Consider the following 143,395-nt stretch of genomic DNA (forward strand, 5'->3'; position numbering starts at 1 on the left):
CCACTAAATTCAGGTTAGCTATTACAAGCAATAGAAAACCAGAATAGCCATGGTGATTGGTTTGGCTGATTAAAGGAGATTAGCCATTCCAGATTTTAAGAGAGGAATGGCTGGAGCACAGGCCTGGAGACAGACCAGCATGGCCCATGTCTAGGGAACTGTTGGTCACTCCAGCTGAAGGAGTGGCTCATGTGGCAGAGTATAGCACCACTGCAGGCCAGGGGAACACATTCAGGGGCTACAGGGGTCTCTTTCTTATCCCTCCACACCCAGCACATGAACAGCCCCTTGATCCTGCTTTGTGCTGGCCCAGCCACACCAAGAGCAAAGATTCTGCTGTTACTGGTATTTATAAAAAGGAGACATGGTAGGGGAGCAGAGTGACAGGGGTAGGATCGTCATTTTAAGATACCTCCCTTAAATTCTTTTCAATGAAATGTAAATTTGAATTATGGAAAAGCCATCCATCAGAGTTCTTTTTTCAAACTTGGCTTTCTGGCCTTGTTGAACATTTACCTATTAATTATCTTGATATACCAGGCTGCAAATAACGGGAACACTGTCTCGAACTGCCTTAAACGATAAACACATTTTTGTTTATTTCTGGAAGTCCGGGAGTAAAGCAGGCCCTGGGATTGGTTGATACTGCCCTTCACTTTTGTCATCAAAGACCCAGGTCCTTTCCGTTTCCCTGCTCTGTCATCCTCAGTGCTGACCTCATCCTTAGGCCAGGAACAAGATGGTGGCAGCGGTGTTCTTATGGACTGAATTGTGTCCCTGCAGAATTCATATGTTGAAGCCTGAACCCCCAATGTGATGGTATTTGGAGATGGGCCCTTAGTGGGTAATGAAGGTTAGATGAGGTGATGAGGGTCAGGCCCTCGTGATGGGATTAGTGCCCTGATGAGAAGAGACCTGAGAGAGCTCTCCTCCACTCTCTGCCCTGTGAGGACACAACAAGAAGGCAGCCGTCTACAAGCTGGGAAGTGGGCCCTCACCAGGAACCAAGCCAGCCAGCGCCTTGCTCTCAGACTTGATCAGTTCCTTATGGCTCATCTTCCCTTTTATTCTCTTAAACTTATATTTCTCACCTTTTGAAGAGCAGTTGTTGAGCTATTGGTGATAGGCTTCTAGAAAAACGAAACTTATTTTAAGGTGGGATTTGATAAGGAACATTTGAGCTTGATAACTGAGTGGGAAAGCTTCCATTCAGTGAGGGCTTTTGTGAGGGAATCTGTGCAGATAGGCCAAGCAGATAAGAAAAACTCAAAAAGCAATAAGTGAGACCTTGATATGTTTTCTTGTACTTTTGTACTGAATCTCACTATTTTGAGTCCCAGTTAGGAGACTTACAGTATTACTTTAACCTACAAGAGAGATGTGAGGAGCACTTCTGAACACCTTGTGTTTAATGGCCTTCAACTAGTTGTCTAACTTTTTTCTGTTTTCCTTTGTCAGTGTAAATTCATTTTAATTTTCTTGTCATTTTTGTGGACTGGAAGTGTGTTTGAATCTGCTGCTTAAAACAATGCTAGATTCGTTTTCTTTAGTGCAGTGATTCTCAGATATATTCCAGTAGAATCTCCTGCGATTGAGTCAAGTGGTCTTTTCCAATTTTTAGGAAAATAAATCTTTGTAATTTTGAGAACTTCCTCAAAATTATTTTAATAAAACTTTGGTTACCTGCTATAGCTTGCCTACTGGAAGAGAAAATGAATGAGAGTACCAAATGAATAATAATGAAAAATGTGAAATCAGCTGATCCTGTTAGGTTTGATAGATTGGTTTTTCATCATGGGTATTTGTGTTAGTGGTTTGATTTTTATATTGTATACATATATTCATTGTCCGCTAGTAAAAATGTTCCTAATTTGTGTGATGAAATGACGTATATCAGTACTTCATGATATTTTACAGAAAGTTCTAAGAATTCCAGGTGTTCTGCCACCTTAAACATTGAAAAGCACTACTTTCTGGGATAATTGAATCCCTAAAAGAATTTCCAGTGTTGGGTCTGGGATTGATGGTCCTTGCTGATCAGATGTTATATATTACATGGATGTATGCTGGACATGGTTGTTTTGGAGCATTATTACATCTGTAATCATGGGCACAGCTGAAACTGGTTTCTGCTGTTTTGAAAGGTGTACTTACCTGGAATTGGGGATGTGCTTGTCTTACATCCCCTGAACTTCCACACTGACAAGAGAAGCCTTTTCCCCTGGCTCCCAGGGTCTGCCCAGGAGGGCATTATTTCCTAGCTTGCATCCCGCCTGCCTTTCCTCCCGGTTAATCCCCTTCATTCATTCATAATGATGGTTTGTTATCATTCACTTTCTTGTTTCTTTTGGCTTCCTTTTAGCAGCTTCTTAGGTGAATGAGCATTTGAATAATAAATTGATTCAGCTTCTTCATTTTAATACAGTATTGGCCCTCTGAAGGACCCAGCAGAAAACCAGCACAATTTTGTCAGTAATTCTGTCTTTGATTTCTACCATACTCACATAGCAGGAGGCAAACGTTAATAGCCAAGTGTTCAGTCTCTTTCCTGCTGGTGCCCTCCCAGGGTGCTGCCACTCCCATCTCATTGTCATCATGGAGGTGGGCCCCGAACACTGAGTCAGAACCCAGGGAGGGACCTGCCCTACAGGTCTGAGCTCTCCCTCAGTGGAGGGTGACTGCCCTAGACCCCATTCCCATTCATCAGAGTTAATTGGCTTCTAAGGAGACTCACTTATCCCAGAGAAGTGACATACTAACTTATTTCAGAGTCTGAACGTTGCCTGAGCCCTCAGTAAGCCCATCCACCATCCCATCATGCCTTCTGATTTGCCTTCTCCCTGGATCCCCTCACGTAGCATAATCTTTGCCAGCCCAGTCTGGTCCTCCTTGTCTCTTCTCTTACAGACGCACGTACACCCGCACATGCACATACACACATGTGGAGACAGACGGAGAGACGTGTGACAGCAAAAGTCTGGTGTTTTGTTTTATGATCCTCTGTTAGTCCTTAAGCTCCAGCAAAGATGATTCTACCCTGAAAATATCAGATGCCCTTTTACAAAAAGCGCCCTCTAGAGTTTAATTATAGAACCAATTATGATAATGTCTAGTAAAAAAATTTATTATGTTCATAGTATTCTTTAAATTTAGTCAAAATACAAGGCCTGATTGTATTACATTTCTGAAAGGTGTCGGGGGAAGAGGGGGAATCTCCCTCTGCCCTTTTCCTTAAGGTTCTTATGGCTGGCCACATAATTAACAAGACAGGTTAGCAGGAGAAAATAATACCAAGTTTAATAACATGTATACATGGGAGAAAGCAGGGACACTGCGTTTCTCAACACAATAGCAGAGATTCTCGTCTTAAATACCATGTCCAACCAAAGACAAGGAGGATGTTGGGGGCGGGGGTGTTAGTTACAGGAGATTATCACTAAAGCACTGTAAACAAGAGTAAGGTTTATTATGCAGTTTTAAGGCCTCACCTTCTACATTGATAAGTCTCTAGAAATGAGGTCATCCCCTCTCTTCCCAATACAGAGAGGGAGATACCTTTACAAATGGAGACTTCCCTTGTAAATGATTGTCTGGTAACTCCTCGCAGGGCCATCTAGAGCATGTGGCCAGAGAGACAGAACTTCCGATAAGATGGGCTTGTTGGTGCCTTTTCTATTGTAACCTCTATCCTACATTATCTTTATAGCAGTCATGATAATAACTCCTTCCTGAAACAGATCTTTTGTTTTAAATTCTTTAGGCAGTTTGGGAGGGGAAACTCAAATATTCTTCCTGAGTTCTCTGAGTCCTTATTGTCTTCAGCTCGAAATAATCCGCATACCAGAGTGGTGCTTCCTGGGGTAGCTTGCCCTGAGCACCATCAAAGGCATAAAGTTGTATGATAAGACATTTACCCTCCATGTTCTTTCTTGCAGCAGATATTTAAAGCCAGGTCACTTTAGGTGACTGGCTCCATAAATCTGTTGTGTGCACCTCAGATTGGAGGGTGCAGCCAGCACCCTAGTGACAACACCCCTCTGGTGACACATCTGTGCTGCTTTAAAGGAAATCCAGGGAGCAAGAGTAAATGTTTCCAGTGTTCACCTTCCCAGCAAAGAGGATTTTTATCAACTCAGGTGTTAAGTTTGGGATCCACAGACCTATCAAAGAGCAAATTAAGAACACATCCATTTCAGGGCCAGCCCCGTGGCTTGGCGGTTAAGTGCGCACGCTCCGCTGCTGGTGGCCTGGGTTCGGATCCCGGGCGCGCACTGACGCACCGCTTCTCTGGCCATGCTGAGGCCGCGTCCCACGTACAGCAACTAGAGGGATGTGCATCTAAAAAATAAATAATAAAAAAAAAAAGAACACATCCATTTCATAAAGGAACCATCCTTTATGCAGCCATCGCTAATGACTCGGCTGCTAAAATCTCATTATGGGTTCAGGCTGGTTATCTCTGTTTAAGGGTAGAGGGAAACACCCTATTATAAATTCTCTCAGGCCTCCCAGCACCTCATTAAGCAACTTAAAAAAAAAAAAAAGGAAAGGTGATATGGGAGAAGGAGTAGTTCTGAAAATTAAAATGGAACAGAATGATGTTTTGAAGCCAAAGAGGGGGAAAAGGCAAGGGTTTTGCTTGTGAGGCCTCTGCTACAATAAAGAGGACCTTAACGCAGACGGACCGTACCCTACAAAATGTAGCCCATAATTCAAGCTGTCAGCTTAATCACGCTGTTTCCAGGTACAGAGAAGGAGCCCTTGTTTCCTGGGTAAAGAGAGAGAGCCTTGTTTGCTGACCCCTAGTCTGCAGCCTGCCGCTGCAGACCGCCCCGCTCTGTTAACCTTTGTGTTGCTGTCCCCTCCTTCCCTCATTTTTGGCATTGTGTTCCCTTCAAGTGGCCCCCTGGAAGGGACCACCCAGGGGGCTGCACAATGGGGACCAAGGGAGCCACCAAAACATAGGTTTTGTAAGACAGCCCGTTAAAAGAAAAATACTCTTTAACTATGTATGTGTTTGTCCTTTCTACAACTGTTTTGTGTGGCAAACAAAACCCCATGTACAGACTTCACTGTGGCCGCACATACAGCTGTTCCAGCCATCGGGTGTCAGGCTTGAGATAGTTCCTCCCAGTTTATTTTCCCAGGGCACTAATTCTTGATGTGGTTTATATTTACATGTTTGGATTTATGGTCAGGAAACTTGATATCAGAGTAAACAAATTGCACTGGCTTTATGAAACTATTTTATCAATAGTCTTCAGAATTGGTGGCGTTGCCCTTGGGTAAAACTTGGCTGTAATGCTACTTAACAAAAGCTAGCAGCAGGAATTCAGTTCTCAATAGCCATTTACACCTCTGTAAAAGGATTAGCTCTCGCCAATTGTTACACTGTTTAAATCTTAATTTGCATCTTTATGGAGGTAGGGCTTCTACAGACCTCTCTGGTTCTCTGTTGTATTTGTGTACCTGTGGGTGGGAGGTCACTGGAGGTTTTCTCTTATTGGTGAAGGTGCTAAATTGCTTCAGGATGACCAGTAAGCTACACAAATTGAATTAGCATATCAGGGTTTGACTGACAACAGCCCGCTTTGGTTCGTTAGTTATATTTTGTAGCAGTTGTGGTCTTTAAGTGTTGGGTGCATGAATGCATTCTGTTACTTTTGTTTAAACTTAACAATTCTCATGGGTCTTAGGAGGATTTTAAATGTTGTTGATTGTAATCAACAAATTTCCTTGGGAATTAAATGTGAAAAACAGAACCAGAACATGATCAAGTGATGGTTTTATTTATTTATTTTTTTAATAGATAGAGATAAAATATGCAACTAAGACTTTATTTATTTATTTATTTATTTATTTATTTATTTTTTGGTGAGGAAGATTGTTCCTGAGCTAACATCTGTGCCAGTCTTCCTCTATGTTGTATGTGGGATGCCACCACAGCATGGCTTGATGAGCGGTGTGTAGGTCCGTACCCGGGATCAGAACCTGAGAACCCTGGGCTGCCAAAGCAGAGCGCTCGAACTTAACTGCTATGCCACCGGGCCAGCCCCAAAGTGATGGTTTTAAAAGTAATCTTTTCTATCCAGGCCATGTGTTCTTAGTTTAAAGATCAAAACCTTCTTATGTTTTGGAAGGAGGGTAGGGTCAAACCCATGAGAAGGAAGAAGTGGAGTGTGCAGGCCAGTGTTCTGCAGGCACTGGAATGGGAAGCAAAGGCCGGTCGTGTTGCCCTTTGCCCACCGTTCTGTATACGGGATGTTCCTAAACCCCACACTCAGAACTACAGACCACCTCTGCAGATGATGCCTTTTTGTCGTTGCTCATTTAGCAATACAATTTCCTTCCCCAAAACGTTGTTCTGGATGTGACCAACTATGGTGCTTTATTATTCTTCAGTCTCATTAAAAATACAGTAAATGTATTTTATAAAACTTTTTAAAAGTAACATTATATTATGTAAATTATGAAGTAAACTCATTACTAGTTATGGGCAGTGATTACCACACCATTTTGAGACTGTTGTTCCCTAGAGAAAATAAAACCTGAAAGTCATGCCTTTAGTGCTGCAACTGAAACATGTCCACTCTGATAGAACACCCACGGGAATGTGTGGAAGTTACCTGGTGGGGTTAAGGAAAAGTTTATTTTCTACAGCCCTCATACAGGGTCATTTTTGCCAAAAAGTAATTCTCAGTTTGCAGTACTGAAAGGAAAAGCATGGCACTTTTTCTCTCTTCCTTGCTTCTAAAAAAAATTGTACCTTCCTTTGAGTGTTCCCATTAGCCTGGAGTGGAGTTGTTTTCTTTTAAATTATCTCTTCAATTCTGTGTGACTGAAAGATGAAAATGAAGCTAGAAAGCAATTACTTTAAATTTGGCCAAAAAAATTTATTTATTATCTGCCTGCACTGTTGGGTAAAATAAAATATACCTCTTTAAAGTGCCTTTTGTGCTTCTAGAGATTACTTGTCATCCATCATGTTTGTCCACTTGCTGGAGTTCACAGAGACAAACTGATGGTAAGGCCCAGTGTGTTAGTGCCAGGCCCGTCTACATATTCCCCAGGAAGGACTGGGCATGGGCTGGTCAGACTGATGCCCCTCCAGCTGGAATTATTTTGATGGGAATGCAAATAGAAGACATGAAAGAAATTGAGGTCTTGAATTCTAGGATAGTGTTTTTTATAACACATAGTCTTTAATCTTTAGCTCCATAGTGTTTGAATTCTTTAATAGAGATTTTTTCAGCAAAGGACTGATGAATATTTTGTAAGCTAAAGTCAGGTATCACGTGGAGAAATAACTACTAGAAATCCTCAGCACAGACCAACTTGTCTTTTAGCCAGAGAAGGTTCTGAGTTAATCTAGAGTAGACCATAAGCTCTGTGCAGACAGTACTTGTGGCCGTCTTATTGATGGCTCGTTGCCAAGCCATGGACGCCATGGAAGCCCTGGACTGGTCTAACAGCAACCGTATAAAAACATACTGTAAAAATAGGTGTCATGGATTTCTCTAATCTAGGTTTAAATCTTGGCCTGTCATTCAACTTGTGGTGTTAAGTATGGCTTCAGTATTGTGCTGAGTGCGACATGAAACTTCAAGTAAGATAAAAATTCAGAAGTCCAATTGTTGTTCTCAACAAGCTTTTGGTCTTGTTGAGAAGACTAGACAGACATGACATAACTAGAGAACAGTACAATGTAGGATGTGGTCTGTATTGTGCTAAAGGAATTCAGGTATAAGAAAGATCCCTATGAATGAGGTAGTCAGAGAAGCTCCTAGACAAGTATGAGAAGAGCTAGTCTAAGTAAGCCTGATATTTGGATTGATCAGATTGGAAAAGAACAAAGGTTATCTGGCATCTGTCCTGACTGGACAATCAGGTATTATTTAGCACTGGCATACCATGGTGGGGTGGGGGGTGGGGATACAGGCAACAAAGGGTGCATTGTCTGTAGAGCATTTATAAACAGTAATAAAACCACTAAAACTGTTTTCTCTTATCACCATTCCTAAGAATGGCGGAGATAAAATACTCCTCCCTGGAGGGAGGCTGCTCCCACCCGAACACCCTGCCTATACCCCACTGTGGTACCCCAGCATTGGTGAGCGTCTGCTAACTTCCGCCATTGTACCAGCATTTCAGAGGAGGTGCAGAAACATCAAGCCCTGGTCCTTGCTCAGGGTCTACCACCTGGGGTGGGAAGTAAGACTAGAGGCAGTCTAAGCTGGAGACCCCAAGCCTGCAGACCAGCTCTGTTTGTCCAGCATAGTATTTAACCTTCTTTTGAATTAGCTGCCAGGTTTTTAAATTTGGGAGATGTCACGTAAAAATAAAACTAGCAACTGTGAATTTCCAGCTTCTCTTGAAAACTAGGAAGATCAATGTCACTGAGACACATTCCACTGCGGGAGCTGAGAGTGACTGGCCCTTTGAGTGAGGCACACACCCCAGTTTTTCGCGAGCCCACCCCACCAGCTGTAGGGGCTTGACTTCCCCCCAGCCGAGCCGTGAATGACTGTTCTCCCTCTCTGCCACCCCCACCACTGCTCTCACACTTACACACTCTTCCCCTGCCATCTAGAGCACAAGTTCAGTCTCCTGGCTGTGGTCTGGGTCTCGTGTCTGTCCCCTCACCAACTGTATCTGTGCACGGCTGCCAGGCTAACCCTCTCAAAAACACTGCTTTCAAGAAACCAGCCATAGCTCAGAAATCCGCAAGATTTATTACTATTTTCTCACCAGAGTTTCATATTGAATTTTATTTCCCATTACTATCTTATCACCACAAACAGCAACCCCCACCTGGCCAGACTTGTGTCCTTGCTGGTCCCGACACCCCTCCTACCCTGGCATTTCCTCACACCTTTGCCTGTGCCACCCCTTAGCTTAAAGGGTCATCTCCCCTTCTGTCTAAATCTTGCCCAGCTGAAGTTCCTCCTCCATAGTCAAGCCCTTGTGATGCCAAGGAGCTCTCTGTCTCTCTACTGCCTCACAACTCCTGATTGCCTTCCCAGTGATGATGTGCTCTCCTTACTGCTCTGAAATTGGCTTACCTCTGATGGGCCTGCCTTCCTTTTCTTAAGGGCAGGTGTTATTTTGTGAATTGAGTGGTGACGAGATAAAGCCTTCCAGGAAGAAGGCTTTTGCCTTCTTCCAGATTTTGCCAAAGGAAAAAGAAGTATTATAGGTACTATAAGTCATATAGGCCAGGAGTCTGGAAGGTTTTTTGTTTGTTTGTTTTTTAATTTATTTTTTAAATTATTTTATTGAGGTCATATTGGCATATAACATTGTATAAATTTCAGGTATACAATGTCATATATCAGTTTCTGTATAGATTGCTTTGTGTTCACCACCAATAGTCTAGTTTTTATCTGTGACCATACATATGTGCCCCTTTACTCCTTTCACTCTCCGCCTACTCCCTTCCCCTCTGGTAACCAGTAATCTGTTCTCCGTATCCACATGTTTATCTTCCACATATGAGTGAAATCATACGGTGTTTATCTTTCTCTGTCTGGCTTATTTTGCCTGGTATAATACCCTCAAGGTCCATCTATTTTGTCACAAATGGCATGATTTTGTCTTTTTTTTATGGCTGAGTAGTATTCCACTGTGTCTATATACCATGTCTTCTTTATCCATTCATCCGTTGATGGGCACTTGGGTTGCTTCCATGTCTTGGCTGTTGTGAATATTGCTGTGATGAACATAGGGATGCATAAATCTCTTTGAATTGTTGCTTTCATGTTTTTGGATGAACACTCAGTAGTGGGATATCTGGATCATATGGTATTTCTATTTTTAATTTTATAAGAAATCTCCATACTGTTTTCCATAGTGGCTGCACCAGTTTGCATTTGCACCAGTTTTGTATGAGGGTTCCCTTTTCTCCACATCCTCTCCAATATTTGTTATTTCTTGTCTTGTTAATTATAGCCATTCTGATGGATGTAAGGTGAAATCGCATTGTAGTTTTGATTTGCATTTCCCTGATAATTAGTGATGTTGAACATCTTGTCATATGCCTGTTGGCCATTCATGAACAAAATGAAAAAACAACCCACCAACTAGGAGAAAATATTTGCAAATCATATATCCAACAGGGGGTTAATTTCCAAAATATATAAAGAACTCATACAACTCAACAACAAAAAACAAAACAACCCGATCAAAAAATGGAAGGTTTTTGGCAGCAGAGCTCAGAGGTGAAGGATCCAACACAGGATGTGGCCCAGAGGGACTAAGAATCTTAGGCTTAGAGTTTAGACAAGAGCTTGAGACACGGCAAGGAACTGGAGCGCCCATAGGGTGGCCTAGGGTCCAGAATAGGCCTTGAATGGGGGGTGGGGGAGTGGGGGTGGGGGACGGACACGACACGACATTTATATTTCCTGCCCAGGATAAAAGCCTGCTTCAGAGTCAGGGTGCCTGAGCCTACACTTGTCACTCACCCTCTAATAGACAAACAGAGCACATCTCTTTCATCCTTTTGATATTAGGCACATGGCCATCAAATGGATCCAGTAACTTAACCCACTGTTGTACTAACTACAAGTTAGTAAGACGTTGCTAATTAACACATTGCTTTACAAGTTGCTTCATTTTCTTTTTGGAGTACGTGTTGAATATTCCCAACTACGTATGTCATCAGCTTCTTTAAAGTAGAAATACTGTTTTGTCTTTGATATCTTCTCCTATAGCTTTTTAGAATCATGCTTTCCCCCAAATAGACATTTTTTTAAAGGAAGTTTCTAACCAGTCTCTTTGGAAGCTACTATGATACCGTGACAGACCTAACCTAAAACAGTGGCCAAATTGTTAGACTAGACCAGTCCCCCAGTAGACTGGAAATAGATAATGAAGGCTAAATCCCTCTTTCCCTCCCTTCCTCTTCTTACTAAAAATAAAGAAAATTGTATTGCAGTGGGATCTGAATGGAGAAATAATAGTCATTTTTCTGCGTTCAGAAATAGAGGACATAACCAATATCCAGCCAGCAGTTTTCGATTTCTTAGCAGTGACGATTTAAGTAAATTTCACATGAGTTGTGGAGATCTAACTTTGTTATGATTGACAATAGAAAATTAGCCTTTTCTGCTGTTAAGATTATCTAGCATTCCTATCAGTCAGGTGGAATGTGGAATGAGATTGCATAGCTGTCGATTTGAAGGTCATTAAAGTCTTCAAAGGGTTAAAAGTTACTTCCACTGATGGATTTAAAACTGCCACATACACACAAACAAGGTTTTCAAAATGCCCCATTTTACATCTTTGTCGAGAGATAGTCTAGTTGCTGCATTTTTGTGTCTAGATTATATTACAGATATATTTCAATAAACCGCGAAGAACCTCCATAGATTCTAGAAGCTGGGCCGTCTGTGCTTAAATAAACATCTCATGCAGCACCTGTTTTATTTTATAGGCTCTGTAATCACAGTGACATTCTGAAAGAAGACCTTGAAGCCTGTGGAACAGCTGTCCTTCACCAGCCTCCGAGACTCTTACCTGGAGGTGGCAGCCATGAAAAGCAAGTCAGGTATTATTGGGATGAAATTGCTGCTGTGGGAGGATGGCCATTCTTGTTCACAGATGCTTCCAAATGAAAACAAAACACTAGTCCACACGGTCACCACTGGGATAGACACTTGTAGTTGTCAGTTTAACTGTTTTATGGACTTGACCATTTACTTCTTTGTAAATGTATTTGTTTCTAATTGTTAATTGGATATATCCACTCAATCCCTACTCATAACAATGTTTTAAGGGCTTACTTGGGGGGAGGGAGCACAGGTAGCCTTCATCTGGTATATTAGCATACCTTCGTGAACAACCCAGGATATAATCTAGTCTAGCCACCACCCTAGAGGAATGTCATTGGCAAGTCCAAACCCCAGATGGATTCCTCAATTTCCAAGGTCATGCTGGTGATACAGGCCCCCAATCTAGAAGATACAGGCCCCCAATCTGCAAGTATGGTCTCTGGACCAGCAGCATCAACAAGACCTGGGAACACGTTTTCCCTGCCCAGGCCTCACTGAATCAGGAATCTGGGGGTAAGACCCAGCCACCTGGGTTTTAATGAGCCCTTAAGGGAACTACCCTCCCTCAGGTTTGAGAGCCACCACTTCAAGGATATCCCTTAAAGGCCATAAAGCTAGGATGAGAGAGAGAGAGGGTTAATTATTTGCAGGGTAGTTGGCACATGTGAACCATGATTCTTGTACATCCTTCCTGAGTCAATCAGAAATCTGTTCTATACCCTCTACCCACCTTTTAGGTAGTGTGGGTTTCTTTTCATGGCCTCAGAAGCTTTGTGGCATCTGAGCTACTTATTGAGTTCATAGAATTACATATGTGTAATTTGTGTAATGGTTTGTCCAGTGTTGGCACCTGGTCGGTGCCTAATTCATGTTGCATAATTGTTGCCAGTGACCTAACTCTGATTTTTATTTTGGGGGCTGACTATATTTCCTTTTATTAAAATATATCCCCACTATTTACTAGCAGAGAACAAATTATTTCTCGAGCATGGTCAGCAGATGAGTGTCTGTGAAAGCCCACCTGAAAGGACCTTGTTTCGCTGAGAGTGAGAGGGGCTTTGGGTCTGGTTATCTTATATCTAACATCGTTTTCTCTACCTTCAGTGTGCCACATAGGCTGTTTTATGTTAATGATTTTCTTCAGAGTAGAATTCAGCATAAATCCCATGAAGGCATGAGAAGTCAAGATGATGGTTTCTAAAAGGACCTTGTCACAAGAAGACTTGGCCAATCATATGTTCCATTTAACAGAGCACAAGATGAGATTCACAAGTCCTGAATGTGTATACATTACCTTCTGCATCTGTACTAGTGATCTCCAAACTGTGGAAAATGCTGGAAATGACCTTCCTGGTCAGTAACTTTTCAACCTGAAGCAGTAAAGGGCAATGCAAGAAAATCCTCTTTCCTGTTTTTTGTTTTTTTTTGTGTGTGTGAGGAAGATGAGCCCTGAGCTAACATTCATGCCAATCCTCCTCTTTTTGCTGAGGAAGACCAGCTCTGAGCTAACATCTATTGCCAATCCTCCTCCTTTTTTTCCCCAAAGCCCCAGTAGATAGTTGTATGTCATAGTTGCACATCCTTCTAGTTGCTGTATGTGGGACGCGGCCTCAGCATGGCCGTTCAAGCGGTACGTCAGTGGGCGCCGGGATCCGAACCTGGGCCGCCAGTAGCGGAGCGCGCGCACTTAACCGCTAACCCAGGGGGCCGGCTCCCCCTCTTTCCTGTTGTTTTATCATGCAAGATAAAAAACAGCAGTCTTAAATACTCCTTTACAAGGCGGTGGAAGCAGCTGTCTGGGGCGAGTCTTTCTGCACTCTGTAGGTCATTTGGTGATTCTGTGTTGTGAGGCTCTGTAACCAGGCCCCCGTTTCTTTCTCACTGCTTTTTGTGTCTGTTGATACACTATTTTGCATAAACCACAGTTGTGGTGTGTGGCGTAGAAAGCACATATGCATTTATAATTCTCTGTGCAAACTGACTTGTTAGACTAAGTGATTCATCGTGTGACTCTCTCAACCTACGCTGCCAAACTGTGATTGTGGGTGATGAGATAAAATATCCACATCCGCTAGACTAGACATTTGTATAGTTTCTCAACATGCACAGTAGAGCATTGATTTCCATTATGAAAGGTTGCATTTTGCATGACTGTTGGTCTACAGTTATGTATAAATCAGCTTTCCCTAAGAAATGATCCTTCTTTACGACCAACACAAATTTTAAAATTAATGTCTGGAGGCTGCAAGACTGCTTCTTTACCACAATCATTTTTTTAAGCCAGATAAAGAAGTCAGGAATGGTTACTAATGTCAGTGTTATGTTCTGTTACAATTAGGATTGCCCTTTTATGCCCCATCGTGTGTTGTGACTGGGGGTGCTGTTTAATGCACACTGATTGTCACTGGTTCACTGTCTAGCCTTGGAAAAAGTGCCAAGTGTTTATATGACCTTTGAGAGATAAGCAGTCAGGTCTTTAAATACAGATTCTTTCTAACGAGTTTTATTTATTTATTTATTTTTGCTGAAGAAGATTAGCCCTGAGCTAACATCTGTTGCCAGTCTTCCTCTTTTTTTGCTTGAGGAAGTTTAGCCCTGAGCTAACATCTGTGCTAATCCTCCTCTATCTTGTATGTGGGTCACTGCCACAGCATGGCTGATGAGTGAGTGGTGTGGATTCACACCTGGGATCCGAACCCGTGAAGCAGGGCTGCCAAAGTGGAGCACGCCAAACTCAACCACTAGGTCACCAGGCCAGCCCCTCTAACAAGTTTTAATCATGGCATCGGGCTCCTTGCTGCTCTTCTTGCTCTAGCCACCCCCTGTGCCCCTCAGCACCCAGGAATTATTGTTGGGCACTCCCCTAAGTGATATATTCCCATCTGCTTTGAGATCTCCCCTGGACCAAAGCAGTCAACTGGTCAACTTGATAAACTATTTCAGAAACACAGATTTGGAGAGAATGATCTACTTTTGTTCCTTAATTGTTAATGACACTGATATCATTAGAATTCTAAGCCAGGCAGAGTAGGAAGGCTCTAATGGGTTATGAACTCCTTAAAGCCAGTTGAAGAGAACTGTGTTTGGTGTGGCGGCAGCCCTGCTTGTGCCCCTGACCAAACCATGGCTGTCGAGGTCTATCTCTTTACTATAATCTCATCTGCAAAATGGGATACCTGCCCCACAGCGTACTCTAAAAGATAGTGAGAAGACTTCGGAATTCCTGCTCACAAAGTGAAGCATCTTAAAAGGAAAAAGAACAAAACCGTTCCTATCATCATGATTGATTTTTGTTATATCAGGGATTAAGTGTTCAAAGACCTTCATATGAAAAGTTTACTGTTATTAGGTGGAAGACCAAGTTGTTATTTTAGACAATCGTGAATTATTAAAATATAATTCATGTCATTTGGGGTAATTGATAAAAAATTTGTTCATTATTGCCTTCTGGAAAACATATTTTAACATAAAAATGATTACTTAAGTAATTTTATCGTATATGAAATCCATATTGAGAGTACTCATTATTTTATTTTTTTTCCAGGTGCAACTAATTAATTGTCTCTTGTTAGTGGCTACTTTCAGATACAGTTGCCCAATTGTGCTCTCAAACTCATGCTGAAAAATTGAGTCAGCTTTATATTATTTGGATTACAGTATGTAAAAACCTCTTTATTTTATTCTGCCTATTATGTTCAGAATAAAATTCAGGGTACTTACTACTTTGTCTGCATTTAAAACTTTGGTCAAGTTACCAATCTGTTGTAAATCAGTCGTAATTAGGAAATGTTGGTACATTTACTTAAATTGCAGTTTTCTGATTGGAAGCCATTCCAAGTATATGAAGTTAATTATAGACTGTTTAAAGTCTATTCTTTTATTATATTTTTAATTAAAGGAGTATATAATTTAGCTGACATTGAACTTTGTTTTTTCTCTGTGGCATTGATGTTATAAATTTTCCAATGTAAAGTAGACGAAAGAGAAAAAGAAAACTCCTGTAAATCCTTTGTACCTTGGGCCGGCCCAGTGGCACAAGCGGTTAAGTGCCCACGCTCCTCTGTGGCAGCCCGGGGTTCGCTGGCCCGGATCCCGGGCGCACACCAGCGCACCGCTTGTCAGGCCATGCTGTGGCGGCGTCCCATAGAAAGTAGAGGAAGATAGGCACGGATGTTAGCCCAGGGCCAGTCTTCCTCAGCAAAAAAGAGGAGGATTGGCATTGGATGTTAGCTCAGGGCTGGTCTTCCTCACACACACACAAAAAATCCTTTGTACCACTTTGCAAATTTTCTGATTTGGTGTGTTTATGTAGAAACATGGGCAAGACTCCATGCAAGGAGAGCCATGGCTGTTGTACTCCTTACCCAATTTGTCCTGAAATCAATCTGCACGAAAGCCTGGTTTTGTGCTGTAAGTGTTGGCTGAACTGTTCAGAAGTCACAGACTCTAGATGCTGTACCTCCTTCCATAGCTCATTTGCTATTTGACCCCATGCAAGTCAATTAATGGGTTTTATCCTTTTGTGAGGTATGTATAATAATTATAGGAAACCTTAGCTAGTTCTTTCATACCAGAGCCCAAAGGATGGTTACAGTTGGTGGGGACATTAGTAGCCTCTTGCTTTGGCTTTGCCTCTGCAGAAGTCACGTGTATCAGTCACCAGCGAGACGGTCTCTGATAATTCAGTCCATCCCAACTACTTTAACTAACTTAATTCACCCTACTTCAACTTGTTTCCAAGTTTAACTCAACCTAAGTAAACATCTTTTCAGACCAGAAGCACAATTGATTTACTCATTATGAGAAATGTAACGGCTGAATGGACTAGAATTTGCTGGTAGCCTGTGATTGCATTTTCCCGGTAGGGAAATCTCTTGTGAAACCAAATGTAGAAAAAGGTTGCTTCATTTACATAGAAACAGAACAAAGGAATTGGGTGGCATTATGACATTGGTGAGGTCTAGACAGAACCAAGAAAGGCAAGTTGCTGAAGGGGCTTTCTACCAAACCAGCCAGAAACCTTAGAATCATTCTGGGAAGTTTTTAAATAAGTTCAAGGATTCCGATGACCCATCCCACTTTATTCAACTCTTGGGAAAAACTAGGTCAGGCAAAGATTATAACAATTAAGATTTATTAAAGAAGGTTCTGAGTTGTACCTAGACTTACTTTTTTTCCAAATATTTTCTTATGAAAATTCCAAACATACAGAAAAGTAAAAGGAACTGTGTAATGAGCATCCATATACCCACCACCCAGAATCTACCATTGACATTTGATTGCACTCCCATATGTCTGTCTCTTCATATTTCCATCCATCCATCAGTCACAATCTCTTATTTTTATGCATTTCCAAGTAAGTTGCAGACATCAGTACACTGTTTTTTAACTTTTTACTTTGAAATTTTTAAAACATTCACAAAAGCCACTATAATAACATAGTGAAGTCCCATGTACCCCTCACCCAGATCCACCAGTTGTCAACATTTTGCTAGTCTTGTTTTATCTTTCCCTCATCCACACTTTTTTCTTTGAGTAGTTTAAAAGAGACAACATATTTTACTTATAAATACTCACAAATACTTATATCTCTAACATATAAGGATGTAATACATTACCATTTAACAAGATTCTTTACTTTATCTGATACCTATTTCTTGTGAGTTTGTCTTGATTATCTCAAAAAAGTCATTTTACATTTGCTTTGTTTGTATCAGGATCGAAATGCTATCACCTGTAACTGCTGGTTCAATCCAGATACATGATTATACTCCAGCCCAGTTATTTTGGCAAGACAACGTCATAGGTGGTGCTTGCACTTCTTCTTCTTTTTTTTTTTGTGAGGAAGATCAGCCCTGAGCTAACATCTGATGCCAATCCTCCTCTTTTTTTTTTTTTTTTTTTTTGCTGAGGAAGATTGGCCTTGAGCTAACATCCATGCCCATCTTCCTCTACTTTATATGGGATGCCGCCACAGCATGGCTTGACAAGCGGTGGGTTGGTGCACGCCCGGGATCCGAACCTGCGAACCCCAGGCCACCAAAGCGGAGTGCGCACACTTAACTGCTGCGCCACTGGGCTGCCCCAGTGCTTGTACTCTTATTACACCCCCTCAGGCCGCATGTGATGTCTGGTTGTCATGTTGTTAGGAAGACTGGTCTGTGGGTTTGAACATTGATAGACTGATGCTTCAGTATAAAGTTTACTGTTATGCAGTTTCCACAAAATTATGATCATTTCCTAGATGCATTCATTAATTTGGACTTACAAAATGGTGACTTTTCTGATTTGTTAATTTCTTCTGCATTTATTAGTTGGAAGAACTTTTCCCATCAACTACTTGTTAATTGTGAAATGCATTTTTTGACCACAAAGGCAGGATAAATGCTTGATTCTGTCCCTTTACTTACCAATTTTCAGAATATCAAGTTGTTGCCCTAGCAGCCTCCAAAGGTTTGTTTATTTGTTTATTTGTTTATATTTTTAATTTTGGTGAAACACACATAACATAAAATTTACCATCTTAACCATTTTTGAGTGTACAGCTCAGTAGTGTTAAGTACATTCACATTGTTCTGCAACGGATCTCTAGAACTTTTTCATCTTACAAACCTGAAACTCTGTATCCATTGAATAGCTCCCCATTTCTCCCTCTCCCAGCACCTAGCATCACCGTTCTGCTTTCTGTTCCTGTGAACGTGACTGCTCGAGGTGTCGCATGTAAGTGGAATCATGCAGTCTTTGTCTTTTTGTGACTGGCTTGTTTTACTCAGCATAGTGTCCTTAAGATTCATCCATGTTGTAGAATGTGACAGGATTTCCTTCCTTTTTGAGGCTGAATCCAAAGATTTTTTATTGTTTTTAAAACTTTTTATTATTTATTTTTTAAATGAACTTGTAGATTTTTATATATTTGCTGTGTTTAAGTCCATTGCACTCATTGTTCTTTTTGGTGCTCAAGTTGTCCCATCTTTGGCCAGCAGGAACCCCTTCAAGATGGCCTCTGAGGCCTTTTGACATGACTCAGTAGTCTTTGATAGCTTCCATACTTTCTGGTATGACAAGGTTTTCCAGGCTCATCTTGTACATTTCCTGCCCCAGAACTAGAACAGGGCATTTCCCTAAGGGCACCTGGTTCCTTTTAGTATCTAAATACCGTAGTCTAGGCAGCACTATAGGCTTCCTTTTAACTCTTTTCTAATAATATCTTAATTTTTAAAAAATTTCATAGTAAGTATATAACAGGAATCAACTGTTGTTGAGATGGAAATGTGATCTGTTTCTCTTAACTACACTTAAGAGGAGGCTGACTATCTGTGCAGTGATTTGAAACCATGGCCGCGCATTAGAATCGCTCTGTGAGCCTTAAAAAATCCCAATGGCTGGACCACACCTCAGGCCAATTTTACTAGACTCTGTAGGGGTGGCATTAGGCACCTGGATTTTGCAAACCTCCCCAGGTAGTTCCAGTATGCAGCCAAAGTTGAGAATGCTCATCTAGCAATGAAATCATAACCAAAATAAAATTAAAAAAGAAATACCAAGACTCTGGAAATTCCCTTAGTCCAGAATATATTAGGTTCTAGACTTTTCTGGATGAACTATCTTTTACCAACTTGATTAAGGGGCCTTTGAAAATATGGGAATCTCATAAGTAACCCAATACTACAAATTTCTAATGTGTCTCCTATTTCTGTGTTATAGATCTGAACAAGCGTCAGCCTCAGGCTTATTGAGGGCACAGTTGGGTCAGCACATGGCCACCTTGAAAGAACGTGATAATTCTATCACAGAAGAGGTAGCTAAGAAGTCTGAAGCTTTCCTAGTCAAAAACGTGGACCAGAGGACAGGGGTTAGTAATTTTTATTTTTTTTAATAAGTTTCAAGATGTACAAATTACTCATTTAAGGAAATAGTCATGTTCTTAACAATGGTTAACATATTTGAAAAAGATTCAATAATAGTGAGGTTTTATGGTTTGTTTTAACTTTCTGCTCTCAGGCCTTTTGCATAGTGTTTTATGTAGGAATCTCAACCCCTTACATAAAGTTGATTCAGGTTTTGGAGCTAACCTAATTAAGCATATCTACCACAACATTTTCCAAGGAACTTAGAAGCATTTGTAGCATCCTGGTTTTCTTTCTCCACTCCATCGAGACCCGGGAAACAGAGCCGTCTTCTGTGGCTGATGTGTGGGCTGGTGGGCGAGAAGGTCCAAGGGAGTCGAGCCTTGTTGTGCCGGGTCCAGCCTAGGCTAAGGAGTTTGTGTTTAATCGAGTAGATTTTGAAAAGCCAGTAGAGCTTTTTGAGTGGGGCTGTAATAAGATTTCTGCTGCGCCTTGGGGAGTTTTGTCTGCTTGGATTAGGACTGAGACGGAGAGGAGGGAGCCCTGCTGTGGGTCAGACAAGACAGCGAGGGGCCTGACTCAGGAGCTGGCGCTGAGGGGAGTGTGAACTGCTGAAGAGACAATGCAACCGATGGAGCAGATTCCCAAGGAAAGCAGGATGGGCTCCAACCCAGGAGCCCAGATTTAGAGCGTTCCCATCGTAGTCTTTGTCATTCCCTGGAAAAGCCATATATTCAGAGAGATGGCCTTTCTTTTCCTAAATTTAATGTCTTGTGAACGTGTCTAGTTTCATGTATGTTTTCTCATCCTTATATGTAATATAGGGTTTTCTGGCTTTGATGCTTTTTATTTTTATCATGCACAAAGTTCGAGGATTCTGCATGTGCCCCTCCCGGAGGCGCGGCTTGCCATCTCTGCACTGAAGTCACACACCTGTGTCTCTGTGCAGTCCAGAGGCTCGGCCATCACCCCTCAAGCCTCTCAGAGCACCTTCAGTCCTTCTCAAGCCCCCCTTTCTTTGCCCCTTTGATTAAAAGAGAGTAGAAGTACTTTTTTAAGCATTTCAAACATACAAACAGAGAGTGATAAAATGAACCCAGGAATCCCATGCCTCCCAGCCCAGACTCACATGTGTCGTTACCATTGCACCCTATTTATCTCAGACCTGCTCCTCCTCTGCCTTCTCCTCATCTTCCCACCCCTCCTCCTTTTCCCCCTCCCTCTTGGCTTCTCTCTCTCCCCCTTTCACGCACCTTCCCTCCCTTCTTCTGCTCTTTCTCTCCTCTTCTTCTCCCCTCCTTTTCTCCTTCTCCTCCTCTCCCTCCTCTAACCTCCTTCCTCCCCAATTTCTTTCTCCTGAAATAAATTATTATGGAGATACAGCCCCTGTGCGCTTCTCCTCAAGCCCGTGCCCCTTTTCAGAGGTAATCTTGTGCTATCCTTCCCACACATATTTTCATTTCACTGCACTTCCTGTGACTCAATAAATAACCCATAGTTTTGTTTTGTTTGAGGTATGATACCAGTCGTGTGAATGTTCTTTGAGAAAGAACCATGTTCTTGAGGAAAAACAGAACCTGTGTTTTTTAGATCCGTTCCACACCTATTGATAAATGTAGATCTTTTTTTTTTTTAGGTCAGGAAGATTAGCCCTGAGCTAACATCTGTTGCCAATCCTCCTCTTTTTACTGAGGAAGATTGGCCCTGGGCTAACATCCATGCCCATCTTCCTCTACTTTATATGTGGGATGCCTGCCACAGTATGGCTTGATGCACCTGCCATGCACATGTCCACGCCTGGGATCCCAACTTGTGAACCCTGGGCCGCTGAAGCGGAGCAGGGGAACTTAACCACTATGCCACTGGGCTGGCCCAATAAATGTAGATCTTAAGAAGGATTTGTTTTCCGGTTTTGTTGTCCATTTTATCTAGTACCATTTTGTAACAACATTGTATTCCATTCTTGTTCGTTCAAGTAGGTCACATCTCAGCCGTGTCAAGGCTGAAATAAGCAGTGGTCTACTGCCCTTTCCTATCTAGTCATCTTTTTTTAAAAAGGTGTTGTTTATATTAGAAAACGTATTCCCAGTTCCAGACAACCAATCCACTCATAATTTTTCAAATAATAATTCCATTATTTTTTTTTTAAAGGATCTCTCAGTGTTGCTTGGTTTTTTGTTTTTTTTTTTAATTTTATTTATTTATTTTCCCCCAAAGCCCCAGTAGATAGTTGTGTCATAGTTGCACATCCTTCCAGTTGCTGTATGTGGGACGCAGCCTCAGCGTGGCCGGAGAAGCAGTGCGTCAGTGCGCGCCCGGGATCTGAACCCGGGCCGCCAGCAGCGGAGCGCACGCACCCAACTGCCAAGCCACGGGGCCGGCCCAATAACTCCATTATTAATGAGAAGGGGCTGCGCAATTAATAACTTATGAATCAAGTGATATTCTGCCTCCCCTCGTAGGTTTTTTGTTCCCTTTTAAATCATCCTGATCTCATCTTAGTGACAATCATAAAAATTACCAATAAATTAATCACAAAATCTGTCCTTAAAAATCGAAGTAAGCAGGCAGTTTCTGAAACTGTTAGGTTGTGACTGAAGAAATGCACAGCCGTAAAGAACAATGTTACCAAAATGACGTGGGCAGGGCAAGCCTTGCGAACTTTAGAACAAAATGCTTTTGTGAGTTCTAGGACTGTTTTGATTTACATGTCATGCTTTTACTATTAGCAAAATCAAGTATCTTTGGTTGTTTCCCTGTATTGAAACAATATACACCTTTAGTAAATAGCATGAGTTACATATTTCTCTGTAGATAAAAATCTTAAAAATAAGAGATTTTCAAAATTTAAGAAAGTTCTACTAAAAATTACTTGGCTAAGAGTCTAATGAAGCTCAGAAATATTTACTTTGATCTCTTGGGTAAATGGCTAATTAAACAGTCACGTGTAAATGATGTTTACCTGTGGGTCCCCTTGCTGTCAGCTAGAGTCAATCCTGTCTCTTGAGTAAATACATCATTAAAGCCGCTGAAACTCGGATTATGTCCCCTTGAGACCAGATAAGATCCACAGCACCCGCACCCTATTAGGCAATTACATAATTGAGCTGCAGGCTTTTAAATCAGAAAAATTTATAATTACTTTATGTGGAAAAAAAATGAGTTGGGTGCTTCATTAAAACACAAGGTGCCTTAATACTCCTTCTCTCCTAAGTGATGTCTGTTTCCACCCAGGAGAACTTCTCCAGGGAAAGCAGAGTGGCTTACTGGTGGCACTCATAGAGTGCCCCCACCACACATACCAGAAAGACACATAACTGGTCACAGAAATCCCTTCATCTCTCCCTAAGGACCGACTGTTCTCTTGATCTTCTCTCTTGAATACTCATTTGCTGGCTCATATGAATACTTTCCGCTTTCTTTTAATTGCTGCACAGATAAAATCCCCTTCCTATAACTTAGACATACCTTAGGTGATGATGCTTGCATTTCTCTTTAAACATTGAAAAATTACTTCTGGTGTGCAAGAGGAAGGTTCTTGAGGAAAAAGTCAGTTAAATCTGTGTTTTAGGGGAAATTGTCATCTACTGTCTACATCCGTGGTTTTTAATTCTCTTGCTTTTCTGTATCTGCATTAATAGCACTGATTTACATACAGAAGGAAATGTAATTTTATTAAATGCTTTCACATTCGCTTTCTGTTTGTATTTGTACCATCCATCGCAGAAATCAGATTCCTTTGGAGCTAGCATGTGTTTTTCTTAAAAAACTAGCAGGAAAAAAAAGAAAACCAAACTTGAAATATTAAGGTAAACAAAAAGGAGAAAATAAAATTGCCCGTTGACGTTGTGGTGTATGGTTTTTAATATTTAATATATTGGCAAACATGGGTTGTACTGTTTGTGTCCATAGCTTCTTTTTTTCCCACTTGTCACGAGTGAACTTCCTTTCATACCATCACATGTTCTTCTACATCATTCCCAACAGCTGTGCAGAGACCCCTGTTTGGATATTCCACTGTCCCTTTAACCAGCCTCTTGTTCAACATTTAAGTTGTTTTTAATTTTTCCTGTAGTAAAAAAATTTCAAAGAACATCTGAGCAATTCAGTTTGTACAAATATCCATGCTATTTCCTTAGAATGAATTCCTAGATGTAGAGTTGTTAGGTCGAAGGGAATGTGTGTCTTTCAGCCTTTTGCTCTGCACTGCCAGATCTCACTCTGGAGGGGTCATCAAAGTCACAAGGAATGGAGGAAAATATATATATATATAATCTGAGCTCTTTATGAAACTGGGTGCTATCAACTTTTTTTTTTTTGAGCACCAAATTGAGAAGTGCAAATGACATCCAATTTTTTTTCTTCATTTGACCTTTATATTACCATTGAGGTCAAACTTTTCCCCTACCTATTTGTGAGCCATTTGTCTTTCTTCTTTTATAATTTGCCAGTTCGTGTCCTTTGCTCATTTTTCTATTAGGTTAGTAATGTTTTTTCCTGTTGACTTGTAAGAATTGTTTTTATATAAATTCGTACAATTTGTTACAATATTTTGAGCAGTTTGATTTTTGCCTTTCATTTTTCTTAATGATATTTTGGACACAAAGTCTTTTCCGTTATTATCTTCATCTGTCTATTTAGGCATTTGAATATCACAGTTAAGTTTCTGGATATAAATTAAGAGGCAGCCTAGATGACTGTTGGGGTTCTAGACCTAGCAGGAACCATAACTGACCTTTGAGAAAAATTCTGGTAGAATTGAGCCAGTAATTCTAAGTGTCCTGCTAAGTGTAAATCATAGGACGATTTGTCTTTCTAAGATATGAAATATGACCATCAGTCATTCTACAAATAGTGTGTGCCTTGGCATTGAATTTCTAAGCCGTTTCTCCTGGCTCCTGGGAAGGCAGAAAAGTGAGGAACTAGTTTGTTCTATTGACTTAGGCTTCAGACTGCTGAGAACAGTGAGACAGTCCCCAGTCTCCCTCCTGGGCTCCAAATGTATGAAATCAAAGAGAGCCTTTATTAGCTAACAGATAAGTTGGAACCCAAGCATAGTCTATTCATAAGCACCATCAGGAGGCCCATGGTAAAACTGTTGTCTGGTGGCATTTTTCAGATAGAGAGCTCCAGTTTGCAGAGCCCATTCAGTCCCAGCATGAGCTGTGTAAAGCAGCTTGTTCCCTCTTCTCTGGGCTTTTGTTTCTTTGTAGGTATGGGTTAGTGTTGTCAGTTTCAGACTGCACGCTCCTTCAAATTGGGGGCTTCCTTAGAAATATGCCTGGCTAAAACATCTGCAAACAGTACATCCTGAGAATGTATTACAGATGTTTTTCCTGACTCTGCGGAAGTTGTTTTTGACTAGAAACCTCTAACCATTCCTTGTCTGAGATTGACTTTTGTTTCTGTCCCTGCTTATCATTATTACCTGCTTATTAGGGATTTATATTGTGGGTTCCCTTATGAATGACCCATTGGGCAGATCTGCTGCTCTCTTTGTTGGCTCTGTGGTCCAGTAAAGTGAAGCCAACCATTCTCATGTAATTTGACCATCCATCAAAATCCTTATAAAATAAAAGACTCATCTTTGAGAAATTATCTCTAGGATTATCTTAAAAGATGAGTCCTTTTATAAACATCTCTATCAAAAAAGTAAGAGAAATCCTAGAGATAAGAGTATTGAGTAGTGAAGATAAATGGGATAAAATATAAGAAATAAATGAAAACCTGCAGTATGCCCACTACTTTATTTACCTCACCATGGTAAAAAAAAAAGAGGGCAGAGTGTAGAACTAGTAGCAGTGGTGGTATTCTTATCAAGCATACAAGGACTTATTAGAAAGACATTTGCAGGATTATCATAGCATTTTATTCTGTGTTCTTTTGAAACCCACTTGGAACCCAGCTAAAGCAAAAGAGGGTCTTAATATGAAAGGGGTGCACAAAACAGTGAGATAAATTGTGTGTCATCATTGAGGGCCCAGTTACAAGTAATCTGAGTCATTGACAATCCAAAACAGTTTCCATTATCTGCAAATTCTACAGTAAAAAGTGTAGAAAGTCCTTTAACAATTTTATTCTTAAAATATGTGTTAAAACAGTGGCTATTACGAAGTCATGCCAAGAAATTATTAGTTACAGCTATTGCATAAGGTAACACGATGAAGAAATACATATTTGAGGCTCTCTCAGAATGTTTGAATTATTTTAGGAAAAGAAAATTATAACTTTCACTTCAGAATTTGGGTCAGTTCTTTTTGTTCATATTCTAAAATGCTTTTCATAGATCCAGGATGATGGGCACACAGAATAGGAGCTTATCTCCCTGTGGAAGCAGACAGACTAGAGCAGGAGAGGTGGAGATCTGGAAATGAGACAGGCCACAGTGGTCTAGCTTGCGTACTGACAATTGAGAGATGGCAGGTCAAGGAGGTGACACTATTCTTCACACCTGTCTTCCTGGTCAGATTCTGGAAGCAGGTGCAGTACAGTGGTCCGTGTAGGCAGCTGGAATTGAGGCATTATGGCAGCCAGTGATGGGAACCAGCCCTGGCCTGAGCTTCAAGGGCAGGACTCTACACCTGAACCCCAGTGTGCAGAAACAGGGATACAATGCAGGTCATCCCAACAGAGAATTATCACAACTCGAGTAAAATTCAGGGACTACTTTATGTAAATAGAGGAAGAGCTCCTGGTTACTAGAACTGGACCACAGACAGGTGCTGGCTACAAGGCTAACTTGACACCAAGTCCTTCGGGCGAGGAGACTAGAATTCCTTAAATCCCCTAAAATCAGCTGCTCCGGCCCCTAGGATAGGCCGTGGATCCAGGTGGCCAGCTGGTCCAGGGGAGAGCAGAGGGCAGGAGCCTTGCAGGGATATCAAGGCCGATGGCAGTGGCCTTGTATGTTCAAAGCCAAACTTACAAGGCAAGATCTTCCATATTCTGCCTCTGTGATTCTTCCTGTCAGGGCATCTTCATGAGGAGAGATGATTATCTTCCCCCTTGTTCACTAGAGAATTATGTTGTTACCACTTCGCTCTCAAACTAAAGATGACCTATGAGGCTTTGTCCAGTTTTGCTCTTCGTATTAACTTGTAGAGTCTCGTGTCCATTCTACAGGTTGAGTTGGACATTTCCTTGTATTTACTACTGTTGCCAGAGACCAGGGAAAGGTCAGCACCACCACCGAGATTTCCTCTCCCAGCCGCCTGGGCGAATCACCACTTCCAAGTAGGAAATGAGAGAGAAACACACTCTGGCAGTGGGACAATGTCATCATTGGTTGTTTAACTCTTGTCACCAGTATAGTTGTATTTCTTGGGGGAAGAGTGTTGACCTAGAAATTAAGAGACATGGGTATTTACCTGTCCTGTTAATTTTTACTTTTTCTCTGCCTCTCAAGTTGGCTGTGATAAAATCTGTGCCCACCTCCCTGCCCAGGACACATGAGGCGATATGGGTAAGACAATTTGGTGCCCTGTGAAAACAGATAGGCAGTGTGGCTAGTAAGTTTCCTGAGCTCCCCAGCAGACTTAGCAGCAAAGTGCAGAGTGTGTTTATCCTTGATTGACAATTATGCTTTAAAATAAGGGCAGTTCTCTTTTTGCTTAGTGTCTCCTTCTCAGCCACCAAGTTTTTCTACAGTCTTCTCATCTGGGGGAAGTTCAGGGGTCATTTCTGGAAGGATGGGGATACTGCAAGGTCACATTTTTCCAGATCTCTTTCTCAATCCAAACCAACAGCATTCATGCAATGAAAGAGTCGATCTTGGATAAACCAGCCCAGGTTCACAAGAGTGGTCACATTTCATATACATACTTCACAAGTAGAACACTTCAGCATGACATAAGATTCAGGCCACAAAAAAATGTATTATTACAAGTGTAAGTTGTTGTAAAGAATTAAATTATGCTGCAAAATAATCAGATGTTATTTTATCTTGAAGACATTTTAATTTCAGTTAAATGTCAGGAAGCAAATTAAATCCAAAGTAAAGCTTAACCTAAAATTATGTCTGAAGGCTGGGTCTTTGAGACCAACGGGAATGTGGCTAGAGTTTATTTTTATTTCTTTTAAACACTGTAGGCAGCAGCGTTATTGAAAAAAGCCCCTACAGAAGAGTGTGACAATAGTTCGGCCGTTCACAGTAATGAATCATCTTGCAGCTTGCCATCTATTCTGAATGACAGTAGTGGAATAAAGGAAGCGAAACCCACTCTATGGCTCAACAGTGTTCTTACAAGGGAACAAGGTAACTGTTGTTAAAGGGTCTGTCCACAGCAAAAACGCATTCAGAGTCAACGCAAACACCCTTTCTCAAGGTGTACCTATAAAATAAAGCAGACTCAAGAACACTTCTAATTTTAATATGTATAATATGTTATTTGTTTTATACCACCTTCCAATAAATATATGTTTTCATTTAGTCTAACAGGAATAGGAAACATAATTGTAGATCTGCTGTCCTGCTGAATTTCCAATAAAATAAGTTTTTATAAATTGAAATCTTAACAGAACTAACAGCACTTGGCAGTAGATAATTATTATCATCCCACAAAGATGAAGATGATTCTATGAAAATGAGTCCATCAAGTACTTCACATAGAGTACTGTGAAGTTTTTGATATCACTTAATAGAATTTACTCATAATTGGTAAACATTCTTTTTAATTATAATAGAACCTTTTATAAGTTTAAACAGATGATCAAGAATCAGAGTTTATGCCCCCCAAAACTTAATAACCAATTTTTAGTATCCAGAAATTGTGATTATTATTTTTTTTAAAGATTTTATTTATTTATTTTCTTCCCCCCAAAGCCCCAGTAGATAGTTGTATGTCATAGCTGTACATCCTTCTAGTTGCTGTATGTGGGACGCGGCCTCAGCATGGCCGGAGAAGCGATGCGTCGGTGGCGCCCAGAATCCGAACCCGGGCCGCCAGCAGCGGAGCGCGCGCACTTAACCGCTAAGCCACGGGGCCGGCCCGAAAATTGTGATTATTTTAACGTTATTGGTAAGACATGCCAATAAACCGCTATAATGTATTCCCAAGAGAGCTGTGAGTTGCTCAGGATATATTCAGAAGTTGATATACATGCACAGGATTTGAGGCTCGCTTGTTTTAAGCCCCAGTCAAATTTGATAGATGTCAGGCTAAATCATTTTGCATGAAAGCAACATAGAGATACCTTAGTTTTAGAATAACTTTCTTTTTAGGAACAGTACTATTTCAGACAAGAAATAAACTAAGCAAAGAAAGGAGGTGGGGAAGCAGTGAAAATAAAAGGAAAAAAAAGCAAAGGCCTATTCCGTCAATATAACCTTGAAATACACTTTTATTATCGTGTGTTTGATTTTTAGAAGTTTCAAGTGGCTGCGGAGACGAGAGCAAGGAAGAGAGCATGGCAGCAAGGAAGAGAGCATGGCAGCAAAGATTCCAATCACAGGTAAAGTTATGGTTGCCTAAGAGTTTCAAACACAGGATTCAACCTTGTTTTATAATCAGAACATTCTAGGTTAGTGGTGTGTGGACTCTGCTAAGAGCAAGTATATTCAACTACTACGTGCTGGAGGGGGCGATTAATTGTAAGAGCATGACATGTGCGCTTACATTAACATAAACTGAGGTGGAAAATAACCATGCCTATTGAATTCTTCATGATCATGTTACACAGTTACATGTGTGAGCACCCCATCACATAGCCTTTCAGCACCTGCGTCTGTGTGACAAGGTCAGTCTCCATGGGGAACACCAGTCATTGTGTGGCCAACTACAGCTGTTTCTGATTTTACTCTTTTCTTTCCTGTGATAATTGAATGTGTCTCATTAAAATAAGAGCAGGAAAAAAAAATGCCAGACAAGAAGCTTGCTTGTGCCTCGGTTACAAAGCCCATGTGATAATTTAAAAATTTTAGCAGTAACGTTTCATCAAGACCTATTAAGATTTCTGCACATGTATTACGCTTGTTTAGCTGGAATCTGAATATCATTACGTTTTTAGTTTTAGAATATCAACAGCAGCAATGAGTATTCTGAACAGAGTTCTATTTGTCATACATCTAAATTTACTAGGATCTTATTTTGTAAAGTGGTACACCAGTTCATTATAAATTCAAAGGTCTGACTGTAAATATTTATACAAGTAACCGCACCACTGCACTGCGGTACTGAGGCACGCATCTGCACATGTGCTCGTTTTGTTGTTTATAAGCGGAAAAGAATGGCTTTCTTTTATGACAATACAATTCATAGCCTGATGATTAATTTTTTAAACTCATGTTTCTGTGATGAACTCTGGTTTTGAAAAAAGAGTTTATAGTAGAGCAATTATTGTATATATTCTGCATCAGATAATATTTCATTCCGAAATACAGAGGTTTTCTTTTCTTTTAAACATTTTCCCAGTGATATGTTTATTGCATTTTTATTCTTTATTTTGAGAAAACTCTGGTAGCGTTCCCTCTTTATTTTTTTGTTAGTAGAAGTGTAGATGATCCCAAATTGCAGATAATCAAGAAGTCATTTGGAGACTTTTCTCTTGCATTTACCTTTGAATGCAGAAGTATCTAATGACCTCTGAATTTATTTCAGTTAAAATTATAAAGACTTATTGGAGAGAAACCAGGAAGTGATCTCGTTGCCCATTCTTGCTTCTCTTTTCAGTATTCTTTCCAGTCATTCCTTGCTGTGAGCAGATGACTGTCCTCAAAATTAGTGCAAACGTTATTTTCTCATAGACTTTCTTTATAAGAGAAGAGATAGTTAAGTACTGGAGTTTCAAATCTTTCTTTTTTTCTTGCAGAAAGAGGTGTGATGTGCCTAGAAATAATAAGGGCTATTTACCATTAAGATTTTTAAAGAAATTTTAATTCCAACAACCTGCCATCAGTCAATTAATAGTTGGCAGTTTTAAAAAAATGCTTTGTGGGGCCAGCCCGGTGGCGTAGTGGTTAAGTGTGCACGCTCTGCTTTGGCGGCCCGGGGTTCATGGGTTCAGATCCTGGGCGCAGACCTACACCCTGCTCATCAAGCCATGCTATGGAGGCATCCTACATACAAAATAGAGGAAGATTGAGAAAGATGTTAGCTCAGAGACAATCTTCCTCAAACAAAAAGAGGAAGATTGGCAACAGATGTTAGCTCAGGGCCAATCTTCCTCACCAAAAAAAAAAAGAAAGAAAGAAAGAAAAAAATGCTTTGTGCCTGTTGCATGCCAAAGTTTTAGACATATAAAATAACTTGGGAGATATAAAAATAAACTTTCAAAGCCATTTACTTTGAGCATTTCCATTCTGTCCTCGCCACCATACTCTCTTTCTTCTTTGCTCCCCACCCACTGGACTTCCCATGAAATTAATGTTTGAGGGCCTCATGTGCCTTGACTCTTTAATGCTGTTGTCATGTCTGTCATTGAAACTACTTTGATCTCTAAGTTCTTTTTTCCCCAGTTTTTTAAATTGAGATATAATTGACATATAACATTGTATTAGTTTAATCTCTAAGTTCTTGACCATTATCTCTTTATTAAATCTTTGTGTCTTTGGCATAATTATTTGGAGATTTGGCCTTGGTAGAGTAAAGCAGGTATATAGTTTGATTTAAGATAGAGTCTGGGGCCAGCCCGGTGGCGCAAGTGGTTAAGTACGCGCGCTCCGCTGTGGCAGCCCAGGGTTCTCAGATTCAGATCCCGGGAGTGTACCGACGCACTGCTTGTCAAGCCATGCTGTGGCAGCATCCCATATATAGTAGAGGAAGATGGGCACGGATGTTAGCTCAGGGCCAATCTTCCTCAGCAAAAAAAAGAGGAGGATAGGCATGGGATGTTAGCTCAGGGCTGAGCTTCCTCACAAAGAAAAAAAAACGATAGACTCTGCCTCCCCCTTTATAATAGTTTTATTGAGACTTTCCTGTTTGATGGGCTGCATTCCTTCTAGAATATTCCAAAGAAAAGGAATATTCCAGAGGCTGTTCTCAGGGTTGAGGGGATGTTGCAATTGAGCCTGGGCTTTGGCATCAGCCGTCAGTGTCAGCATTTTACTCCCTGCTCTATTTCTCCACCTCTCTGAGCCTCTGTACTGGGAAAGCAGACATACCACCTGGCAAGATGGTCTTAAAGTTTACATGAGATCGTGTGTGTGCAAGTGCCAGGCGTGTACTAGACACTCAATACATGTAAGCTGCGATTCATAATAATAATATTCATGTGAATGTTAGTAGTAGTATTGATCTTCTGCACTGGCCCCACAGTCCCCAGTTTTTCAAGCCAATGCCATCTAGTTAAAAGGAATCTCACAAAGCAAACTCAAAGAGGGAAAGAAGCAGGGGGCTGGGGGTGCAGTGCCGCAGAAAGCATAATCCTGAGACGAGTCTTGGAAAGGCATCTGAACACCACCTCCTGAATTGCGGTAGCCACTTGGGACCAAGACTCGCCCAAGCCCTGTGCTGCCATAATTCCTCCTAGACAGTGCTTCCCAGTGGTACCGCTAAATTAGTTTCTGCAAGAAATTTCCACTTAAGAACTCAATTGATGATTTGAATCCAGAAGGATATTTACCCTATCAAAAAGGAATCTTGAGGAGAGTTGCATGATATTTTTGGAACTTCTAATTAGTCCCATGGAGAAACCCTTAGAGAAGAATCACAACAACCTGGTGAAGTGGCTCCTGGGGATCTCACTGGTCAAGGCCCAGCATCTCTGCCTGTGAGTGCCTGTGTGCCATAACTCTTACAGGCTCACAGGTGAGGGCGTTGCAGGGCACACGGTTCCCAGGCGACAGTCCTCCCCTGCTGTGCCGCCTCACGGTGTGGACGGGCGGATGCAGCGTTTCCCCAAGCGTGTTCTGTGCAGGCTCCACCCCGAAAATGCTTCAGGGAATACACATTCTCTGACCAAATCCCGCATAATCGCTCTCTCCCTCTGCAACATGCACAGTGCACGGGAGCACGTTGAAAACTTTTAGACTTTCAGTAAATGAACCATTTAAAGGTGTGAACTTAAAGTTTCAAATAATTATCTTCTATTTGAAAATGGAATCCTTCCTATGAACAGCCAACAGAATTAATATTCTGTGGAACATGTTTTGGGAAATATACACAGATATACACAGAATGCTTTTTAAAACCTTGAGTCTAATGAGGGCACCAGTATTCTTAATACACTAAAATTATCGTCAACATTTTCCCATGAGTCCTTTTTGTGGGAATCTCCCTTGTGGATGAGATTGCTTTATAATGAAGCTTTGGCTACTTTAGTGTAACTAAACCCAGTTGATGTTATGATTGAAAGTTACTTGTTAAAGCTGCTTCCTGAATTGACAAATTGACGACCAGCATGTTCCAGTAGTGAGTTTGGACAGTCCAGAAGTGCTCTTCTTTAGTGTGGGTCCTTCTGCATGACTATTTGCTTTGCAGCCGTCTCAGAGGAGATGTAGTAGAGAAAGACACCGAAGTGAACCCAGGCAGGCACCAGGAGTTTGGGCAGAATGGAGGGGAAGCTCTGAAGTTAGACCACTTTCAGAATGATGAGGGCCCTGGGGAAGTTTAACCTGAGAAGGGTACAGAAGCTATCTTTAAATATTTGCAAGGCCTCCACGTACAAGACAGAACATTGATCAAGCATAATTTTAGAGTCTAACTCAGGGGGCTCTGTGTGTGAGTGGTGCAGGGAAGGAATTCACAGCTCAGTAATGGAAGAACTTTCTAGCTCTTCTTTGAGGCAAAACCAAGCTGAGTGTCTTCCAGGTATAAGATTCTGTGCTGGGTGCTTGAACCATGGCAGGAACCTACTCTCTAGAGGGACACTGTGGAAGGAATTCTTGTTTCTGGAACTGACAATCCTTCTAATGCTAAGAGACTGTGATTATGAAAGAAATCAAATGTGCCAATATTCTCATTTCTTTATTTCCCTTTCTTATTTGCTTATCACTTCCAAACATAGGTCTCCTTGGCAGAGGGGCTCATCCTTAAAGAGTTTGCTGTCACTCTGAAGGCATCTGCTTTGTTAATCATTTGCAGAGTGTTGGTTTCATAACTTGAGCTCCTGCAATCTGTGCTAAGATTTACATAGAAACCCTCCCGTACACAGACCCACACACACAACCAGAATAAGTATTCCCACAGCCTGTATGATCTGTTGTTGTTAACACAATCTACCCCTTTTATTAGTCTGGTTGTTCACACTGAAGAATTAAGGTAGAAATCAAAGAATAATTTTGATATCTATGAATGTGTGGTTTTCTCCCTATAATAGATAGTATATCACTTGCATGTATATTACACCTTTACTTTGGCTAAGTCCTGGGAATAAGACTGGGTCCTTGCCCTCCCTAAGTCTTCATCATCTCTGATCCTCACAACAGCCCTGTGGGGTAAACATTAGGGACTCATTCTACAGTCAGTCCAACAGAAACTTAGGAAGGTTGAGTCCTGCTCAAGGCCATATAGCTAGTGTGTTGGATCTTGAATCGAACTCAAACTTCAGGATTTAATCCCTGAACTCCTTCTGTTCCACCAGCCTGCTGCTTTCGTTTTACAAGAGAGGCGACTGCATCAAGGTGTCTGGATTAATTAAACATCAGTGTATATCATCACAAAAGATGAGCTCCACAAGGATGCTTTGAGAGTGATGATGAGCGAAGCTATACCTTTCCTTTCTCTTGTGTTAGGCCTAGAGAGGTGGGCACTTGCAAGGATTTCCAAGTATGGATTTTACCAAGAGGTGTGTATGCCCTTTATAAAGCGGGGCGAGCCTGAGTACACGTGCAGTACTAGAATATTCAGGTCAGTGTTTCCCTGGAACACTTAGACCAGGATTAAAGCGATGCTTATCTAGATTATGAGAGAAAATCTCATCTGAACTACTTATACCCCCAAGTGAAATTTCCCACGTTGGCAATTTTATTTGTATTCATACTGAATTTACGTCTGAGAGTGAAGTGAGTTTTAGTTTTAGCAAGTGACACAGGTTATGCTAAATGTCATAAAAACCCATCACCTGACACAGTATCTGGCACACAACACAGTGGGCACTCAGTTTGTCAAACGAATGAATAAAAACGAGTTGGAATCCAAAGATTAAGGAGTTTCCTTAAATGCTTGTTGATTCAGGCCAGAACACTGTCTCTTTCACTCAGTCACTCTACCAATACTTTCCCCACCCCACGTGCCCATCCTGGCAAAACTCATCTCCTTAAGCTCCATGTGAAAAGGGCTCTCAGCTTTTATCTCAAGAGGATTAAGCCTCTAAGAATGTCCATTCAGCCTCTCATTCTTTTGACTCCAATTCTCTCGGTCAAGCTGTGTTGAAAGTGGTTGCCTGACAGTGCCATTTCTCACTGATATTCTTTGGCAAGCTGAAATATTCAATGTCATACTAAGGTATGTCCATTTAGAAGCTGTGAGGGAGGTCAGCCACTTGGGGTTCTGGGCAGTGCTTCTCAAAACGTTATTGCTTGAGTTTTACATCAAATTGGAAAAGGCTGGGAACATACAATAGCCAGGTTGTCATTGGTGACTGGATTTACCCTGGGAGAGAAGACTGTGGTGACAACGTTGGACTGCCAGAGTACAGTGGCGTAACACTCCACTAAGGAGACTTTACTAAGAATGTGTCTCACCTGTCGTGTCCCAGAAATGCATGAGAATCAGGAAAGACGTGTTACCTGCCAAGCCTGGGAGCCCCAACTCGTGCAAAACCAGGGGAACCATCTCATACTGCTGGATTGTCCATTGCAGTCCCTGTGGCCCTGTCTCTATGGTAGATGTCAGGCTGCTGGGGCTTCCCCTTTGCTGCTACAGCAAAGCGTCTTCACTCATGACATTGCAGGGCGGTGGTGTTTATTTAACATGGTCAGTAAAGAATGAAAGGCACCTTTCTGAAGAGTGTTTTCCATTGGTTGCTCCTGCATTCAAGGAAATTAATTCATAAATGCCTAGAGAAATTCTCCTTGGTCATTGACAGTAGAATCCTGGGTGGATACCTATGCCCCAGCCACACCCTTGACCAGTTACATCAGAACCTCTAGGGGTGGGGCTCAGGCATCAGTCTTTTATAACACCCCCAGGTGACTCCCCAGGTTTGAGAACCATGGAGCAGGGGGTCTCAAAGCTGAAAGAGCCTTTGTAGGTCATGTTGTGAAACACCTTCATTTTATACAAGAGACTCAAGTGGGGAGAGAAGAGGTTGGGCTTCAGATATTTTAATAAAATCGAGGATCAGGAAGTGTATTATTTTCCTAGGGCTGTTGTAACAAAGTACCACAAACTTAAAACAACAGAAATGTATTCTCTCCCAGTTCTGGATGCTAGAAGTCTAAACCAAAGGCCAGCAGTGCCGTGCTCCTGAAGGCTCTAGGGGAGAAGCCTTCCTTGCCTGTTCCAGCTTCTGGTGGCTCTCAGTTTGTGGCAGCTTGACGTCAGCCTCTGCCTCCATCTTCACATCACCTTCTTTTCTGTCTCTGTGTCCACTCTTCCTGTCAGGATGCCTGTCATTGGATTTAGGGCCCACCACAAATCTAGGATGATTTCATCTTGAGATCCTTAACTAATTACATCTGCAAAGAACCTATTTCCAAATAAGGTCACATTCTGAGGTTCTGGGTGGACATGAATTTTAGGGGAGACATCATTCAACCCACTGTAGGGGGTGAAGAGAGATTTCTTCATATTTTACATTTCTAACATCTAGTTCATCTTATACATTGATTATTCCTGACCCTACTATAATGCTAATGATAATATTATTGTCTTTATTTCTGATTCTTCTCATTATATAAATCATTGAATGCAAATTGCTAAAAATATTGTTTTTAAAAATATTTAATTATGCCAATAAAATATAGCTTCCTGATCAAGATTACTCAATCTTTGAAAAGTTCAAGATTGCATGACTTGGAGAGTTAAAAATTCCCCTCCCATGGCTGAACAATGTTAAGTGGCAGGCACTATGGTTATAAATTTACATATGAAGTAATACCAGCAGGACTGTTCAGTTCAGTTTTGGAACATTCGTTAAAGTTCAGTTACAAGCCTGACATTTATTTTCAAGTGTAATTGTTGAATTACTCCGTAGAAATTAAGAATGTGATGTAAAATTTTTTTTTTAACTGAGGAAGATTCACCCTGAGCTAACATCTGTTGCCAATCTTCCTCTTGTTTTTGCTTGAGGAAGGCTAGCCCTAGGCTAACATCTGTGCCAGTCTTCCTCTATTTTGTATGTGGGTCGCCGCCACAGCATGGCTGACAAGTTGTATAGGTTGGTACCCAGGATCCGAGCCTGCGAACCCAGGCTGCCGAAGCGGAGCATGCCGAACTTAACCACTATGCCATAGGGCTGGCCCCTGAATATTTATTTTCTGAAGCAGCTCCAGGCAACTCATGTGAAGTAGGAGTTTCTCTTCTCTGTACATCAGCAGTCTCTGTGAGAGCACAGAGAAACCTTGGCAATAGATTTACAGGCCCACGACACTGGGGGAGTGGAGTTTATTGCAGAAAGTCTGGACATGAAAAGTGATTCTGGTCATGGATCCAACCTATGTATCTCAGGTTCACATTGACTTATGGCCTTTGAAAAAAATCCTAAATATAGATGAGTTTTCTGTATTTTCAGAATTGTGAAGGCACCCATATCCTAATATTTTCTTGTTTTCATTTGAGCAGATTACTAGACAAATGACTTCTGGATTTTCAGTGATAATATTTATCTTTAGAATTAATTTTAGAAATATATGTCACAATTTTTATTTTATTTTACAAAAATGACTATGTTTGCTGCATCAGCAACACATCTAGTAACAGTGTGGAAAAAAATTTGCATGGGTGTAGAAATACGTGAAAAGTAACAGCACTGGGAAACTCAGTGGACAGAAAATACTTTTCAAATTTAATTTTTAAATTTCTACATACTTCCTATAGGAATAGTAATTCCCCTTCCTTACTCAAAGATGCCCAGTTCTTTGTTGGTTCAAGGTTGTTTTTCTATTTGTAGTGATGGTATTGTTTGCATCTCCCTTTGTTACTCCTTTTCCGGGCCCAACTTTTCTTTCTTTCATTAGGGATTTTTGCGCAAGCCAGGGGCAGATTCTCTGCCTGGAGACACCCCTAGGGGCTGGTGAACCCTGCCTCTCTCTGGTTCTTGTAATGAGTTGTTAAAAGCACTTGTTCATCAGATATTTTCTTTTTCTTTTTCTTTCTAGATTTAGAAGTATTTTAGCAGGTGTACATTTGCATATAAAAGAGAATAAAAGATAAGAAGTTGAGGCTTTTTCTTTCTTCCCTCCTCAACATCATCTCTCTCCCATCTCCCTTTATTCAGCATGTTTTCGCTTTCCTTCTCTGGCTGTTTCCGTTTTCTAGACACGGAATGCATATCAAAAAAAAAAAAAAACAATCTCAGTGATTCTTCACCACTTTGTGGGAAGATAGATGATTGGGTTTGGCTGGCTTATGTAACAAAGTAGGGAAAAACATATTTATCTCTTTGTGTCATCAGTCTGGAATTAATAGCCAAGGATGGATTTTAACCCCCTGGACTCCTTTATTTTATGTTTTAAATTGCAATATTTTCTACTTTTTAAATTAAATCTTGACACAGATTTGAGTGTATGATAGATGCTTGACTGAGAGATCCAGCACTGAAAGCCTGAGCATGCGTATATATCTGTTTCTGTGTGTACCAGAACATTCTAATTGACAGTAATTGTATTCTTTAGAAATATTTGTTTTATCTAATTATACGCACTTCTCAATAATTTTCTGAGAGTTTGACATGACTAATGAGCGGAAATGTTTCTCTGGAGTTCTAAGTCACAGGCTGGAAAGTAAAGCCTTGAGGGGCTACCTAGTCCTCGAATTTGCAGACTTAGGGTTTACTTGCAGTTGAGAAAACTCAAGTCTTTTCTCCTTGGAACTGGAGGAACTTGGCCCCCACTTGTCTATAGCAGGCTGATTTGAATCTCTAGACTTGTTACTTTTGCTCTTTTGTTCGTTCATTCATTTCGTAACTATAAATTTGCAGGGCAATACAGTGCAGCTTTTAACTGCTTGATTCTTCACTATCCTTCTTCCTTCTAGGAAAGCCTGGGCCTGAGTTACCAGAAACTTCACGCTCGTAGCTTTGCCTAATTGACTTATGAAGTTGGCGTCCTGGCCAAGACTTCTAGGCTTTTCCAGGAGGATGTCTGAATTGTTTGAGTACCCCTAGCAAAACGTAGACTCTTGCCTCCAAAGAGTCTGAAACCTGGTCTATTTGATACAAACAGCTACTTAAAAACCTCCACACAGCTGTTGCAGCCTGCCTTGATAATGTGTTCCCGGGTCTCTCAGCTCTGTCAACTACGAAAGCTTTTGCTAATATCTAGCTTATATCCCTTGGCTGAAGTTTTTCTCTGAGTGTTCTTGTGCCACTTTTAGGGAACACAGAAAAAATTGCTCACCACCATCTAGTTTTGAGGTTTCCAGTGTGGTCTGTTTGGCCTGTGCAGTGTTGTATTTTTTTTTTTTTAAGAGAGGCAGAAGTCTGGCAAGACTAGGCCCACTTTCCCACCTGGCGGCAGTTGGCTGTAGCCGGAGAACAGCTGTCCCCCTGGCCAGGCATGTGCTCTCCAGCTGGCCAGACTCACTTCTCTGTGCTACCTGCTTGGCCCCAGAGCATCTGCATTTATAATCCTGCCCTGTCCAATCTATGCAATTTCTGTGCTTAAACCCTCTTCCCTTGTTTCTACGCAGGCTATGTAGCCTTTATCCTCTCATTATTATTTTTTAACCAAACCTTAATTTTGTTTTTCCTTTTTGGGTTGTTTCCCAGTCCTTCAAATGTTTTGTGCAGCTCTTCTGACTAAAACAGGGGTGACTGAGGGTGTGATACACGCCATGGGAGAATGACCACAGCTCTGAGCATCTGCTGCCCGACACAGACCTCCTGTTAGACAGCAGCACCTGCCGCCTGCTCCAACCCCTCTGGCTGGTTTGGTGTCTTGGTCCTGCCTCAGTTAGTGTTTCTTCCTCCAAGTGAATACACTTAATCCTTTCACCTTTTAAACTTCACTTTGCCCTTAAACCACACGAGGAAGCATGCATCGGGGATGGGAGCAGGCCATGTGCCCAGCAGTCCTCAGCTTGATTTTGCCAACCCTCTATTACTTAGGTCAGGGCGGCTATGTCCCAGATAAAAATTGTCCAGGTGAGCTTCACTGACTTTCCGCTTAGAGAAGGGCTACAGAAGGTTTAAAGATCAAATACCAGTAAGGAGCTATGGCTGGGAAGCGGGGTGGGCTCTGGGAGAACGAGACTGGAGAGACAAGCTACATCCCTCCAAAACTGTGTACGGTTGAAAGCAGACTCAGGGCAGCCTTGAAGGGAAAGGCCAGTTACAGAGTCCAAGTCCTTCAAGAAGCAAGGGAAGGGTAGATCCTACAATTCCTCACCCACAAGAAAAGAAACTTTGTAACTATGTATGGTGACTGATGTTAACTAACTGTGGTGATCATTTCACAATATGTACAAATATTGAATCATTATGTTGCACACCTGAAACTAATATAATGCTGTATGTCGATTATACTTCAATTAAAAAAAAAGAATAAGAGGAAGGAAGAGAAGGAAACCAGAATGGAAAGTGTGTGGAACATGGAAATGGCCTTTCTTTTCCAGAGTGGTAAAATGGTCCCTTGCTGCTAATGTGAATTCACTTCACATTCCTCCCTTGCTAGACTCAGACCAGTGATAATATCCGTACTGTCCTATATTTGGACAGAATACTTAATCCTCCCAAATGTGAAATTAACTCACAACTACTAGCTTTATATTTTTCACGAAAATCTTCTCCTAAAAATAAAAGGCACATGTTTTCTGAGGAGCAGGAGAGCCAGCTCACTGGAGTCAGATGATTTACCTCACAACAATAGATGAGAGGAAAGCCTAACTCCAGCTTCCAGCTGCCAGGAGCCTTTGTTTACCAAGAAGCTACTCTTTTTTTCTTTTCCTCTTCTTTTTTTTTTTTTTTTTAATTTTTATCTTTGCTCTCTTTTCCTTGACCAAGTAAGTATAATTGAGTGCAGAAATAGCATATGGTCATTATGATCTGGACTTATATCCTAAAAGCTGAAAAACTTTTTGGTTGATCTTTATAGAATAAAAACAAAACAGAACATTTTTACCTCTTTTACAGTGATTCCTTACCTTTTTAGAATTCTTTGATTTTATTGATACTTCTCCTCTCCCAAAAGTACCTTACCACAAATCTGAAGTAATATAGGTAGTAAGACTGACAGGAGAGTGTTATGATGCTGTCCTAGGACAGTGGGACTAATCTACAGCAAGAAACACTTTCTGTCCCAGGCCAGTACCCAACACATATACAGAAGTTATGCAAAACAGCACTTTCCCCTTCTGCATGCATGACATCTGGTGTTTTCTTTATTAAATTTGTCAAAATACTAGTTCAGGTTTGCCCAACTAATATCACAATCCAGCAATGTTAAAAAGTGTTGCCTTAGGATTTATTATTTTCAGAGTTGAGTCCCTGATCTGTACATATTTTAACTATATAGCATTTAATATTTCAAAATATGATGCTCATTTTAAGTACTTATTTTTATCTTGATTGATTCTCAGTAGGGCAAGATAAGTTACATTTTTATTCGTCAGTGTGACGGTAGTTTTAATCCAGTAATAAGGGGCTCATGGTTAAGTTCTTAAATTGAACCAGCAAAAGCAGGAAAGCAGTGATTGCCAGCCTCAGGTGCTGACAGCAGGAGTCCTTTTGTTTGTGGCCACGTTGGAGGTGTGGACGTGGATGCTGTTTTGTTATGTCTGTGCTAAAACTCTATTTCTCCAGCCTCTGTTGCATCCAGGCATCCTTGAGACTTGAGGTAATGGGAAAGTTGTGTCTCTCAGGTTCTTTACGTGATCATTATTTATTGTTTTTCTCAACAGTCTTCCCCACTTTAACTTACAGCAGACACTGTTAACAGTCCTGCAGGGTAAGGGTGTCCTGTGGGTGCCCAGGCTGCTGCTGACCCCTCTGGGGCACCTGGCTTTGCTCCCTGCAGATGCTCTTCTCTGTCCCTACGATGAGCCTGGTTAGATTTTCTCAGTGGTGGGTCTCCAAGCTCATCCTGCTGCCGCCTCCCCTTCCTGACCTTCCCGCCCCTCACTCAGCCCAGAGACCCCACACTCAAATGTGCAAGCCTGAGAGCCAGGGCAGCAAGTGCTCCAGAGGACCAGCTGACCAACCAAGGAAGTCAGTTATGTGTCTTCTGATTCATTCCTGTAGCCGCTTCTGCAAGGCCTGGAATGGAGAGAAACCATTTTACTGTGAGTTGAACCTATCCACAGACCCACTCAAAATAATGACTGGAATTTGGCCACCTCAAATAAATTCATACAACTTGACTTCGAGTCTTGAAACCTGGGTTCAACTAAATTGTTTTTTGTTTGTTTGTTTTCAGAGTTTCTAAAAAGGGACAGTTCAAAAAACTAATTTGCATGCATTTGAAAAGTGTTAACATCGTAGGAGGAATTCAAGAAACTTGTTTCTAGGTAGTAGAAAATTCAGTATTTCTGTGTATTTTTTTCACACCTAAAGCAGTTAATAACAATTTAGCAATATCATATATCCAATCAGTGTTCAGTCAGGAGCCAAGCAAATATCTTTTCAGTTGATTTTTTTTGATGAGTAGCCAAACTGTGCCATTGCATTGCATTTGGTTCATATGTCTCTTAAGTAGCGTGACCATATAATTTATTGTCTAAATTAGGAAACTTTTGATTAACAAAAGACAACTCTATTAATTATTATGCTGGGACAACAGGCAGAAACCTGAATTGTCATGGACAAATTCTACTTTTTATTTTAATTGTGGTAAAAAATACATAACTTTACATTTACCATCTTAACTGTTTTTAAGTGTGCAGCTCAGTAGTGTTAAGTATATTCACATTGTTGTGCAACAGATCTCTAGAACTTTTTCATCTTGCAATACTGAAACACTATACCCACTAAACACTAATACTCCCTCCCCCTTCTTCCCAGCCCTTAATAACCACCTTTCCACTTTCTGTTTCTATGATTTTGACCACTTTTGTTACTTCATATGAGTGGAATCATACAGTACTTGGCCTCTTGTGACTGGCTTATTTCGCTTAGTATAAGGTCCTCAGGGTTCATCCACACTGTAGTATGTGACAGGATTTCCTTCTTTTCAAAGGCTGCATAATATTCCATTGTATGTATATGCCACATTTTCTTTATCCATTCAACTATTGATGGACATTTGGGTTGCTTCCACCTCTTGGCCATTGTGGAAAATGCTGTGATGAACAAGGGTGTGCCAATAACTCTTTGAGATCCTGTTTTTAGTTCTTTTGGATATATACCCAGAGTGGATTGCTGGATCGTATAGTAATTCTATTTTTAATTTGTCGAGGAAGCTCCATACTGTTTTCCCTAATAGCTACACCCACCTGCAGTGCACAAGAGTTCCGACTTGTCCACATCCTCCACAACGCTGATTTTCTGTTCTTTTGATAGTGGCCATCCTGATGGGTGTGAGGTGATATCTCATTGTGGTTTTGATTTACGTTTCCCTGGTGATTAGTGATTTTGAGCATCTTTTCATGTGCTTATTGACCATTTGTATATGGAGAAATGTCTATTCAAGCACTTTGCCCATTTTTAATCGGGTTATTTGATTTTTGTTATTGTTGTCAAGTGGTAGAAGTTCCTTATATATTCTGGATATTAACCCCTTTTCAAATATATGATTTCAGTTATTTTCTCCCATTGTGTAGGTTGCCTTTCACTCTGTTGATTGTTTCCTTTGACATGCAAAAGTTAAGTTTGAGATAGTCCTGTGTGTCTATTTTTAATTTTGTTGACTGTGCTTTTGGTGTCATATCCAAGAAATCGTTGCCAAAACCAATGTCCTGAAGCTTTTCTCCTATGTTTTCTTCTGGGAGTTTAATAGTTTTCAGTCTTATGTTTAAGTCTTTAACCCTTTTTGAGTTGATTTTGTGTATGGTATAAGGTAAGGGTCCGACTTCATTCTTTTGCATGTGGATATCCCGTTATCTGTGCCTTTTTGTAAATCTGTAGAAACAGAAGCCCACCAGCTGCTGAAGTGGCCTACCCTTCAGGATAATACAAATCAAACTGAAGACAGGTTCCAAAAGGCAGATGCTTCTGCATCACAGCTGTCAGGTAAGTGAGCAGATTCAGCACTCACAGCCAGTGTCTAGGTGACCCAAGGCAGCAGCTAGTGCTGTGCTCAGGGAAGGGTGGTCATTCTTTGAAAGTTTCTGGAGTTTGCTTTGTAATAAGCTATCACTGGATCAGAATCAGCCAGTACTTTTTCAGTCCTTAACAAACAAGAGTTTGGAAGAGTCTTCCCTCCTGGATATGTGCCAGCCCTGGCATGGCGATGGTCCTTACAGGCCCTTGGATTATACCTGGCATGTCATGATAGTAACTTGTCGCTAAGTACCACAGGAGACACCCCAAATTCTTTCTTTTCCCACATCTTCCAGTTTCTTAATCATCAGTGGGGAACATCATCCTGGGCTATTTTCCCTCACCAGAATGTTGGAAAACTTTGGGTTTTTTAAATGAAAAGACTGTAAATCCCAGGAAAGCTAAATTTTAAGCTTAAATGTAGTTCCTTCAATCTAGGATTTTTGTTTTAATTGTAATTTTCTTTGTTTTCGTATACTTTATTGCATTTTTATTATTTTCATTGGTTTCTATTTTATTACACCTTTTTTTAGTATGTCACTTCAGCTCCCTTTGTGAAAGTAAACGGATTCATACAGAAGGAAGTACACCTTAGTCACTTCCTTATCCTTACAGAAACCACCATTCCATAATTTCACCCATCAGAATGAACAGTGATCTCTTAACATCACATAATTCCCAGGCCATATCCAGATTTCCCAATTGTCTCAAATATGTCTATATCAGACAGGCATTTTTTCGAGGGACATGTGGTGCATTAGACTTAGCTGTCTGTCTTCAGAGAGCTATTTCCTAGATAATATTAGTGTTAGAATTGGTTGCTGCAAAATTCTGTTATTTTGGTTGTTTTGAGGATTCAGTGAACCACTGCAGGCGAAATGCCCAGCACAGGGCCTGTTAGAGAGCAGCCCTCGGCGACTGCTGGCCGCGGTGGTGCTGGGTGTTATGTGAACTCCGCGAATGTGAGACATTGTAGTTGGCTGAGGTATGAAGCAGGGCCTCTGCCCCGATGGAGGGCTTCATCACTTTGGAAAGATGTAGCACTCGTGAGCCCTTAACTGTTTGCTTTTCACCACTTTCTTCACATTTGAGTCACAGAATTAGAATCCAGAGAGATTTGGAAAGTATTTATCCAACCCCCTCATTTCACAAAAGGAGGCGACAAGAGAGTAGCACCTCCCTCGGAGCCTTACAGCCAGTTAGCAGACACGCGTGGTTGGAAGGTGACTCCACAAATCTGTGTTTGGTAAGTTTATTTTATATGGATAGTTAATTGGACAAGTTCAAAGGATGAGTAAATGTGACATAAGTTGTAGTCCCTTGGATGTATATCAAAAATGTTGGGGGCCGGCCTCACGGCTTAGGTTAAGTGCGCGTGCTCCGCTACTGGCGGCCTGGTTCGCATCCCGGGCACGCACCGACGCACCGCTTCTCCGGCCATGCTGAGGCCGCATCCCACATACAGCAACTAGAAGGATGCGCAACTATGACATACAACTATCTACTGGGGCTTTGGGGGAAAAAAAAAGGAGGAGGATTGGCAATAGATGTTAGCTCAGAGCCGGTTTTCCTCAGCAAAAAGAGGAGGATTAGCATGGATGTTAGCTCAGGGCTCATCTTCCTCACACACACAAAAAAATGTTGGTACTATTAATATACTAATGATTAATGTATTTGTTTATTAATTTATTCATAAGTGAAGTGATACTTTATAGGTTGTATAATCAAGCACCCCTAGATTCAGTTCCCTCACTCCACACTCAAATTTACAGTATGTGCTTTGCAAGATTCCACATTTTCCTGCGTTGGGATCATAGAAGTCCTTCTGGTGGTGTCAGCCGTCTCTGAGGTCAGATACGGCCTCTGGCGTTTAGTTTACGTGTGGTCACACAATACTTTTCACTCTCACTGTCACTCTTTCGCTCTCACTCTCTCGCTCTCACTCTGATCCTGGGGACTTCTCTGAGCTCCAAAGAGAAGCAGGAGGTAGGCTGGCAGGGTGGAGGGAAACGGAAGCCACGTACCCCGTGGTTAGCGTACCCTGCTACTGCTGTTACAGGTAGTGGTGAGGATGGGCACCCTGAACTCAGGAGCCACCCCAAATCTGACTATTGAAGAAGCAGTGCATGTTTCAGTTACTTTCTGCATCAAATGTGTTAGGTCTCTGCCTCTGGACCTGTCACTAAGGAAAGCCACTGCAACCTTGCGCCTTCCTTTCCATGTCTGAAAAGGCCTTATGCTGTTAAGCACATGGAAACCCTGTTCAGGCTGAGCACGGACACATTGTTAAGAGAATGGCTTGGCTGCAGAGGTTACATGCAGGCAAGCAGGTTACAGGATAGAAACTCAGCAAATGCCTTTTGCAGAGACACCCATGCACTCTCTATCCGTGATCTCAGGTGACTGCCAGTTAAGAATCAGACTTGAAGCAGAAACATCCAAGGCTGAAGTCACCCAGGGGGCAGAGGTCAAGGATTGCCCTGCACGCTGATAGCATCATGGGAACAGTCTGGTTCCCCTGGCTCCAGGAAGAGGTGGATTGTGCATCTTCCCCATCAACTTTTTCAGGCTGGTTAAAGAGTGGCCTTGATGGTTTTCAATGGAGATTCAGTCTCTCCTGGGAGATGGAAAAACAGAGGATTTGGCAGAGGGCTTAAGGGTGGGTGGGGTGGGTAACTGTCATCCAGCGGTGTCAGTTATTTCTGAGACCTGGTTCCCAGCACCCATTATTTTGATGATCCCTTGCTGCCCATGTGTTATAACAAGGTGAATTATCTAGTGCATGGTGCTGTAGTAGAGACCCATGTGCTCACATGTGCATCGTGGTCATTTGGAATAGAGCTCTTCGAATGATTTTATTTTTTATTTTTTGTGGCTTCTAAGTATCACCGGAAAACGCTCCACTTGCTTTCAGAGTTCTATCAACATGTTCCTTGCCTCAGAAGCTCCCTGCCTTCTGTGGCTTGAGCAGCATCTTCCCCTGTTGACATTGTTTCACCAAAGTTATTGTGAGCCCTCTTCTTCACTCGTTGCTGTGTGGTGGCTGACACTCCCTCTCCATGTTTGTGCTTCTCACAGGTTTGAATATTGGCAGCGGTACCTTCAAGACAAAGACAACTAACAAAATCGCTTCGGAAGCTAGCTTTTCATCTAGTGAAGGAAGTCGTTTGTCAAGGTAAAGTCGTGAAAGCCTGTCTAAATAGCGGCAACAAGATGAGAAATGTCGCTACGCAATGAATTAAACTCCGGCTGCGTGTTATTTTGTTTTGTGACTTGATGGAAGGTTATGGTTTGGGGTTTTGTTTATCTAAAATAACAGTTGAAACTTTAGTCTACCTTTGAAAATATTTGCACCAGAGCCAAGTATTGTTTTGCAGCTGTTGTTTCCTTGGTTTAAGACTCAATTGACACCTCAGTGAACGACGAATTGGCGTCTACAGCTGCTCGCAGTAGGGCTGCTTAGAGACCACACAATGGAGGGTGTCGGAAAAGGGCAGAGAGAAAAATGTCAGGCCTTAAAGGAAATAAAGTGGCCTGTTTCTTCTTTCTGAGATGGCTGATACATATACTAGCAATTTCTGGTTATTTGTTTTTGTATTCCTGTTTCTTACCAAGTATTTGGGCTAAATTATTCTTTCCTTTCCTGATACTTTCTTCCTTATTTTCCATAAAGGACAAAATGTATTTTTTCAGTTTTGTTAAACAGTAGAACTTCTTGTAAGTTTTTCAAGCAATGATAAGTGAGTTGTGTGCGAGATTTGTCATCAACATAAAATACTGATCAGGCAAGGGCACTGAGTCACTGGGGAAGAATTTATAGATGGGAATGGAAGCAGTCACCTGCTGAAATACCTCCCTTGTTGCTTTGGGCTAAATATCATTTAAAACAGCCCAAGTCTCCTTTAGTAATAGCATTTCTCATTAAAAAGATGTCCTTTAGATGACTGCATTCCATTTGAATTAGTTGCTTGCCCCTCATGAAATTTTAAAGCAGGAACTTTACATTTCTCATGTTCCTTAATTTTGATGATGAAGTTTAACTTATTTATTCATTTATTTAGTTGCTTCTGCTTTTGGTGTCAGATCTCAGAGTCCATTGCCAAATACAAGGTCATGAAGATTTATGCCTATGTGTTCTTCTAAGTGTTTTATAGTTTTAGCTCTTAAATTTAAGTGTATGATCCATTTTGAGTAAACTTTTGCTTATGGGATAAGGTTAGGGTCTAACTTCATTCTTTTGCATATAGCTATTCAATTGTCACAGCACCATTGGCACCCTTGTGAAAAATCAGTTGACCATAGGTGTATAGGTTTATTTCTGGTCTTTCAGTTCTGTTCCATTGATCTGTATGTTTGTCCTTGTACCAGTACCACACTGTCTTGACAACTGTTGCTTTGTAGTAACTTTTGCACTTGGGAAGTATGAGTCTTACACTATTTATTCTTCTTTTTCAGAATTGTTTTGTTAGTTGTAGCTTGTTGCCTTAGAATTCCGTATGAATTTAGAATCAACTTCAGAGTATAAGTTTTGCATTTCTTTGGTTAATTTATTCCTGGTTTTGGATACTATTGTGAATGGAATTGTTTTCTTAATTTTACTTTTGGGTTTTTCAATGCAAATGTATAGAAATTAAATTGGGTTTTGTATATTGATCTTGTGTCCTGCAACCTTGCTGAAGTCGTTTATTACTTCTAATAGTTTTTTGGTAGATTCCTTAGGATTTTCTATATACAGGATCACTTCATGCAAATAGAGATAGTTTTACCTCCTCCTTTCCGATATAGATGCCTTTTATTTCTTTTTCTTGCCTAATTGCCCTGGTTAGAACCTCCGCTACAATTTAGAATAGAAATGGCAAGAGTGGAAATCTTTGTCTTGTTCCTAATCTTAAAGGGAAACCATCCAGTATGTCACCATTAAGTATGATGTTAACTGGAGATTTTTTGTAGATGCCCTTTATATTGAGGAACTTCCCTTCTGTTCCTAGTTTATTGAGTTTTTTTTTAAATCATGAAAGCGTGTTGGATTTTGTCAAATGCTTTTTCCTACATCTGCTGAGATGGTCTTGTGATTTTTTGTTTTTCATTCTATTTGTATGATGTATTACATTAATTATTTTTGGATGTTAAACCAACTTTGCATCCCTAGGATAAATCCCACTTGGTCATGGTGTATAATTCTTTTTATATATTGCTTGCTAGATTCAGTTTGCTAGTATTTTGTTGAGGACTTTTACATCCATGTTCGTAAGAGATATTAGTCTGTAGTTTTGTTTTGTTTTCTTTTTTTTTTTTTTTTTGGTGAGGAAGATTAGCCCTGAGCTAACATCCGTTGCCAATCTTCCTCTTCTTGTGGAGGAAGATTGGCCCTGGGGTAACATCCGTTTCCATCTTCCTCTATTTATTTTTTTTCATATGGGACACCGCCATAGCATGGCTTGGCAAGCGGTACATCAGTCCATACCTGGGATCCAAACCTGTGAACCCTGGGCCGCCACAGTGGAGCGTGCAAACTTAATCTCTACGCCACCAGGCTGGCCCCTGTAGTTTTGCTTTCTTGTGACATCTTTGTCTGATTTTGGTATCGGGGTAATATTAGCCCCATAAAATGTGTTGGAAAGTGTTTCTTCCTCTTCTTTTTTTTTCGTAAGAATTGGTATTAATTCTTCCTTGAGTGTTTGGTAGATTTCAGCGGTGAAACCATTTAGGCCTGGGCTTTTCTTTGTGCATAGTTTGTGGATTACTGATTCAATCTCTTCACTTATTATAGGTTTATTCAGATTATCTTGAGTCATTTTTGTAGTTTGTGTTTTTCTAGTAATTTGTGTATTTCATCTAAGTTATCTAATTTGTGTACTATTATTCATAGTATTTGTTTATAATCCTTTTTGTTTCTGTAAGGTTGGTAATCTTGTCCTCTCTTTTTTTTTTTCCCCCTCCAGTTTTGTCTTTTTTTTTAATTGATGTTTTAATAGTTTTTAACATTGTGAAATTTTGGGTTGTACGTTTTTGTTTGTCCATCACCATATATATGTCTCCCTTCACCCCTTGTGCCCACCCCCCACCCCCATTGCCCCTGGTAACCACAATACAGTTTTCTCTGTCCATGTGTTGGTTTATATTCCACATATGAGTGAGATCATACAGTGTTTGTCTTTCTCTTTCTGGCTTACTTCATTTAACATAATACCCTCCAGGCCCATCCATGTTGTTGCAAATGGGACGATTTTGTCTTTTTTTATCGCTGAGTAGTATTCCGTTGTATATATATACCACCTTTTCTTGATCCAGTCATCAGTCGAGGGACACTTAGGTTGCTTACACTTCTTGGCTATGGTGAATAATGCTGCAATGAACATAGGGGTGCATAAGGCCCTTTGGATTGTTGATTTCAGGTTCGTTGGATAGATTCCCAGTAGTGGGATAGCTGGATCATAGGGCATCTCTATTTTTAATTCTTTGAGGAATCTCCATACCGTTTTCCATAGAGGCTGCACCAGTTTGCATTCCCACCAGCTGTGTATGAGGGTTCCTGTTTCTCCACATCCTGTCCAGGGTTTGTTGTTTTTTGGCTTGGTGATTATAGCCATTCTAACGGGCGTGAGGTGATATCTTAGTGTTGTTTTCTCTCTTTTGTTTTTGATTCAAGTAATTTGAATCTTCTCTCTTTTTCTTGGTCAGACTGGACAGAGGTTTGTCAATTGTGTTTATCTCTTCAAAGAACCAGCGTTTTCTGATTTCCCTTTAGATTTCTTCTTCGACTCATTGGTTATTCATGAATGTGTTGTTTAATTCCCACATATTTATGAATTTGCCAAATTTATTCCTACTGTTGATTTCTAATTTTATTTTATTATGGGTGGAGAACATACTTTGTATTATTTTTATGCTTTTAAATTTATTGGGGTTTGTTCTATAGCCCAACATTTGATCTGTTCTGGAGAATGTTCCCTATGTACTTGAGAATGTATATTCTGTTGTTGGATGGAGTGCTCTGTAGAAGTCTGTTAGATCTGGTTGGTTTGTAGTGTTGTTCAAGTCGTCTATTTCCTTGTTGATCTTCTGTCTAATTGTTCTATACATTATTGAAAGTGGGGTATTGAAGTCTCCAACTGTTGTTGAATTGTCTGTTTTAATTTCTATTAAAAGTTTCATGTATTTCAATGCTCCGTTAATAGATGCATATATGTTTTTAATTGTTATGTCTTGAACTATTGACCATTTCCTCATTATAAAATGTCACTGTCTCTGGTATTCTTGTTTTAAAGTCTGTGTTGTCTGATGTTAGTGCAGCCACTCCAGCTTTCTTGTGGCTGCTGTTTGCATGATATTTCCCCATCCATTTACTTTCAGTGTTTTTGTCTCTGTGACTCTCGTGTGTCTCCTGTAGACAACATATAGTTGGATCATGTTTTTTTTAAATCCAATCTAACAATCTTTCCCTTTTGATTGTTCAATCTATTCACATTTAATGTTACTGATATAGTTGGATTTACATCTGCCATTTTAGTTTTTGTTTTCTATATGTATTTTCTAATGTAGCATTTTAATTTCATTAGTGATCTGTTTTTTAGTTTTTTTTTTTTTTGAATTTTTTTAAGTAATTGCTCTAGGGTTTACTATATATGTCTTATCAGCTTTAGATTTGTACTAGCTTAATTTCGGTAATATGTAGAACCTTTACTGCCATGTAGCTTGATTCCCATTTTCCCTTTTTTTTTGGTATTGTTGTTATATGTATTATATCTGTTAATGTTACAAACTCAGCATTGCATTGTTATAATTATCATTTTGCCATCTGCAGTCATTTCCTTAGCTCATTGCAACTTTGCTTCCATCCACCTCCTTTTGGGCTGTTACTAGGAAATATATTACACTTATATTAAATTGTGCGTTTTAAGCCATGATACGTTGTGTGATGTTATTTTATACAATTGGTTTTTAAATCAGTTAAGAATAGAAAGGATAAAAAATATGTATAATTACCTTTACTGGGGTCACTTGTTTTCAGCCTGAAGAACTTTCTTTAAGGTATTTCTTGTAAATCAGGTCTACTAGCAATGAATTCTCTCAATTTTTGTTTATCTGGCAAAGTCTTTATTTTTTCTACATTTTTGAACAGTACCTTTCCTGAATATAGAATTCTTAGTTAACAGTTTTTTCCTTCAGCACTTTATATGTGCTATCCCACTGCCTTCTGGCCTCCATTGTTTCTGCTGGAAGCCAGCTGTCAGTCTTATTGGGTTTCCTTGTAAGTGACTCATCATTTTTCCTCTTGATTTTTTTAAAGATTTTTCTCCTTGTCTTTAACTTCAGCATTTTTTACTCTGATGTGTCTGTTTGTGGGTCTCTTTGTGTTTATCTTACTTGGATTTCTTAGAGCTTCCTGCATGTATAAGTTATTGTTTTTTAATAAATTTGGGTAGTTTGGCTTTATTATTTCCTTGAATATTTTTTCTGCTCCTTTCTCTCCTCTCCTTTCAGTACTCTGGTTCTGTGTATGTTCGTGCATTTAATTGGTCCCATATTTCTCTCAGGCTCTGTTTATTTTTCTTCATTCTTATTTCTCTCTGCTCTTCAGCTTGCATAAATTCTATTAATGTATCTAAGTTTGCTAATTCTTTCGCCAATTCAAATGTACTGTCAAGCCCCTCTAGTTGAATTTTTGATTTCAGTTGTTGTAGTTTTCAACTCCAGAATTTCCATTTGGTTCTTTTTTGTAATTTTTATCTTTGTTGATATTCTCTATTTGATATAAATTGTCATCATAACTTCTTTTACTTCTTTAACGTACATCTCTTTAGTTCTATGAACATACTTATAATAGCTACTTTAAACTCTGTTCTGTTAAATCTAACATCTGGATGCTTTCCCAGGCAGTTTCTGTTGCCTGCCTTTTACCCAGTGTATGGGTCATACTTTTCTGTTTTTCTCCATGCCTGGTAGTTTTTTGCTATAAATAGGACATTGTAGATAACATATTGTAGCAACTCTGGGTGTTGGCCCCCCACCCCCAGACTCTTTCAGGGCTTGTTACTGTTGTTTGTTTATATACCAGCTGGATTATTTTAGTGAGATGTATTTCTTCCTCACTGTGTTAGACCTCTGATATTGCTTCTCTGGGTGGTGCAGTTTGGGGCCTGCCCAGAGCCACCCTAGGATGACAGGTATAGGTAGGACTCTCTCCCACTCTTGCCCTCATTACACCCAGCAGTTAACCTCCACTAATTGTGGCCCATTGCTGTGTTGTTTTCAGCAGTGCCCTGGGGCATGAATTCCTCTACAGACTAATCCAGTCAAATAGTGGCTCCTGCCGGGGATTAGTTTCTGAGGTTAATGTTTGGTACTTGTACGAACCCCAAGAGGGCTCTTCCCAGCTGTCTCATTCCCTGGTTCTCTCCTACAAACTAGCTGGCCTATAGTCTGGGCTGTATCTTCATTAGATCAAGGATTCTCTTCCCCCTTGCTTTTCACCACAACTTGCACTGTTCTTGAGAGTGTCTTTATGTTGAAATTTTTTCATGCTCTGTTGTATTGTCAATGCTGAATTTTCTTAGGTTTTTGTGACTCAATTGCTGTCTCCCTCTAGGACTGTTTCCAAGGGCTTTAAATGGTGTTATTTAAAAAAAAAATTCACTAGTTTCCCCGAGAAGCAGGTGAGCAGAGCTACTCACGCTGTCATGCTGGAAGTTGATCTCTCCAGTGTTATCTTGTGTCTTAGAGAGCGAGGATCAATTTCACACGTTTTACATGTTTTGTGTCCTCTGTAGCACTGGCTGTAGTCCTTGATGCACATTATAAATGTTCAATAAATTCATGTTGAATCTAGTGAAATTATAATCAATCAGTCTAACGTACTGGTTAAGATCCCAGCTCTGATTCAGACTGCTGGGTCCCTTGGCAGTAGTGTGACTTTGGAGAAGCCACTTAACCCCTCTAAGCATTTGTGTTCTCATTTATAAGTAGGCTACTCTGTACCTCACAGGGTTCTTGTGAGGAGAGTGGGGAATAATCCATGAGTAGAATCCCTTAGAACAGTGCCTATCACATTTTAAGTGCTTTGTAAATGTTAGTGATAATTAATAGTCCTTGTTGACTAACACAGTATAAAAATGAGGACCTAAGATACATACTACTTGAAAAAATACTAATCACTAAAAATGTTAAAATTTTCTATTTGGCAACTGTATCGGAATTTATGGCCTGAATTTTTAACCAAAATACTGCAATTTGAAATTTTCCTTAGCCTTTTGACCATTTCTCCCCAAAATATCACCCATGTTTTGCAGTTCTTGTGTTCCAAGCTGCTTTAAGGGAAATCTAAAACCAAATGCTGTAGTTTGGCATCTGACTTCCAATAGTGAGAACTCAATGTTACAGTGGAACCTCAGGCATGATTCATGATTTTCTAATGCTGCTGTTAAATACTGTCCAGGTTTACACAAAAATGCATACACTTAGCTATCACTAACAGTAGTGGTTTCAGCTTTACATTTGAGGAGCCAGAAAGCCTTATTATAAGATTGGAAGAGTAAGTTGGTGTGAAATTCATTTTGGGGGTTTATTTCAAAACCTGTGGAGTGTATTTTTATACAGACTCACTATTTGCATGTTTGTACCATCTTTAATTCTTTAAATATCTTCTTTTTTTTTTAAACAGTTTTATTTATTTATTTTTTTGTGGGGAAGATCAGCCCTGAGCTAACATCCGTGCTAATCCTCCTCTTTTTGCTGAGGAAGACCGGCTCTGAGCTAACATGTATTGTCAATCCTCCTTTTTTTTTTCCCCCCAAAGCCCCAGTAGATAGTTGTATGTCATAGTTGTACATCCTTCTAGTTGCTGTATGTGGGACGTGGCCTCAGCATGCATGGCCGGAGAAGCGGTGCGTCGGTGTGCGCCCGGGATCTGAACCCCGGCCGCCGGTAGTGGAGCGCACGCACTTAACCGCTGAGCCATGGGGCCGGCCCTTAAAATATCTTCTTTATCTTGATTCCTTGGCATCTTTGTGTACAAATAGGATAATTTCCCAACTGCCTATTAGGGATAAATAGATCCCTTTCTTTTTCTGTGAAGTGGAAGAGAAGTGGGATTCCTGCTTGGCGGAACAGCTTGACTGCCAGCCCTCTGGGTAGATGTGCTCCCTGTTCCTCTGGGGAACTGCTCGTGAGCCAGAGCACTGCACTGCTTTTCCTCCTCAAACACCCGTGTTTTCTGGGAATGCCTGTCTCAAGTTGCCCGGTGCACGTGGGACCTGAGGGGGTGAGAGGAGAGTTCAGGGGTTGACCCACCTGGCTCTTCCTGCTGCTGGTGGTGATGGACCATCCAGAGACTATCCCTTGAGCCCTTCTCTGGGCCTGGAGCCTGTGTTCTCCCACTGCTTGGCTGCCGAACTCCTCTCTGCATGTTTTGGGCTGTGTGCTCCATCTTGTCAGATCTAGTTTTCCACATTTCAGGCATCCCTCATGGTTTCTCAGCCGCAGAGGGTTCTTCTGGTATTCCAGTACAGTTATGCAGTTGTGATTATTTGTTTGTTTTTAGTCTTTCATGTGGTCTTGGAGTAAAAAGGGAAGGCTGCAGTGTGTGCTCAGTTTATCATCTGGTAAATCCAAGAGATATTGAAAAGTTCTTTGAAATGAATTGTTTTTAGGGTTCAGAGTGGCTCTCCTTTTAGCTGCCCTTTGATTGAGGATCTCTTTAATGCAGCAGGAGACACGTTGGCTTGTGTTTGGCAAGGCTCTTGAGGAGTGAGTTCCTTTGGTGAGCATCAAAATCTTCTCTTGAAGAAAGAAACTCTAAGTTTACGTAAATAATGTGTTGACTATAACTACAGTAATCCTGAGAGGAAAGTATGTTCAGTTTTCTTATTGGGAATGCCTGGAGCTCTTTTCTCAAAGTTAGGACCTCCCCATGCACCCTTCCCCGTGCTATACTTTCTAGGTAGTGGAAGTAGAAATTCTCATGTAGCTATACGCAACATCCGTTGAAGAGCTACAGTATGCCTAGTGGTGTGCTAGGCACTAGGGCCGAGGTTAGCAAGCCAGTGTACAGTTTTTGTAAATAAAGTTTTACTGAAACACAGCCATACCCATTCATGTCTGTATTCTTTATGGTTGCTTTCACTCTACAAAGGCAGATATGAGTTGTTGCAACTAAGATCATATGTCCAACAAGTCTAAAATACTAACTATCTGGCTTCCTGGGGAGCATAAAGAAAGTGGGTCTGGATTCTTCTGAGTCTGGTGTCTATTTGGTGCAGGAGAGAGGAAAATGTGGACTTTGGAGTGTAGAGGTTAGTTGGATAGGCAGAGAGCCTCCTGCCTTCACAGAATTTGTTTTGTTATGTTTGGGGGTCATCAGGTTATCTTTTTCAATAGACCCCCCAAAAATTGACCTCCTGCTTTCCTTACCAGTTATCCCATTCACTGCTTCTGATTGAACCCCTCTTTCCTGATTCATAGCACGGAGGTATGGAACACTGTCTGATAGCTTCTTCCCTATTCTGCCCTTAAATCTCTTTTGATATCCTTTTTTCCCAATTATAAATCCAAACTGAAGCTCAATCTCATTGCTTTCCCTCTCTCTCAAAGATAACCACTGTCCTGAAATTGGTGTTTATCATTCCTTTGCTTTTCTAATTTTGCTTTCATTGCATATGTATTCATCCCTGAACAATACCTAATGTTGTTTTGTCTGTGTGATGACTTTGGGTAAGTGGTGTCCTGTGTGTATTCTTCTGCAGCTTGCTTTTTTGTCTTAGCAATATATTTGTGACCATCCAGCTCTATTTCTTTGAATCTCACTTCTATTTGATATTCTACTATATGGACATATCACAGTTTATTAATCCATTCTTTGGGCTCTTTTTTTTCCTAATTAAGTTGACCGTTTATTTATCTATTTTTAATAGCTTTATTGAGATATAATTTATATACCATAAAGTTCACCCATTTAAAGTGTACAATTCAGTGGTTTTTAGTATATATACAGAGTTGTACAACAATCACTATTATCTCATTTTAGGACATTTACATCACTCCCAAAAGAAATGTTGTACCCACTTGTGGTTACTTCCTATCTCCCTTCCCCTTCCTCTACCCTCAGATTAAAGCTAATCTATTTCTGTCTCTATACGTTTGTCTATTCTGGATCATATAAATGGAATCTCTTGTGGTCTTTCATGACTGGCTTTCACTTAGAATGTTTTTGAGGTTCATCCATGATATAGCATGTACATAGTGGGCTTTTAAATTGTTCACAGTTTTTTGCTGTTACAAATGATGCTTTGCATGTGTTGGGGAACTATTATTTTTTTAGTGACTTTTACTAGTAGTAACAGTAAAAACCTATCTCATATTCTTATCATCTGCTGAAGCTCTGGGAGAAAAAGACAAAGGTAATGTTTATCACAAAAGTATAATTGAGTGCCTCCAGGAGTGAGTAAGGCACAGTCCTTACCTTTTGAAGAATGCACAGTGTAGCTGGGTTAGAATGACAAATTAATTATAAAACCATGGAAGTGCTACAAGTGAATAAGCAAAATTCTGTGGAAATGCAGAAGGAAGAGCAGTTAATTTCTTAGGAGATGTGTACAAAGCATTATAAAATGAACGACATTTGATCTGAGTCTGACCCTGGAAATTTACTAAGATTTCAGGAAGTGGGTGTTGATAGAGAGGAAGCAGTGTGCAAAGACATTGAGAGATGAGAGTGTTTTCCAGGAACTTAGACGAGATGGGGTGGACCTGAACAATATTGTGGTGGGACAGGAGACTAGGGTAGGTCCAGGCTCATTGGTTTACACCCGCTATGGGAATCGTTGGGAGAATCAGGCAAGATTAAGATGCAGCCACATTTGTATTTTAGAAAAAAAAACTCTGGCAGCATAGAGGGCAGGCTGGAGACAGGGCAGGCTGGAGACAGGAGAGTCTAGAGGTGGGCAGTCCACACGAAGACCGTTCCAGTCTTGTAGGTGAGAGATGATGCCCTGATGCTGTTAGCGTTTTTCATGTTAAATTGACAGGACTTATTGGAATGGGTGGTAAGGGAAAAGAATTCTAAGGTGACTCCCGTGGTCTCTCGCTTGGACAACTGAATGATTTGGAAATTTGATAACTATCCCCCACATAGAGAAGATTAACTTGTGTTGGAAGCTGTCCACTTTCTACAAATGAAATATCTACTTCAGTTTGCTTTAAGGAATAAGATAATTTATAATTTAAAGATTGCTTAAAGTGTTTTATTTCCAATTCAGAAATGAAACACAGGTACTTACTGAGCCTAGGTTATATCAATTTCAGACTTGAACAATCAAACTACTATTAATTCTCATTTCCTCATAGCCAAAAGAATGCAATGGTGTAAAGATTCCTGTTGATGCCAGTAAACCTAATCCAAATGACGTGGAGTTTGGTAATCTGTATTTGGATATGAATGGAATCATCCATCCCTGTACTCATCCTGAAGACAAGTATGTAACCTGTGTTTGTCACTGACATCACCAGTTACAGAGGAGTACTATGTTATATTACATTGTTTGCTTATCATTATAGACCAGCACCAAAAAACGAAGATGAAATGATGGTTGCAATTTTTGAATACATTGACAGACTTCAATATAGTAAGACCAAGACGACTTCTCTACATGGCAATAGATGGAGTGGTAAGTGCTAAAATAATTAACTTAGAGTCCTCCGTTTTTGTTTTTGCTGTGTTCCCAGTGTCTAGAATGAAAGTCAGCTAAATAAAGAAAAATGTTGAGTGTGGTAAATTTGAGAAAGCAAGCCTCATCCTTCAGTCATGCATTCAAACACTTTTTATGCCTGTTTTGTACCAAGTACTGTGAAATGCTGGGGATGTTGGTGACTGCCCTTGCTTTTGAAGGGCTTACCAGTAAAGGGACAGAGACTTAGATAAATGAGTGAGGTTAGTTATTTATGGACTTTATAGGCACTAAATAACACATGCAGCATGTTGAGGGAAGAAGGTGTCAGTGCTACTAAGAGAGTTGGAAGATAGAGAGGAGGTGACTTTTGTCCCATTTCTTGAAGGATAAAGAATAATTGGAGATTGGTGGGCAGTGGAAGGGGATGGATGGGACAGATATGGGGAGGGAGGACCTTAGGGACTTCTCAAATGTGGCAGGTAAACACACTCTCCATGCCTGTGATCACACAGACATATTTGGGCAACTGTAGGAGTTTTAGATTGGAAAGGGAAGTAGAGTGATGACTTGAAGAAGGCCTCACCTGTCATACTCAGGAGTTTGGATTTTATCCTATAGGCGGTGATTAGTCATCACAGGACCTTAAGAGGGGAATAACTTACTGACCTATGGTAATAATATCAAGTAGCTTAGGTTATAATTGATTAGCAAACTATATACCAGGGTTCAAGGAAAATTAAGGTAAATCATAAGCCTAAATTTATTTAGCCATATGCAAATAGATTCTCTTTTTCTTTTAAATTTCGCAATTGTAGTAGCTAATGGAATGATTTTGAAAATCCAGAAAACTTTGGGTCCAAGAAGATTAACTTTTCTGTGAGGTTCTCTTTACTCAAAGAAAAATCTTAGCTACCTGATAACTTGTTAAGTTGCAGTTAAAGTGGAGTAAAGAATAAAGGGAACAGGAATATGTCTTATTTGGAGCATATTCCAATTCACATTAGCTAAGTTTCTTGAAGAAAATTTTTAACTTTACTGCAGTATGCCCTTACTGCTAGATCAAGTATAAAATATGTACGTATTTGTGTGCGTTGTGTACGTGCTCATGTCTGTAACATGTTTTTTTGTTAAAATATAAATGTAGATCATAGAGCTTGGTGCTTGAAAGAATCAGATTAGGTGGTCTCATTTTACAGAAAAGGGAACTGTTTAAAAGAGAAGATAAAAGAACTTATTTTTTGTAGACAGGACACTTTAGAGTCCCTTCCAACCCCAAAACTCAGTTCAGTAACTTCAGAACCTTACAGTCCAGTTCACTTCATTCAGGGTTATCCAGTGAGTTAAATCTCACTTGGTTAGAGTGATTTAAAAGTACTTTTGGTAAAAACCTTGTTCCCTGTCTCCTGCTGTGCTTGTGGAGACAGAGTGGTGATTATGGAGCTTATTGTGGGAAGTACAAAATGCAAGTGCCTTGGGGTCCTACAGATCAAGTCGTTTTCTTTGCTTTTATAGGGCATTGTGGATCTCATTTGGAGACCGTCCTTCCTCTTAGGCAAGGACAGAAGGAAGCTCTTCCTGATCCTGGTTCTGTAGTCATTGTCTGCTGGCTGAGTCTTTGAGTCAAGTGAGCTTTCTTCTTGGGTGCTTTGAAGCACCATAACCCAGTGGAATTGGCATTAGGTCGTGGGGCCTGCACTGTTAAGTGCTGTGGCTTCATAGGATGTTTGTCCATTTGATATGTCACTCACTGAGCTCAGCTTTTAGGTTCTTGGTCCAAATTTAAGTCCTCAGGATCTCCTGTCTGTCGTGAAAGGATTATTAGACATATTACTTACCTTTTCCATTTTAGTGTACTATTTTTATAACAACAACTGATTCAAAATAATGTGCAGATTTAGTTGCAAATATTTTGAATAATATTATGTGAATATGAAATACATGTTTTTCAGGCACCACGTGCTAAAATGAGCCAGCAGCGTTCCAGGAGGTTCAGAGCATCCAAGGAAGGAATGGAAGCAGCAGTAGAGAAGCAGCGAGTCAGGGAAGAAATACTGGCAAAAGGTAAAGAAAATGAGTCTTGAAGGTGGACTTTTTATCAGATGTATGCAGAAGGGGGAGGGGCGGCAAATTTTTCTTACAAATAGATAAGGTTTTAATTTACTTAGGATCCCAGAATATGCAAGGAAAATTTATGTTCACTGTTGAGGAAAAGTTGTTAATGGAATTCTTCACTATTTGTTTCTAAACTCTGTAGTAAAAGAGAAACTTGGGAATACAAGGAGGCAATTCTGGTAGGGAGAGCAGATGGTCAGTCCCTCTCAGGACAAGTGCGGCTCTTCTGCTAACTTTTATGTATCTGTAAAATAGAAATATTTTAAGTGCTTCTTACTTCTTTTTTTCTAATGGGGGCTATTAGAAAGCTACCATCCTGTAAACATTTTCCTCAAATCAGTCTTGGTAGCTTGCCTATTGCTTCCTCTTAGAACTCAGAGGTCTATATGAGGAGGCCTGGGATGATGTGATCCCAGGCTTTCAGCAAGTCACACACATTGTCAGTATAGATTGATGTAGCAGGAACCGGGGCAGTGAGGTACCCAGGGTTCTCTCAGTTTTGAGGAGGGGAGGGGTGGGATGTGGCCATTTTTGCAATTCTTCAAAGCCTTGAGATTCCTGATGGGTACATAGGTAGGAGTTGGCTAAGGCTCAGAGAGGAGAAAGGTCAAGAGGTCTTCATGGCCCCTCTGACTGGTTCTTTCCCAGGACCCCTGTGTGTGAGGTGGGAGTGGTTGCAGCAGAGGGTTGGTTTGGTGTTTTGTTACATAGGGCGATGTGATGGACCAGGAAAGCCACGATTTATTGGCTCAGGATATTACACTTGGAAGTTGAAAAAAGACACCATAGTGTAGTCAGGTCAAGCCTGCAATTATGATACATTCTATGTTATTTTAATTTGCTAGAAGTATGCGAGTATATAGTTACTTTTAGCTGTAGCTTATACTAATACTCTAAAACCTGTTTGTATCTATAACAGATTGTCTTTGATTTTAAAGATGTCTTCTTTCTTGAACATGTTATGAAATATGTTTGTGTCTTGAGAAAAAGCTAATCAGTGATACAGAGGGAAAAATAGGATTTTTGTATCCCTCAAGCTGATATTTTTATTTCTTATCATTTATTTCTTATCATAAGATGTGATAAATTCAGCATTTTAATTTGTTTTTCTTTTTTTTATAATTTTTATTTATTGATTTTTTCCCCCCAAAGCCCCAGTAGATAGTTGTACGTCATAGATGCACATCCTTCTAGTTGCTGTACATGGGACGCAGCCTCAGCATGGCCGGAGAAGCGGTGCCTCGGTGCGCGCCCGGGATCCGAACCGGAGCCGCCAGTAGCGGAGCGCGCACACTTAACCGCTAAGCCACGAGGCTGGCCCTAATTTTGTTTTTCTAAGGCACCTTTATTTTAAGAACTGGTATCAAATTAGAACCCCTAACCCGTGTGTGTATTCTGCTGCAGAGGGCCTTAGGAAGAACATCATAATTTTTATATTTTTATATAACAGTATAGTATCTTTTGTGTGCTATATATTGTTTGACACTTATGTTAAAGCTTTATTTAAATTTGAGGAGAGGAATCTTATTTTCTTCCCAGAAAGGGGAACATTGTTCCTTTTTGTTAAAATAATTTTCTCCTTTTGGTAATCTGTAAGCTGACTTGATTTATGGGATGAAAGAATTTCTGTAAAAGATAAGTATTTTAAAGATTATATGTGAAATTTTGATATTTTTTTCATCTAACCTGGGATTAGCAATGATTAACAGTAATTTTAATAGTAGCATTTTGATAAACAGTAAATTGAGTTGAAATAGATTAATGATTATATCTTTTGTCTCCTTTGTGATTAATTAATGGGATGTGGGACATGCTCCTTCCATCAGTAGCTCATTGACACCTTGTGAGGTTGCTGAGAGTTGTAGAAATATGAAGTGTCCGTGTGGAGATTCACTTATACTCCATGGAAACTTTTGAAAAAAGTATTAGAAATTTAGTTTAAATACTTGGCATTAATCATTACTTAAAGTTTATTTATTATTTACATATCTATTTTCTCGTTCCTTCTGTTCACAGATTTTGTAAGAATGACAATATAAAATTAGTACTAAATTTAAGGTACTGTTTATCACTCACCAAATGTGTGATGATGACTGAATATAAAACACAGTGGAGAAGTCTCTCACACAGTGAGCCAACGATTATTTCACACCTAAGCCCCTTTCAGCAAATTATTTTAACCTTTTCTTCCACCATATATTTTTCTAGGATAATAAGCAGTTTGGTAAAATCATGTTTTCACTCTTTTTCGTTTATTATTCCCTGTGATGCAGATGACCAGTAAAATGACTCAAAGAGAATTGTGGCGCAAAGGGGGATAAATAATAATTTATAAATTGAAAATCATTATTTTATGAGATTTTAGGGTTGACTTTTGGTTATGTAGTAACAGAAATTTCATATTACTTTAATGGAATGATGATGAGAATTGCAGCCTATTGATTGGGGTTGTGTAAGTGTTGTGGTCTGTGGTCGTATTTTGTTATATGTAAGTGGATTGGGGCCTTAGGTTGTTTTTGAACGTGTTTTGTGGAGGATGTTTTGATTAAACTGGAAGGAGAAGAGACATAGGAGAATGGGAGGCAGTAAAGTAATAGTATAAATACATAAATAAGTAAATATATTTATGTAAGTGTTTGTTAAATAAATCCTTGCCTGGATTTTTTAGATAAATAAGTAAATATATAAGCATGCAGATGACTTGCTGAGTATATCAATGTAGTATAAATCATCCAGAGGAAAAGGAAGGCAATGCACAACAGTTAGAGTTTCTCCACATCCTTGCCAAGATTTGTTATTTTCTGTTTTTTGATAGTAGCCATCCTAATGGGTGTGCAGTGGTGACCACTGTGTTTTTGCTTTCCGTTTTCCTAATGATTAGTGATGTTGAACCTTTTTTTCATGTGCTTATTGGCTATTTCTGTCTCTTCTTTGGAGAAATATCTATTCAAGTCCCTTGCCCATTTTTGAATTGGGTTTTTGTTGTATTGTAGGAATACTTTATATATTCTGGACACTAATCTCTTATCAGATATATGATTTGCATGTATTTTCTCCCATTGTGTGGGTTGTCTTTTCACTTTGTTGATAGTGTCCTTTGATGCACAAAAGTTTTTAATTTTGATGAAGTCTAATTTTTGTTGGGCTGTTTGGTGGTGGTTGCCTGTGCTTTTGATGTCATATCCAAGAAATCATTGCCAAATCCAATGTCATGAAGCTTCCTCCCTGTTTTCTTCTAAGAGTTTTCTAGTTTTAGCTTACATTTAGGTCTTTGATCCATCTTGAGTTCATTTTTGTATATGGAATAAAGTAAGGGTCTAATTTCATTCTTTTGTGTGTGGATGTCCATTTTCCCAGCACCATTTGTTGAAAAGACTGCCCTTACCCCATTGAATGGTCTTGGCACCCTTGTTGAAAGTCATTTGACCATGTATGTGAGGGTTTATTTTTGGGCTCTCTATTCACTTGGTCAATATGTGTGTTCTTGTGCCAGTCAGTACCGAACTGTTTTAATTACTGTATCTTTGTAGTAAGTTTTGAAATCAGGAGGTGGGAGTCCTCCAACTTTATTTTTATTTTTTAAGATTGTTTTGGCTATTTGGGGTCTCTTGAGAGTCCAGATGAATTTTAGGATGGGTTTAAACTCAGACCTTTAATATTTCTATATTTTTATATGTTATAAATATTTTTATTTATTAGACTGTAGCAAGAAGACATCTTTCTTGAGGTAAAATTTAGTACTATTAGGAGATAGTCATTTCTGCATATGTCTTTAAAACTTACCGGAAGTCATGATAATAAGTAAGTTCTTGTCTAAGTTGAGCACATCTTTTTTTTTTTTTAATTTATTTATTTCTCCCCCAAAGCCCCAGTAGATAGTTGTATGTCACAGTTGCACATCCTTCTAGTGGCTGTATGTGGGACGCGGCCTCAGCATGGCCGGAGAAGCAGTGCGTCGGTGCGTGCCTCGGATCCGAGCCCCGGGCCGCCAGTAGCGGAGCGCGCACTTAACCGCTAAGCCACGGGGCCGGCCCAAGTTGAGTACATCTTAAAATGATAAAAGATAAAATATATCTGGGTACTTTTTCAACATTTATTGAACATATGTTCTTGCAATGTTGTGTTTTCATAATATTTGCTTAGTATGTATTAAAGAAATATAGCATAGTCATTTCAAACACTGTATTTTCTACATAAACAGAGAATTTAAGTAATTTGATCAAAGTCACACAGTGGCAGCACTGAGATCTGAACCTGGAGAGTATGACCACTGTGTTTACCTAAGTATTACCACTACTTGGGCTACCTCTGTGTTGTTGCGAGGATTAAATGAGCTAATGCATGTAATGTAGTAAATCAGTGGGAAAAAAGTAGGAAAAAGTAGCTGCTGTTATCATTTTTACTATCAGCTCACCCTCAGGCATGACCATTATCACATCTGGGTGTAAGACATTCCTTCCTACCCTGGCCAGGAAGACTGGTTTGTTGCTTAATAACCTTATTGCTGTCATTAGCACTGCAGGTTGCTTACTGTTTGGAGTTAGATTCTGGAGTTGATATTGAAGGAAAGTCTTTCTGATGATTTGTTTAAATCCTAAATCTAGTAGGTAGAAAACAAAAGCTAGATAATGTAGTTTTGCGTGATACAGATTTTGTTAAGTGTATGACTAAATAAAACTTAACCACTGCCTAGGTTTTTTCTACATAAGTGTTTACCGGTAATTGATAAATAGCCTTACTCAGATGATGGATGTTAATAATCCTTGAAATCACTTTTTGGACCTTCAGAATTCACACTAGAACCTAGTTTCTTTTTAACTTTAAAAAATCTATATATTCCCCTACTAGGTAGTCAAATTGAACATGTTTCATAATTTAAAATATGGTAGCTAAATAATTTAAAGACAACTTTGGAAACCTTTCATTTCTCATCATTTTAAGGGGAAGTCACAAATAAAGCAGTTTTGAGTGGCAGTGGTTTCAAAATTATTTAGCTCTAGTCAGTATTTCTCGTTATTTATCTTAAAATTTTTATTTAGCCAAAATACTATTTATAATATATATAATAATATACAGCAGAATATATATATGCTTCAATAACTTTGCATGTTTTTGTAGTAATAGATAATTGTATTCCAGTGCGATTCTTTGAAAATTATGCGTGTAGGTCCAAATAATGACCTTAATTCCAGCACACTCCAGAGGACAGTTTTCAGCCTAAAAATGAACAGCCACTATTCTACATGCCCTCCCGGGGACAAAGTTATTTAAACAAGTCTAAAAATTTTCTATATATAAATTAATTATTAGGTTTTTTTTTTTTTTAAATAATTTTATTTATTTATTTATTTTTCCCCAAAGCCCCAGTAGATAGTTGTATGTCGTAGTTGCACAGCCTTTTAGTTGCTGTATGTCGGATGCGGCCTCAGCATGGCCGGAGAAGCGATGCGTTGGTGCAGGCCCGGGATCCGAACCCGGGCCGCCAGGAGCAGAGCGCGTGCACTTCACCACTAAGCCACGGGGCCGGCCCTAATTATTAGGTTTTAAAATGTAAACAGAATACTATGCAATTTTAGAGCTGAAAGAGATGTTCCACATATTCCAGTTGAACAGACCTTCTGAGTATTTTGGTTGAATGATCTCTTTTTACAAAAGAAGAAACCAAGTCCTAGAAAGATAAAGGGATATGCTCAAGCCCTTAGGAGATTACTGGCTTGCCCGAAGGCATCCTAGTAAATAAGTAAGGTGAGAACATAGACCTGTGTCCAGGTGGCCACTTGTTCATTTAATGTAAAAATTTTGTCATCACAGAGTAAAGATTCAGCAAACGTGGTTTTCCATATGAACCCTTTTAAAGATGGAAAACAAATAGAATTTTTTCTTCTACCACCACGGGGAAGTATTTCTATCTGAAATTTGGCTAAATAGAGTTCAGTTCCAAAATGTTTTTATATCAACAGGGAAATTCTACTAGAAATGTTTATATGGACCAACGGTAGTTGAAATTTAGGTGATCCTAATAGCTGGGCCGCTTGGTGTGCATTTGTCTCCCCAGGTGTTGCTCTGTTGCCGTTCGTGGATGAGCGAAGGCTGCGAGCTGCCCTAGAAGAGGTATACCCAGACCTCACTCCAGAAGAGAGTAAGGATCATACTTTCACTTGGTCGACATTGAGTCTGTGTAATAGAGACTTTACATTTCCTTGTAAAATTAGACCTTTTTTTTCATTTGTCAAATTTCCCATAAAGGGGGCATAAATCATTGATTTGACTTCTTTATGACAAAAGTTAACTTTGCTTCTTAAAATTTATTATCCATAAGTTGCATAGTAATTAAATAAAATTTTTTAACTTACAAGTGTTTGTTAAATTTATTAAAAAGCAATACTTCAAGAATATCTTCTGACTTTTTGATTCCTTTTTTTTTTTTTATTTTTGGTGAGGAAGATTAACCCTGAGCTAACATCTGTTGCCAGTCCTCCTCTTTTTGCTGAGCACGATTGGCCCTGGGCTAACATTCGTGCCCATCTTCCTCTACTTTATACGTGGGACACCTGCCACAGCATGGCTTGATAATTGGTGCATAGGTCTGTGCCCAGGATCCGGAACTGTGAAACCCTGGGCCACCAAAGTGGAGTGTGCTAATTTAACCACTACAGCACCCGGCAGGCCCAAGACTTTGATTCTTGTATAATATGCATACACAAAAGTATTTTTGCATGTTGGGAGGGTATTATGAATTTCCTCCATCTCCCTTCTTCCCTTCATCCCCACCAAATAACAATAACTTTGCTTGAAAGGTTAGGTTGAAACAAAAGCATTTGCCCTCATATTGCTAACTTGAAATGTTATTTTACACAAAAAGTGGCATTTTGTCGTTAATACTGACAGTTAAAAGTATTGGGAAATTGTAAAGCTGGGCTTTGTTAGAAAATTTATTTAATACTAGTATAATAAACCTATAGAAATAATTATGAACCATCCATAGAATAATCTTTGTTATTAGATGATGCAATTTATTTGTATTTCCTCAGAGAATGTCTATATGTCTCTTATAGTAAGAAATTAAGTTCTGTATAAATAAGAAAACTTTGTCCCTTATCTTGCAAGACTATATTCAGGTATCTTTTAGGGATAATTTTTTCTGATAGTCATTGATCTTCGAAACTTTATTGTCAAAGCTTTGTTTCTTCTACAGAGATGCATCACACGTTTAGGTCTATTATTTTTTGTAAACTTTATAATTAAGTTTTTAAAATTTAGGTGCTTCCTATTTTACTCTCATAAAAGTTGCTTGTGTAGGTATAATTGTTAGATCTTTATTCTTTTCTTACTTTCCCCCAGCTGGAAGAAATAGTCTTGGAGGCGATGTCTTATTCGTGGGGAAACATCACCCACTGCACGACTTCATTTTAGAGCTGTATCAGACAGGTGCCACAGAGGTATGGTCTTTTTTGCCATCATGAAGTGTTTTCAGTTAGTATAATTATTTGGTTAATTAATTGAGAATGCATTTAAAAATTTTTGGTAAAGTAGAAAACAAAATTTACCATTTTAACTGTTTTTAAGTATATAAAATTCTGTGGCAGTAAGTCCATTCACGATGTTGTGCAGCCATCACCACTATCCATTTCCAGAACTTTTTCATCTTCCCAGATAGAAACTGTATACCCATTAAACAATATTAAACAATACTTCTCCATTCTCCGCTCCTCCCAGCCTCTAGTAATCTCTCTTCTATTTGCTGTCCCTGTGAATTTGCCTCTTCTTGGTACCTCATATAAGTAGAATCATGCAATATTTGTCCTCTTGTATCTGGCTTATTTCACTTAGCATAATGTATTCGGGGTACATCCATGTTGTAGCATGTGTCAGAATTTCATTCCTTTTATGGCTGAATAATACTCCATTTTGTGTACATACGCCATTTTGTTTATCCATTCATCTGTTGATGAGAACTTGGGTTGTTTCCACTTTCTGGCTATTAAGAATAATGCTCCTGTAAACATCGGTGTCCAAGTATATGTTTGAGTCCCTGATTTCCATTCTTTTGGATATATAATCAGGAATGCATTTTTCCACAGCCAGTGGGTGTACCACCTGAACTATGTCATGGGATTCAAGGAAAGTTTTCTTTGGATGAAGAAGCCATTCTTCCCGATCAGTAAGCATTCATTTGTGTCTAATTGGGTCAACTAGGAGGAAGTTTAGTTAGCATCTTTTTCCTTGTTGCCTAAATGTTTTATTTTCTAATAATAGTGAGGAAACAAAATAACAACAACAGAAATCTGCTGGGCTAAAAAAGACTTGGCGTCAAAGCCCAGCTCTTCAGCATAGTAGCTCTGTCAGAGCTGTGACATGTCTGAGCTGTGACATGTCTGACAGAGCTACTGTGTTAAAGAGCTGGGCTTTGATGCCAAGTGCAGGGAGCCCTGGAGGTCCCTAGGGAGATCCACAAGGTCAAAACTACTTCCATAATAATACTAAGATGTTATGATCTTATTTCCTTTTGTTGCTCTCTTTCTTTCTTGAGTGTACAGTGGAGTTTTCCAGAGGCTAAATGTAATGTGATATCTCAAGGGACTGAATCAGAATCAGATAAGAGAATCCATCTCTTAAGATAGATATCAAGCCAGATATTAAAAAAATTTTCAAAAATGTCAAACAATGACACTTCTCATTTATTTTTGTTTTACTTTGTAAAATAGTTTTTCATAAAAAAATGTTTTGTTGACTAAATATCTGTGTATGTTGTGGAATCTATTACTGTTATCTTTAAATTAGTATTTTTAAAAGATTTTCAGATTTATTAATTAATTTCTTAATTTTCAATTAAAATTAACCTTAATTTTTAATAGGTAAATACTGATTGACATAACCAACATAAACAAAAGCTCTTTGAGGTCCTCAGTTTTTAAGAGTGTAAGGGGGTTCTGAGATCAGAGTTTGAGAACTGCTGCTCAAGGGTATATATCGAGGAATAGAATTTTGCTAATGAAAGATGTATCTTCATCTTTTCTGGATAATGTCGGGTGGTTTTCCAAAGTGATTACACTATTTTATAATTTCAGTGACTGTTTGTGAGAGATCTTGTTGCTGTACATTCTTGCAAACCCTTGAAATTGTCACTACCTTAGTTTTTGTCAATCTAGTGGATGCCTATTGGCACCATGTGGTTTACAGTTGTGTTTCTCTGATTCCTAATGAAATTGAATGCCGTGTCATATATTTATTAACCGTTTGGTTTTCCTCATTTATGAAGTACCTATTCTCTTTTTCTATTCACTTGTCTGTTCCCCCAACCCCTCCTCATGGTTTGTTGGTATTCTTTACAAATTCTGGTATAAGCCCTTTGCCCATAATAGTTTTCTGTTAATGAGCTTACAAACAAGGAAGATGGGGTCCTTTTTTAAAGATATAAATGATCATATTTTGTTGGTGCATTTTAATGATTTCTCTTTCCTAAAGCAACATCTTACTTCCACTTAGCAAAAAGGTTACAATTTACGAATAGATAATTCTTCTCTTCTTTCTCTTTAGAATAGTGTGTTCTCCTGGTCCCATGTTACAGGATCTGACACAGAATGCTGCAATCAGGTCAGTTTTCCAAAATACATGACATTCTCCCAAAACACAGCTCTGAGCTTGCAAATAAGTTTAAGAAGACCTCCGATTCCCAAGGAAATGGCAGCTATTATTCCAGCAGTGCTTTGAGATTGGAGAGTCCCTGTATTGCAGACCTCAGAGCAGAGCCTCTTGACTTTAAATTATGTGTATTGTTAAGGTTACTGATTTAACAAGCTTGTTTCTCAGCTTTCTGGTTTCCCCTGACAACTTCCAATTCTTCCGGGATTAGCAAAGTGGGAGGTAGGAAGTAGGAGTTTCTAGGGATAGTTTGCTATATAGGAGCAAACAGACCTCTACACCCCAGAGGCCCACACAGCGTCACTGTATTATAACAGGTTGTTTTCATTATGTTATAGTTGTGGCCCTGCAGAGTTTAAGAAGCAGACTGTTATATACTTGATCTTGGTTAAGTTGAGATAGAATGAATTTGTGGAAATTTTTATCAATAATTATTATAAACTTAAAGGGCTAATTTCTGCTATCTGAATAACTTATTTATAGTTCATTTCTTCAATGGTAATAGCATTTTCTATTGAGCAAAAATAATGTAAAATATAATATGACTTTAGAATAAAAATCAACAAACTTACCTACTCATTTGTGTAATTATTGTATATAATTACTAATCTTGATGGCAGGGTTTATGTTGTCATTTTCTTCAATGTTTAGGCAAGACTAAGGCAAACACATTCTAGTAATTCAAGTGTTTCATAAAAGCCTGCTTGGGAAGGCTATTCCTGAATCCTCCTTTCCCACTCATTATTGCTTTCACTCTCAAGAAATAATTTAGATTTTACTTAGATTTCTCATTGTGAAGTATAGGCATATTTATTTTCCTGTCTTTAATGGATTTAGCTAGCAACTGCGATTCTAGAAAGTCTTTTATTTCAAGAAAACTGTGGGGAATTTGGAAAATCTTCCTAGATGAGTTGCTTTTATTTATCTTTACACACAATTTTGTTTATCTTGACACATAATTTGTCCTGGCTCTTTGTGTTTGGGCTCTTTTGTTGAAGGTGGAGTTCAGAATTGTAAGCTGTGCTCCTACACCCGTCACAAAGAGTCTGGTTCTGACAGATCCAGTGTGGACACTGCCTATTAATGCTTGGGGTCTGTGGCTGGCAGTGGTGCTGCGGCCCAGTTAGTGCCACTGGTTCCCTCTTTGGATTGTCACTTGTTTGCTTGTGCTCCTCAATTTTTCTGCATGTTTTCGAGGGCCTTCCTCCCCAGCCCTTTGGAAATGGTTAATTCTACTTAACTTTCTAATTAGTTAGAGAGACTTGCCCAAGGGAAGAGTTACAAAATTGACAGATCCTGGAGTTTTTGTTTGTATGATGTTATTGTTGTTGGTATTTTTCCTGAGCCTGAAGGGGCCTGTGGTATTATTTGGCGTCCACTGTGTTCACAAGATTGTTAAATTTATAAAACAAATCCCAGATCTAGGTGCATATGTAGGTATATATTGAAAATAACTTCATAATAAAATTGATCTGAGTTAATTTGCGAGATTTGTGAAAGACCAAAGTTAACTTTGACTTTATGAGGCATTTTCAGTGTTTTCTCTGAGGGGTAATGTTGAGGCTGAGATCCAGTTTACTGCAGTTTTTTGTGTGTTTGTTTAGAGGCTTGTACATCCCAGTGTTGTGTTTGCTTTATAAACGAAAATCTGAGAATGCAGCCTCCAGTGCCAATTGCCAGTTATTTCTCTCTATTTTGACTCCTGGCATTTTTTTCCCTTCTCTGTTTGCATATGGTATTCCATTCCATATTTGAGAAGTTGTTTCCTCAGGTTGAATTTAGGTGGGTTCTTCCCATTACATTAAGTCTTATCTGTAGTGTTGAGAAAGTATATTATAGACGTTATTGAAGTGTCTTAAGTTCACAGAAGGATCCTTCGAGCATACAGTCGGCTGTAACCTAGGAGATCTTTTTTTCTCTAATTCTGATTCCATAAATCATTCAATGTGTTAGTAACTCCACTTTGAATAGAACTGAGCTATCTCCCTTACTTTTCCTCATCCTGCTCTTCACCATTGTCATTTGCTTAGACATAATATTTTTAGAATAATTCTTTGTTAACTTTTACTATATAAAACCTGCATATGATTTTAAAATTACAGAACAGTTATCTTCCCAGTGCAGCAAGCACAATTTTCTGTTCATCTGGAGGAGTACACACACACGCACACACATACACCCCTTTGTTCTACCTCAAACTCAGTGCTCCAGACGGACGTCTTTGTCCTGTGCCCGTCCCCAGTTCTCCTTGCCAGTCTCTCCTTTGTGTCCCTGGGCCTCCTGTTTCCCCAGTTGCCCAGACTTGGGAGCCCAGTATATGCTTTGGCTTCTCGCTCTACATTACTCCCTTTGTCTACACCACTGTTGTGGAGTATTTTTCTCTTTCACATTATGTTTCGTGTGTGGCTCTTCCCAGTGAGCCTGTGTTGTGTCTTCTTCTCCTGAATGACTGTGGTGACCTCGCAGCGGCTTTATTTGAGTCCACCTTCCCCCTGAGTCTGTTGGCTTGTCTTTCTTACACACGACTGGCCCTCGGAAATCTTTGGTTGCTCTGTAGTGCTGGTGCAATTACACTCGTTCGCTTTTTCAAGGAAGGCCTTTTATAATGTGGCAGAGCCCTAGCTCTGTGTCTGAATCCCCACAGTTCTTCAAGGACGCTTGTTCCTTGCTCCCCAGGTGGGTCCCTTCGGTATCCCATTGACCTCTATGCCTTCCTCCCATTGTTTGGAATGTTCTTCCCCTTTGTAGCCTTCATTGCTTTTCTTATCTTCTAAAAAAAAGGTAATCTAGAATTTGTGTCATCTTTATATTTGTCATTTTCGTCAGTAGCATTGTTAGGTTTTTCTTTTTCTCTCATAGCACCCAGCATAGTTTTAAATCCATGTAAAAGCTCATTTGTTCATAGTGTTGGAACCAGTGTTTGCTCAAGTCTTCTAAGAGCCTAAACTTATTTCCTCAGAGGAGTATTTTCAAACTTTCTGTATTTACCTTTGGATGAATCAGGCAAAGGATAGAATGTTTCATCTCTTCAAGGGGATTTTTAAAACATGTCATGTGTGTGAAGATAGATTTTTCATATGACCGTTACTGCAGTGTGTGTAAGGCTCGTGGTTGCCCAGCAGATAACTGAGACCCAGACGCCTGCAGGAGGCGGAGCACATGCAGCAGGAACAGACTCGATGGTTGACAGCACTTGGGGGAGTTGAACTGTCCCTGCGTGTGACACTTCACAGGACGCTGAGCTGCTTGACCTCTTCTCATAAAATGTCGGAAATGCATCTTGAGTTTAGATAACCTCTACTACTCGATAACACCCCAGAAATTAATGATTCCATCTATATGATAGTGTACATTTGAGTGGTAATTCAGGGAACTCACCTGCTTGCACTTTAAATGCCAAACCATTTCCTCCTGACTCTCTGATATATACATATATTTTTGTGTGTGTGAGGAAGATCAGCCCTGAGCTAACATCCGTGCTAATCGTCCTCTTTTTGCTGAGGAAGACCGGTTCTGAGCTAACATCTACGGCCAATCCTCCTCCTTTTTTTTTCCCCCCAAGCCCCAGTAGGTAGTTGTACATCATAGTTGCACATCCCTCTAGTTGCTGTATGTGGGATGTGGCCTCAGCATGGCCTGAGAAGCGGTGCGTCGGTGCGCCCAGATCTGAACCCGGCCGCCTGTAGCAGAGCACGTGCACTTAACCGCTAAGCCACGGGCCGGCCCCTGACAGTCTGATATTGATGATAGGAGGAAAAGCCCAAGAAGATGAGTAAGTTGCTTCGTGTTGTGAATACAATGATTTAGGGATGCAGCAAAATTTAGTTGAATGAGAACAGCTTCCAGAAGTAGGCAAATCTGATACTTACCTAATTCACTGACCAAGAACTAATCACAACCGCTTTGAGTCTCGGTTTCCTCACCTGTTAAGTGGGGACACAGGAATAAACCCTACTTCAAATGCGGATACTGAGTGTCAAATGGAATATTATATACAAAGTGTTTACCACGGAGCCTGGACATAGGAAACGGCAAGTGAAAACTGCTGGCACCACTGCTGTTCATATTATGGATGTCAGTATTAATAATTATAATGATGATTGTCTTAAATAGTTTTCTGTTGTTGTCTCTTGATTTCCCATGGAGAGAGGTGTACACACATTTCCCCATCAGCAGGAGTTCAGCACCCCACTCACTGTGTAGGTGTGCCATATCCATGGGGGTTGAGCCCTGCAGACACAGCCACAATCATAGCTGGGGTCCCATAGCCAAAAGGATACAGAAGCCTCTTCTTGAGTCTTTTTGTGCTGGTGTAGTTGGCCACTTTGAGGTTGCTAATGGTGAGGAGGAGCTGCTGTCCTTCGAGGAGCATCCAGGTGAAGGAGGCCAAGTAGAGCTAGTGCAACACCCTTGCGATGATGGAGCACAGCACCTGGAGGGGAGGGGAGAGTCACTGGAGTGCTTGATGGGCACAAAGAGCACACCACCTGCTACTCCTCAGGGCTGTCTCGGGACACATTTAGTGGGAGAAGTTTGCTTAGCCTTCTTTGAATATCCTTCTTTTGTTTAGATTTGTTGGCAAATCTAGGATGTAATTTTATTCCCACTGTAGCATCACATTTGAACTACTGAAGAGAGATATAAACTTAGAAACAGTAAATTTACAAATAAATTTCACAATTTATATTTGCAACTATAAAATATTGACACAGGACAAGGAAAGTATTCAATGTGTTAGAGGTTTAAGAACTAAAATAATCCCCGTTGTCTGCCTCCTTAGGTGGGCTGGTATTGAGTCTGAAGTCTTCTTCTAGAAAGACGTGATTCGTGCCCCAACTACAAAGGTTTACAAAAACCAACTCTTCTGGAAAACTTGTGGCCAGCTAATCCCCCTGTGTGTCTCATTCCTATCACACTTGATCATTGTTTGAAATGTCTCATTTATTATTTTCCATGCTCTCATTCCCACATGACTCCATGTTTCCTCAGCCCAGACCCAACCACTTTGTGCCTCACTTCCCTCAAAACTGTTCCCCTGGCCCTGTGAATTTCCTGCCACATCTTTACTGAACTCTCCTCCAGCTCCTTGATTTTCCTCAAGTCTGATTCTCCTTTGGAGATGCTACTTCCCCTGCATCTGTCTTAAGTAGATATCTCTTCCATGTAGACTCTGCGCCTTAGGGTCTCAAAGTGGGTCAGTTCTCTTTTTACTCATTAACACAATTTCCTGTCTATTATTCCTGCACAGAGAATCCTGCCATCCAGCTCCAGCTGTGTCATCCTTCACCCTTTCTTATCCTGGGCTCTTCCTACTTACTGAGTGACGCCTGTTGTGCTTTTACACTTTGAGTGCCTGCCCAGTGTCTGCCATTGTCCTGGATGAATTCAGTGTCCAATGCCTTGGCTTCTAACTTTCTTGACCTCTTACCTACAGTGATCTACATTTCACTTTGAACGCCTAATTCCACAGCCACACCATACTCCTTGCCATTAAATTCAGACATTCTTCTTTGTGAACTTGTCCTTCCAGGTTTTTAAACGTGCAGTGACACCAAACATCCTTGTTCTTAAACTTTGCCAAGACATCGGGCTGGATCCTTGTGCTTTCTCCACACTAGTCTATTCCTTCTTTTGTTCATCTCCTTCCCTGTCTCTCCTCGACCTCAACTTACACTGCGTCGTCCAGTCTTTGCAGTTATCTTCAACTCCCTTGCTTTTTTTTTTTTTAATTTTTTGTTTATTGCAGTAACATTGGTTTATAACATTTTGAAAATTTCAGGTGTACATCATTGTCCTTCTATTTCTGCATAGATGACATCATGTTCATCACCAAAATACTAATTACAACCCATCACCACACACATGTGCCGAATTATCCCTTTCACCCTCCTCCCTCCCCCCTTCCCCTCTGGTAACCACCAATCCAATCTCTGTCCCTATGTGTTTGTTTATTGTTGTTATTATCTACTACTTAATGAAGGAAATCATGCGGTATTTGACCTTCGCCCTCTGACTTATTTCGCTTTGCATTATACCCTCAACGTCCTTCCACGTTGTCACAAATGGCTGGATTTCATCGTTTCTTATGGCTGAGTAGTATTCCAGTGTGTATATACCACATCTTCTTTATCCATTCGTCCCTTGATGGGCACTACAATGAGATATCACCTCACGCCCGTCAGAATGGCTGTAATAAACAAGACAGGAAACAACATGTGTTGGAGAGGATGTGGAGAGAAGGGAACTCGCATACACTGCTGGTGGGAGTGCAAACTGGTGCAGCCACTATGGAAAACAGTATGGAGATTCCTCAAAAAGTCAAGGATAGAACTACCATATGATCCAGCTATTCCACTGTTGGGTATTTATCCAAAGAACTTGAAAACACCGATTTGTAAAGGTACATGCACCCCTGTGTTCATTGCAACTGCCTTGCTTTTTAATTCTTTTATGAAACTCAGTTGGTAAAACTCTATTACCAGATAAGCCTAACTTTCTGCCTCCTTTCTTCCGATGAAGATACTGCCTAAGAACTAAAATAAGGTACAGTTTTTTATGGTCTCTGACTAAAATGTGTTAACGCTGTGTAGAAATTCTTCTACATTTCCTTTTTCTTTTCTGTTTTCTGTTTGTTTGTTTATTGTGGTAACATCGGTTTATAACATTGTATAAATTTCAGGTGTACCTCATTATACTTCTATTTCTGCATGGATTCCATCATGTTCACATGTTCACCACCCAAATACTAATTACAATCCATCACCACAGACATGTGCCTAATTATCCCTTTCGCCCTCCTCCCTGCGCCTTTCCCTCTGGTAACCACCAATCCAATCTCTGTCTCTGTGTGTTTGTTTGTTGTTGTTATTGTCTACTACTTAATGAGTGAGATCATACGGTATTTGACCTTCTGCCTCTGACTTATTTCACTTTGCATAATACCCTCAATGTCCATCCATGCTGTCATAAATGGCTGGATTTCTTCATTTCTTATGGCTGAGTAGTATTCCAGTGTGTATATATACGACATCTTCTCTATCCATTCGTCCCTTGATGGGCACTTAGGTTGCTTCCAAGTCTTAGCTATTGTGAATAACGTTGCAATGAACACAGGGGTGCATGTATCTTTACGCATTGGTGTTTTCACGTTCTTTGGATAAACCCAGCAGTGGAATAGCTGGAACATATGGTAGTTCTAGCCTTAATATTTTGAGGAATCTCCATACTGTTTTCCATAGTGGCTGCACCAGTTTGCACTTCCCCCAGCAGTGTATGACACTTCCCTTCTCTCCAAATCTTCTCCAACACTTGTTGTTTCCTGTCTTGTTGATTATAGCCATTCTGACGGGCGTGAGGTGATATCTCATTGTAGTTTTGATTTGCATTTCCCTGATAGTTAATGATGTTGAACATCTTTTCATGTGCCTGTTGGCCATCTGTATATCATCTTTGGAGAAATGTCTGTTCAGGTCTTTTGCCAATTTTTTAAGTGGGTTTTTAGTTTTTTTTTTGTTGAGATGCATGAGTTCTTTACATATTTTGGAGATTAACCCCTTATCAGATGGATGGTTTGCTAATATCTTCTCCCAATAGTTAGATTGTCTTTTTGTTTTGTTGGTGGTTCACTTTGCAGTGCAAAAGATTTTTAGTTTGATGTAGTCCCATTTCCCCAGTACCCTCCAAAGTGAAAACCTCATTTTTGTTCTCTATCCTGCCTCTTAGTCTTGCTTGGGTCCCCCTGTCTGTTTTTAGTCGTGGTTCTTCTCTTGGGCACCTTCTTAAATGCATTTAGATATTATCAAGTCTCTTTCATTTTACTAAAACCAAATACCTCGCTGGTCTCAAGTTCTGCTCCAAATTCATCCCAGTCTCCTCCTCCCTCTTCAAGTGTGCTACCTTCTCCTTTTCCCTCTTCCCTCCACAACCCATTCGGTCCTCAGCCCTCCCCCAGTACTACCTGGCTTCTGCCTTACTACTGCTCTTAAACAGCTTTCACCAAATTCACCAATGGTCACTTTTGGATTTGACCAGTAGAAACTTTTCAAGCTTTATTGTCTTGAACCATTGCAATATTTGAAACTTAAAACTCTTCTCTCCCTGGCTGTGCTATCTCTTTTTTTTTTTTTTTTTTTTTTTGCTTTGTTTTGCCTGTCCTTCAGAATTTCATCCTCAATACCCTTCTCATTCTGCATCATTATTCCCAAGAGTTTTCATCCTCTCCCTGGTTTCCATTACCTCCAGTTGGTGTGCTAATTATTTCCAAGTGTATTCTTGCCTGAGCACTAGATCTATAGAGGGAATTGTCCTCTAACCACTTCAATTTGGATATGCCAAGGATATCTCAGCATGTCTCAAAGGGATCTGATCTAATGAGCTCCTTACACTGTATTCTGTGAACAGGACAATCATCCATCCATTCCATTGGCCAAACCTGCATTCTGGGTGTCACTCCTGATAAATTCCCCAACCTCATCCTCCACATCCCAGCAGTGAGTAAGTGCTGTAGATTCTGCATCTTCTCTCACACTCAAATCCATTCAATTTCCTTCTTAGTTGCCACCACCTTAGAGCAGTTTTCAGCCTTGAACATTTCTCTACATTCTGTTTATTCAGGTTTCAAGGCTAAGATACCACACAACACCCAGAACACCTGGAAGGTGGTATTGCCTCCTCCTCAATCCCAGCATATATTCCGTGTTAGTGGCTCTCAGAGTATGGTCCCTGGACCATCAGCAACAATATGACCTGGGAGCTTGTTATAAATGTAGGTTCTCAGACTCTATGCCAGACCTACTGGATCATAAAACCTAGGTGTAAGGCTCATTTTTTCAAAAGCCCTCTGGATGAGTCTGACGCATGGGAAAGTGTGAGAACCCTTCTTCTAGGTAAACTGAGCTACCTAAGGTTTCCCAAATAGGTTGAGACCCAGCTCACATCCAGGCCTTCATCAGTTCTCTCTGGAATACTTTTTCCTTCCACTCACTAACTTCTTCCACTAACTAAAGGACACAGCTTAGACATAAGTTCCTTCAGGGAGTCTTTCCTAATTTTGACAGTGGTAGGTGTCTCACCTATGGGGTCCTGAATCCCTGTGTGTTTGCTCCTGCTGTGAAAACAAGTTCTTTAGGTTTTAATTGGATGAGGACAGGAACTGTGTATCCTTAGTGCCTAGCAAAATTCTAGGTCCAGAGTTGGCCCTAAATAAATATTTGTTAAAGTCAATGAATGCAGCCAATTAAATTAAATTATGTAAATCACACAACTTGACCTATACAAAATGCTTTGCAAATGGCAGCAACAAATGAAACATTTTTGAAGTTTGCCATCAGGGTATTTCTTGTCACATCCCATCTCCATATACCTCTTTTCTCCTCATTGGCAAGCTCTCCATAAAGAAGAATGAGCTAAGGTTAGTTTTTCTACCTTGGGACTTCTTTGTTTGGTGCCCGTGAGGAAGAGCAGGTGGGCCAGGAAGAGGCAGAGTGAGAGCTGCAGGTGGAGGGAGGTGCCGGTGTTCTGGATAGATCTGCACAGGAGAAAGATGAGGGCAGCCATGAGGAGACACAGCAGAGAGACACTCAGCCCCACATAGGTGATCACAGTCAGCACAGGGGACTCCTGGATCCAGTAAAAGAAAAGAGATATCAACTCATTTTGGACCTTCGTATTCTTTAATAAATTTACAATTATTGTAAATAGGGTAAAATTGCTTAATTTATTATACATTCTTGATCTGGAGTACCATTCAGCCCTTAAAAAATTATGTTTTCAGACCACTTATGGGTATTAGAAAGTGTCCATGACAATGTTAAATTTATAAAGCTGTATATATACTACATGGATCAGGGTCTCTCAGTCTCAGCGCTGTTGACGTTCTGGGCTGGATGATTCTCTGTCGTGGAGGGCTGTCCTCTGCATTGTAGGATATTTAGCAAAACCCTCTGACCCACTAGATGCCAGGAGCACTCTCCCTCACCGAGTGGTGACAACAAAAAATGTTTCCTGCCATTGCCAAATGTCCTCGAGAGGGCAAAGTTGCTCCCAGTTGAGAACCACTGATATGGAGTATGGTCACACATTTGAAAAAGAATACACGCATAAAATTACAGGATTTATTTTTTAAATTAATTTTCATTATCTCTGGATGGTAGAGATCTTTCTTGTTCTTTGTAATTGTCTATATTTCCCATTTTAAAACCAGCAAGCATACACTGTCTTAATTAAATAAAATCAATATATATTTAAATCCTCCACTGAATACAACTATCTACTGGGGCTTTGGGGAAGAAAAAAAGGAGGAGGATTGGCAATAGATGTTAGCTCACAGCTAACATCTTCCTCAGCAAAGAGAGGAGGATTAGCACAGATGTTAGTTCAGGGCTGATCTTCCTCACAAAATAATCAATCAATCAGTCAATCAATCAATCACTTCTGCAGACACCAGCTCACACCGAAAGGTCCCAAAAGCTGACTATGGGGCTGGTGGAGACGGCAATCCTACACACTCTTCCGCGGCACAGACCCAGGTACGGCCTGGCTGCTCCAGTTGGGGTCTCCTGTATTTTTGGGGGGAGGGAGAGAAGGCATTTTTGTTCGACAACGTCTCCTTGCTACCTGGTTTAAGTGATGAAGATACGATGAATGTTAACTTGAAGTTCACAAACTTTCATAACAAAATAAGACATATTTTGATTCTTATACAAAATTCAGGTCAGTTAGCTTTGTATGGCTACTACTATTTAAAGCACAGATTTATAGTCCTATGATTATTTTAAAACAATGCGTAATTAGAATTTGGTAGAGCCAACAGTGGTTTTTGGTTCTTCTGTCTCTAAAGCCTGAGTGATCACGTTTATTTTTATCTCTGAAAAAACCAAAAGGGCAGTTCTGCACATGTGCATGTAACTACCGTGTTTACAGATGAACCTCCTATGACCCCTGTCCCTGCCCCCTCCCATGGTCAGAGGGAACTCTAGGGCAGGGCAAGGAGGTGCCCTAAGACTCGTTAGTAATAACAACAATGAACAGTTCTATTAGCACTTATAGTGGAATTGCTCAAAACCTGGTTTTATTAACTTTCCTACAAAGTAACAAAGAAGGTGTCAATGTATTTAGCACCTCTGGTCTCGTAGGTACTGTGATAGATGCATCCTGAATGGGCCCCCTTTAATAAAACACGAAAAAACAAACACAAACTCAGACCAACTTGTCAAGACAACAGCACAGCCTCTGACCTCTGGAAAAGAGCAATGATGATAAGGATCTCAGGGTGTCCAGTAACCGTCAGCAGTAACTCACGGAGCTGGCAGTAACCCAGAGATTGCGCCCTCGGGCTTGGCCGGCAGCTGCGGCGGGGCGCGCGGGGGCTCGGCCGGCTGCGCGGGGAAAGGCGCTGCGCCCTCGGGCTTGGCCGGCAGCTGCGGCGGGGCGCGCGGGGGCTCGGCCGGCTGCGCGGGGAAAGGCGCTGCGCCCTCGGGCTTGGCCGGCAGCTGCGGCGGGGCGCGCGGGGGCTCGGCCGGCTGCGCGGGGAAAGGCGCTGCGCCCTCGGGCTTGGCCGGCAGCTGTGGCGGGGCGCGCGGGGGCTCGGCCGGCTGCGCCACCCGCAGCGCCGCCTCGCGGCTGTTCCTGCGCAGCGTGGCGTGGATGAGGCTGCTGTCCGGCCTCTGCGCCGCGGCCCGGGCCGGGCCCAGCGTCCCGGCGAGGTGGGGATACGGGGGCGGGTCCCCCGGTGGAATGGAGTAGCGCGGCACCGGCAGGCGGTTCAGGGTCGCGCTGGTGCAGGGCTGAGGGACCTTCTTCTCGGTGGCCGTGAGCCTGAGGGTGGCCGAGCTGCCTGGGCCGGGGAGGGTGTAGGTGTTGCGGGCGCAGAGCATCCGCGTCGGGGCCGGCACACCTCCTCCACGCTGCCGCTGCTGTCGAAGGTGGTGATCCTCTAGTAGCCCAGGGGCGTCTGATGGTGCGCCGCCGTGGGGTACAGCGAGAAGTCGCCCTTCTTCAAGCACACGTCCACCGGGGGCTGTGGGGGCGGCAGCGGGGGCGACGGCGCTGCCGTGGTGGGGGCGGCGGGGATGGTTCCTGGGTAGGGCGGTGGGGGGTTCATCTTCGCCACCTGGACCTCCTGGAGGGCACTGAACACCACGGCGTCCCCCTCGGCGGCCAGCTGCGGCACCGGCCGCAGGGCCTTGGCTGGCTTCTGCAGGTGCTCGTGGTCTTGGTCTCCGTGGTCCACCACCGACAGCTGGATGGCCCCCTGTGCTGGCGGCGGCAGGGACAGCTGAGGGGGCTTCGGAATGATGCGGCCCATCTCCACACCTCCGAAGATCACCTGTCCGGGGTTGGTGTAGCGGTCAGAGACTGCGTATGGGTTGGCACTGTCACTTGCGTGCTCAGCTGCCCCCACGGCCGTGGTCTGATGGGTCAGGACGTCCAGCTGCACGTTCTGATTGGCCAGCAGGGACTGCACCAGTCCTCTGCTCTGCGTGGGGGATATGGCTTGAGCTGAGCTGTGGATGGGCGCGATGGGGATGTTCACGGTACACGGTGGGTTGTTCTCAGGCACGCCAGAGGCTCCCGTCACTGGAAGATTAGAAAAACCAACTGCTTACAAAACAGTGCCGTGAAACTGGGTCAGAATAAGCAACTCATCTAGGCCTTTTACGTATAAACTGTAATTCCTACAGACAGATGCCTTTGCGTGGGGAAAGCTGGACCCTTCCTTCAAGTTACACAAAGCTTCTCTGATGTTTCTGGAAGGACACTGGCAATCGGTGGGCTCTGGAGCTAAGGGCATTGTCAGAGCATTTCAATGAATACTTCTGAACCTTCTGAGTGTGGTGCCACGTGTCTGAATGGTACCATGGCAAATAAATGTTTAAGGACACTTTTTACTCATGATGGTCATTAAACGGCCCATTGTTATGCAAGAGGAGGGCAGTGGTACAGTATGAAACTCCACTGAGGACTCGATGCCTAGGCTTCTGAGTAGGTTTATCCAGGGTTTTGGATTGGTTAGTGTGGGAAGTGTCATGGGGCAGATGTGTATCTGAAATTTGTACATAAATTAATTTTCTGTAAATAGAACCATGTAAAATGCAGTAGAGAAACCAATGAGAAGAATCCTCTGGCAGATCTGCATATGAGGGGAAGGATCATTTCCTAACTTAACTGCTTTTTAGCATTTCAAACAGTATATAAGTCAGAGCCACACTGATTAAAACCCTGTAAAGCCACCCTATTTGCACACAGGAGGAGTTTAATGGAGTGTGCGTTTGAGCAATCATCTGCAGACCACACGCAGGGGCTCAGCGCCACTGTTCAGTACTGCCCTTTCTAAAGAGCCCACAGAGCACTGGAGGTCTGCTCATCTGGGCCTAAGTGCCACGTGACTATGAGCACGTGCGCGGGAAACAGGCATTAACAGGAAATTGCACAGGCTGGCTGACCTTTCACCAGAACTACAGAGAGAAGCCAGTAGTCCATCAAAAGCTAAGCCCACCCTTCATGCCTGTGACAGACTCATCCCCCTTCCCTGGGGTCCTCCACTGAGATGTGACTGTCCCCTGGCTGCAAGAATCTAGGTCCTGTCTCAAGTTTTCTATGATTCCTGTTCAGATCCCTCTTCCAGATGCTCTCTCCTCTGTATGGAGTACTGAGGGCAGGCGTCTTCCCCGCCGAAGGAGAGTCTCTCTGTTGCGTCACCAGCAGTATGTGTAAGCCCTGAGACAAATCATTCCTCCTTTCTCTGGGAACCACAGACAGTGTCGACAACAGCAGCAACAGCTGAGCACGAGAGAGCTAGATTAGCCACATTCCGGGAGAACGGAGGGCGTTAAGGGGAAAGTGTGAAAGCCACTTCTAAATCCAAGGTTCTGAAATAGCAGGAGAGCTGCTATAAAGCTCGTGTGTGAGGTTTCACCAAACTGCAGGTTTATGCGGTTGCAAAACCTCGCCCATTAGTCCAGAACATCTGCTCCACCCATGAGGAGAAAGTATACCTATCAGAGCACCAAAGACAGACGGCTACTGTCAGAAAGTACAGTAGAATAATTTTACACGCAGACATCTGGCTGAGGGAAGGTCAACAACGCCCCCAAGTTCAGAGCCCGAGTTGGGACGCGTGTCCCTCCCCATCCCACGGTGAGGTCCAGAGACCCTCGTTTGAGAACGACCAGATACAGGAGGAGTCAGTGGCCGTGTATGGTTCCTCTGGCTCAGAAGCCAGAGGCTTTCAGAACCTTGCTTGGTTCTAAGAAGAGGAGCCTCTATATTTATAAAATTGCAGGTGGACTTTTTTGAGAATAGTTACATATAAATAATTGGTGGACTACTTAGAAATCATTCTAATAATCAAAATAGGATTCCCCCGGTAGAAAAGACTTAAATTAAGATGCTATGGATCTGAACGTTTGTAAGTTGAGATTTTAAAAACTTATACCAGCTTTGACCTTGAACTCAGACCTGGCCTCTATGCACTGAGACACACTCTGCACATTAGGAGAGAGATGTTCCGCCCTGGAGGTGGGGCAGGTTTGAGAAACTGGGCTCTGTGGCACCACAGGGAGATGCCATTCTCTAAGCAGGGATTGAAAGGATGAGGGCTAGCCTGGGGTCAGTGAGACTGGGTTTCAGTCCTGACTTGACTGAGTCCTGATGAGTCCTGTTAACTTCCCTATCTGGGCATATGACTAAGAGGACTACCGAGAGGATAAAGTGAGATGGTAGAAGTGCTCTATGATCATGAGCCATCACGGCCACCTCATCGTCCTTACTCTGGTAGCTCCCCTCCTCCCCAAACCAGTGACAGTAGGTGACCTTTCTCCAGTGACACGCCACCACACCCACCAACCTTACTGAGGAAGTCGTACCTTTTCCAAACCGAGGCAGCAGGCACAGACTGACATGTTGGCATTCTTGACTACTTACCACTCTGTCCCCGTCACGACCCACTAACAGAGGGCTCGTGACAAACCAGTTGATGTGTGAACACACCTGGTAAATCATCCTCATCTTCACTGAAAACATTCGGGTTGAAGACAGGTAAATTAACATACTCCATGGAAATCTTCCGGACCTCTGGGAGATAGATGGTCATCTGCCGCGGCTGGAGATGCAGGAGGCTGGTTTTATAGATTACTGGTGGGAGGAGGAAAGCACAGTTAATAGAGACAAGCCAGAGGAGAGCCAAGGCATCAACAGTCACGGGAAGAGACGTGGGATGACCTGTGTGGGCAAGGCCGGAGACTCTGAGAGCAGCTCTCCACCTCCCCTGGTGCACAACTGGCCACCCCGGCCACGGACTGGATTCGGGAACAACAAATTCTCAGTCTAGCCCAGAATTAAAAACCTATCTTAGACAAATTCTTTTTTAGAATGAGCTGGGTTATGACAAATGTATTTTTTAAAAATCTCATTTGCAATCACAAGGATAACTTGGTGGAAACAGTTGTGATAACCAGAGAGCCAAGCTCAGGGGGAAGTCAAGCAGCTACTGGAGGGCAGCTACGCGGTGAGCAGGAATGACACTCGGGCTGTATTCGGGACTGGATTCTGGGCTTCCTGACTTCCAGTTTCATGCTCAGGATAGAGAATCACGGAGAACTTCCACACAGTTTCTTTAAATGCTAAGATTTAATTTCATTAACAGGGACATTTAAGAGAAGGCCTAGACTGCAACTAAAATATTTAGAGAAGACAAAACAAGTTAAAAAATAATGAATCTGAATTTAAGTTTCACAATAGGTTAAAATCAGGATGAAATTGTCCCGTCAACTTTCTCTTATGTTTAATACTCTTTGCTGTGAGATATGTAGAGGTTCTTTAATTATTCTTATTCTTATTTTTTATTAAGATAAGCCAAGTTCTACCTGCGAGGCTGTCACCTCACAGCCTGGTGGCTGACTGGCCAGCATTCCCACAGCTCCAGGCCTTCTTCTCTGAAGCACCTTCGTAAGGCTGCTGCTTGGACTTGAGTGGGCTGAGACGACTTTTCCAAGCCAGGGGTTGTTACAGGTCTTATTCATGTTTTCATCTCTCTTGCCCACAAAAGAGAGTTTGAATTTTGTCTCAAAAATTCTGGATGGTTCCATATAGCTCAAGAATTAATGCATTAAAGTGCTATTCTTTGTCGTTCAGATTGACAAAAGGATGTAAAATTAAAAATCTCAGGAGGGATTTAAAAAATAATATCAGTTGCCTCCAGGGAAAAAAACTAGGTGGTTGGGGGTGAGGATAAGAAAGATTTTTACTGTATATTCTTTTAAATCTTTTGAATTTTGAATTTATTCCACATTTTTAAAATTAAGAAATGCAAAAAATTAAAAACTCAAAAATTTCATGAGCCTGATCATTCTAATTGAAGGAAACAAATTATTCAATGTAATTATCCAATTATTCAATATAAAATATCCAACAGCACTCACTTTTTGAATCTAACAGAGTGTCAAAGATTATTTAATAGGGCGCCATATGTAACAAACCCTCTAGAATCCAAGAGTTAATTTCTTCTCTCTAGTAGAATCATGTGGAAAATTCTTTTAGCTTGACAAACGAAAATGCTCTTTTTAAAAAGGTCAACGATTAGGACAATGATTTCACCGCAGTCACACACCAAGCTTTTGTCTTGGGCACTGAGATTCCTAACACAGGCCCTCCCATCTTAAGGTCCTCCTTGACTTCTTTATGGATCTACTCAACATCCAAGAACTAAGGGCAGAATGAGAAGACCCGTTGAGCATAGGTGCACGTCCATTCCTTTTTTCAACATTTGCTGTAGGCAGATGGCTAAATTCTCAGATTACAGGTGTGGGGTAACCATGCCTCTCACACAGTGGTTATTAGAATCACCATACATATCATGAGGGTGCTGCTGAATTACTGAAGAACAGGCTTTTGTGGTCATGAGAGGGTTTCCTGGCTGTTGAAAACATGAGAGATTTCTTTCCATTATGTGAATGGATTGTCTATTGTTATTTCCTAAGTCAGTTTTATGTTTTACTTTTATTCTTTTTTTCCTTTGAGCTGAGAAACCTCAAAATGAAAAATCCAAATGCAGCACCATTTAATGTCTCTGAAGATGCATACACAGCAACAGGTCTTTTTAACATCTGCTTTGCAAGAATTATTTGTTTTAAAGGATCTAACTGTGTCTGAAACAACTCTAATGGGCAGATCCAGAATTTTTCAGAAACTATTTTTGGTAGGTTACACAGACCACATTCAAGATGGGGCCACCAGCCACTGGTGAACCCCACTGGCTAAGCTGGACTTCTAGAGAGACGTGTGCGTGTTAGATGATCAGACAACGTAGCAAGGTGGGGGACAACACAGGCCCTTAGCCCACACAGGGATGTGGCCATTAGGATGAAGCTGCTTTGAAAAGGACCTTCTGTCATTTCACTCCTTCACGGTCCCCTAGTAAATATGACACGTCAGTCATTCAAGCAGATACAGGAGAGAAGGCAAATTCTGGGTTCTGCCCAGCCTGGTTCTCCCTGGGTTCCATTTTCCTCGATGTCTCAAACTTCTCATGGAGAGGATATTTATCTGGTACTTAGAAATGAAATCCAAAAAGATTTACCACTAAGAACTGTACTAACAGTCAGCCAACTTCTTCTTAAGGTCTTGAACACTTTCTTCTTGACTTTCTTCAGGAGTTTCTTCTGACTCAAGAACCTAAAGACACTGGTACCAAAATCTGTCCACAGTAAAAGGCCAGAAATCAAAGTAACCAGAAGCCTATAAGAGCTTTGATAGAGATTTCGGCTATTTTGTCATTTTTGTAAGTCAGGGCTTGTATAAAAAAACGAAAACACCACTGGCCAAAAAACTATTTGAGTGATAATTCTAATTTTTGTGAAATCAGAGTGGCTAGAGTCAAACTTTGCAGGTAAAATACATGCTCATCTTTTGGTGTCATAAGAGCTCATTTTCTACATTAGGCCACCAAAGGTTGAAATTGCTTGTTCAGCCTGAGTTCCAACCGGGACAGTGGGCAGAGAACAGGATGCAGTTTTTACCTGCACCGAGCTTGGCTGGCAGGAAAGCAGCCAAGCCCACAATCTTAAATTTGGTTCCCCAGATATTAGACGTGACCTGAGCACGATAGTTGTGCTGTGGGGAAAAAAGGAGAAAAATCACAATCTATTTCCATATTTTCTATTGATCACTCAAGAAGTAAGGATGTTAACACTTTTTGCTTAAAAAGCCACACGTGGGCACTGCCAGAAATATTCGCTCTCTGTGATTCCACTGTTTTTAAGACCAGAAGCTGCCTACAGCATGTCAGGCGCCCATTTGCAAGTGGTGGCTCAGCGAGCTGTCATTCTCAGGTTGGGAGTGGGGGTGGGTGTGTCCCAGTGTGTCCACATGTGTGTAGGTTAAAAAGGCACAAAAGTGACTTGGGCACTTTTTTCTTTACCTATCCTTCCTCCCAGTCACTGAACCAGAGAGAGCACCTGGCTCTGAACCCATTTTCATCCTTGATATTTCTCCTGGAAACATCAGCTGCACTGATCCCAGTATATCCCAAAACTACCCAATTATCTGTTTCTTATTCAATCAAATTTTTAAGAATTTAAGAAGTTATCACTATGCCCAAACCATGCATGAGTGTGTGTGTGTGTGTGTGTGTGTGTGTGTGTGTGTGTGTGGAAGGGCAATAATAAAAATGAATAAAATACAGCTCCTCAAAGAGCTTAGAACCTAATGGAGGAGAGAAGGCCTGTAATTATTTATATACAAGGAAGTGACTGAGAAATGTCCTAAGGGAGTTACAAACAAGATGCTCTGGGATTACTGTGGCTGAGCCAGGGGAGGAGGCCTTCCTTCACGACAGAGGGGAAGTTCTATCTGGAAGCACGTGGGCAGAAAGGAGGGTGAGGAGATGGAACGGGTTACCCAGGCAGGGCAAAGGCACAAAGGCGGGAAGAGGTGAGTCAACAGTGTGGCTCTGGCACCTGGAGAGGAGGGGGCGTCGAGGAGGACAGGAGGGAAAGACAGGCCAGGCCAGGCAGTGGGGCTGTGACCAGGGATTGGCTCCTGCCGACACTGGAGTCACTGAAGGCTCAGAAGCGGCTTGAGGGAGCAGAGGTGAGAAGTGTGGCTGTGTCTCAACCAGAGCTACCTGTGAGGAGATTCCTGTGGCAACAGGGGGATGCCCGAGGTGGGAAGGAGGCCCCTCGGGATGTGGAGGTGACGGGGCATGGAGGAGGGCAGACAGGCTCTAGTTCTCTACGCCCGTGTCTGCAACTGCAGTGACAGGCACGGAGAGGGGGGACCCAGGGTTCAGCGGCCATCAAGCACACACTGAGGAGGGGAGCGGAGCATTGGATCGGGGGACCACCCGAAAGCCGACACTACCTGAGTGATGTCTTCAAAGGGAAACTCTCTTCGCGTCAGGCTGGGGGAGCCAATGGAGGGCTTGCGCATCGGCAACCGTGGAGACCTGGAGATCTCCTGCGCCACCCGGGACAGCTTGGGGGACTTCCGAGCCTCAATGTTGATCCTGCGGAGGCAAGACCCCGAGGGTCAGGTGCCCCGGTGGGGACGGCGCCTGCACTCCTGGCACTCGCTTCACTGTCCACTAGTCACCGTGGATGTGCCACTCCCAGGGGCCAGGTCCCTTAATTTACCCAGGCCCCGCCCGCCTGCTTCTGCCTTATGAACACGAGGAAAGAAGGACAGAACTGCATATCGAATGATATATATTCAACAATATAGTGAGGTTCAATCGAGTGATTCATTTGTAAAGAACCTCAGAGAATTAACTTTCTACTGAAAACTTTCTACTGACTAATAGTAAGTTTGGAATCGTCCACATGTCTTCTGCCAGGGGTCTGCAAAATTCGTCCTGAGGAAAGTGGCGGGTGGAAGAGGCGTTTCTCACCTAAGTCCACAATGGCTTTATAGTTCCTAACACAGTGCTGGGATGTCAACAGACTTACCTAGCATCTCCCCCCTGCAATATTGACATCAAATCAGTGGATCTAAGTTTTTCTGCTGCCTTTTGATCCTATGTTATATCTCTGGTCCTCAGTTCCTTTGTTTATAACATGGGGACACACACGTTTAATGGCAGTCTACCCCAAAGAGAGTGTTATAAAAGTGAATATGGTAAGGTTGATGACATTCCCTGAAAGAAAAGCATTAAGCCTCACAGATACTGCTTGAGAGCTTGATAAGACACCTAGGGCTCCCGAAGTGTGGGAGGACAGGGGGACCGAGCTGGTTAAAGCTCTGAGCGAGGACAACTGGCCTGGCTGCTGCGTAGGGGCACTCAACACTGAGAAAGACGGAAGCAAAGAGGACCAGCTCCAGAGACCGCAACATCCAGGAGCTTTCCAGGGACATTTACAGGTGAAAGATTTGGTTGCTTATGTATTAAACGTCCTCTTCTCCTTAAGCAATGGGAAAAGCCAAAACACTGTAGAAGTGTAGAAAAGTTCATAATTTTATTTGCAATTTTAACAAGCCTAGAATAAAGATGAAAAAAATAAATCGAACAGATTGCTGGATATCTGGATATCTATATGGGAAAAAAATGAACGTTTACCCCTAACTCAGACTATACACAAAAATTAATCTGAGGTGTAAAATTAATCTGAGATTTAAGTGTGAAGGCTAAAACTATAAAGCTTGTAGAAGAGAACAGAAGAATGTCTCATGATCTTAGGCTAGACAAAACAGGACAAAAGCATTTCCTAAACAGCACACGAAAAGTGCTAATCATAAAAGAAGAAATTCACGTTAGACTATACAGCAATCCATATATCTGCTAAAGGACTCGTAGACAGAATACATGAAAACTCCTACAACTCTAAATAAGAGAAAAACAACTCAATAAAAAATGGGCAAGGGGCTGGCCCAGTGGTGCAGTGGTGAAGTTCACGTGCTCTGCTTTGGTGGCCCGGGGTTCAAAGGTTTGGATCCCAGGTGTGGACCGACGCATTGCTTATGAAGCCATGCTGTGGCGGTGTCCCATATGAACCAGAGGAGATGGGCATGGATGTTAGCCCAGGGCCAGTCTTCCTCAGCAAAAAGAGGAGGATTGGCATCGGATGTTAGCTCAGGGCTGGTCTTCCTCACAAAAAAAAAAGGTGCAAAAGACTTGAACAGACACTTCACAAAAGAAGATATCCAAATGGCCAATAAACATAAAAAGCTGTTTAGCATCATCAATCATTGAAGATATTAGGATTAAACTACCATGAGATACCACTATACACCTACCAGAATGGATAACATTATTTTTAAAAGATGACAATACTCTGTAGGTGAGGATGGAAGCAGCTAGAACTCTCATATACTGCTGGTGGGAATTTAAAATGGTACAACAGGCACCTTGGAATACTGTTTGGCAGTTTCCAATAAAGTTAAACATACGTCTACCCCGTGGCCCTACAACGCACTCCTAAGCATATACCTGAGATAAACGAGCGCATACGTCCATAGAAAGTCTTGTAGAAGAATGTCTACAATGGTTTTATTCATGATAGCCCCAAACTGGAAACTACCAAATATTCAATTGGTAAACGGAATAAACAAATTCTAGTATATTCATTACAATGGAATTCCACAGAGCAAAAAAGAAAAACTGTTGATACACGCAACAACATGACTGAGTCTCACAGTCATTATGTTGATTAAAAAAAGCCAAATAAGAAAATAGGACATGTGGTTTGACACCATTTATATGAAGCTCAAGAGGAAGCAAAACTAATCTATGCTGACAGAAGTTAGAGCAGTGATTACTCTAGGGAGTGGGTGTCGAATGGGAAAAAGTACAAGGGAACGTTCCGGGATGATGGAAATATTCTTTATCTTCAACTGGGTGGTGAATACACTGGTTTACCAACTGCACAATGCATTATGTGTTTACAATCTGGGCAGGTACGTATCTGCACGTACATTAGACCTTCATTTCACACAGCATCAAGAATTTTAGAGCTAGAAGGATCTTAGCGAAGATCTGCTCCACCCTTTAACTTCATAGACAAGGAAACTGGTCTCCAGGTCATGGATCAACGTTACAGTCTGAGATTACAGAGCCCTCGGTGGCACGGTCAGGACAAGCAAGGCAGGGTTTTTTATCTATGACACTGCAGGCCCTTCCATCTGCTTTTAGCTTTTTGCCACTCTTTAGGACAAACGCTTAGGATAGAAATTTTTTTGTGTGTGTGAAGAAGATCAGCCCTGAGCTAACATCTGATGCCAATCCTCTTCTTTATTTTTTTGCTGAGGAAGATACCCTGGGCTAACATCTGTGCCCATCTTCCTCCACTTTATATGGGACGCCACCACAGCATGGCTTGACAAGCGGCACATTGGTCTGCGCCCGGGATCCGAACCTGTGAACCTCGGGCTGCCAAAGCAGAGCACATGAACTTAACCGCTATGCCACTGGGCCGGCCCCCCAAACATATTTTTTAGAATACTATTTTTTCCAATTACAGCATCAAAGGCATTTAATTCGGCATTCCTTTCAACACATTACATACACTGTAAAACCTCTGTCGTACTTTTCTCAGACCAGAAAAAAAAACAAGTAAGCCAGAAAGCTACGGCCACCCCTGCCACCCACCATCAGTGCTGACCCCTAGAAGTTCTGAGGGTTCAGCAAACTTCTTCCTGGGGATCTTTTGCTATCCTGAAGGGAAGAGTAAAGGAAAGCTATAATTATCACAGGCAGATCTTCCAGACGACAGACTTGGATCGCCTCTTGCTATGCTCCTCTGGTGTGGGTTAATGGGATTCTGCTGCAGACACAACACAGACACACCTCCAGAGGCTCAAAAAGGGAGGACGCCCCTACAGACCAAGATTACCTTGGGAGTTTGGGTGATTTGCTAGCTCGGGAGATTTTGGGAGATTTCTTGGCAGCCCAGTCGTCACTCAGTTCGATGTCACTGGAGTCTGAGCAGTTGCAGCTGTCGATCATGGTAGAAATCAAGCTGTTTCCATAGATTTCATCTGGTAAGATACCAAGCAGTAGATTTTAGGGAAGTGACATCAGTTAGACCCTCACGACGATCATTACTAGGAACTAAGGACAGCCTGACCCTATAGGCCACCGTTTGAAGTCTACAGGTTGAAGCAGAAAGGAGCAGAGAATTGTCTTCCTTTTACATTTTTATGCCATTATATTTTCTAAGCAAAAGTAGTTCATTACTTCTACAGATAGCAAATGGGCGTGGAATTTTAATGCCTCTGGAATGTACAACAGTCTGGCACTGTTTACTGTGCCAAACCTGGCAACAAAACGGCCGCGCTATTGTGCCTCACCACACACCAGGCTCCATCTGGGTTCACACGGGCAGCCTGGGAACCCAGGCCGGGCAAGGGGCTTGCTGACTCACTGACTCCCCCAGAACCTGCTTCCGCCCTGGGACCGGGGAAGGCCCTTGTTGGTTCTGGGCCTGCTCTGGACTCAAGACCTGGCAGAGTCAGGTCCATTTCAGGGACTCCGAGATGTTTATGTCTGGCGTGTCAGAGCCGTCTCCTGGAACCGCCACAAGGATGCTTGTGTGGGGGGGGTGGCTATTCCACCTGCTAGAGGTGCCTGCCTGCTTCGAGCAACGGCTGGAAGAAGACCTGTGTGGCAGGACTTTCAGTGGGAGCTTTGGGTTCTCCTGAGGGTGCCTGCGTGGAAGCCACTCAAAACAACCTTGTCAATTGGCCATTAGGTAGAAGATTAGAGGCCCCAAGGCAGAAGACGACAGACGCAGCAACGGGGCCATCACAAAACTGCAGAGTAGACGAAGTCCATGTTTAACATCCTGCTCAAAACCCCTTCTCTGCTGCCTTCCTCACACGGCCTCACATCCCCTCACATCCCTTCACCACCCAAACCCTGCTCTGCCCCACCCCAGGTCTGCCCTCACCGGAAGTACCTCATTCTTCAAAATCACTTTGTTTTGCTGACAAAAGCCTCATTCCCTCAAGGCTCCAAGAGCCTTGCCAGGCAATAAAGAAGCTGCATCATTCAATCACAATGAAATAATTTATAGACTATGAGCGATTTTACCATCCAAAAGGGCTGTTTACATTTGAAAGAATGAGTTTGTAATCCAAACTAATCTCTGTTTCTGAACACGTGGAGGTGACATCTGTGTGGAGGTGACATCTGTGAACAGGGCCTCTCTGAGGACCCTGGAGGCAGAGCAGAACAACTTGGCGTGCTGCTTGGAAGGAGACTGGCTGACGCCCGATCGGTGTCACTACATCAGCCTCTTCGTCAGCTACTTCCTGAATCAGAAGGCACGACTCTTGAATCCAGCAAGCTGGAGTGGTGTGCGTGTGAGTGCCATCAAATAAAAAGGCTTAATTCACACGCCCCAAGCAGTGCTTTACATTATTTAACTTAGGAGCCCTAGATCAAAGGAAGCTTGGCCACGATTCCAAAATGCATGTAAGCCCACAGAACGCTTCCCCTGTGTTCACGAGCACAGAGCCAGTTCACCGACCTGAGGAAATTCAGTAATGTATTGTCCACTCAACTCCTGATCGACTTGCTGATGCCGGGGTTTTGTAATTGCTGGATGTCATACCCTTTGCTTTTTTCCTTTACTCACGTCTTAGTCTGTGTGGGCTCCTATACCAAAATACCACAGACTGGATGGCTTATAAACAATAGAAATGTACGTCTCACAGTGGGGAGGCTGGAATTCTGGGATCAGGGTGCCCGCATGCTGGGGTTCTGGTCACGGCCCTCTTTGGGGTTGCAGACGGCTGACTTCTTGCTGTGTCCTCACATAGCAGAAGGGGCTACTTTCTGGAGCCACTTTTATAAGGCAATAATCTCATGATTATAAAGGCTCCGTCCTCATAACCTAATCACCTCCAAAGGCCCCACCTCCTAATTCCATCACACTGGGCATCAGGATTATAACATATGAATTTAGGGGGGCATAAGCATTCATAACCACTTTTATTTTATTGTCTGTCTCCCCAACTAGTGGAAAGAGAGTTGCCTGTCTCACCTCCTGCTGTAACTCTAGAGACCAGAACAACACAGAGACTCGATAAATGCTTCCTGAAAGAAAAACGAGGTCTCTCCCTGCCGCCTGGCTGCACCCCAGACTAACTGCAGCAGGATCCTGGGAGTGGACGCGGGCACTGTCGATTTTTAAGGCTCCCTGGTGATTCCCATGAGCAGCCAGGGCTGAGAACCACTTGCCCAGGAGCAGAAGGACTTCCCCATAGAACGGACTTAAAGGGGGCGGTGTGAGAAGAAGGGAGTTGCTTTCTGAGACAAGCCCCAAGTCCTGCTTGTTCAGTGTTACAGTTACACACTTGGAGGCTCATCACTCTGCTCCCTGTCGTCAACAACTAGAAATTCAGTGCAGCACGTCAGAGTAAGACCCAGGGAGCCTGGGGGTGATGGACATCTGTACCTCTTATTTCTAGAGATTCTGTGTCATTAATTTATCATGAAAATTCTGGAAGAAACATACAAGTTGTAGAAAAATGTAAGTTGAGATTCCTCTTTGAGAACAGAAGGCTGAACTGTACTGTTTGGGGCTTCACATCCCAGTTTTGTCAGTTTGCAAGAATATGCTTATTTCCTCTGGGTTGAGGCCTTTTCAAAACACACAACCCAAATCAGGTATCTTTTTAGAATTTTAAAAAAATCTTTAAGCACAGTTTCAAAGCTTTTAAATAAAAGTTCTGTCTTAGTCTGCTTGGGCTACCATAAAAAAATACCACAGACCAGGTGGCTTAAACAAGAGAAATTTATTTCTCACAGTTTGGGAGGCTGGAAGTCCGAGATCAGGGTGCCAGCATGCCAGATTCTGGTGAGGGCTGTCCTCCTGGCCTGCAGACGGCCACCCTCTCACTGTGTCCTCACGTGGGCTTTCCTCAGCCTGTGTGTGTGTGTGTGTGTGTGTGTGTGTGTGTGTGTGCAGAGAGATCTCTCTTCCTCTTCTTACAAAGCCACCAATCCTACTGGATTAGGATCCCACCCTTACAGCTTCATTTAACCATAATCACCCCCTAAAAGCCCTGTCTCCAAATACAGTCACATGGGGGTTAGAGCTTCACCATATGAACTTGTGGGGTGGACACAATTCAGTCCATACATTCCGCCCCTGGTTGCCCCCTCATTCATATCCTTCTCCCACGCAAAATACATTCATTCCATCCCAACACTCCCAAAAGTCTTAACTCACTCCAGCATTAACACTCATGTCTAAAATCCAGAGTCTCATCTAAATATCACCTCAATCAGAAATGGGTAAGAGCCGAGATACGACTCACACTGAGGCAAAACTCCCTTCCAGCCGTGAACCTGTGAAACCAGACAAGTTACGTGCTTCCAAAACACACAAGACGGCGGCGGGCCAGGCACAGGGTGACATTCTCATCCCAAAGGGAGACACAGGAGAGAAGGAAGGGCCCCAGGCAAGTCCAAAGCCTAGTAAGGCGAATTTCTAGACCTTAAGGCTTGAGAATAACCCTCTTTGGTTCAATACCCTGCCCTCCAGGCCCACTGGGGTGGCAGTGTCACCCCACAGCTCGAGGTGAGGGTCCCCACGGCTCTGTGGGGCTGGGGTCTTGTCCTCAAGGCTCCGGGTGGAGGCTGTCTGGCCTGCTAAAATTGAGGCAGTGGCCCTGATGACCTCTGAATCGCTTTTGGGGTCATTTTTCCCTCTTGAAGAATAGTGCATGTTCCTAGCCGACCAGCTCCATCATCCCGTCCTGTCAAATCCAGGAAGTTAACAGCCTTCCTTCATCTCGGCCCGTATGGACAGGCTGAGAACTTTCCAAATCTCCAAGTTCTGGTTCCTTTTTGCTTAACAATTCCTTCTTCAGTCTGTCTCTCTCCTCTCTCATTTTACTATAAGCAGTTAGGAGGAACCAAGCCAATCCTCCAAAACTACTTAGAAATCTCTCAAATATCCAATTTCATTTGCTTGCAAGTTTTATCTTCCACAAAACACTAGAACACAGTTCAGCCAAGTTCTGTGCCACTTTACGACAAGGATCGCCTTCCTCCAGTTTCCAATAACATGTTCCTCATTTCTGTCTGAGACTTCACCAGACATGGCCCTAATATCCATATTTCTAATGTGTACCTCAAAACCCTTCCAGCCTCAACCCATGACCCAGTTCCAAAGCTGCTTCCACATTATAGGTATTTGTTACAGCAGTTCCCCACTTCTTAGTACTAAAATCTGTGTTAGTCAGGGTTCTCCAGAGAAACAGAACCAATAGGAGGCAAATACACATACACACACATACAGAAAAAGAGAGAGAGATCATAAGGAGTTGGCTCACGCAATAATAGAGGCTGACAGGCCCCAAGGTCAGAGTGCCAGCCTGGCTGGGGTCTCGGCTTGTGGATGCACACCTTGCTGTGTGCTCACGTGGCCTTTCCTCAGTGTACGCGTGCATGTTGAGAGAGAGCTCTCCCTCTTCTTTTTCTTATAAGGCCATCAATCCTATCCAATTGGGACCCCACCTTCCTTAAAAGCTCTATCTCCAAATACAGTCACATTGCGGATTGGCGTTTTAACACGTGAATTTTGGGGGGGACGCAATTCAGTCCGTAGCAAGCTCTGACTAAAGATTTCCTTTGGAAAATTTGTGAACTTTTGCTAAAAAAAAAATTATTGGGATTCATGCTATCTATTATAAAAACACACACTGGTAATTCTGAGAAACACATTTGTTAAGTTACTTGGGGGACATTTACAACAGGGGATCAAAAACTTCAGAGCATAGCAATCCCCTGGGGCCCCCACTAAGTTGCAGATTTCTAGGCATTGCCCCCAACGTGCTGAACCAATCTAAGGGGCAGGCCTAGGAGCCTGGATTCAAGTAAGTCTCCCAGGCGATCTGCGGGAAGGTGGCCCGTGGACCACATCTGAGAAACGACATGGAGGACTGAGAGAGCTCATCAGCTTCTCACGATGAGCAAGTCCTGGCTTCTCAAAGTCAGGAACCCTCTCCTCTCTGAACCAGGTTACATCTACCACTCGGTTGGCAATTAGTCATGTTCTGCCTTGTGACACATCGTCTATTTTTGTCTCGAGGTATTTCAATCTTGACTTTTTTATTGAACTTTTCAAGTGTTAAGTTGTCTTTCACCCAAAAGGGATCATGAGCTCCCCGAAAGCAGAGACGCCCCGGCGCTGCTTCACGACCAGAGGAGACCCGAGGACCGTGCACAAGGCAGCACTCGATACGCCCCGCCTGTCTGCTCTGCTGTACAACCTCTTCATTATAGAAACACAACACCTCCTTCCCCACAGGCCTGTTAGCAGCCGGGCCAGCCTGTGTTGGGAGGAGCTGACAGATGTGACCACTACGGAGAAGCAGGCCCTGGGACGCTCAGGTCAGGTCCACGCGAGCAAGGTCTTAGGAGGCTGCAGCCTTGTCCCCACAGCACAGCCCCCGCTGCTTCTGTCCTGTTCTTCAGTGGGAAATTGACGCACGGGAGCGGGGGAACAGAAGCAAGCTCTTCACGTAAGTTCCCGTCAACACTGAATCCGAGCACAGGTTTTATAAAACTGCATACACAGGAGGAACCTTAGAGACAACGACCCCGCTGAGAACCGGCGATGCGCCCTCAGGTTCAGGACCTTTCCCAAGTCCCCCCACCAGTCATCTCTAACCGCCATGGCTCCTGTCTTCTCTCTTCCCCTGAAACTGCAACTTCCTTCTAAGTTCACGTGCACTGCTCTCTGGCTTCTCTCACTTTGCCTTCCTTCCTTCTGAATCTTCCCTCTCCCTCCTTTCCACCTGCCTGCCTACCAGCCTCCAATTCTTCTCGCTCTCCCTGCTCTTGGTACCAGGTCATCACATGACTCAAAAGATGAAGTAACTGACTAATATCCAATTTTTAAAGTATAGTTTCACTGCTTTCAATTTTACACGGTAACACTGACAGCAGAATGTTGCTACAGACGCGGAGCATTCCAATAAAGAAAAGCAGACAGCAAGTGGATCGACTGTAAAATACTGAGGTGGGCAAGTGAGGCCAAGGTTGAAAAAGCCCATTGCATGTGACACTCGGCTAACTGGTGATGCTACACGGCGCAGCGGCTTCAGGGACAGAATGGGGGGAGAGGCCAGTCTAACGGGCGGGAGAGGGAACAGGAGATGGGAAGTGGAGAGAACAAGTATGAACTAATGAAAGCAAATCTAATTCAGCCCACGTTGTCCCATGGTCAGGCGCTTGCCAGGCACTGGGGGTACAAAGATGACTCAGTTCCCTCCCTCCGGGCCCTCAGGATTCAGGGACTGTGTGCCCCGAGGGATACCAGCAGCTCAACTGACTGAGGGGCGATGGGCACAGAGGGGACAGCTGCTCACTCTGCTCTAGGTGACGGGCAAGATTTCACAGGGAGGCGGGGGAACGTTTGAGCCGGCAGGTACTGCTGACAGAGGCCACAGGCCTCGACTGTGACTACAAACAAAAAGAGCAAAGTCCCTTCCCTGGAGGCTCACACTCTAGGGTCCCAGAGAGAGGTGCGCAGTGAGCACCCTGAACACGGCAAGGGAGTCATGAAGATTGCTATAGGAGAGTCTTTAGAAGGAGGGAGTGACTGTCATGCGAGATCTTTACGGACCAGCAAGAAAGTGTCCTTGGTCATCAGCTAAAAACCAGCTAAGGGTGGCTTAGCGAGAGCAGAAGCAGGGTCCCAGCAGGAGGCTGAGGAGCAGGCTGAAGGTCTGAAACGTTTAATCCTATCACTCGCTCTGGGGGGCAGCGACGCATCTCACTACTGTTTCGACTGTCTCAATAGCACATTAAGGCCCTCAGTGGATACCTGACAAATAACTGAAAGAGGAGGCTACCATTCCCAAAAGGCCCGTGCCAGCCTCCCCTTGATGACAGCCGATGTCTCCTCCCCCCACAGCCCCAGCCACACGGAGCCTCACGGAACGCTCTTAAAAACCCGTCGGAAAGTCCACTTAGGGAATCGGTAACTTCAGTAGGATTTTGGAAACGGAGTAGCTTCAGGGATGTTCCACGCTAGCCAAACTTGCACAGATAGGCGTTACCTTTGGGTGGGCAGTCAGGAATACTAGTCCGCCCCCCCACCCCCGAGAGGGGTCTGCAGTCCCTGGCGAGGCGCCCACCTGCTTTGCTGTCTGACCGCGGGTCCGTGATGACGAGCTCCGGCCGCAGCTGGCTGACCCGCCCCCTCCTGGGCACGGGCCCGACCCCGCCCAGGTTCTCCAGGTGGAGCGTGTAGCACGGGCCGCCCCCCTCCGGGCCGCCCTCTGTGCGCTTCATGGTGCAGTGCAGACGCTCGTTGCCGGCCGAGGGCTAGCTGACAAAGTCGCACATGTTGTTGGGGTCCGAATCGGGGCTGGAGGCAGGACGTGGAGAGAAAAGAGCGTGCACATCACTGATTACCCTGGCGGAGCACTGGCTGGCAGCTCGGGGAGGGTTAACTGTGTGGTGCGGAACAATGACTCCCAACTCTGGGCGCACGTCAGAACCTCCTGGCAGCTTTCAGAGACCTCAGCCCGGATCCCACCACAGACGATGGAACTGGAATCTTGGGGGGGTGAGCCTGGGCATGTGTATGTTCTAAAAACTCCCCAGGCGATTTTAACGAGCAGCCAGGGTCCGGAATCACTGGTGTGGAACCAAGAGTGTAAAGCAACTTGAAGAAAATATCACAACAGATTCTAAAACTCGGATGTTTTAGGAAAAAATTAACCAAGAAGTCAATCTGATACTTAGAAGCAGAGACAGAAAACAAAAAAGAGAACACAGGAAGCAACCTACGTGCGGAGGGCCAGAGGGAACGGGGAACCCACACTGGAAGAGCCACAGGCAGGTCCAGTCCACATACTACCATAGCGACAGACCAGTTCTCAAGCTCCAGTCAGCATAGAGGACGCTGACAGCGAGGGCTGGGTGAGGGTCGCCCCTGCACACAGTGATGAGGAGAGCAGGCCCCAGGATTGACAGGGTCCCATCCTGACCGTTCCCCTAACGAGCCACAGAGCAAGTCCCTCGCTTCTAAGAACGCGTTTCCTTCTTTCTCAAGAGGGGATAACGGCAGCATCTGCCAGGGAGTCAGGAATGAACAAGGCAGACTGATCATCAGGACGACAACGGCAGCCACGCTCGGGATACTGCCTCTGCCATGAGAAAGCTAATGCCTATCACACAAGGTGACTCTCTTGTGGACACTAAGGGTGATGCTGGGGACAGACTGTGCGCGTGGGAGACCGAGGTGGGACTTTGCGGAGCCGCACACCTTCATCTTGCAGAGGAGCAGACGTGACTCTGTGCTCCTGCTCTGGGATTCTCGCCTGTGTTCCCTGTCTCTGCCCTCCTCTTGGCGAGCCTTCGGGAACAGGCAGCCAGCACGAGTGAGGAAGGAGGAGAAGGTGAGTGGAAGGGCTTTACCTTGATGGTGGGGATGAAGGCCGTGGAGAGGTGGGAGCAGAGGCGGGGGACAGGGTCAGCTTGCTGACGTCCTTGTCCTCTCGCAGGGCGCTGGCGATGGCCTGCTGGCACAGCAGCTGCAGGCCGGACACGCGGTGCTCCACACGGACCACGTACAGGGCTGGTCCTGATGCCATCAGCAGCCGCGAGTCCCGGTGTCCCCAGCAGATGGAGATGATGGGGCGCTGCCAAGAAGTGAAGGGAGACTACACTTAAGCTGTCGCTCTTGTAAGCAAAGATCATGCACGCTTGTGTCAAGCCAAATCAAGTGACCTGATAGTTCTTGAGGATATTGGTTTTAAAAAGCACAAGAGAGGATGTTAAATACCATATTACAAAAATTCAGTATTTCCATTGCAAAGCAGTTAGATCCCCAGGCCACAGCACAAAGCGCTGGAAAAGTTTTACAAAGTTCTTTTACACGTATTATCTCATTTAATTTGGTGCCATAAAACCTAACTCAGCTCTTATGACGTTTCTCCCAGGAGATGCAATCAGCCTGGGGGCCTGTACCGCATATTCCTTACTGAAGCTCTGCTATCTGCAACCCCAAGTAACTGGTGGTAGGTATTCCCATGGCTTGGGGAGGTGGGGAGGAGGCAGACCAGACGGCTCTTCCCTTTTGTCCCCACAGGGAGCATTTTAGAGTCAAACCATCACTGGATTTGGGGTCACGAGCTATGTGACCTGGGAACTATGATGTAACCCTTGGAAGTCTCCTACTTTCTCATGAGCAAAGTGGGAGCTGTGAGGACTAAAGGAGATGAAACACGTCAAGTGCTCTGGGACCTATCACCAGTTATAACCCATAGATATTAAGTCACTGATATTCTCAGCCATCCTCGAGCTGATGGGGCAGAAAGAAAGTAGAAAGCTATCTGGAAAGGGGAGAGAGGGGAACACAGCTCCTGTGGCAGCTGCTCGAGGGGTCTGTGGCCATCATTTGCTTTGAAAAGGCAGGCTGAAATCCAAATGTGCAAGTTAGAAACTAGTTGTACTGAAAAAAATCCAAAGCTTTAGGGGTGCCATCTATGTAAGATGAGCCAAGGAAGAAAGAGGGAGGTGGAGGGAGTGATGGGGAAGCAGCGAGGGAATTTCTTCACTCCGATCTGGACAGATGGAGTTCTAATTTAATGAGGTCTTGAGGGGTTTCAATGATCAGAAGTGGGGCTATCAGATCTTTTATATGAATGACAGATAGGAACAGAGTTTTCCCAACACTTTAGTGACAAACATCAAGATAAAAGGAACACATGAAGACACTTGCTTAAAATCGCCTCCAGGGTCGGCTAATCCTGGTTTGAACTTCAAAACAAAATGCCAGGCTGAAGATAATTCATCTTCCATTTCCATCACAGTGAGGCCAGGCAGCCACAGCCTCGTGGACGAGGACCACGGAGCCTAGAACTCAAGTCTGGGGGCTTCCGGCGTACTTCCAAGATGGGCCTCCTTATGAGAGGATCCCACACGGAGGGTAGACCCCAGAGAGGGGCCTGTTAATTTAGAGCAAGGCAGAATCTCTGCTGAAGACAGGGCAGACAGCACATTAAAAATACACACCAAATGTATTTGGGATCATCAACCCCCTTACGTGCAGGTTAGGACTAAAGTTCTATTCCTACCAAAGTCATGCTTAATCTTAAAGATACACACCACCTGCCACCCCTGAGCCTCCTAAGATAATATGTACAACTTAGAGCTCAAGTCATGAAGGACAGTTTTCACTTAGCACAATCTGACTGGTTGGAACTGGCTGCAGAAATCTCAGACACTGCTTTCTCCCAATTTCCCATTACTTTTGAACCCATTTATCTGACATGCCAAGGGTTATGGTGTACGAATTACATATATATATATTTTTTTTTATCCTCCTGTGTCCTCCCTCCTTCTGGTTCTGTTTTTCGTAGTAACTATCTCTATGTAACAGTTGATTACAATTTTGGGGAGGATCTTACATACTTATCATAATGACAGTTTTATATATCTCTTATGTCTTTGTACAAAAGAACTTAAACCACTTAGAGTTTCAAACTGGATAAAAATCCTCTCTGTTACATTTACATGTACAATCACTAAGCATCATAACAAAAATAACAATTATGTCTTAAAAACTTACCTACGTTCCAATAGCACATTGAGTTATCTTGATAAGCACATATATTATCTCATTTAATCTTAACTCTACCAGGTAGGCATCACTATTCCTGTTTAACATATGAGGAAACTGAGCTAAGAGAAGCTAAGTAACTTGGTTACAGCCACTAAACAGGAGAGCTGCAATTCTCACCCGTTTCCCTCTCAACCCCACAGCTTATGCTCATCTTACTACAAGGTGCCACCACTCTTTTTTTTTTTTTTTTTGTGAGGGAGATCAGCCCTGACCTAACATCCATGCTAATCCTCCTCTTTTTGCTGAGGAAGACCGGCTCTGAGCTAACATCTATTCTATTGCCAATCCTCCTCCTTTTTGTTTTCTTCCCCAAAGCCCCAGTAGATACTTGTACGTCATAGTTGCACAGCCTTCTAGTTGCTGTACGTGGGATGCGGCCTCAGCATGGCCAGAGAAGCAGTGAGCTGGTGCGCGCCTGGATCCAAACTGGGGCCGCCAGTAGCGGAGCGCGCGCACTTAACCGCTAAGCCACGGGGCCGGCCCGGGGCCGCCTCTCTTAAGTGTCAGTATAGCGATACAACCACCTGAGAACGCGTAATGGCCCACTACCAAACTTAACTGTCTGCCCATCACAGATAATAACGAGCCCAAATTCTCCCCTCTGGTCTCCCCTTAGTTCATTTGCTCAAGGCCATTTTACCCAGAAACAAACCGAACAACATGTCTGTAGAAGAGACACACAGACAAGAGGAGAAACAAGCCGCATAAACAGCCAGCCAAGGGACAAGGACTGGAATGATTCCTCACGGCAGAAAAGGATCCAGAGGTCACGTGGGCCCACAAGCAGGGATAAAGTAGCCAAGGAGTCCTGGTAGATGAGCAGGAAGCAGCAGTGGGACAGCCTGTCTCCGAGGTGAGGAAGGACCGTGCTACTTCATGCTGGGCCTTGCATCAAGGAGAAAACACAACTGCTTGTTGTGTTTGTACTTGTGATGCAGACAGACCCTAATGAAGTAAATTGTTTACTGATTTTTTTTTATTGTTTTTGTGTCAGTAGATTGTCCGAGGATTAAAAAGTAAGCCGCATTGTTTGGTGGAGAGCCCTACAGGAAGTGGGAACAGCTTAGTCTTACTTTGTGGTGCTTTAGCGTGGCAACAGGCTCTTCTTCGTGGTAAGTGTTTGGTTGATATATTCAGCTTGATTATTGGGACTTGAAAAAAATATAATAAAGTACTTTTTATCCAGAATGATTCATTTAAGGAAATAGCAGTAACTAAGAATATACTTTTGGTCTTTCTTTTAATCCTCCCTGCTTGATATTTTAATGAATCTCAATATAAACGAATACTCAAGTGGTTGTGCCTTTATTACATTATTAATCTTTGACTATTATCTTTTTGTAAGTTATGTAAATTGATGATAATTTCTCTATAAATGTCTCTGACAGCATAAGTGTTTCTCTCCTGTCCTAATTTGATGCTACAGACAGGGTGACCAACTTGTCCAGATTTGCCAGGTACTTTCCCAGGTTTAGCCCTGAAAATCTTACAGCCTGGGGGACCTCCCAATCCTGGGCAAATTCGAGTGGCTGCTCACTCTAGCTGCAGAGGATGATTAATGTTTGTTTAATTAGAAATATTGTGAATAGAGGTTCTTTCACTTTGAGGGAAGCCAGCGGATGAAAGCTTAAGCGAAAAAGCTGAAGTGCCGTTGTCACGTCGTTGTACGTGCCACTCAAAGAGTGTGACAAACGATGGCGAGGGCCGAGGAGCTTCACGTCATTTCAGCAGTCCAAGTCCACCACCTTCTGAAAGAAATGGCACTTCATCAACTTGTCAAGGTAGGTTATATTTTTGCCTGGGTCTGTTGGTATGTGTAATAGGAACCTTCATTACTGTTGTTATGAGACCTAATTTGATAAATTTGATGAGCATAATTCATTAGGTACCTCCATCTAATTTCTCTGGAATTATTTTTAGATAACACAAGAGTGGTCAGAAATCCTTGGACTACTTTATTCTTGGCTTGGCTTTTAATTGATTTGGACATTTTGCTAGCTTAAATCATTTTTTGAAGCAGGCAAGGCAAAATAAATGATATTCAGAAATTGATGTTATTTGTAGGCAGGATTGTTAATTATAAGTTAGAATTTTAGAAAACATTGATTTGTATTGTAAGACAAAATCTAGTCAGCCTCATTCATTCTTGATAAGTTTGCATGAACTTCTGAAGCCAGTATCCTGCATGAGGATGAGATATGTTTTAGGTATGATCCTTGAATAGTTCTAATTAGATTTATTTAAGTGAAATATATTAAGAATAACATAAGACTCTTAATTTTTAAAAAATATTTCTCTGGCTTTGACTATATGGAAAAGATTGGTCGTTATTTGCCTAAGCCAGAAACCTAGGAGACATCCTGTACACGTTGCTCTACCTTGTTTCTCCGTGCAAATCTCTATCTGCATTGACAATTCCCTGGTCCAAACCAACATCTCTTGTTTAGAGCATGCAATAACTTCTTTTCCTGCTATCACTCGTGCCATTCTTTCACTAATCACTGGCAGGGAGAAAAGAGGTGGCCATGACTGACTTAAGTCTCAACATATCCACTTCCTAAAATCAAGAATGGAGTCATCTTGCTCTAAAGCACATGACTGTGTGTGGAGGAGGGTGGCTGCTGGAACCCAAGTGTGATTCTGTTAGGAGTGAGGAAGAGGAGATGGAATAGTTACTGGAGAGGTGACCAATAGTGTTGTCTACACTGTTTTGACCCTTAGCCCTTTTGACTTTCTTTCCATTCCTTCAAAGGGTCATGCTTTCTTCTGCCTCAGAGCCTTTGCTTGTGTTAGTGTCTCTTCTGAGGAAAGTTACATCTTCAACTTGTTATCCTCCTCTTCCATTAGGTATCGCTTACATTTCACTTCCTTGAGGGAGCCATGCTGACCTTTCCGTTAGATCAGATTTGGTTTCCCTGTTATTTTGTGTCATCTCACTGTGTGTGTCTCCTTCACAGCACTTGTCTGTGAAGTGTTTATTATCCATGTGTCTGTGTGCATCTTTTATTGATCTCTGCTTCCCCTAGCAGACTGTGTTCTCCGTGAGGTCAGGAGCCATGTCAGTTTGCTTACCATTGTAACCCTGGAACCTGGCAGAGTGCTTGGCGTATAGTAGGTGCTAGATAACTATTTGTTGTGTGAATGAATGGAGTTGATTTTGAGCTAATTATAGAAACTCTGGTTTATAATATTTATATACAACCTGTATTTTTTTTAGAAAAGCTTTATTGAAACATACTTGACAAAACAAACTGCATTTATTTAAATGGTAGGCTTTGGGGTCCTCGCGTCAGGGCCTGTGCAGGGCCCTCCTGGCGAATCGCGCGCGCGCTGCCTCGCCGCCCCCTCGCGCGGGGAGGGGCGGGGGCCGGGGGCGAGCGCGCCTGCGCGCAGGGTGCCTTGTCCCAAGTTCACGTGTCTGGAGGGTGGGACTGCGGGTCTCTGCTTGCAACGCGGCGCTAGAGCGGAGCGTGGGCTGAGGCGGCCGGAGTCATGGCAGGACAGGCATTTAGAGAGTCTCTTCCCCTCTTTGACGGAGTTTTGGTTGAAAGGAGTGCAGCCGAAACTGTAACCAAAGGAGGCATTATGCTTCCAGAAAAATCTCAAGGAAAAGTATTGCAAGCAACAGCAGTAGCTCTTGGATCCGGCTCTAAAGGAAAGAGTGGAGAGATTCAACCAGTTAGTGTGAAAGTGGGAGATAAAGTTCTTCTCCTAGAGTACGGAGGCACCAAAGTAGCTCTAGACGACAAGGATTATTTCTTATTTAGAGATGGTGACATTCTTGGAAAGTATGTAGACTGAAATGAATCACTATTGAAATGGCATCACGTGAAGCTGCCCATTCCACTGAAGTACTGACATCTTTCATCATGTAAATAATTTCCATGTCTCTCTTTTATAATAAACTAATGATATCCAAACTAATGACATCCCGTGTCTCTAAAATTTAGTTTCACTGTACTGATATAAACATTTCCAAATAAAAATATGTAAATGAAAAAATATAAAATAAAATAAATGGTATGCTTTGATAAGTTATGGCATCCACCATAAGGTGTACCTCCATGAAACTCGCAGTCAGCGTCAAGATAGTGAACATATCCACTACCTTCAAAAGTTTTCTCATGCACCTTTGTTATCCCTCCTTCCCACCCCTCTGTGACTTTCTCTCCCCAAACAACCACTGATTTGCTTTCTATCACTATAGATTAGTTTGCATTTTCTAGAGTTTATATAAATGGAATCAGACAATTTGTACACCAATTTTGTCTAGCTTCTGTCACTTAACATAATTCTTTTGAAATTCATCCATGTTGTGTGTGTCAACAGTTTGTTCCTTTGTGTTGCTGAGTAAGGTTCTGTTCTATGGATATACTACAAATTGTTTATCCAGTCACGTGTTGATGTATATGTGAGTTGTTTCTAGTTTTGGGCTATTACAAATAAAGCTGCTATGAACATTTGTATGTAAGTCTTTGTTATGGACATGTGCTTTCCTTTTTATGGGCAAATACATAAGAGTAGAATGAGTGGATCACTTATGTTTAACTCTTTAAGAAACTTCCAAACTGTTACCCAAAGTGTTTATACATTATACCATTTTATATTCCCACCAGCAGTGTCCGAGAGTTCCCATTTCTCTACATCTTTGCTTACACTTGGTATGGTCAGTCTTGTCTGCCATTCTAATAGGCATGTAGTGTGGTATCTCATTGTGGTTTTAATTTGCATTTCGCTGATGACTTATGATGTTGAGCGTCTTTCCATGTGCTTATGAGCCATCTGTATATCTTCTCTGATAAAATGTCTTTTTGAAACTTTTGCCTGTTTTTTTTTTCTTATTGTTAAGTTTTGAGAGTTCTTTATATATTTTGAATACAAGTGTTTTTCTATCAAATATAGTTTTAGGTTTTACTGTTAGGTCTAAAATCCATTTCGAGTTATTTTTGGTATATGGTGTGAGGTATGGATCCAAGTTCATTTATTTTGCCTATGGATATCTCATTGTTCAGCACCATTTATTGAAAAGGCTATCCTTTATCCACTGCATTGCCTTTGTTCCTTGGTAAAAAATCAGTTGTCAATATATACACAACTTGCATTTTAGCATCATTGTGAGTTTGGGCTGTTTAGAATAGTCTCTTGAAGCATCAGATGCGATAAATCAGGGTTGGATTCTTTCTATTTTTAAGCAAATTCTTTAGTAAGATATAAGCTAAATACAGAAAAGCATACAAATCCTAAGTGTATAGCTTGATGAATTTTCACAAAGTAAACACACTCGTGTATCTACCACCTAGATAAAAATAGGACATTACCAACACCCTACAGCCCCTTCTTATGCTCTTTTCTAGTCACTATCCTTTCTCTCCACAGATATTGGCTATCCTCCCTTCTGTCACCATTGATGAGTTTTGCCTCTTTATAGAAATGGAGTGATATCTGTACTCTTGAGTCTGCGTACTTTTGCTTAACATTGTATTTTGGGGATTCATTTGTGTTGTTGCATATAGTAGTAGTTCTTGTTGTGGTATATTATTTACTTCTATGAACATATCACAGTTTATTAATCCGTTCTGCAGTTATTAGACATTTGGATGGTTTCTACATTAGACTTTTAATGCTTTTATGAACATTCTTGTTCATTCTTTTGCAAATAGGTAAGTATTTTCTGTTGGATATATCCCTAGGAATGGCATTGCTGGTCATAGTGTATGGATATGTTCAGCTATAGTAGAGACTGCCAACATTTTCCAAAGTGGTTGAACCAGTTTATGCAACCCCTTCCCTACATCCAGTAGTATATGGGAATTACGTTGTTCAGCATTCTTGTTAACACTTGATATGTCCAGTCTTCTAAAATTTTAGCCATTCTGGTGCATGGATGGTGTTCTCGTGAGTTTGAATTGGTATTTCTCTGGTGACTAATGAGGTTGAGCATCTTTTTATATGTTTATTGGTCATTTGAATATTCCTTTTAGTGAATTGCCTATTTAGATTGCCCATATTTCTATTGGGTTGTTTCTTACTGATTTCTATGAGTTTCTTTTTTTTTCCAAATATCTTCTGGATATGTCTTGTTTCTTTATAACTTTGTATTTTAAAGACTTAACCCCTCCAATAAGCTTCCTGCAAATGTCCCTGCTGTAGAGAAGAGGAAGATAAGCCTTTTGGTCTATGCAAATAATATGATTTTTTTTTTAATCAATTGGGGTAAATCTCATTTGGCACATGGCAGTTCAGTTTTTCTAAAACTAAATTATTGTTTTTGGTAGACGTTCCCTGGCCTTTAATGGGCCCATGCAAATTTGCCCCTTGATTTATTTGGGACAGGGTTTCTCAAAAGTGGCACTATTAAAATTTGAATTGGATAATTCTTTGTTGTGGCAGCTGTCCTGTGCACTGTGGGGTGCTTAGCAGCATCTCCCAGGCCTCAACCCACTAGAGGCCAGTAGTACCTACCCCCCACTTTGTGACAACCAAAAATGTTTCCAGACGTTGCTGAATGTCCCTGGGGTGGGAGGTGGGGGTGTTAAAATTGCCCCGGTCGAGAAACACTGATCTAGATTTGTTTTGTGGGTATTTTACCAGTTTGCCAGGAAATTACAGAGCTCAAAATTACGTGTCTTTTCTAAAATACATATGGAAATACAAAGGACTACGAATAGCCAAGATATTTTTTAAGCAGCAGGTCAAGGTGAGAAGACTTGATCTATGAGATATCCTGATTTATTATATATAAAGCTATAGTAACTAAAGCACTTTGGTATTAGCACAGTGTTAGACCAGTGGAAAACAGTAGAGAACCCAAATCCAGTTCCACGTGTATCCAGAAACTTGATTTCTTTTAATAGAAGTGCTCTTACAGAGCAGAGGGCAAAGGAGGGGCGTTTCTTTAAGTGGTCCTGGGACTATTAGATATCAGTATGGAAAAAATTCAAATTGGAACCCTACTTTACTCCGTACACAAAAATCCATTCCAGGTGGATTAAAGACCTAGGCATGAAAGGCAAAACTATTAAGGTGTTAGAATATAGTGGTTTTCAAACGATGTTCTTAAGAGTCTTAGAAAAAACATGGCTTGTAGTGGGAAGGGGACAGTGGATCAGGGAAGTTCTAGGTCTTGCGTGCTCTTTTGGAAATTTTAAACGCTATTTCTTAAAAAACTGTAGTCCTCCTCAGAAAAGGCTTGAAAACCCGTGCTGTGTGGCATAGATAGCCTTCTGTGTTTGTGCAGACTCAAGCTTGTTTTTTTTTTTGAAAATAGTATTGGACTTGCTTATAGGGCTTTCTCCCCTAGTAGTCTGTAAATCCTTCAAGGCCAGGGACTGGTTTTTTTTCATTGTTTTTCCATGGGGTCTGGAATTGTATGGACTCAATAAAATAAATGCTTGTTAAATGAATTCAAGAACTGGGAGTGGAGGGAATGTATAGAGAAGAGCAGAGAGGAAGAAAGGTGCTTTGAAGAACACTCTCATTTACAGAAAGGGAGAAACCAATGTATTTGAATAGTTAAGAACCGTGTTACAGATATTAAAGAGAAAGCAAATGCATTTATTCTGTTGCAAGAATACAGAGTGTTATGTTTGGCTGTATACCTAGAGGTTATGCTTATGGATTTTAGAATCAGACAGCAGGAGTCAGTCCTATCTAGGCTCTGCCTCTTACTAGCTAAACAATATTGGGCATGAACTTGACTTCTTTAAAACCTAGTATTCGCACTTATAAAATGGGAATAATATTATTCGGTGATTTAAGAGGTCGTTGATGACCTTGAGCTAGAGCTTTCCGTATTGTGGGATTAAAAGCTAGATTATAGGAGCTTGATTCTACTATATTGTTAAGCCTAAAGAACCTTGAGAAGCTTAGTAGGAAACAAACATTGAGACACTGTAAAGAACGATTTTTATAGAAATGAAATACATTTTCTTGAGAGAATCTTACAGTTATATTTTTTAAGCCACGTTATTGGGAGTGGTCTACAAAAGCATAAAGCTACAATTGGACTTTCCTGTTGAAAGTATATTTCTCAAAATGTTTGCTATCTCTTTGTTAAGGTAAACTGAGTGGTAAAGTGCTTTTAAACATGTTGAGCATTTCATGTTTTAAAGTATGTTAGGAAATTTTTAGAAATAAATCATACATCTTGATTCCAATATTTTTCTAGAAAAATTTCCTGGAGCAACCCCTGATGGCCTAGCGGTTAAAGTTTGGCATGCTCCGCTTCAGAGTCTCAGGTTCAGTTCCCAGGCGCGAACCACACCACTCATCTCTCATTGACTATGCTGTGGCAGTGGCTCATGTAGAAGAACTAGAAGGATTTACACGTAGAATATAGAACTATGTAGTGGGGCTTTGGGAAGGGAGAAAGAAGAGAGGCAGATTGGCAACAGATGTTAGCTCAGGGCAAATCTTTCCAAGCAGGGAAAGAAAAAGAAAAATTGCCTAAGTGTAAGTTATTTATACTCATATTTTATGACTTCTTATATAAGACTCTCCTGAAAAAAACTATACTGGCTGCAAAGCTATCTGCCAATAAACAGGTATCCATATGGAGAGATGAAAATGGTGATTTTCAAGTAGAGAAGAATTCAACCCTTATAAACTACACAGTAGGTAAACAGAGTTTGTTGGCAGTGAAGTATTCCCGTTAGTTCTAGTAGAACAAGGTAGCCAAGCATCAATCAAGATTTCAGTGGTGCTTGTAGAGAGTAGTTGGGTCATGTCACAGACGTAAATTGTAAATTATTGTAACTTCATTTTATATAGTTACTCATTACAAAGGAGTTTATTATTATACTAGATTATTGAGGCTAACATCATTAAAATGAAACTGCATGGTGCTTTCTTATATAAGAGGAATTTGACAGTAAACTATTTACTTAAGGCATATACTGATAGTATAGCTACTTTGTACTTTTAATTCTTCTGTGGTTTTGATCTAATAATGGCATTTTGGGGGGTCAAAATACCTTTTTTTAGAAACCTTGATGCAAGCATATGCTGTCTTCAAAATCTTACTTCAAATAAAGCAATAGAGGCAAGTTGGAAGTAAAAGCATGGAATACATAAACAAAATAAGGGAATTATGGTGCCAGTTATCAATGGATTGCCCCTGTGTAACAACATCAGAGTGTTGCCCTCTATTGTCTGTTCTGCAATAATGGAGCTGCACCCAGTAGACATTTCTCTTTTGCACCTGGCAGGGGTTAAGCTTTTGTCAGAGAAGGTTTAGGACAAATGGCCTTCCTTCCTAATTCCAGGGTGCTTCCATTCTTTCCCGTCTCTGGAAAATTTTTTACCCACAATGTGATTGGTCTTTTTTGAAAAATATTCAGTTCTGTGCTCAAATATCACCTCATCAGTTAGTCCTTCCCTAATCTCTTCATCATCAATAATTGTAGGTGGGCGGCCCCATGCCGTAGCCGTTAAGTGCACACGCTCCTCTGCTGGTGGCCTGGGTTCAGATCCTGGGCAGGCACTGAGGCACCACTTGTCAGGCAAAGCTGTGGTGGCATCCCATATAAAGTTGAGGAAGATGGGAACTGATGATAGCAGAGGGCCAGTCTTCCTCAGGAAAAAAAAAAATGAGGAGGATTGGCATAGATGTTAGCTCAGGACTGATCTTCCTCACAAAATAAATAAATAAATGAAACAATTGTAGGTAATTTCTTTCCCTTTATCCCTCCTTGCTGTTCTTCCTCCATCACTCCCTGTGTCTCTGTATCTCTGTGTAGCCCTTACTGTTTATTACAGGATCTAATTATACCTAACACTATATTACACATTGATTAGTCCCTTTATTAACTCATTCCTTTCTCCAAGGTTAAAAAAAACAGGGGCAGTGACTTTTAAGTTAAATTCTGGATCATGGGTTTTAGTACATAACTTGGCTTATAGTAGGTGCTCTATAAATGGGAGGATCAACTAATTTTCCCTCCACACTGGGACATGTTGGAGAATGAAAGGGATGGTATTAATGATTATGGCAGGACAACAGGGATGAAGTGAGATTTATGACTTCACTTGTAAAAAGTATCTGAGGGGGCCGTCCCAGTGGCGCAAGGGATTAAGTGCACACGCTCTGCTGAGGTGGCCGAGGGTCTGCCGGTTCGGATCCCAGGCTTTCACCAAGGCACTGCTTGTCAAGCCATGCTGTGGCGGCGTCCCATATAAAGGAGAGCAAGATGTGCATGGATGTTAGCCCAGGGCCAGTCTTCCTCAGCAAAAAAAAGAGAGGATTGGCAGATGTTAGCTCAGGGCCGCTCTTCCTCACACACACACACACACACACAAAAAGTATCTGAAGACAGGAAAGAGAGATTGTAAAGGAAGGGTGCACTGATTAGGTTTACATTTTAAATAGATTATTGTGGCTAGAGTCTTATAATGGATTACAGACAGAAAGGATTTGCAATATTAGTGATAACTTATTGCAGTACACCACAAAACAGATTCTATCCTTGTATGACTGCAGTCAAGTGAATTTGTTTGAAAATTTTAGAGAGTATTTTTTGGAGTTCGAAAAATTTCTTTCGATAAATATATTGTGCACTCTCTAAGGGCAAAGCAATGAGTGAATATGGCAGTGTAAAACATTACAGTTCACATCAGTCTTCACTTCATGGAGTATCCAATTTAGTGAGAAAAACACTATGAGAGAAATAGATGATAATACACTTACAATTAAAAATTTTAAAAATTAACAGAGAAAATGTGACATTACTTTAGATGGCTGGATCAGGAAAGGTCACTCTGTGGAAATGGTATTTTGTAGGAATCTGAAAGGTGCTCAAGAATTATTCAAAAGTGCAGAATCTTTGGGTGGATTCAGGAGGCTGGACGGATGGTTCATTGATGTACCAGTATGGGGTGGCAGGGTGTCCAAAATGACACTCAGGTGTAGACAGGATATCAGTACCAACAAGTGAGATTAGGGGACCCTGAGATATGGGTGATTATTTGGAGAACTGGTTGGTTCATCTTGGGACCTGCTCACTGTGAGCTGTGTCATTGAGTTATCACTGATGTGGTGAGTGGGCAGATGAGTATTTTGGTCTCAGGGTTGAAGCCAGATCTGTGCTAATTCTATGGGCATTTCTAGTTCACTAATGGTATTTGAAGCCAGGGAAATGGATGGGATGACCTAGCTAGAAGAGGGTGTGGATGTGGAACAAATGTGAGAGCAGGATTGACTTCTAAGAAGCATCAATTGTTGTGTTAAATCAGATGGTGGAGCCCAGATTAACAGGGAGGAGTAGGAGGAGAGAGGAAGAGTCAGGGGAGGAAAAATGGTTATTTACAGTGGATAGAACTGTGGGATGGGAATATGGTATGTGTGAGTTATTTACTTATGAACAGGAGAATATTTGAGTGATGATGGGACGTGGGTGTGCAAGTGAAGTGAGCATCAAATTGCTGAGAGGAATGTGATTTCATTAGAGATGAGGCACTAAATTACTATGCTCTGGGCACACAAGCATCTAGTTTTCATAGTCCTTTCTGCCCTTGACTCATATCAGCTTGATGTCCCAGGATGTAGTTCTCAGTGTGTGGTGCCTGTGCCAGCAGCATCAGCAGCATCCGGGAACACTTAGAAGTGCAAATTCTTAGCCCTCCCCAGGCCTCCTTGGGTGGAGGTCCAGCAATCTGTGTTTTAAAAACCCTCCAAATGATTGTGATGCACAGGGCAGTTTAAGAGATATTTCTCCAGGATACAGGAGGGTGGAAGATCCAAATGAGGTGAGAACATTCTCCATGGCTGGCAGTCTGCATCCCCCATTTTATTCAAATTTCACATTTCATTTTGTTTTCACAGGGGAAGCTCAAAAGAAATATGATGCCACAGACTTCAGAGAAGAAAAGACAGGTCCATTTATCCAAGACCAAGATGAGACATCGTGAAAGGTCTGCACTTCCTATAAGACTCACCAGCTGCATTTTTAAGAGGCCAGCTACAAGGATGACTTCCTACCCTGGCACTGAGGTCAGGTACAGTCAAGGGGAGGAGACCTTGCAGAAGTCCCAGTAAGTCTGCGCACACAGGAGACTGCAGGGACTCCAGGCCTACAGCAGTGAAGGAGAACTTTTAAGTACTTTTGATATCACAAATACCTTAAATATAATTGCACCAGGTGGTCCAGGTGAATCCCTGGGCTGTGCTGGTGCTGGGTCTCGAAACCCCAGCCTCAATCCCACGGCCCCACAGTCTTCAGACTGGGCAGAGACGATCCCAGGAGTGGGTCTCGGTCTCCTCCAGCCACTCTACAGACAGCCTGTAACTTATGGGGACATCCACAGACAGAGTCAGAAAGTGAAAAAAGCAAGGGAGAGAGGGGCTGAGGCCCTGAGGGCAGCCAGGTTTGCCAGGGAGGCAGAGAGAGCAAGGAGCCAAGAATGATGTTCTGATACCTGATGGAAAATAGGAGAAGGTCATGCTGAAGAAGCCAAGAAGTGTGGCCCTGGGGAAGTCGTTCCCCATGAACAGCCCCCAGTTTCACTCGCCTCATTTAATGTCAACCCCACTTCTTGCTCTGGACTGTGATGCTTTGTCATTTTATAATTGTACTTCATTGAACTCTTTTGAGAGACATAAATGTGAAGAGTAGACAGTTGTGTGGGTGAAAGATCGGGTTTCATGTGACAGGAAAGAAGATCTTTACTTGTCCTTGTATACTGCAATTTCTGCTTACCATGATACTTATTCACTTTTATATTAAAGGTAATTTGGCTAAGGGTTCATTTAGTGTTTTTAGTTATATATTTTTTTAGAATAAGTGCACTCACGAAAAGATGATACTTAATGTAAAGAGATTATTTGTTAAATTTAAACTAATTTGATTCTATAAAGTCTTACTTTACCTAAGCTTGCTTTTATAGCTCATTCTAACATAAGTTGTATCTTTTTTTTTCCAAATACTAACTCAAATACAAGACGTTTTTATATAATTTAATTAGCCCTTCGACTACCGGTTACAGCCTTATCTGTTACCTAAAATTACCTCGGTAATTTTTTAAAATAAAGTTCACCTTTGATTCTTAACAAGGAAAATGTTGTCTGGGAGCATTTTGTCTTTGGGATGCTTGTCTTCCTACATATCGAGATGATGGAAGCATTGCAACAGAATGCTTGGGAAATCAACGCAATTGTTCAAACCTAGTAGGAAATAACTCTGTTCTCCTGTTATCGGGTCGCTTCTCGAAAAACTATGGATGAATACAGCTCTGCCTTCCTGTCCCACATTCTGTCCTTTCTGTCATTATTTTTCACGTATGTGTTGCTTTTCTTGTTCACGTTCTCTCTCTTCTGCTGTCTGCTATTCTCTTACCATAAATATCCATTGTTAACCAAGAGAATAAAATAAAAACTATATTTAAAAATAGTAAAATGAATGGAGTTAATCAATATGGTAAAAGAATCTGGTGAAATATCAGTGACTTCATATATTGGGCCAGAAAAGAACATCTGTTTTCACCTGTTTACCTACTGAATTAAGCCAAGTACATATAAGTCTGTGGGCTTCTAGATTGAGGAACTTTTTAGGGGGTGGGTGGAAGGAGAGAGAAGCATAGTATCCTCAGTGCAGACTCACAGGCCCTCTTTTGGAAATAGTTTTAACTATTAAAAACTCTCCGAACCTCCCGTTCTCCTAGTGATTTGGATACTTATTCTGTATGTGCTCCCTTCTCCTTCGAAAATGAACTAGGATTCCAGTGATCTGGCCTGCTAGCCAGATGCTTGAGAGGAAACCCTGGGAGCCATTTGTGATGGTTCTCAACCACCCTTGTATATTAGAATCATTTGACAAGTTAAACTATATAGACAATAGGGCTCTAACCTCAGAGATTCTGATTCATCAGAGACCCAGGTATAAGTACATTTTGTACAACCTTCCAAGTGTTTCTAATGTATGGTCAAGTTTGAGAATCACCAAGCATGAAAAGATATTAAAATATTAGAAAGGATTTCAAACCTTTAAAGCGAGTGTTGCATTCCCATTTCCACACCGATTTGAGAGCCTCACTAAGTCAGAGCAAATCCATTTACTGTTATTCTGATAATTTGTGAAATTCAGCTAGTAAAACACACACTAGAATGGCCATGTGGACGTTTTCTTTATACCACAGAGATCTGGGCTTCATAGAAATATGTGTATTTAACTTGGGCAGCCAAGACTTTGAGTGGCTGATAGTTCATGTGACCATGATGTTGACTTAAAGCTAATTATGCATTTATAGATGGTTAGCACAATTTGTCAGTAGTTTTCTCAGGACAAGTCAATATGTAAAAATCAAAATCGGTTATAAGAGATTTAGTATCTGAATTGACCACTTAAGGGATATTTTCTGGCATTCAACACATTTAGTATTAAAGAAAGGCATGCTCAACGAGATTCAGAAAAAAAGGAAATTTTTTACTGCCATGACATATGAGTTAATAAAACATATAAAGCTGCATTAATTAAAAATGTTGTTCCTGTTAGGGAAATAAGAAAATAGGTGAAATGAAGAAAGCAGAGAGTGTAAGAACTAAATTCATGTGTGTGAGGGATGCCCAGCTCCAGGGCTGCAGTAAGGCTAATGGTCACTTCCCCACCCAATTCACGAAAAAATTGCAAAATAGTACACAGAATTTATATACACACCTCACCATGTTTTACTTATCACATTGCATTTTGAAAAGGAGCATTTTAAATTAGCGGGTATCTAACGAATAAATAGAGCTGGTACATTTAGGTTCATATTTGGAAAAAATATCTACCACACAACATATTCAAAAATGTTGTGAGAGTCTTAAGTATATTCTATGTCTGCCCCTTTTCATGCCCAGTCCACAAGATGATGACGGTATGAAACTCACCTGGACTTCACAGTCTCTGGAAAATTTATTTTTGCCAAGTTGAGAAGAATTAGGGTTGATTTCTAAGAATGAAAAAAAGAAGAGAAGCTGGAGAGAGTTACTTCCTCAAGGTCAGGAACTATTTGACCTTACAAGATGAAAAAACATCTCCCCATTTTTCTTCTCAGATTCCTGTAGCATCAAGTATCTAAACGTGAGACAGGATCAAGTTTTCTAAAAAAAAAAAAAAATGTTTTGGAGACCCAGGGAAACAGAGTAGCATTAATGAAGAATGTTTACCTTCAAATGTTCCTGAATATTTCTCTCAAACTCCTTATACCATCTCTATAGACTATTCCCTATACTAGCCACGGTCCCTGTTTTATTACATAAAACAGTGTAACCTATCACCAGCATTGGTGGGCAAGAATTCTTGACATGATTTTTATGGCGTGTCCCCTGCCACCTTTTTTGACTATTGTTGTAGGTTGGGCTAAGACAGTGGTTCTCAAACTCTGGTGTGCATCAGCACTGCCTGGAGGGCTTCTTCAAACACGCTGCTGGGTCCCATCCCCACAGATTTCAATTCAGTAGGTCTGGGGTGGGGCCTGAAAATTTGCATTCCTGACAAATTCCCAAACATTCCACTCTCCTGGCTGACACGGATGCTTCTGCTTCTGAAGCAAAGACAACTCTTACCCAGCTTCATTAGTTTCTTCTCCTACCTGAAAGTGAAAATATCCAGTTATCAACTTGCACTCATTTCCTGACAGGACCATTTACAGAAGAAACCCTTGCTTCCTTAGCTTTCCTCAAAGCCACGTGGCATAAGGCCAGACCCTTCAATAGGCCCCTTCTAGCATCTTCTTACTGAGACACCGAAGCTTCCCAATGGGAGGTGCACTTTGCTGCAGCACATTAATAAACCTAACACTTTGGACGTCATATGCATTCCTGGTGGTCCGCAGGCACTGGGCTTTATCAATACTTACCCGTGCGTTCTTCCTCTTCACGTGTGAAGTTTGACTTTCCATTACTTGGAGCCAAACCAGGTTGAGGGGTACGAAGGTAGCTTCCAATTGGATAGGTCCAATAATTTTGGGGTGGTCAGTCAGTGGCATTCATCCTCATCTGTGGAATGGAGCAAACAGTTCATAATCAAACCAGCTGAATGTATACGCTCCAACTCTCCATTGGCAGTGGTGCCCAAGACGTTTCTCTGGACTGACAGCATCAGAAATATTTAGAGATAATTGTTGAAAATACAAATCCCAAAGTCAGTCTCAGACCCAGTAAAACGAATTTCAGAGAAGTTGGGACTCAGAATCTGATGTTTTCAGAAAAACCCTGGGTGATTTCATTCAGCATACAGGTTTGGGAGCCACTGATAAGGACAGCTGGACTGAAGAGATAAGAGATTTTCCTAAGATATTAAGAGCTTAAAAATTATCTGAGTGTATGTTCTTTGGGAGAATTCTTAGCAGTAACAGCCTGCTGTGCACAGAGGCAATAATTCTCCAGTATCATAGAGAGAATCAAAATGGGAGTCGAAGACTAACCTGTTCATACAATGTCCACATCTAGGACAGGGACTGGATAAATGGGAAAAGTCAACTGTTATGCTGTCACGATTCCCATTTGTTTCCTGGGTTTTAATTTGATAATGTGCACAGACTTCTCTATCTGCTTAGTAACGTTTCCAACTATGGATGGCCTTGGGCTTTGATTGAAAACCCTCGTCTATTAGGCTGTTATTGCAGAATGAGTTAAGACTCTAAGGTGTTGACTACTTTCAACATTCACTGTTATTTTTTTAAAGCAACCAATAAAAGAGAAAAATCAATTGTAGGCCTGGTGTCACATTTCGGTTCTATGACCTATTTTCTTCCTGGCATCTTTGCTCACTTCGGTAGGTTTTCTCTAGAATTTCACGTCATATTCTAAGGACCTGGTTCAATTTTGCTGCAACTAACTCTGTTCTGATTTTTGAAGGCTGTTACTCTATTTGGACTTACCGTTGCAATCTTCTGTGCCGTTTGTAAAATTCTCCCTTCCAGGACATGATATAAATCCTGTGTCAGTGGTAGATCGATAACCCTTTGTGATGTTATTTCACGTTGCATTTGGGGGACAAGTAGTGGAGACATTTTCACAGTCACAAAAACCGTTAGAGTGGAGGAGAGGATAGGAACTCTGTTTAGACCCTGGGCTGCCTCAAGTCAACTTGAGTCTTGGTTACTTGAATCCTTTTATGTGCTGAGTGTGAGACTCGGCAAGTGGGACTCACTTTGTAAACATTTGTTCAATGGATGATCAATGAACACAACTGGTGATGCCAGCTTATGTTATTAGAAAAAAAAATTTTCTTTCAGCAGGGACTCAAACTCTTTTGGAAAACATTGGAGAAATCCTCTTGAACTGTCCTACTCAAGGTGTGGTCTCTGGACCAGCAGCATCAGCATCACCCAGGAGCTTGTTAAAAATGCAAATTTCCGGCTCCACCCCAGCCCTACTGAATCTAAGTCTGGGTCCTGGGCTAGGAATCTTTTTGAACAAGCTCCCCAGGGGATGACGATGATGCTCAGGCTTGAGAACCTCTGCATCTCGGCTGCTTCTAGGATAAAAGAGTTCTCTGATGAAAACCCTAAGATTTTTAATAAGACTTGATTTAGAATTTCTTGACCTTTATTTCATTCTTTTATGACAACTCAGTGAGGTGTCGTGAGTCACCCTGTCACTATGTAAAGCCATGGTTTCCATCAGCCAGAATTCCCAGGTTCATATTGGACTTCTTACACCTCAGATTGTTTCCAACACCAGTTCTATTTCTAGTTCTTCCTTCTTTATCACCTCACCAAACCTATGACTCATTTTCTCTCTCCTCATGAAGCTTTCTCTCTAATCCCCTCCATCTCCTCTCCTTTTCCCAAGATCCAAGTCCTTTTCATATCTACTTATCCATTGTCCTATCTCACACCTTTTCTCCATCATCTCTGGAAGCAGATGGCTATGATTCAGAGGGCAGATTTATTTGTATAAGATTTAATTTTTAAATTACTTTTAATTTCATTAGTTGTGATATTGAAACTTTTGTATTTAAGCCAAATGAGATAAAATTATAAATCAAGAGATTTATCCTCTAACATATGATAAAGTAAATAAAAAAATTTAAAATTGTGTCGCAAACCATGCGTCCAAATTGTTCACCTGGGAGATTATGTACTCCGTTCAATAAATACACTCCATATAATATATTTTAATTCTTTTCTCTTCCTTTTCTTTGGTCTTCTTCCTTTTTTGGCCCCTCTTCACACCTATACATTTTGTCCTTAGACACTATTACTGAGAAAGACAAGAAAATTCACCTCATTTTCACTTTTTCTTCCAAATGGTATTTTTGAAAAGAAATAAAAGACATACCATCTTCAACTGAAGAAGATACACCACTTTGAATACCATTTTGTATGATTTCTGACATTTCACTTTGAACAACCACTTGGGGAAAGGATGAAATGATCTGTGTCCATTGAGCCGCTATGTAAGCCCTGGGTCCTGAACTCACTAATGCATTGCTTCTGCAGGCCTCTGAAGAAGTGTTCTTCATTGCTGGTGTGCATAGAGAAGTAATCTGATTTCCAACATTACGATCAGTGTTTGAGTTAGAGGAAATAGGAACAACAGTTATTGTGCACTTATTCTGGCGAGTACTGAAATATGCAGTTTACTGGAGTTATCTTACTTAGTCATTGAAGCAGGCCTCTTCGTACAGTAACTCTTCTTTTATTTTTTTTTGAGGAAGATCAGCCCTGAGCTAACATCCATGCTAATCGTCCTCTTTTGCTGAGGAAGACCGGCTCTGAGCTAACATCTATTTCCAATCCTTCCTCCTTTTTTCTCCCAAAGCCCCAGTAGATAGTTGCATGTCATAGTAGCACATCCTTCTAGTTGCTGTATGTGGGGCACGGCCTCAGCATGGCCAGACAAGCGGTGCGTTGGTGCGTGCTGGGATCCGAACCCGGGCAGCCAGTAGTGGAGTGCACACACTCAACCGCTAAGCCACAGGGCCGGCCCTCATACAGTAACTCGTAAGGTCATTTTACTGACCAGGAAAATGAGATTCAAAGAAGAGAAGTCACTTGCCCATGGTCTCCCAGCTAGTAGATTGCAGGACAGATAGAGTCTGGCATACTAGGGAAATATATTCACAGGGGCTATTACAGCACACTGCTTCAGTGTGCACGCGCATCATTGTGGACACACAACAGCAGTTGTAATGGGGTCTCATTTTAGGTTTTCCCAGGAGAAACTACTGATGGATAATTCTGGTCTTTAGATTCCATGTAATTTTCAAATTATGTACAAATATTTTGCACCCTCTTATCTTCCTTAACAGCTATAAATCCATATCCTTTCTGAATCTAAATCAGCTTCCATTTTAGCAAGTAAAGTAATACTCAAATGCAAATATCGTAGATTTACATTCCAATGAAAACCTATACATGCTCATTTGATTAAGGTGTTATTTTTAGGGGAAAAAGGAAGTATATTCAAGTAGACAAAAGAGCCATATATATTCTGCATAATATTGCAAAAATTTTACCTATTGTAGATGCCCCTCTATGGCCGCAGGAAGTGAAGAAACAATGAGATTACTCTCTTATGGTTATAAAGAATGAGTATCAGAAGCATTTGAAGGGTCATTATTTTTACATAATGGAAACAATTGACAAAATGTCATTTTGTATTATTTTCTAATAAAGTTATTTATTAACAAGGGAGTGAAGCATTCTGCCTTATCTCATTTTGCAATTAAGAATCTAGTTAAATGTAGCTTTGATTAAAATAACGTCTATCATTACTAAGCATTTATCACACATAAGGCATCCCACGAAATGTTGTGCAGATGTTCTATTTATTTTATTGCATTTCCTCAAAATAGTCGTATCTTGTACAGATTATCATTCCCATTTCAAGTTGAGGAAGAAACAACCTAGAGAGGTTCCATACTCCCCCAAGGTCATCTGTTGGTATCTATGGGAGCAGAGGTTCAAGTACATTTGTCTAACTGTAGATCAAATAGCATTGGCCTCCATTCTCTGTGTGATATTCTCTTCATTACTTAAGATGTTCACTTACCATCTCTATGCCACACTTTCTCCATCGGAAACAGGTTGAGGACAAGGTTTGTCTTTCTTACCTCCAAATGGTTGTAGGACAATATAAAATCACACACAGGGGCTGTGTTGAAAACCCAGTGCTGTAGAAATGCAAGAGGTACTAACCACTTCCTTCACCATCAACAAACCTTGGGTTGAACACTTTTGAATCTCAATGAAAGCAAGAAAGCAGTAGAGTCCTGAGAGGGAAGAAAGATAATTTAGGTTAATAACTGGCATCCACAAATGCATTCTGGGTCTTGGAGTCGGCCTGGGGCTGACCTTTTTTGCCATCCTGCACATTGCAGAGTTCAGTACTGTCTCTTAGTTTCGGCCAAACCAGGTGCAGAAGTTCAGTTAGGGAAATATAGTGTGCCACTGGCATAACTCCAAGATTTACACTCTAGCCAATGGCCTTTCACATTTTTGATGGTGGAGAGACCATTATAAGAGTGGATAATTGGCCCTTGGGAATCAGATTCGATGTCTATTAAGGGACTGTTTCCTAGGAGTTTCATTCTTTAGAAACTAAAGTATTGCCAAAAAAAAAAAAAAAAAGAAAACACGAAAGTTGGACAGAAACTCAAGAGTGAAACAGAGTCAACAATTAGAGGTGTATTCTTATTTAGTTGGGATTGTCACCAATGTCACATTTTAATGACATAGGATTTTAAGATGCATGTAAGATTAAGACTGGTGGCTAGTACTTGTGAAGTCTCAATTTTATGATGCAATCTTTGCCATTATTATTCCCTTGACATTTTCCCTCCCCTCACCTTTACCTCGACACAAACATATACACACACACACAACCACCACCACTAACATCAACAACAAGGGTGCATGGATGACATAGGATGGATAAAGCGATGCTGCAGCTTAGCAGACTAAAAGAAGATGGAGATTATAATAGTGATCTGAAGACAACTGTCTTTTAGGTTCAGCAGTTTATCTGCAGGCTTGAACTGCACGTTAGATCATTTTCTCCTTGGAGAGGGAATAAGCTGTTTAAGCCCTTACCCCAGAAAAGCAGCACTCCTCTTGTAGCCAGAGATTTGAGAGCTGTTTCCTGACAAAAGTCAGAGACACACCTGATCCCTTATTTCTCCCACCAGTTTCATTAGAATCTTCAGCGATTATGATCTAGTCATGTAAAACAATACACAATTTTCCTTATTACCAAAATTGCATGATCATTTTAGTAGAAAATCAGGTAAGCAAAGAGAGACAAAAATGAAAACTGAGTCAACTGTAAGTTCATCTTTCAAAGATATTCATCTTTCAAAGATATTCCCTATTAATATTTTGGTGCTTTGTCTTCCAGCCAATTTTCCTCTTATGTATATAAACATAAAAATTTCATTTCACAACGTTGGTATCCTATAATAGCTAAACTTAGTTTTTGCTCAAAAATAGACTCCGATTTGATTTTTAATGACTAGATTACTTAATTGAAATTTATTATAATATATTTAACCAGCATCCTATCAATAGACACTTAAGAGCTTGGAAAATTTTCGATATTATAAATAAGGTTACATGGAAGGTCTTCTTTGGTTCATCATGAATTGGACAAGGTCCCATTGTTCTCAGACATCAGTGGGGAAGGACAAGTTGGACCTGATTCCAATCATCTTGTGATGGCCTTTTCCCCAGATAAGGACTCTTGAATCACAAATATCTCCGTGATTTCCAGCCTAATAGTTAGGGCTCTGCACACCATTATCTCTGTCTCCTCAAACAGCCCAACAGCTTCACCAGCTCCTGTGTCCCCAGAAAAACCACAGTGACACCAGGGACCTCTGCTACAGCAACCAATTTTTCTAGAAATCACTCCAACCTGGAAGGAAGAGAATAAATCCCCCTTTTTCTGCCTCTGTTTTATGTTTCGTGTGTTACATGAGCTCTGCCATTTATAGTTGTATGATTTTCCAGGGCTGCTGTAACAAAATACCACAAAGTGGGTGACTTAAAACAAAGGAAATTCGTTCTCTCCCAGTTCTGAAGCCTAGAAATCTGATATCAAAGTATCAGCATGCCCTTCCTTGACTCCCCCAGCTTGCGGTGGTGGCTGCTAATCATCAGTGTTCATTGGCTGCAGCTGAATCAGTCCACTCTCTGCCTCTGTCATCAAATGCTGTTTCCTCTCCAACCAGTCATATTGGATTAGAGTCCACACTAATGACCTCATCTTAACTTGATCACATCTGCAAAGACCCTATTTCCAAATAAGGTCACATTCATAGGTTCCAGGGTTTAGAACATCAACATATCTTTTGGGAGACACAATTCAACCCATAGCAATAGCCTTGCTCCAAGTCAGGAGAGGAGGGTTTGAGTGTGGGAGGCCATAAATTTATGAGGTGCTTGCAAAATCTAGAACCCCCTGCCTCAGCCAGAGTCTCGTGTGTGTGTGTGGTGGTGCATCTTGCAATTCCCAAGTCAGTAGCCATGTAAGCCTTTCATTTTTTTATCTTAATATATTTTATTTAACCCAACATCTCCAAAGAATTATTATCTCAACATGTAGTCAATATATAATTATTATTGAGGTATTATACATACATATTTTTATATAAAATCCTTGAAACCCATAGTGTATTTTACATTTACAGCACATCTCAATTTAGACTAGCCACATTTCAAATTCTCAATGGTGACATGTAGCTAGAAGCTACCAGATAGGAAAATATGGTTTAAAAGAATAGATTTTATTTCTTATAACCGTTTACATTTATAGGTTTACAGAAAAATTAAGTGGAAATTATAGAGAGTTCCTATATATCCCCTCATCCCTCCCAGCATAGTTTTCCTATTTTTAACATCTCATTAGTAATCTATATAACTTATATAACATTATTACTGTAACATTATTAACTACAAATTATTAACTTTAGTGTGGTACATTTGTTATAATTCCTGAACCAGTCCAGATACATTATAATTAATGAAAGTCCATAGCTGGAATTAGGGTCACTCTTTGTGTTGTACATTCTATGGCTTTTGACAAATGCATAGTAATATGTATCCGCCATTACAGAATCATATAGAACTATGGTTTCACTGCCCTAAAATCCCCTTTGCTCCAGGGCCATAGAGGTGTGTGTGACCTTTGTCATAGTCATAGATATTTGGGGTGATGGCGAATACAGGGGTTCCTTCCAGCTAGTATCCTCTGCTTTAGGGTGAGGAAAGGGAGGAATTTCTCACAACAGCATTAATAATGGAGGAAACCAATGTTGAGGGTGCAGAAGTGGATCATCACAACATATTGATCCCGGAATGAGCATGGTTAAAAGAACTGAGGAAAAGGAAAGGAGGTCAATTTTTAGAAAATCAAAATGCAACTTTATTTCTGCATTGATCTTGAGTTACTGATTTGGAATCTTATAAATTCAGCATGACTTTTGCTTCACAGGCAGGGCCTCATGGGCTTGTGGTGTTTCTGCACTCATGATTGGTGTGCAGCCCTGCATGGGTCACACATAGAATGTCCTGTGGCTGCCCTGGGCCCTGGGTGTGTGAGGCTGTCCCTCCCTATCCTGCACTTTGGAGGCTGTGATGCTGGAATGTTCTTGTCTGAGCCCTGAGTGACATGGGCCCTTTCTGACACTTGCACCTTACACCTGACATTGCCTCCTCTGATGCAGTTCATTTGCATCACTGCAAATGATGTTCATGCAAATGACTTGTTGACTCAGGCTTGGGACCCAATCTGGCCAACAGCAGATGGTCCCTGGAACCTTGTTATCAATGGACATGGATGAAATCATAGTGCTTAGGGCTGCCAAATAAAGGAAATGTGCATACCTCACTAAGACTCTATACACTTGCCCTTGGAGATTACATCCTGTGAGAGATGCATAAACACAGTCTCCTCCTTTCTTCCTTTTCAGGTACCTGAGAATGGCATTAAAGTAGACATGATTTTATGTCTCCCCATCCCACACAGCCTTACTCAAGTGAAATTTGTACAGTTCCAGCAGTGTTCCAATCTGGGCAGAAATTGCACATGTTTCAGTAAGGACTGCTAGAGACTTGCTCTCTCTACTACAGGTGTAATTTGGGTTGTCTTTGCCCAGCCCTGAGACCCAAATTACGGAACTCTCCAGTGCCTTCTGTTCACTGTGCAGGACATTATAGAGATCAACTCCCAGAGATATGTTGGGTAAAAGATGGGGGTTTCTGTTGATTTCCTCAATGGCAAAAACCAAGGCCAGAACATACTGATAGTTCTTGTACTGAAACCTGCTGAGAGGGATGGGGCTCCTTAGGGAAAAGACTCAAACCAAAATTATCTTCGAATCCAATGCAACCACTTAATGAAGGAAGAATGCCCAGCCAACTCGTTCCATCTGTGGCAACAGCTCTCCTGAAGCCTTAGAATTTATAGCTAAATCAAGTAACATCACCTGGGCTCTGGAACATGCTTACTGAATTCCACACACATGGAGAAAAGTGATTAAGTTTATGAGAAAAGTTTAATGAATGGAAAAGCAGATCACATTCAGAGTGCTTGTAAATGGTTCTTTGGTTCAGGATCCAAAATGCTTGTTCATTTGAACACATCATCAAATGCTTCAGAGAACAGCAATAATATCAACATGAGATTGAGATAGCCCTGGGGAGGAAGAGTAATTACAACTGGAGGCTCTGGGACAAGCAGAGAAGCACAGTGTCTGTGGGTTGAGAATGGTGTAGCAGAAGGCTCGCAATCAAACTGCCTAACCTTCGGCCCCATGAAACTCGTGTATCTGCCACCATCAACAACCAGGCAGCTAGGATGAGCTTCAGAGCTCCCATGAAGAAGGAATCACCATAAGGCAGGAACATCTGGGAGAAGTCTGAAGGAGTTAAAACTGAAAACACTTAGGAGTCTAAGAGACACAGCCTTGTAAAGTTTAAAAATTGAAAATGTGATTACCAAAACTGACTCAAATAGAAAATAAAGAGAGAATATTATACAAATGTGGCCATGTGGTTTCAAGAGAACATTTGAGAAAAAATTCCAAATATCCACCAGGCCTGGAAGAATTTACATGGGGCGTTGCCTGCACGCCAACTTGCCCAGGAACAAGGTCTCCTGAGCTGGTGTGAATGGAGAGCAGAGGGCGAAAAGAAAAGCATTCAGCCTCTCGTCCTGCAATGAGAACAAGCTCTCCCTCCAGCATCCAGGTGCCTGAACCTGCGGGGACACATGAGCTGAGCTTGACTTCCGCCCCCAGGATATTCACCCCTGACAACACACGTGTTATTATAAATAACATGTCAATACATGTGAACATTTAGATGAAATTCACAAATTGCCAGGAAAATGAAAGTTACCAAAACTGTCTCAAGAAGAAATGAGAAATCTGAATAGTCCCATATCTAAAGAAGAAACTGAATCCATAGTTTAAAACATTCCCACATTTCATCGTGGCTAACACCTCTGCTGGCAAATTCCACCAAACATTCAGGAGAGAAATAATACACATTGACTCTAGCTCTCCCAGAGAACAGGAAAAATGGGAAAAACTTTTTTATTCATTTTATGAGAATAGCTTAACTTTGCTACAAAAATCTTACAAGGTCATTACAGGAAAGGAAGTTTCCAACCCTTTTTTTCTGGAACTAAACTCATGTATTCCTAAAAAAAATTAACCTTCCAAATCCAGCTATATTTTTGAAGGAGGCCACATCATGACCAAATTTGCTTTATGCATTGCCATTCTGTGTGCTACTTCCTGAAAAAGGAGAAATAATAATCTGGGTAACTGCGGTTATTATCTATTATATATATCATGTATAATCTACTATAAATAGAACTGGTCATGTTCTGTTTGCTGGCCTGGGTGATGTTAACACATGTGTACACTTTTTGATAACTTATCAATCTTTACACTTGGATTTGTGCTCTATTCTGATTGTATGTCATATTTCAACAAATATGTTTATTAAAAAGAGAAAATGAAAGCACAACAATGAATGAAAACCATAACAGTTATCCAATTGAGAAGTGCCCAGAGGACTAACCAGAAAGTTTGGGGAAAACAAACTGAAACAGACCTAACAAGTTAAAAAGCAGAGATATTTAGAGTCAATACAAACCAGAAATTTACCTTATTGAAGGTGAAATTGTAGAGATACACACATGTGCATGTGAGTATTCTATCATGTATACATACATGTATATGATATACATAGGTACATGCATTATATATATGTATGAGCGTTTGTGGACACACATGCACATATGCGTCTCTCTATATATATAACTTATAGGGGGTATATATATGTGTGTGTGTGTGTATTTATACATGTACATACGGCTGCTCTGGCGAGGGAGGGAGGGACAGATGTTTACTGACCACCTACAAGGTTTCTCAAACTTAATTTTTCCAACATTTGAAATGTCATTTTTTTAAACTTAATGTATGTTTCAATAATACATTTGTATTTTAATGTGTTATACCAGTATAATCTCAGCATTTTTAATTTGTTCATTAATGGCAGAATTCTCCAGCTTGTATGCATTCTCTTGATGCTGTGATGTAATAGACTTGGCGCTGGCAGCCTCCCTTTTGTATTCCAGAGGTTGTGTGAAACCTCAAGTTTGTGGTCTCTCTCTGGCCTGTGGATTTGGACCAAGTTTCTGCACGTGCTCACTAGCTGTCCTCCAAAATTCACTCTAACCACCACTGTTGGGAGCATACACAGGGAAGAAGCCCTAGGGTGGAGGTGTGTGTATGTGAGGCACGCAGAGCACTGGGGGTGCCTAAGGGCCAGCTGGGGAGATCCATGGGTGAGGCATACCCCACAAGTCATGGGAGACTTCTTGATGGAGTGCTCAGTGCAGTTACAGGATACATATCCTTTAAAGCCCTCTAAGAGTACCTATCTGCCAATGCCTCCAAACTCTTCAACCCATCCAGACTCATATTTTTGTGCTCCAACAGAGGGCTGGAACTTCTCTTCTTGAAACCTGGACTTCCACAAAGGCCCTCTCCTCTGTGTGTCATGATCTAAGACAGTGTTTTCAGGGGTTTCCATGCAGCAGCTGAAAGGAGCTTGAGCTGGTTCACGGGCCACTGCAGGGTCCAGAGCTGGGACCGAGGTCTGTCTGCCTATTACCAGATGCATGGGTGGGTGAGACTCCCTCTGGGTCCCTTGCCATATGGTGCTGGATCCCACTTCTCCCACAAAGACACTTTTGTCTATGGATGGATGCCAAAGCATTGTTAGTGCAGGAGTAGAAAAACAGGAGGTGTCTTATTCCACGATGATGCTGATGTCACTCTCCTTCCTTGAATTACAGAGATTCCAATTTGACTCAGTTTTTCAGGTGCCTGCTATTTGCCTACAATTCTCTACAACCTCAGACCCTCCCAGACCCACTCTATGAAGGACATAGAAAGAATGTTCTCAGATCTACTTACAAGGGCCAGGCAAATAAAAGCCAACAAATTGGTTTTGGTCACTCTGCTGGGAACAGAGGGCAGTGGACGTCTCATACATTCTGGTTTGGAAGCAAGACTACTTGTTCTCTTTGGATGAATAAACAACAAGAAAAGAGAGCCTGTGATAGATAAATACATGCTTGATTCATCTGAAAAGCTCATCTCCTCCCCTTCAACTTGAAGGTTAGTGTAGGGCGAGAGCACGGGTAGTTTCCACTGTTCACCTTCTCCCTTAATATTCAGAACAAAGAATCAGTTTTATTTTGGGTGGCAATTCAACAAACTAAAACTAAAATTCCTAACCGCTCTTGCAGATAAGAGTGACCAGACCAAGTTCAGGCCAATGATGTGTGACAAGAAGTATGGAGTGGGGGTTTGTGGAGGCTGCACAGATGGAACTGACATAGATGGGAGGTTCAGCATTAGACACATGTGACACCAATCCACAGGTGTTGTAGGTATTATCTCATATACACCTGACGATGTTCCTAGAAAGCTGTTTTTAGCACCATCCCCATTGTGCAGGTTGGGAGACTGGGGAGATCTTGAGAGGCACAGTGGCTTTTCCAGGACACAGAACTGGTAGGATAAAAGAGGTGTGACTTCAGCTCTGTCTCCTCAAAGCTGGCCACTGGTTCCACTCCCAAGGAGCTGTGGGGAGGGTGGTGATGGATATTTGTGTACAGTGATGGAGATGACATGGGCAAGGAGGGAGAGCAGCCAACAGCTTAGCGGGGGCTTTGGGTGGGTCTGATTGAAGGAAGGGGCCAAGTAATAGAACCTTGAAGAAGTGACCTCACTTCCTTGGTGACAGCCCCCAACAGAACTTAGAACTCTGGTTACCAGGCACCCACATTGTAACCACAGCCTCCTGTCCAGTTCATTTGAGTGGAGACACTCGACACAGCAGGATGTTCTCAGAAGTCCGTGACTTTCCGAGGCTCTGGCCCCCGGAAAGCCAAGAATGAGAGCATGTTAAGTCGCTTTAGACATTGGCTCAGCCCTCACGTCGAATGTCTGTGGCCTTTTGGCAGGAGGAACCATCAGGTAACGGCATAGCCCAGGGCAGGCCACTCTAGGTCAGGCCACAACTGTGATCCCAAATGGACAGCCCCACACCCCTTGACCCTCATTGTGTGTGTGTGTGTGTGTGTGTGTGTGTGTGTGTATGTATGTGGGAGGTGGAGTTAGAGAAGGTTGTATGAGGAGGAACCACCCTGAGCAGGAGCAGGTAGCTAAATGGTGGAGATCTGGTGGTGTGTCATGTTCATACTGAAGATTTGGCTGCAGGAGAGGATGGTGAGTGCTGGGGACCAAGCTCTTCTACCCACATGTGAATCCCAGGCCATCGAGGTGTCATCACATTCCTTCCCTGATGGAGACTATGCAGATGCCCCTCTGTGCCTGAACTGTGGTGGGGTTTCCCTTTGTGGCAAAGTCCAGGCAGGCCCCTGATGCCTCGTGGCCTGACTTCTGGGCACTGTCACTGCAGAGCTGCACCCAAGTGATGGTTGAGGAGCTGGTAGATGGTTTCCAGTTCGCCATCTCCCTGGAGAGGACACAGGTGCACCAGTCCATCAAGGAAGAGGGCTGGTCTGAGGTGAGTGTGGGTGCAGAGGGGTCTTCATACCCAGGACTCTGAGATGACCAAGGCACTACTAGAATGCAGACTCAAATCTGAGTCTCCCCTGGAACCCCCCAGGGTTTTCTCATTAGAGTGCTCCACAGTCCCACTCCCAAAGCAATCTGGACCTCCACTCCTTCCCACCAGCTACACAGGAGGGTAGAAAGTCACCTCAATCCTCCCGCTGGTTCACCATGATGTCATTGAGTGTATGTCCCTCCTCCTCTCCCTCAGTGTGAGGATGAGTCCACCGTGAATTTCAATGAGGCCTGCAGGATGCGGGCCCTCCAGACAGGCATGATGGAGAAGCTGACAGAGTCCATCGCACCAGCTTTCCTGAGGAGGAACATCTCTAGCTTCACCACCTTCATGGTCAACTACTCGGCCTTAGACACATCCCACCAGGTCCTGGACCAGCTGTTTACTAGGTGAGTGGCCACTCCCTCCTCAGCACAGTGGAGACTCTGTCCCCTGCCAGCTGTGTGTCCTGGGAGTGTCACCAAATCTCTCTGAGCCTCAGTTTGCTCCTCTGAAAAGTGGGGTGGGAGAGGATAAATTTCATGGGGATCTTGTAGGAACTAATGGGATCAGCCATGGCGGGTGCTTACCTGGTGCCTGGCTCTGCAGAGAGGGCTGTGGACGTGCTGTGGTTGTTCATGGTGTTTATTTCTCTCTTCCCCGTGAAAAGTAGTCTGCCTCACCCATCTCTGAGATGCGGCCTTTCTGAGTTTGGAAAAGCACATGGAAACCACCCTGTCAAGGAGTTTGAGATTCCATCCAGCTGGTCCTGGTCCTTTTCCTTGGGGTAGCCAGTCAAGGATCTCTGGGGCAGCAGAGAGGCCCTAGGCCCACTCAGGTGTCTGGGATGGTTCCTGGTGGATTATATTCATTCAACCATGTAGATTAAGCACCTACTGCATGCAGGACATTTGGAGACAGTAAACTCAGTGAATGAAGGAGACACAATGCGTGGCCTCAATTTCCGTCTGAGAGTCAGACATTGATATTCGACATCATTCGCAGGTCTTGTCATCCACCGTCCATCCCAAGGGATGCCCTCATAGCCTCCTTTACATCTGGAGGCATCTCCCCTTATTCCAGCCAGGAGGGCAGAGCGCAGGACCACCTAAAAAAGTGAGTGGTCTTTGGGTCCAGAAGGACGGCCTCCTGTCTCTAAAGAACAAGCTGTGGGGGGAGAGATGGGGGCTGTGGCTGAGGGGAGCCTGTCAGAAGCCGCATCTCATGCATCTTTTGATTCCCATGGGAAGGCAGAGGTCCGGTGGCTTCCACTCCAGGAGGACAGGAGTCAAAGAGCTATGGATGGGTGCCAGGACCCCTGGGAACCAGAGGGGTGGCTGGGCTGAGTTCTCCCCTAGAAACCCATTCCCACCACAGACCCATTTTAATCTGCCTCCCCTTCTCCACATCTACCTCTTCTGACCACCGCCTCCAGGCCCAGAACAGGAGGTGTGTGAGCAACCTGGTCAGAAATCTGTCTCAGTGCTCAATCCAGTTGCACGAGTGCATGGAGGACCGGGGTGGGCTGTGTCCCAGACCTTCAGGAGAAGAGTGTCCGTGGGAAGAGAGTCACAACAGACTCTGTGTCAACCTGCTGGATGAGCAGGCCTGCCACTGCCAGGACAGCCTCACAGGGGTCAGGGCTGCCATGTGGCTCTCACCTGGATGGAGAGGGGCAGGCATAGGGCCCAGACCCAAGCCAGGGTGCCTTGGGTGAGAAGCGTGGAGGGAAAGGCCAGGCCTCTGACTCTGTTGCCCAATTGCCTCCCCCAGTGCCATCTCTTCTCTGGTGGGAACCTGCCTGGACCCAGGGCAGGATTTCTGGGAGCTCCTGCACTATCCCTGCTTCAGCATGAAGCTGGCCTCTCTGCATCTCAGCTTGCCTGGCTCGGGGCTGCAGGGCCACGCCTACCTTCTCCAGGTCCAGCTGGAGCATCCACGGCCCACTGAGGCAGAGCTGGAAGGTGAGGCGACTGCAGTCTGGGAAGACAAGTTGCAGAGTGTTCAGAGGCTTGGTTCCCTTCAAGGCAGTGGGGTCTTTCCTGGCTTTGACAGGACAGGGGAAGTCAGCTACTTGAGTGAAACTGTTTCTTTCTCCTGCTGCAGGACCATCTCCAGAGCTCCCTCCAGCTCCAGAGCCAGAGCAAGGGCCAGCTCCATGGCTAGATCCAGCTCCGGCTCTAGTTCCACCACCTGTGCTAGAGCTGGAGCCAGTGTCACCTCCATCAGTCCCTCCAGGGCCAGAGCCACCACCAACATCAGCTCCAGCCCCAGTGCCAGCTCCTGAGCTGGAACCAGCTGGACCATTGGCTCCAGGGAGAATCCTCCCTCCACCTGGAGAGATAACAGCAGAGCCAGATCCAGCCCCAGAGCCCACCTGCCCCTGGGACGTGACCACCAAGAACCTGCTGAGGGAGGAGAAGCTTGACTTCTTGGAGTTCCCTCCCCGGCTGGTGGCAGAGCAGTTGACACTGATGGATGTGGTGAGCAGCGGGGCTCTCAGGGCAGGTGGGGCCGGCCTTCCCTGTGCCATCAGCTGCCCCAGACCTGCCATTTCCTGATCCAGAATCCCATGATCTCGGTCCAACCTCTTGCTTCCCCACTTACCCTCATGTGACCTGAGCAGCCTTCTTAACTCCCAAGCCTTTGCTGTCCTCATGTGGACAGTAGGGGTGGACTCTGAGAGCAGCTGCCATGCAGAGTGGCTGTGCAGGTGGATGAGGGGGAGCAGAGAGGAAGTTGGGCAGAGTCTGCGCTTTGGTGGGGGAGGGGAGCACACTGAAGCGCTGTCTCGTCCTTGGGTAGTTCACTCATGTGCCCAGGAGGCCTCAACAGCCTCAGCACTAATTAGGCACCTCATGTGTACATGACTACAAGGCAGACAAACAAAGCCCCTGGTTGTTGCTGCCTTGGGGGAATGTGCATCTGAAAGAGGGTCAGACCCCAGGATGGTCAGAATGGGTGGAAGATGCCCCTAGAGATGGTCAAGCAGGAGCCGAGTTCTGGTGCTTGGAGGAAGTGAGACTGGGCGGCGAGCAAATGCCACTTCCCTGCGCCACAGTATCGGGTCCTGGGTCATCCTGTGCTGGGTGCCCTCAGGGGACACAGGCAACACCCAGGGACTCCCACAAGCCTCAGGCCGCATTCTCAGCTTCCTGAGCTCCAACTCTCACCAGTGACCCAGCCTGGGACGGGGGGCTGCGGAAGCTGAGCTAGGCTGTGGCAGGGCTGGGTGACACTCCCTGTCCTCCTCAGGAGCTCTTCAAGACAGTGAGGCCCCACGACTTCCTGTACTCCGTCTGGTCCCAGGGTGACAACAGGGGCATTGAGCACCTGGCACCGACCATCCATGCCACCATGACCCACTTTAACAGAGTGGTCGAATGTATCATCACCACCTGCATTGGGGACCCGAGCATGACGGCCCAGGACAGGGCCAGGGTGGTGGAGCTCTGGATCCAGGTGGCCAAGGTAAGATGTGGGAGGCCCTGGGAGCCCCTCTCTGGAGTCAGGGGAACTGCCCCTTCTCCTTTCTCAGCTCTCACGTTTGAAGTCCGTGGTCTGAGCCTTTGCACAAACCTTAGGCCCCTCCTGCCAGGCCTCGATGACCTGACTCCTGGTCCCAGTGGTAGAAGGCTCACCCCTTCCTGGGCTCCTTTCTTGGCTTGAGCTAAAATCCTCCTCCCTGGAAGTATTCCTCATCAGGTTCCAGCTGTGCCTTTTCCGGGTTCCCTGAGCCGCTGTCTCATCCAGGACAGGAGACGTCAATGAGGGGACAGAAGCCAGAGGAAGCAGGGCTCCAGCTCCCCCTCACAGCTCATTCTCTTCCCTTCCCCAGGAATGCCACGGCCTGAGGAACCTTTCCTCTCTCCATACGATCTTCTGGGCTCTGGAGGGCCCCTCCATTCAATGTTTAAAAGACACGTGGAGACAGGTGTCCAGGTGGGTAGGCCTCTCTCCATGCGAGCACCACCTGGGTGGACCAGACACCCCCCACAGGGCTGGCATTGCCCTTCAGTCAGTTGGGACCTCCTGGGAGACAGCAAACCCTGGGCATAGGGTCTGACCTGGTTGGCAGGCTGGAAGTCTTTCTGAAAACTTAGGCCAGTGGTTCTGCCTCAGGAATCAGTTTCCCTATGTGACAGATCATGGCTTGAACCAAATTGAAGATTTTCAAGTGTTTGCAGCAACAGAACTCTCTGTCCACGTGAAATTAAGACTGTTTAAAACACATCTGCTGAGAAAATAAGAGAATGGAGGCCCCAGGTGACAATAGGAGAGCCCCTCCCCAGTCCCAGACACCTCAGGGCTCAGACGACACAGTGAAAATGCTCATCCAGGCTGTCTGGATCTTCTGGGTTTACAAACAAAAGGGATTTACCCTCAAACCACTCCACAGTGTTTCTTTCCTTTTTTCCCTCCTCAGGAAGAACTGGCAAATACTGAAAAACATCATTGAAACATGCCACCAGGAGAGCAGGAAGCTTCTCAAGGAGGTGAGTGGAGGCTGGAGAACTGGAAGGACCGGAGGTGAGGTGGGGAGGGACCAGGCAGGATGTGCTTTGGTAAGTTTTTCACTTAAGGTTCCCCGAGAAATAACGGTCTGTCTTGTCCAGCTGGACAGGAAGCGGGGGTTGTGAGCTGCAGGGGCAGGTGGGGACCGTTTGGGGCAGGAGGCCTTGGTCACGGGATACAGTGGTGTCGCCTGGACTGTTCCAAGAGGTGAGGAGCTGGCAGAATGAGCAGGTGTCTGGCTTCCATGCGGACCCATCAGCTGGCCCTCATCATCCTCCAGGCTGGTGGGTGGATGGAGTGGGTGGGGGTTCCTTTCTTCCTAAAGCAGCCCAGTCTGTCCTCAGGAAGCCAGGCCCCTGCTGCTCCTTCTGTCTTCACTGAACCTCACAGGGGAGGGCATTCTGCCTGTCCCAGGGATGGGCACTGTGAGGTCACACAGGCCTTGTGGACACAGGGGCTGCACAGCCTTGGGCCAAATGGTGGATCTGGGACAGAACTGTGTGCTCTCTGGGACTGTGCACTCTAGCCCGATAGTGGTCACTGCTGACAAACCAGTGAGTCTCCCCCGGTGCCTTGTCGACAAGGATACGCCCCAGATGGCAATGAGAATTATCGAGGAACCTACAGATCCTTAATGGACCTTCCTGACAGATACTTAATGGCCTCCATCGAGGCCCTGGCAGGAGGGGCCTAAGGATTGTGCAAAGGCTCAGACCACAGACTTCAAACATGAGACCTGAGAAAAGAGAAGGGACATTAGAAGTTTCCAAGTGAAAAAGGATGCAAATGTCACCATTACACAGTGCCGTGGTCAACTCCTACACTGTCACTCAGATGTGGCACACGGGGGTCCCCTTCCTGAGTGAGTGAAGGAGGAGTTCTGTACAGGGACAATCCTGAGGGGATCCTAGGGAGCTGAGGCCTTTGGCATGGCCTCAGGTCCAGCCTGGTGTCAGAGAATCCCAGGGGGCTGGAAAACACAGAAGCCACTTGCATGGGACCCCGAGACACCTTGTGCCTCTCCATCCATGGCTCAGGTTGACCGAGGGCCTCAACACACCCCGAGAGTCCAGAGGACAGGACATTGGTCCGAGGTGTGTCTGGAGGAGGAGTGAAGGCCGGGGGCCAGGGCCTCTGGCTGGGAGGGGGAGCGGTCTCCTCTGTGGGCCCCTGAGCAAGTCACTGCCCCTCTGTGGGCCTCGGTCTCCTCATCTGGGAAATGGAGGGAGATGATCTGTGGTGCAGGCCTCACAGGGGTGATGAGGTACAAGGGGGAGAGGAATGTGCAGGAGCTTTGTGCTCCTCCTCCTCGAGGGGGAAGGGGACAGCACTGGTGACAGTCAGATGATACTGAGTCCTCAGGGGACCCTGGGATGCATGGGGAGTCCTCCTCACACTTTCCTGATGAGGAGAGAGGCTTAGGGGCCTGGGCAGGCCTGAGGGCAAAGAGAAGGGAGTGTTGGAGCTGGGAGTGATCTAGAATCAGGGCACTCTGGAATGGGAGCAGCCATAGATACCAGATGGCCAGGGTCCAAGATCAGGGTCCTGGGAGACACGGGGAAGGGAACATGGCTTCCCTGAGCCTGTCCTTGACCCTGCAGGAGGTGATATCTGTGAGGGCCACCGTGCAGATGGACCCCCAGGGAGCCCAGGAGAGACAGCAGCAGGTGAGGTGGCCTGAGGGGGAGGGTCTAGGTGTCAGAGGAGGGGTCACTCACCTCACGGCTGGAGGCCTCCCTAAGAGAGGGGTCCCTCCTCCTCCAGCCCAGCTCCAGGAGCCCAAGAGCCTGAAAGGCCTGCCCTGGAAGTGACCAGGAGGAGGCCTGGAAAGAGGCTGGAGCCCAGAGAGTGGGTTAGGGTGGGGAGGGGGCAGGGACCCACATACACTGGGATTTGCCAAAAGCCACCCTGGGGAGGTGAGCTGGGGAAGATTGGGTGGTCCTGGAGGGGGCATTGGCTGGGGAGGCCAGCTGAGGGTCCTGCTAGGCTGTTCTCTGTGGGGAGTCTGTGGTGGGCAGGAGGCTGGGGTGAAGGGATTTGGGGAGGAGGGTCCATGAGGGCACCTGAGAGGTGGGACTCATCTCACCACTCCCAACCTGATTTGACAGGGTGTCGTCCCCTTCCTGGGCACGTTCCTCTATCACCTGAAGCTGCTGAGCGGTGGGATGGCGGATGATCTGGAAGTCAGTGAGCCTGGAGGGTGGGGACAGGAGCCGGGGATCCTCAGTGTTTGGGTGGCTGAGCCCTGGACTGGGACCTGAGCTCTCAGTACCTGGCAAACCTCCTGTCATGAGAGCCCCATGGCCACCCCTTGGGGCTGGGGGAGTCAGGCACATCTTGGCAATGCGTGAATGACTGTCCAGATAAGCCCCCCCTGGAGTCTACCTGGGCTGGTGAAGCTCATCGCTGTCTGCTGCAGAGCTGCAGGAGGCTGTGTGTCTGAGATGGGATTAAAGCTCTCACCGGGCCCTGCCCTGGAGGAGGCTGAGATTATCTCAGACACAGCCTCCTGCAGCTCTGCAGGCACAGGCAACATATTTCGCCGGCTCAGGCTAGGCTGGTGGGGGCCTCTGGAGGCGATGTTCACGTGCTAGATGTGCCTGACTCCCAGCCCAGGGAGTGACCCATCAGGCTGAGGAGGGTTGCCGAGCACTGGCTGAGTCCGCCACTGCGCTATCGAGATCCCCTTTCCCCTGTCCCCACCTCCCACCAGATCGCCATCCGGCGGCTTCGGAATGGAGGCATTAGCGGAAGGACGACACGTCAATCGGGTGAAGTGGTGGATGATCACCTCTCGAATTGCTGGACCGCCCTGCGTGCTGACACTCCTGCCCACTCCGCAGAGAACGGCCGTCAGCGACGTTGCCCTCAGGTTGCCCAGCGCTACGGTGAGGTGACTTGGCAAATCCAGTGTATATTTGCACATCCCCTACAACATCTGGGCTTTGGCCCTTCCGGGCGCTCCTGTGAGGCTTCAGCAGCGAGCTTCGAGGGACCCTGCAGGAGGCTTCCAGCCGTGAGTGGTGACTCTCTGACACTGGGCCCTCCCCTCAACCACCTCACCTGCTGCTGCTCTCACGAATGCCAGTCCGTGCCATGTTAACCTCTGAATATCACCTCCTGCGAGGCAGACCGAAGCCCTTTACATGTCCCAGGCTGATCTGGTGATGCACATGGCTCTCCCCCATTCCAGGGATTCTGGTCACTCCCAGCTCCCTCTGCCAGCCGCAGGCTGCCCGAGCTATTCTCTCTGTCATGCCATCCCAGAAGTCCCTGAGCCTCACTCTGACTGTCTGTACTTCCGGGCATTCCTCCTTGTACCTCATCGCCCATCTGAGGCCTGCACCTAGGCCCTCTTTGGCCGGGCAGAGAGCAGTGACTCAGGGAGACCCCCTCCCCAGTATTTTGGCCTTCCTCCTCACTCGAGACACGCATAGGCTTGTGTCACTTGTCCTCTGGTTGGGGTGTGTTGAAATTTTGGTCAGCCTGGGCCATGGATGGAGTACAGGGATTCCATGCAGAGTGGCTGCTGTGTTTCCAGCCCCTGGGATTCTCTGACACCAGGCTGGACCTGAGGCCATGCCAAAGTCCTCAACTCCCTAGGATCCCCTCAGGATTGTCCCTGTACAGGCTCTCTTCCATCACTCAGGAAGGGGACCCCGTGTGCCACATCTGAGTGACAGTGTATGAGATTTGACCAGCACTGTGTAATGGTGACATTTGCATCCTTTTCACTTGAAACTTCTAATGTCCTTCTCTTTCTCAGGTCTCATGTTTGAAGTCTGTGGTCTGAGCCTTTGCACAATCATAGGCCCCTCCTGCCAGGGCCTCGTGGAGGCCATTAAGTATCTGTCAGGCGTCCATTAAGAATCTGTAGGTTCCTCGATAATTCTCATTGCCATCTGGCTTATCATGACCGACAAGGCACCAGGGAGACTCACTGGTTTGTCAGCAGTGACCACTATCCAGGCTAGGTGCACAGTCCCAGAGAGCACACAGTTCTGTGTCCAGATCCACCATTTGGCCCAAGGCTGTGCGGCCCCCTGTGTCCACAAGGCCTGTGTGACCTCACAGGTGCCCATCCTGGGACAGGCAGAATGCCCTCCCCTGTAGTGCAGTGAAGACAGAAGAACAGCAGGGGCCTGGCTTCCTGAGGACAGGCTGGGCACTTTGGAAAGAACCCCACACTCATCAACCGCCAGCCTGGAGGATGATGAGGAGCAGCTGATGGGTCCACATAGGCCAGACGCATAACCGTTTCTGCCCGGCTCTCATATCTTTAGGTGGTCAGGCGGCACCGCGTCATGATGGGCATACCTTTAAGCTGTCCCACCTACTTTACACCCGCTGTCCAGCTGAACAGCGGGCAAACCCTACTCAGGAACAGAAACGCAAGCACATCCTGCCTGACATCCCGTCCTTCCCAGTTCTCCAATCAACTCACCTCATGAGCTTCATCTCCCTGAGTAATGTTTCGACGATATTTTTCAGCGGCTACTGGATTTATTTCCTGGAGATAAGAAAACACTGTGAGTGGTTTATTCCAGCGTTGGCAGAAGACCAGCCTCAGATGAGCACATTTCTGATATCTGGCACTGGTAATCAGGGCTGAGAGGAAACTCCTGCGCAGAGTCTCCCATTCTCTTGTTTCTCACTAAACTGTCTTGAACTTCGTGGACAGAAATACGCTGCAAGCTTGCATCTTCAGGCGGTTTCAGCATGTCTCTCCAAGCGATTCCTGGCTTGCTGGCAGAAGACCGAAGCCTGCAGCAGTCCCAGGCTTTGCTGTGCTCCGGAAGTGCAACGATCACCCAGAGACAATGCCCATGAGTGTCTGTCCACCCGGGTGGCAACGCATGAAATGTGAGCACCTTACGTCTCTTTAAGCGTGGAGGCCCTCAGAGCAGAAGGCAAGCCTCAGGCGCAGCTGAAGAAGGCGAGCGGCTATTGAGCTGCTCTCTGTACTTTCGTAGCTCTCTGTCCTGGTCAGAACAGGCTGGCTGGGTTCTTTCCGGGAGGAGATTCAGCTCAGGCGAAGGCTCGCCGCCTGGAGACGGGAGTCAGTCATCAGTGTGAAATCAGACGCGGATTGACATGAACTGAGGCGGTTTCCTGGCTTTCAGAGGCGAGAGACTTTTCCCGTGCGCGCTGATGCCTGGATCAGGCTCCGCCGCCCTGGCCTGTCGCGGGCCCGTCGCCGGTCTGGTGGTGACTACGACCGGCCAGCAAAGAGTGAAGATTCGTAGTGGCATAGCGTGCCGGAGTAACCATTTGTTTATCTGCTGGTAGATGAGTCAGAGAGTATAAATGAGTATCACTTTATGGCGAACGGCTCACCCAGGGAGGACGTCGCGCGGCGTCGCCGGCCCACGAGTCCCGGGCTGAGTCGTGGTAATGGAAGCTCAATTCGGCTGAGTCTGGGTGTTTGCTGTGTGCTGAGCGGCAGAGCGGGGCGACAACGGCAGCGCGCATTCGCCGAAGCCGCAACAATGCTCACTCGCCCATTCTAAATCACGAGATCTATTCTCTTTCCGAGATGCATTCACAGGGCGGCGGCAGCGCGTGCAGCATGGTCGTGTTGTAGTGCTGAGTAGTGATTGGCTGTTGAAGGCCTCGCAGGCCAATGAGTGGGCTACCCAGGCGGACAGCGGCACAATTGTGCTCCCTCTACCCAGCTCTGCAGCACCTATGCCAGCCATAAATCACACTTAACGGCAGCTCTGTGGCAGCTGCTTCGGTATCGCCTACTGTCACATGAGGGACGACGGGTCGGAAGTGAAGGTTGGACCGAGATCATGGAGTTCTGGATCGGAAGATGGCCAGGTCTGGGCGCATGGCGGCCTGCTGAGGCGGCTGCTCACCGCATCCGTCAGTGTCGACAACTCTGCTGCCGCCGGCCGGACTCCGGAAGTCGAGGCTCTCCCTCGGCAGTTTAGCTGATGATACGCCGGGCGCTGAGCGATCTGACTTCTGTAATATCTACCGGTGGAGATTCTTCCTTAATGTTCAGCGGCCCGACTGGGTGACAGTGAGTGGAGCACTGGCGGCTCCTGGCGCAGTGGTGGAGACTGGAGCGTCTGGCGTGGGCTGGCCGCCTTCTGTTGCTGCTGGAGGAAACTCTGAGTGGTCGCCGCGGCGGAAGAACGGTGTCGCTCCAGGCTGACACCGCATTATTC

General features: G+C 42.9%; 4 protein-coding genes, 2 long non-coding RNA genes and 2 pseudogenes across 12 annotated transcripts in view; 7 read left to right on the plus strand and 1 right to left on the minus strand.

Moving 5' to 3' along the window:
* The window catches only part of LOC147911359 (centrosomal protein kizuna-like), a gene marked incomplete at its 5' end in the record, with an annotated part of 53,436 nt that extends 6,627 nt beyond the window's left edge, over positions 1-46,809 (plus strand). Inside the window, 7 exon segments of the mRNA XM_087428018.1 lie at positions 11,435-11,548; positions 19,257-19,404; positions 27,488-27,653; positions 28,764-28,789; positions 28,792-28,849; positions 43,496-43,600; positions 46,709-46,809. Of these exon segments, the coding sequence (XP_087284144.1) occupies positions 11,435-11,548; positions 19,257-19,404; positions 27,488-27,653; positions 28,764-28,789; positions 28,792-28,849; positions 43,496-43,600; positions 46,709-46,809 (718 nt within the window).
* A 9,801-nt stretch (positions 46,810-56,610) lies between these two features.
* On the plus strand, positions 56,611-81,448 carry LOC147911360 (5'-3' exoribonuclease 2-like). Of its 4 annotated transcripts, none has more exons than XR_015551033.1 (8): positions 56,611-57,024; positions 57,971-58,098; positions 58,181-58,290; positions 60,243-60,354; positions 66,461-66,544; positions 67,747-67,844; positions 68,487-68,566; positions 69,943-70,618. XR_015551033.1 is itself a non-coding variant. In XM_087428105.1 (8 exons), the coding sequence occupies exons 2-8, from the start codon at positions 58,273-58,275 to the stop codon at positions 73,171-73,173; spliced, it is 453 nt and encodes a 150-aa protein (XP_087284231.1). In that variant the 5' UTR covers positions 57,971-58,098; positions 58,181-58,272; the 3' UTR covers positions 73,174-81,448. The 4 variants fall into 4 exon arrangements, 2 of the variants coding, with proteins under 2 accessions (XP_087284231.1, XP_087284230.1); XR_015551034.1 differs by lacking the exon at positions 56,611-57,024 and adding an exon at positions 57,577-57,600; XM_087428105.1 differs by lacking the exon at positions 56,611-57,024 and adding an exon at positions 73,170-81,448 and having other exon boundaries at positions 69,943-69,999.
* LOC147911361 (tubby-related protein 4-like) lies at positions 74,240-100,369 on the minus strand (the record flags this gene model as incomplete). Its single annotated transcript, XM_087428019.1, is given in 9 exon segments — positions 74,240-74,443; positions 79,471-79,573; positions 81,346-81,928; positions 81,931-82,623; positions 85,036-85,179; positions 88,062-88,155; positions 89,404-89,548; positions 92,868-93,012; positions 100,132-100,369. Coding segments are annotated over 9 exon segments (2,349 nt in total), but the record flags the coding sequence as incomplete, so codon positions are not given.
* A 4-nt stretch (positions 100,370-100,373) lies between these two features.
* LOC147911362 (uncharacterized) lies at positions 100,374-101,964 on the plus strand. Its single transcript, XR_015551035.1, has 3 exons — positions 100,374-101,400; positions 101,506-101,686; positions 101,944-101,964. It is a non-coding gene; the product is annotated as an uncharacterized LOC147911362 (long non-coding RNA).
* A 6-nt stretch (positions 101,965-101,970) lies between these two features.
* LOC147911363 (uncharacterized) lies at positions 101,971-112,860 on the plus strand. Of its 4 annotated transcripts, none has more exons than XR_015551039.1 (5): positions 101,971-102,021; positions 104,245-104,481; positions 104,623-104,740; positions 105,236-105,409; positions 112,121-112,860. It is a non-coding gene; the product is annotated as an uncharacterized LOC147911363 (long non-coding RNA). The 4 variants fall into 4 exon arrangements; XR_015551036.1 differs by having other exon boundaries at positions 104,626-104,740; XR_015551037.1 differs by lacking the exon at positions 112,121-112,860 and adding an exon at positions 111,796-112,048 and having other exon boundaries at positions 104,626-104,740.
* Positions 107,096-111,772, plus strand: LOC147911364 (10 kDa heat shock protein, mitochondrial pseudogene; annotated as a pseudogene).
* Positions 112,861-115,374: 2,514 nt separating the features above from the next.
* LOC147911365 (methyl-CpG-binding domain protein 3-like 2B pseudogene) lies at positions 115,375-116,493 on the plus strand (annotated as a pseudogene).
* Positions 116,494-130,159: 13,666 nt separating this feature from the next.
* The window catches only part of LOC147911366 (ral guanine nucleotide dissociation stimulator-like), a 13,371-nt gene continuing 135 nt past the window's right edge, over positions 130,160-143,395 (plus strand). The window contains exons 1-15 of the mRNA XM_087428020.1: positions 130,160-131,520; positions 132,555-132,662; positions 132,921-133,114; positions 133,710-133,820; positions 134,478-134,668; positions 134,811-135,187; positions 135,960-136,175; positions 136,543-136,646; positions 137,131-137,200; positions 138,821-138,886; positions 139,328-139,419; positions 139,933-140,107; positions 142,343-142,461; positions 142,949-143,087; positions 143,279-143,395. The exon at positions 143,279-143,395 is cut by the window's right edge and continues 135 nt beyond it. Coding sequence (XP_087284146.1) covers positions 132,570-132,662; positions 132,921-133,114; positions 133,710-133,820; positions 134,478-134,668; positions 134,811-135,187; positions 135,960-136,175; positions 136,543-136,646; positions 137,131-137,200; positions 138,821-138,886; positions 139,328-139,419; positions 139,933-140,107; positions 142,343-142,461; positions 142,949-143,087; positions 143,279-143,395 — 2,064 coding nt within the window. The 5' untranslated portion in view covers positions 130,160-131,520; positions 132,555-132,569. The remainder of the gene's footprint in view (positions 131,521-132,554; positions 132,663-132,920; positions 133,115-133,709; positions 133,821-134,477; positions 134,669-134,810; positions 135,188-135,959; positions 136,176-136,542; positions 136,647-137,130; positions 137,201-138,820; positions 138,887-139,327; positions 139,420-139,932; positions 140,108-142,342; positions 142,462-142,948; positions 143,088-143,278) is intronic.

This window comes from Ceratotherium simum, unplaced genomic scaffold (assembly GCF_057802395.1).
Source record: "Ceratotherium simum simum isolate JZ-2026a unplaced genomic scaffold, ASM5780239v1 HiC_scaffold_43, whole genome shotgun sequence".
Lineage (NCBI taxonomy): Eukaryota > Metazoa > Chordata > Mammalia > Perissodactyla > Rhinocerotidae > Ceratotherium > Ceratotherium simum.

What these genes read in the sequence shown, in the direction of transcription:
- LOC147911360 (XM_087428104.1), top strand. An exon ending in GGAAGAAATACTGGCAAAAG is followed by an intron (nt 60,355 to 66,460) that starts GTAAAGAAAATG and finishes TTGTCTCCCCAG; the next exon opens with GTGTTGCTCTGTTGCCGTTC. An exon ending in ATCAGACAGGTGCCACAGAG is followed by an intron (nt 67,845 to 68,486) that starts GTATGGTCTTTT and finishes ATTTTTCCACAG; the next exon opens with CCAGTGGGTGTACCACCTGA.